This window comes from Denticeps clupeoides, chromosome 12 (genome assembly GCF_900700375.1).
Source record: "Denticeps clupeoides chromosome 12, fDenClu1.1, whole genome shotgun sequence".
In the NCBI taxonomy this organism is placed as follows: Eukaryota; Metazoa; Chordata; class Actinopteri; order Clupeiformes; family Denticipitidae; genus Denticeps; species Denticeps clupeoides.
Window position 1 is genome coordinate 17,433,766 of NC_041718.1, and position 144,179 is coordinate 17,577,944.

The 144,179-nt window shown below is 45.2% G+C and overlaps 5 protein-coding genes and 1 pseudogene across 8 annotated transcripts; 2 read left to right on the top strand and 4 right to left on the bottom strand.

Annotated features, from left to right (window-relative positions):
- Positions 1-15,375: 15,375 nt before the first annotated feature.
- Positions 15,376-44,553, top strand: nxph4 (neurexophilin 4). Its single transcript, XM_028998754.1, has 2 exons — positions 15,376-15,691; positions 43,203-44,553. Exons 1-2 carry the CDS (start codon positions 15,638-15,640, stop codon positions 44,013-44,015), a joined length of 867 nt encoding a protein of 288 aa, XP_028854587.1. The 5' UTR covers positions 15,376-15,637; the 3' UTR covers positions 44,016-44,553.
- Positions 34,061-34,161, bottom strand: LOC114801529 (uncharacterized; annotated as a pseudogene).
- A 1,391-nt stretch (positions 44,554-45,944) lies between the features above and the next one.
- Positions 45,945-64,262, top strand: shmt2 (serine hydroxymethyltransferase 2 (mitochondrial)). Its single transcript, XM_028999037.1, has 12 exons — positions 45,945-46,088; positions 55,248-55,445; positions 56,903-56,982; positions 57,650-57,850; positions 57,962-58,043; positions 59,747-59,869; positions 60,887-61,026; positions 61,105-61,267; positions 61,356-61,455; positions 61,764-61,919; positions 62,023-62,130; positions 63,213-64,262. Exons 1-12 carry the CDS (start codon positions 46,056-46,058, stop codon positions 63,338-63,340), a joined length of 1,512 nt encoding a protein of 503 aa, XP_028854870.1. The 5' UTR covers positions 45,945-46,055; the 3' UTR covers positions 63,341-64,262.
- Positions 64,263-69,342: 5,080 nt separating this feature from the next.
- Positions 69,343-73,070, bottom strand: LOC114800975 (NADH dehydrogenase [ubiquinone] 1 alpha subcomplex subunit 4-like 2). Its single transcript, XM_028998913.1, has 4 exons — positions 72,872-73,070; positions 70,974-71,059; positions 70,231-70,288; positions 69,343-69,532 (listed from the first exon to the last, which is right to left on the bottom strand). The coding sequence occupies exons 1-4, from the start codon at positions 72,911-72,913 to the stop codon at positions 69,476-69,478; spliced, it is 243 nt and encodes an 80-aa protein (XP_028854746.1). The 5' UTR covers positions 72,914-73,070; the 3' UTR covers positions 69,343-69,475.
- An 11,170-nt stretch (positions 73,071-84,240) lies between these two features.
- On the bottom strand, positions 84,241-90,239 carry fam210b (family with sequence similarity 210 member B). The gene is made up of 3 exons (XM_028997393.1): positions 89,815-90,239; positions 85,862-86,040; positions 84,241-85,092 (listed from the first exon to the last, which is right to left on the bottom strand). Exons 1-3 carry the CDS (start codon positions 90,112-90,114, stop codon positions 84,876-84,878), a joined length of 696 nt encoding a protein of 231 aa, XP_028853226.1. The 5' UTR covers positions 90,115-90,239; the 3' UTR covers positions 84,241-84,875.
- Positions 90,240-95,067: 4,828 nt separating this feature from the next.
- Positions 95,068-140,983, bottom strand: ppp1r16b (protein phosphatase 1, regulatory subunit 16B). 4 transcript variants are annotated; one of them, XM_028998723.1, is made up of 12 exons: positions 140,836-140,980; positions 135,682-135,764; positions 122,051-122,433; positions 108,742-108,812; positions 104,400-104,545; positions 103,393-103,496; positions 100,763-100,887; positions 99,144-99,269; positions 98,764-98,839; positions 98,518-98,647; positions 97,880-98,018; positions 95,068-97,513 (listed from the first exon to the last, which is right to left on the bottom strand). In XM_028998723.1, exons 2-12 carry the CDS (start codon positions 135,720-135,722, stop codon positions 97,085-97,087), a joined length of 1,770 nt encoding a protein of 589 aa, XP_028854556.1. In that variant the 5' UTR covers positions 135,723-135,764; positions 140,836-140,980; the 3' UTR covers positions 95,068-97,084. The 4 variants fall into 4 exon arrangements, with proteins under 4 accessions (XP_028854556.1, XP_028854557.1, XP_028854558.1 ...); XM_028998724.1 differs by lacking the exon at positions 135,682-135,764 and having other exon boundaries at positions 140,836-140,983; XM_028998725.1 differs by lacking the exons at positions 135,682-135,764; positions 140,836-140,980 and adding an exon at positions 138,733-138,744.
- Positions 140,984-144,179: the final 3,196 nt, after the last annotated feature.

The window sequence follows — 144,179 nt, forward strand, 5'->3', positions numbered from 1 at the left end:
AAAATAAAGAAAACACATTGAATGAGAAGATGTGTCAACATTTTTGACCTGTACTGTATGTATAGGTTAGAAGAAGATTATGTGTATTTAGACCAGATTAAAATACAGTGGAGTAAAGCTGCACATCTGACCAGCTTGTTCTCTGTTGCATAAAATGAACAGATTTCAGTTTCCAGGCACTTTTCTTCATGCCAACTTGTTTGTGCCACAGGGTCAGGGTTTCCAGCATTCTGGAAAATTCTCACTTCAAGTCAGGACAGCACAATTCCATACCAAATATTAAGACATTCTGCGATTCGTGTAAATGTTTTCCAATTATCGCTACATAACTCAGCGACGTGAGAGACCACCTGACGAACCCTGTTTTCAGTCTCCTGTCTTGCCTTTTTTTTTCCATTTTCGTCCCCTTTTAAGTTCCGTTCCAGGCTGTGAAGTAACACGGGGCGTGTTATTTCAGAGGGACCCGGTGGCTGCCGCGTTGTGACAACACGAGAGCGATGAAAGGAGCTTTAGTGGGGGATTTACGCTGTACGCAGGTCGGACTTCCTTATCGCAGTCCTGCTGAAATCAGCAGAGCCTGCCCTCTGCTACTGTGGGAGCTCGTTCCTGACACTGAAAAATATCCATCCTTAAGGCAAGAGCTGAGTGTGTGTGTGTGTGTGTGTGTGTGTGTGTGTAAATAACAGCAGAAACTGTACAGCGTCATACCACATAGGTGAATGAAAGTGTGAAAACACCTGTGTGTGTGTAGAGTTCCCACTGAGGGCGTGTGTGTGTGTGTGTGTGTGTGTGTGTGTGGAGATCTATGACAGAAGGTGACAGCGCTGGTCCCAGCACAATACTCCACACAGCCAGATGACATCCCACCACCAGCTGGCATGCAGACACACACACAAACACACACACACACACACGCGTGCGGTCATACTCATGGAAGACAGACTGCCTGCAGATGGAAAGACGAAGGTAAAACTCCCATCATGCCACTTAGAGGTGATGAGTTCAGGACACGGCAGAGAGATTAATGGCTGTCTTCGTCCTCCTCCGGTGGCGCACGCGCACGTTTCCGTGCTTTCACGTCGTGTCTTCGCTGCTCTCGCTTCTTTGTCAGTCTTTAGGCTGTCCAATCTCCGGATATCCTGCTGATATTGCCGAAAAGTTGCCATCTTCCCTCGCAGATCTGATTAAATTCCTCCCATGAGAGTTTGACCTCCATGAATACAAACCAAAGCAGCTTTGAGGATGTTTTGCATTTGAATTATTCATTTTTAACAGCAGTGGGTCACTTGGCTGGGACACTAAAAAAAACTTGTGTTGTTCAGTAGTTCACTAAAAAATGATCATGATTCAATTTGGCTTTGCTAAAAAAAGAAGACATTTACAGGTTGTTGAAGGTAAGAATAGCATCATTTTGCATCAATGTAAAATTACAGATGCACCTTTGTATGCGTGGTCTTTATTACAAAACACGTCCGGCGTTTTGTCCATTTACTTAATTAAATGCACATAACCGGACTCCAGCAAAAACAGTAATGGACGAGGAGGATTTACAGTCCGCCCCCACTCGTCTGTGCAAACTTTCCCATCTCAGGAATTCTCTGCTGCTAAGTAAACCCTTCGGTGTCTGTGAGCGCTAAATGCAAACCTGGCCCTCAACACCTTTAAACACCGAGCGAGCAGGAAATACTGCATTAGTGCGAGAAGGTACAGTGACTAGTTCATATCGAAGGATATATTTTGCGGTCAGACGGAGATCGGGACCAGGTGAGAACAATGAACTATTCATGCTGCGGTGAGGATGAATTGGCTGCTCTAGAAGCCGCGCATTTGACAACATGGTGACCATCCAGCAGGGGCTGTTCCAGGCCCGTGGCCACCAGGTATTCAGATGCTGCTCCAATAAAAGCCCGTAATGGGACAGGAGGGGGGGAAGTGCAATTATCAACCTAATCATGCATTTAGAACGAGGTGCTTTTTGTACAACAAATGTGTATTTGTTTTTATTAAAATATTTCATATTTCATATGAAACGTTCAAAAGACACATTTTTTTTCCTCCTGTGGTTTGGTTTTTATGTATTAGTATGTTGTTTTAACAGGATCTGTGCACACAGCTGCACAGTGGGAGAGTGAAGCAATCATGATTTTTTTAAGATTCGGTGTGAAAAGAGCAGCTGTCATTTCAAGCAGAACAAATTTCCAGCACTGGAGCAGAACAGTTTGGTGAGAGAAACACTCCGTTGTTTTTTCATGAGATGCCCCCCTGCCCTGTGTCCTGGGCTCAGCTGAATAGAGTGGGGTGGGGAGGTGAACCTCTATTTCAGAAAACATTGTCTTTGCCCATTCGTGTGTTGGCTATTGTGTTACTGTTGTATTTAATAATACACACGTATTCATCGAGGTTGAAGATCAACTTCAGTAGCCTATGCCAAATTTTTGGGTAGAATCAAGATTCAACATATTGTATGTAATATCATGTACTGATGAGGTTTCTGGCAAGATATTAGATTGAAAGTGAAACTTCCTGACAACACCCAGGGTGGTTGATGTAGTAGTGAGCAACAGACTCGCCTATGAACCAGAAGGTCCCAGGATCAAACCCCACTTTCTACCACCGTGTCCCTGAGTCCCCCCCTTAACCCAGGGGGACTGTCCCTGTAACTACTGGTTGTAAGTCGCTCTGGTTAAGGTCGTCTGATAAGGTCGTTTCATGGGGCAGTGGTGGCCTAGCGGTTAAGGAAGCGGCCCCGTAATCAGAAGGTTGCCGGTTCGAATCCCAATCCGCCAAGGTGCCACTGAGGTGCCACTGAGCAAAGCACCGTCCCCACACGCTGCTCCCCGGGCATCTGTCATTGTGCCCGCTGCTCACTCAGGGTGATGGGTTAAATGCAGAGGACAAATTTCACTGTGTGCACCGTGTGCTGTGCTGCTGTGTATCACATGTGACAATCACTTCACTTTGACTTTAAATTAAATGTAAAATGTAAGCGGCGTGGCCTCAGCCGGTTTGGCAAAAGAATTCACTGGAACCAAAGACATAGAATGGCGCGACCCGCATGGACAAAGTGAAAAAACCGCACCAAGCACTCCAAACGAATTATGTCAGAAGAGCAACAAGCAACAACAGGACAACAGGAGCTAGATGGGAATCAGTCTGTGCAACCATGAAAATGTGCCCAGACACCCCATGCCCTCCTGTTCCTCCTCATCCCCTCTCCATTGTCCCACAGCCAGTTAGACGCGGGCTGATTTTCACCTTTTTTTTTTTTTTACCCTCCTGCTGGTTTACACAGAGCAACAGCATGGGGCGCACAGCCTAGAGTCCTCTTTATCTCCAAAATTCATACAGACCCACGTGACCCTCCACTCTTCTGTGAAGATTCCGCGTCCCCCCCGGTGGGAACTCGGGGCTCCCGTGTCTCCACAAAAAAGCATTTGGATTTCCGGCAGCGCACTCTCCACAGGGTGTGGCTACTCTAATTTCAGTCATATTTTTAATGCATTTATTTATTTTTATTTACTTTCTGTCAAACAAAGTCGGGGACCTGACAAGGACTCCCCATAATACACATACATCATCAGAACCAACAGGATGTGGGAACTGTGTAGTCAGAGCCTGGCCAATAACGTGCGACTTTTTCTGAGAGACAGAAGTTTGAGGAGAACCGTCCACAGATGTGGCAGTATGTGATGAATAAAAGATGACGGCCTTCCGTGTCTGACTGACACCCACCAAAAGTACAGTACAACGCTTCCTGTATCAGGCAGCCAGGAGACGACCATTTGCAGCCCCTGTCTCCATCATTTGCCATTCAGGGTCCTCCTGCACCACCTGCAACGGGGCTCATTACTCCACCTCGGTGTCGAAGCCGCAGACGTGGCTGCGCCTACACACCTGCATGCACGCCGTGTGCAAATGGGCAGAGGCAGCCATGACTTGTCCTGTAGTGGAGTATTGATGAGCCTTCGGTGAAAATACAGATGCTGTCGCTCCACTGAACCGTATGTTATATCCAGAATTATTAATCGCACACTTTGCAAAGGATAAATCTCTGCTTGTTACATTACACGTTTAAAACTGTGACAGAGACTAGAGACTCAGGTGGGGGGTGACGGGATATGATCAGTTAAATTGTATGGGGAAAAAAATGGAAATTAAATCAAATGCAAATGACTTTGGTTTTGTCAATAGATTAGTAGGGCGACTTTTAATGAAAACAATTTTTCCATCTTCAGGTCTGATTCAGATGGTGCACACACAGTGAAACACTGTGGTGCTGTGTGCATTTAAATATTTTTATCATGATTTTCACGCTTCTGTATTTGAGCGCCTCTGCAACTGCGTATCTGCATTTGAAAATAATAAAAAAATCTTTATGTAGGGATTGTCTCTGGTTAGGATGAATTTTGCAGCTGTGAAATGTTTCTAAATGAAAGGCGCCCGGGGAGCAGTGTGTGGGGACGGTGCTTTGCTCAGTGGCACCTCAGTGGCACCTTGGTGGTTCAGGATTCGAACCGGCAACCTTCTGATTACGGGTCCGCTTCCTTAACCGCTAGGCCACCACCGCCCCCTTATATCATGTAGAACCTGTAGTGCTGGAATTTTCCCAGTGCACCACAATGCAGTTTTATTGCTTTTGTGAGAAAGGTCTAAAAAATTGTCCTTTGCACCATGCATCCACCCTCCGGTGTCGCAAAGTCTAACAGGCATGAAGCGATGCATCAAATAAGTCTCTTTATCGTCCACGCCGACGCTCTCCGGCCCAGACCATCCAGCACAACCACACACAACCCGAGGCGCTGGGCAAATTGATATTAAATGTCTGCCTGTCACAGCCCGCGTGCTGGAGCAAAGCAAATATTAACAGTAATAAAAAGCAAGCTGGAGGAGAAGAAAGGGGGGGGGGGGGGGGGGGTGAGGTCCACGGGATGCTGGTGCCGGGGAGCGAGGGGGGGAGTCTGGGGAATAGCCTGTGTGATGGAGCAGGGACGGGGCTCGGGAGGGGCTGGGCCTGTGTGTTCGGATCTCAAATGTCCTTTCCATTACACCCCCAAAGAGCAGCTCCCCACGGACTGGCCCAACACCGGCATCGCTACTGCGTCCACGCGCGAAGAATAGAGCCGAGGTCCAATTGAATCGATTACAGCCTCAGCTTGGGCTCGGGAGGTTAAGAAACCAACTTTGGCCAAGCAGCAAATCCCAGCTGTGCTCCAACCCTGGCCAGATCCCTTCAGGAATGTGATTGGCTCATTGCTTGTCAAGGACCAGACTATGGGGGCACTTCTGTGTCTACATACATACGTTCACAGCATTTACCAGACGCCCTTATTTAGAGTGACTTACAGTCAGTAGTTACAGGGACAGTCCCCCCCGGAGCAACTTTAGGGTTAAGTGTCTTGCTCAGGGACACAATGGTAGTAAGTGGGATTTGAACCTGGGTCTTCTGGCTTATAGGCGAGTGTGTTACTGACTAGGCTACTACCACCCACATGTGTCATTAGGATAGTGATTGCCGTTTCGTACCCTGCTCTTTACGTGTTGTTCTACCTTTCATATAATTTTTGGATTTTGAAAAAAAAAAAGCATTGCTGGTGTGGTCCCCTCCCCACTCCCACGTGGCCTTCAGTCCGGATTCCTCTAACCCCTGGCTGTTAACTCCGGTTGTCTGCAGCCCCAACCCTCGAGACCGAGCCCACCGCTCCACCCTTCTCCACCCTCACGCGTTCTTAGTGCACTTCGTGTACTCTGGGAGAGAGCGAAACACCACCTCCCTCTCCTCCCTGCAGCTGGAGAGAGGGAAGGCGGGATGGTTTCGCAATTTAACGTTGCGAGGGGAAGACACTTTAAACCCCCCCCCAAAAAAAAATGCTTCGTAATGAGATCCCAGGCTGTTTCTCCAGCTCGTTCTGGGGGAATGTGCAGAGCGGCTCATTATCGGTACAGTTTCGGCCCCGCTTTCTCTCTCCCTGCTTCTACCGCCTCTACCTGCACCTCCCTCCTGTTCCTCTCCCTGCTTCAGCTCTCAAACAAAGGACACGGGGAACCTCCTGACCCAGTCTGCCCCATGCATTCTAAGTACATGGGCAGGTTTGGTAAAAAATATTAAATCCCGTCCATGTTTGGTACCATTAGTATCTGGCAATGGGGAAAGATGATGGATGCAGTGAGTGAGGAAGGGAAGAGAAACAGGAGGGGCAGGGGATAAAAGCCCTAATGGGAGCAGTCGAATGTAGAAGAAGAAGAAGAAGAAGCATATTGTAACATTTACACGTAACCGATGCTTTTTTGCTCAGTTATCATCAATTACAGGCTGAACATACTGTGGTAGTAGCGGAATAGTAAAAAAAATTATGCTAAGGACCCTTCATTGCCACGAGGTAATCCATTTGTTCACTTAATCCTGAATGTTCAGTTAATTCATGAGTAAGAAATGGTCACCTGGCTCAGAATGGACTATTTTACAAACGTAACACACACAAAAGTAGAAATTAACGTTTGAACCGTAGAGACCGTCTCCGTTACAGAGTTGCAACAATCACCACAATATCCATGCACTTGACTCCATAAATTAGTGTCTACTCGTTTCTGCTTCAAACTGTAGAGAAAATACCTTCCCGACCATTAATAGAGTCAGATTAGCAAGGTCGACGTGACCTTATGGCTTTTCGAATGCTGAAATACTGAAAGAGGTTCACTTCCTGGACTCTGGCTGTGTCACACTGGAACTAGACATTAATTCGCAAAGCGCTGCGCACACGCCTCGCTCATCAGGCAAGATTATGACAGGACCCGGTGGCGGTCCCGCCACGCCGGTTTGGTTGAATGGGCCTGCTTTCGTGTTGCAGGGTAATAACGCGTTCGGCTGCCCCTTCTGCTGTTCCCTGTGCGAAGGGGGCTTTTTCTGAGAAGGCTTGTTAGCCGCGTTCACAGCGACCCCGCCTGCGGACAGGGGTGGGGAGCGGTGGCACCGACCGGGCAGTGGCGCACGATGCCAGATGATAATAAGTGATGAAAACGAATGTGCAGAAAAGCAGCGACCCCTCATACACACACACACACACACACACACACACACACTTTCTCTCTTTTGCAAAACGGTGACTCTCCACTGCAATTAACAGCTCCCGCTTCTGAAGCTCGGTTACACATTTTAATTGCTTTTGCCATCTGATGTCTGAGGTTCGAGGATTGGTGTGAGGTTCTTTTTTTTTCTTCTTTGTATATTACATATTCTGCACTATTAAACAGCATTTGCACGTTTGCATGAACAAAGTTTCCCATGATCCCTCTTAAATTAAACTAATTAAAAAGTGCCACTTTATCTTAGATATTTGCTTGCTGTGATGCGTATGTGTGTGTGTGGTATTTTTACAGTTGGACTATGGGGGAAAAAGAGCACTTATGCATGTTTCACAGAGTGAGTGTAGACGCGAGTGTCCGGAAGTTCACACTATGGGCAGTGTGCAGAGTCTCTTGGTGTCGGGTCCCGTCCGGACATCTTTGTTTATGGTGGGTCGGGGTCTTGGTCGCTTTTTTTCGGCACTATCTCTCTCTCTCTCTCTCTCTCTCTCTCTCCCCACCTTCCCTCCATACGCCCGGAGATAATGACTGGCTGGCTCCCCGAGTTTCCACCCTCTGGGAAGTTCGCACTAATCAGACGGGTGTGAAGGCATTAGCCGGGCCTGTCTGTCTGAATCGCCTCATTAACTGTTCACCTGATGGGACAGCCGGAGCCCCTCATACCAGCAGTCACACGCCGCTCTCCGCCGCCAGCTCTCCAGCCACCCCCGGCTCCCGAAATAACGAACAATTAACTCAACGCTCACGGCGCCACCAGATCTTGGGTCGGTCCCGCTGGGTGGGGGAGGACGCCTCTTCAGAGGGTCCCACCTATTTGGCACTGTTGTTGGTCTTAATAGAGCATCTGAGGAGGGGGGGGGGCTCTCGGCAGCCCCGGGAATGCAGCGCTGCGCTCTTGGAGATCAGGAGTCGAGTGGCTCGGCCCCTTTTCAGGCGGATGGTCCGGGTGAGGAGAGGGGAACACGTGTAGGGGCACACCACCTGGGACAGGAAATGGCGCTTCGGACGTCTGAGCCTCGGCTAGTGGGACTGCTTGACTTCGGGGGGCATCTTTGACTTGACTTCCTGCTCATCACCTACCACAGAAACCCCCCCGCCCCTCCCCTCCTGCCCAGGCCCCCGGGGAGAGCAGCGCTACCTGTCACCACGTATGCCTCCAGGCGGCTGAACCAGGCAAGAGAAGGAGGGAGGAAGAGTGTGTGTGTGTTGGGGGGGGGGGTGTAGGTTGTCACCGTGCCCGCCTGAGAAGTCACCTTTCGGGGACATGAATCTTAATGAGCTGGTGGTGCTGCGTGACAGATGGGGAGAAGTGGGGCGCTGACAGGCCTCCATGCCGCCGCGCTGCCAGATTATTTTTGGTAATTTATAACCATTGTGCTTAAAGGGCCTTTATCTCGTGCAGCCTTTGACACAGCGGCACAACAGCGGCGCGGCGGCCGCCCGTCTTCTGCCGGGCCCTGGCCACTCGGGATCCTGAGCACGAGTGCACGAGACCCCTAGACCCCCCCCTCCCTCGGTCCCGTCCCCCCCTGGCCGTTTATTTACATAATACAGCATTTTACTTGTCTGCTTATTTAAGTTTGCGTTCTGGTGGTTGTCTAGAGGGTCGGGTTCAGGCCTCCGACACTTCTGCATGCCGGAAGCCCCTGACGCAAAGCATGACGCATTACGCAATTTGCTGCCACCGCCGCAGAAAATACGAAATCACGGCAACATTTTGCCTGGATAGACACATATAATCCAATTAAATGAGTCAGTCGCTCTCTGTCCTCCATTAGCGGCCTCGTTCCATTCTTTAAATTTCCTTCTTTTAACGGCACATTTGAATGACAATGCGATCATTCTCGCTTCTGCATAAACTGCGTTTTTTTTCCCTTCTCCCAGCTCAGATGTGGCAAAATCAATCAAAAAAGACAAACAAATGACAAGGTTTCACATCGCTGTGAAAATGTGCCCTGCTACAGAGGGAAATGAGCCTTTCCACCCACAAAAACCTCCATCAGTGGTGCTGACCTCCCTGCATTGTGTCCCTTGGCCCCGGAGAGCCACTGCAGGGTTATGGATCGTTGGTGTAATCCAATGTGCCTAGATACACACGCACACGAACATGCCCGTCTGAGACCATGCTGAAAATTTGGCTTTTTTTCAGAACTCCTAACCACACACACACACACACACACACACACACACACACACAAACAATGCAAGTGTAATTCCAGCAATTCCAAATTTTATTCTGTGATACTTTACTAATTTGTGCAATATTGATATTTAATCATGTTGTACTACCTTAATAAGACCCTTTAAATCTATAGCTGTGTGTATATTGATTAAAACTACACAGTGGTCTTTCATTGATACCTTCATAATTTTTCTAATATAATATAATTTAAAAATGTTGTATCATGTACAGCATCGCAATGAATCATATGCTGTAACCCCTTAATGGTGACATTTAATCAAATGTCTTATTGTCTTCTAAATGCCGTATTACCGTAGAACATTTATAAAAGAAATGACACAGAGGTGTAAAAACACGTTAATACAAGAATGGAAGGAGAACTTAAATGAGAAAAGTTGCATTTAAAAATGAGCTGTTTTGCCTTTGAAACACTTTCAGATTGGATGTGCTGTACTGCAGCCAGCCAGCAGGGGCGCACTAGACATGCGGTGGTTTTATGGTCACCTGTACAGAGTACAGTGTACAAGTGCAAAGGCTATAAATAGTAGGGACCATGCAGATTTGCAGTAATCACATCACATAAAATGACACTGGGATTTTTTTTTTTAATAAAGGGAAAATTTTGGAAGTGTTCAGTGACAATCAGGATGATCTGACTTTGGAACATTCCGGCACTGTGCTCTGTACCATATCATGGGCCGTGTTCCATAAAGATGAAATGTGCATTATCGGTAAAACGGAAGGAAGGTTGTCTGAATACTGAACATGTCCTGAATTCTGAAATTAATCATTTGATTTGCTGTGAAATTATATTGGGTGAAAATAATTCGCACACACACACACACACACACACACACACACACACACACACACACACACACACACACACACACACACACACAGACAGAGTCACTCATCTTGCAAGTACGAGCCCAGGCTCTTCCTGAAGCGGTGCTCAGGGTGTGTTACTCAGCCTGTCCCTGTCACTGTGCACTCCCCGTCTCCTTCTCTCCCGTCGTTTCATTTTCTACTCTTTTCATTTGGCATCCTACACTTCCTTACCTCCTGTCTCCCCGTCCGCTGTGAAAGAAAAAAAAAAAAAAAAAATCTCACAAACGTGGGACATTTTGAACCGGTGACAATAATTCTACCATATTTCAGTGCAGCCGACGGAATTCTCCATTCTTGCCGCTTCTCACCGTATTTTAGAGTGGGCTGCGCCCAACAACTCGATAATGTTGATCGCACACATTATCATAAAGTTGGGGTCAGCAAGATGCAAATGGAGGTTTTCTGTCTAAATGGTTTCGCATTTAATACGCAGGTATTTGTTTGCGTGTCTGCAGGCTGCCAGGCTAAAGTTTTAAAGCACCATTGCTAATCCGTTGATGCCTTGTCAAAATGGCCGAGGTCCAGGGTGAAAGTTGCTGCCGTTGCAGCCGTGCGGTCAAAGTTTCTCGGGGACTGTGACTGGGCGACACAGAGAAAGAGCGTCGTCCCCCTGAGACTAAATACAAGTACTCTGACCGACGATCAGCACAGGAGGGCAAACCTCTGCAGATCCAGAGGGGGACGGATGGATTGAAAACACCCAGACTGATACCGGCCCAGCAGAACTTGAAATCGTGTTCGAGTTCAAGTTGCACTTTATTGTCATTTCAGCTACAGTACAGGCCAAAAGCATTCTCTCAATGAGCTTCAAGAGGTCGTCACCTGAAATGGTTCTCCAACAGTCTTGAAGGAGTTCCCAGAGGTGTTTAGCACTTGTTGGGGTCCAGCTCACCCCAAACTATCTCGATTGGGTTCAGGTCCGGTGACTGTGGAGGACAGGTCTCCACTTTTTGTTAAGTACATAACTCCACATGTGTTCATTCATAGTTTTGATGCCTTCAGTGAGAATCTACCAACATAAGTGGTCATGAAAATAAAGAAAACACATTGAATGAGAAGGTGTGTCCAAACTTTTGACCTGTACTGTACATACATGTTATACAGAACATAGTGAAACGGAACAACGTTTCTCCGTAACGACACGTAAAAACAACGTTACATGCCGACATGTTACATGCATGTGTGCGCCATCGACAAACTGCTCTGCATCAAGTGCAAAAAAACATGAGATGCTGTCAGTGCAGGAATAACAAGAGTAACGTCAAACAAAACATGAAGACAACAAAGAAGAGAGACTCAAACTTGTGAAACAAGTAATGAAGGTGCAGAGTAACAAATGTGCAAATGCTGCTCTAATAGAACTGTGATTGGCATTTATTCTGAGCATATGAGGTAGAGTGTGTGTTTCTCGGGTCAGAGTGGCCAGTGGGATGAAGCTGTTGCACAGTTGTCGTAGGGCTCTGTTTTTAAGTGGAGCACTATGCAGTAAGCATAGAGCTCATTGGTTGCTTTAAAGTCTATGCCGTCCTCAGGATTTACACAAGTTGGTAGGCAAACAAGAAAAGAAACTTGATCTTTAATGACGTTTGCAGTGTGTGGGGACGGTGCTTTGCTCAGTGGCACCTCAGTGGCACCTTGGCGGTTCACGATTCGGTTTGAGCAACCTTTTGGTTTTGGGTCCACTTCATTACACACTAGGCCACCACTGCCCATGTGTTGAGAGCTAATTTAAACCTACATTTACATTTACAGCATTTATCAGACGCCCTTATCCAGAGCGACTTACAATCAGTAGTTACAGGGACAGTTTCCCTGGAGCAAGTTAGGGTTAAGTGTCTTGCTCAGGGACACAATGGTAGTTAGTGGGATTTGAACCTGGGTCTTCTGGTTCATAGGCGAGTGTGTTACCCACTAGGCTACTACCAACCTAATTTAAAACCGTATAATGTGCAATGATGTCTAGTACTTGGGGCAGTGGTGGCCTAGCGGTTAAAGAAGCGGCCCCGTAATCAGAAGGTTGCCGGTTCGAATCCCGAAGGTGCCACTGAGCAAAGCACCGTCCCCACAATCTGCTCCCCGGGCGCCCACTGCTCACTCAAGGTGATGGTTAGAAGCAGAGGACACATTTCACTGTGTCACCAAGGTGCTGTGCTGCTGTATATCACAATGACAACCCCTTCTCTTTCACTTCACTTTCACCACCCTGCATCCAGTGCAGATGAATGGAGAGACCGACCGACCTTCAGCTGTCCTCTCCATGCCAACCCATGCCGGTTGGAGGCGTGTAGATGTGTCACGCCTGGGTTTCCGCCGCGCTGCTCTCCGGCTGCCGGGGCATTGTTTCGGAGTTTTGTCGTGCTGCTGCGCTTTTTCGTCTGCTCACTCAGATTGTGCTGATGTAATTAGGGATTTGCCAGGTCGGCCCTGTCAGTGTGATTTACTGTTTCTGCCCGTGCTCTTTGCTGGCGACAGTGGAAGTCCAAACAAAGCATCCGAACGCTGCACAATTCACCGAAGAAGCAGGAACAAACACTAATTAAAATGATTGCACCTTACAATAGAACCGCTTTTATGTTAAGGGTTAGAAGCCACGCACACCTTATAAGCCCAGAGTCAGTTTTGTTATTTTTTTATTCCAATAGTATTTAAATGTAGCATATTTGGCATTTGTGCCATTGCCAGTGTTATTGTACTTCAGTGTGTTCTTATCACCAACTTCGCTACAGATTGGAACTGGAAGTTTATTATAAGGGTTTTCGGTGAAAGCAGTGGTGGGCTGTGTCACACACTGTTTTCCTCTTCACCTGCGCATGTGATGTTTTTTGGGGAGATAAAAGGGGGGTGGGGGTGGGGGTGGGGGTAAATGATGTGGAGATGATGGAGAAAATGGCGCTCATTCTCCGCGAGCATGCTCATTCATTTGCGCCAAAGCACGCGGCGCGGAGCGCGAGCGGCGGTCCTGCTCTGGTAAACGAAGGAGCGCGAGACGGGGAGGGGGTCTGGCCGCCACGAGCCTGATGGAAATGAAACGACCAGGACGCCTGTAATGACAAATAAAGCAACAGTGTGTGCGGTGCCAAATTTACATTTCACCTGGGTAAACAGGCCTGCTTACACAAAGAAGTCGGAAATGGGCACAAAACAGTCGTAACTACGGGTGAGGCGGGGCGGGCGAGGTGAGCCGCACGCCGTGAGACCTTAGCTGCGCTGCTCTGGCGCGCTGACTATATAAAAATGAAATTATATTTTCACATGTGAAAATATTCTGGGTGGATGGTGACCATGCACGACATAAACGGAAGGTTTACCGACACATTCGCGTTCCATCCCTGGTGCAACATTCAAACCTCGGCTTCGAATCGGTTACGTCATTTTAATTGTCAGTAAAACATTCTGCCTGGCACAATGTTTTTTTTTATTATTTTCCAATCACATGAAATGCATTTTCTTCAACAGTGAAAAGGTCTCATTCCCGCTAATAAAAGAACATGTTCTTTCAGGACAGTGCGGACCATGGATGGGGATTAGTGGGCCTTCTGGGATGATGACAGCCAGTTGTGACAAAGATCAGCATCATTTCAGATTTCAGGTTGCCTCATTTGCATCGACTTGTACACGAACTTACACGTGATTACATATTTGGCTTCTTTGCCTCCAAGAACAGAGGAGTTACGCTGGTTTTGGGCCACCGTCCGAAACACGACCGATGCGACACAACGATCAGCTGGAATAACTGTCTCTGTCTGACTCTGCATGACCATGACGGTCAGCCATTAACCCAGCACTGACCAGCGTGACCTTTTTCACTCGGGAAGGTTTGTTTCAAAGTGTTTAAGGCGTCTAATATGCATTCCAGCCAAAAGTTCTAATTCAATATGTTTTCTTTATTTGACCATTTACGTTGGTAGATTCTCACTGAAGGCATCAAAACTATGAATGACCACATGTGGAGTTATGTACTTAACAAAAAAAGGTGAAATAACTGAAAACATGTTTTATATTCTAGTTTCTTTGCTCTGATTACTGCTTTGCACACTCTTGCCATTCTCTCGATGAGCTTCAAGAGATCGTCACCTGAAATGGTATTCCAACAGTCTTGAAGGAGTTCCCAGAGGTGTTTAGCACTTGTTGGCCCCTTTGGCTTCACTCTGCGGTCCAGCTCACCCCAAACCATCTCGACTGGGTTCAGGTCCAGTGACTGTGGAGGTCAGGTCTCCACTTTTTGTTAAGTACATAACTCCACATGTGTTCATTCATAGTTTTGATGCCTTCAGTGAGAATCTACCAACGTAATCGGTCATGAAAACAAAGAAAACACATTGAATTAGAAGGTGCGTCCAAACTTTTGGCCTGTACTGTACACAAACATTTACATGTGAATGAACTTTCTATTTTTTGTTGCTCTGTTTTATCATGCCAGTCTGCTGTGTCTGCTGTTAGGTAATATAACATCCAGCCCTTTAACCTGCTTTCATTAGCAAATCATGGTTAAATGTAGTTTATAATGAACATTCACTGAACCAACTCAGTATAATTATGTTTCATTGTTAAACTAGAAATCTAAATGTCAAGAAAATATTTAAAATCTGGAAAATATTCCCCCATTTTCTATTTCTTCTAGTTCTATGGCCTGGGCATTAATAACGTGTTACAGAATCGGAGCCTGTTTCTCTACACACGTTATTGTATCGTGAAAATAAGAACACCAATATTCTATCAGATCTACAGCAGTTCGTGTCAGAGTGCTCGGAGCAGATTAACACCAACATCCCGACTATGACGTCATGTCGTCACTTCTGTTCCTGTCCGGTGGGAGTGACGTTAAATGCCCCGCCACCCACGCGGCCCGATCCGACGATCGGCGTGTCGACTTCCCACGCAAGAGGGCAATAAAGAGCCACCGTCTCCGGAGCCCGGACCTCGGAGCGCGGACTCGGGGCTGGGGTGGGATCCGGGAAGTGCGTTCGCCCGCGTTCCCCGAAAACGACACGTGAATAATTTGGGAAGTGCACTTCCCGGAAACTCCGGCGACTCCGGGGCGTCTGAAAGAAAGTGGGCGCAGGTGGTGCGCTGGCACCGCGGACCTGTTGGCATCCAGATCGATGCCCGGCTCTCGGGAGGAGAGCGGGTGAAGGAGGTGGAACCGGGCGCGCGCGTAAAGGAAGGGCGGGAGGGAGGGAGGGAAGGAGGGACAGTTTCTTTTTAAACGGCCAGCCTCGGATCGGGAAGGCGTCAGACACGCCGCGGCTCCCCACGCGAACTTCCCCACTCCCACTCCCGCGCCCGAAAGCATGGATACGCAGCGCGCCGACGAAGCGCGCCGCCGGAGCTGAAGCGCTCTCCCCCCGAGAAACGGACCGAAATCGCTCCACACTTCGCCCGGCCCGCTCCTTGGATTGTTTCCCGATCCCCGACACCGCCACGCCGTTTATGTCAGCCCGAGGGGACAAGTAGTCTCGGGGAGGTCCGCTGAAGGAGGCAGCCATGAAGGTGCTCGCGTGGACCCTGGCGATCTTCGCCCAGTGGATTCTGCAGAAGGTGAGGTGCGCTGCTGAAAGTTGGGCTGTGGAGAGGGGCCACCTCGAAATCGGTCTTTTGGTGATCATCTTCCAGGGTTCCACGCCTCCCTTATCGGCTCTTTAAGAGGGAGTAACGGCAGGGACGCCCCGGGAAACTTTAAGCTTCGAGCGTGGCGCCGCGTTTTTACGCGCCGCGGTTTTACGCGCCGCGTTTTTACGCGCGTTAGGATCCCGGTCCTCACCAGGCGCTGCGAGTTTTTTTTAATTTTATTTTATCTGATCATCTGCCTCTCCTCGCACCAACGTGCTTTAATCCTCCGTGCAGACTTGAGATAAATATGCCCGAGGCGCATCCTCTCCTTTTTTCAGTATAGTTTGGGCATGCTGTCCTTACTGGGTTTGGCCCTTGTGTTTCTGTTTTTTGGTTGGTGTGTGTCATCATTTTGCCTACATGAATTTAATATTTAAAACAAAATAAATATGGAATTAAATTGAGGAATGAATGCCTGTTGTTCCGAAATCCAGTAGTCATTTTTTTGCCGGTGTTAACAATGGAAAAGACTGTAAAACAAATGAAACGGTAGTAAGCTGTTCACGTTATTACTATTGTTATTATTATTATTATTATTATTATTATTATTATTATAGTAATAATCATCATTAGTTCAGGGAGCACAGGGGCACATTGTTGAGTTCAGGTCAGCGTGTAGATTCAGCTAAGAGCTGGTGTGGCTCCAACTCCTGCAGAAAATGTTGCAGAAATGATAGATGGCCTCCTAATGAGCGATCAGCCTGCCATAATCTTCGCCTGACACTTAAATAGTTGCGGCCTTGAGAAACCGTATAAATATGAATTCTTTAGTGTTTGAAATCGGCACCGACTAATTCCGTCGACTGTGAGAGGCTGCGTTGTTCCAACTGTACACAATAATCAGTAGTCCAGAGGATTAAAATGTAGGTCTGTGTCCTAAATTGTCTTCTAGGATGTGTAATGATTGACAAACCCTTTGGTCGCTGTGTTCTAGATGTGCGCCGCACCCGTAGCAGGTAGCGGAAATCGCACGCTCTCTCTAACATGACACACTGCCTTTATCACCGAGTTAAAAAAAACACTGTTTTCACCCTTGGGACAGTAAAAATATTGCAATGCTGCGCTTGCACGGTTCTTTAATTAAATGTGCCATTTACTTTTTTCCTTTTTCTTTATCATTAAGCTTAGATGCGCCTCAAATACTTAGCTCAGTGACTCTCGGCCCCTGCCTGTGTGTGTGTGTGTGTGTGTGTGTGTTTTGTCACGTACGTGTGATGTGTTGGCTGAAGTGCTTTTCTGTGGACCAGGCCTTTATATAGAAACCTGCAACCCCAAATCGTTTTTATTTCGAAAACAGATTAGTTTTCCAGGAGAAAATGTAGGAAAGAAATTGCTCAAAAAATGATGGAAAACTACAATGAAGAATGAACTGCATAAACACGTCCTCCTCAGTTCTGTCTTGAAATTAAATGGGTCAGACTGACAGGCCGATCGCTACAGCACCTCCTGGGTCAGTTGATCTGAACCTCCTTAAACCCCCCCAGGAACCTGCACCACAGACGGCTCCAATCCGTGACTCACTGACTACATTTTATACATTTTTTTAAAAATGATGATTGATGTTAAGTGACAAAAAAAGGGCAAAAAATGTCACAGCGGAATCAAAATTTCCAGTAAAGCATTTCTCCGTCTTTTGGGGAAATGTTGAAGACTGCGTTTGTGTGTTTTCCCCTCCTGCTCATTGATGTCCGAAATAAATAGCTTCTAATGGTGCTGTAATGGTGTTATATAGCTTCTAATGTTGCTTATATATATAAATACTTGTGTTTAAGGTCGACCCTGTGACCGTCCAAAAATCAGCACCATAAACAGCTCTTTGGTTTTATTTTTTTTTCATACCGAGGCTGCGGTTACATGGAATGGACGTCTAGACCAGTATTAGAGCTCTTGACGCGTTAGAGCGAGTATGATTTTTACATTAAAATGTAACCGGCATTACTGTAAATCTACCTCCCGTGCAGCCAAAGGCGTCGCTGTTGCTGCCGCTTGAATGTTTAGTGTCTGTTGGTTTTCTTGTGGACGTCTTGTGCTGCACTAGGGATCAGAAGACATGGACATTTCTTGTTTCTCTGGAGATTTGGCTTTGTGTCATCTTCAGAACTTGTCCATGCAGTCCTGCTATTTTTGACTGGTTTCTAACCCCGGAAAAGCCGGTCTGTGGCGTTGGATGGGATTCCTGGGGCTTGGTAGAGCGGATCATTCCAAAAAAAATGCACTCACCACCCCCTACCCCCCCCATACCATGGTCCCCCTCGGGGCCCTGAGGAGTAGACGGTCAGAGCCAGGGTCCTCTGATCATCCCTGATGGACACATCAGACGCGGGCGATTAGCGCGGACCCTCCCGGCAGCGGGCCGTGGAGGTGTCCACGTGAACAGATGGGTCTCATTTTAAGAGAAGTAGACCAGGGCTCCCCAGGCAATGGAGATGGGCCGAACATCAGACCCCCACCGGGGTGCCTTGCTGCTGAACGGCTGCCCGTCGACAGCTGCTGCCTGGGCCCTTTGAGAGCCGGGCCTGCCCAGCGCCTCTCTCTGTACACCGGCCAGCCGGGCCCGGGCGAGGTCACCCCCAACCTGCAATGTTTCCTACCCATGCTCAGGGTTGGGATGTAACAGAATACATGTAACAATGATATGTATTCGGAATATAAAACTGACGTATTTGTAGTCACTGCACTGTGCAAGGCAATGTAGACAGGATTCGAAATACTACGAATTTTGGGGTGAAACCTGCTGTGATATGAAGTCATTTAAATGCTCTTAAATTCAAATGTGAATACTGATAACAATCAGAAACAAAAAAAATGTTTAATGTGTTTTCAGTTGGTATTTCAGTCGGTTAGTTGCCATGTATTTTGACTGTACTGTCACAATTATTTAGTCACTAAACTCGCATCAAGTTGACGTGACCGCTGCCAAGGGTCAAGTGTGGCCGTGGACGTGCAAAAAAAAAAAAAAAAAATGACAAAAAGTGAAAAATTCAGCAACAATTAATGATATAATTGCAAATGTACTCTAAAAATATATATTTTGTAACAGAATACATTAATGAATACATTCATGGCGACGTATACAGCACATCACTACATACGGCCCCAGCCCAGGCGGTTAAATGGCGACGCTGCGGAACGTTTTTCACCATCTCCTAGGGAATTGCAACTCGGAAACAGATAATAAAAAAAAAAAAAACATACATAACAGATTAAAATGTCTTGAAAAAAAAGAAATCAATTTGAAAACGTGCCAGGCGGTGCGCTCATCCCACGCGACGAGCGGCGTGGTGACAGATATAGTCTTACCTCACGTCGTTGGACAGGGAGCGCCATGGTAACCGGGCTGCCGGAGAGACGTATCGCCCCGCCAGTGCGGCGGGGTACGGTGGAGGGCTGCTCGATACGGATCTCCCCGTCCTGTAATGGGGTGCGTTGCGGCGAGGCGGGCGAGGGGTTTATTTGTTACCGTGCAATTACTCTTAAACAATTACCAGTGTATGAACACCTAGCCGGAAGTGATGGAGGGCGGCAACGGGCAGGTTTGTCAAGCTGCCGCCGAAAAAAGGCCTCAATCAGCCGGCCGAAGCCTGGGGTGGCGCCGCGTCTTCGTGAGGCTAACGAGAGCCAGCGGAAGTGGTCAGCCCTACTTTAGGTGCTCCAGTTTGAGAAGTCCCCTGTCATCGCGGAGGAGATGTGAGTAAATGTGTGTGCCCCCCCCACTCCTTCCCTGCAGTTCTGAGATGTGCGTGGAAATAGATCACATCTGGGGGGACAGGCTGTTCCTGATCTGCTCTGTGTGTGTGTGTGTGTGTGTGTGTAAGCCTAATGTCCGAGCAAATGCTCCGCTGAGCAGGGCAGCTACACCGCGGTCAGGCCAACTTGACGCCAGAATACAGAGGGAGTGGAAGTCGAGGCCTTTTTCACGGTTGAGCACTGTGTTTGTCCATCTGGACACAGCCAGTGTGTGTGTGTGTGTGTGTGTGTGTCTAGTGCACCACCCGTTATTAGACAGCCTTGGGTTTTCACAATGTTGTCTGTGATTAATAGTGACACACCTGGGGGAGATATATAGAGTGGGATTTTGTGCATGTAATGAAATATTAAAGCGTAATCCCGGCGACACCGAATATCATAACTCAGCGCGCAGACAGTGGGGAATGCTCAGGGTCAGCCGGCGCCGCGGCCGTCGCAGATGTGACCGAACAGGACGGATTAGTTCTTATCATTTTTTAATATCTCCAGCACGGCTTGTAATACATTAATTCAGACACACATTGAGTTTATTGAAGAGCGGGAGGTGGGGGGGGGGGGGGGGGGGGGGGGGGGGGGGGGGAGACAAGGCCAGTGGCCCTCGGACAGAGTGATGACCCCTCGGTAAGCCTGCGTCATGGGCATTACCTTTAAAAAAATATTGATATACCGGGACAAATTAAAGGACGGAAATCTATCTAAAATCCAGGCAGACGTACAAGGGTCTCCGCGGTTTTTATTAAAAATTTTAATATCGCTGCCCATGTACCGACAAAGATCAAACCATAAAGGGACAGCGTGGGGGAAAGTGGGACGTGTAGACCTGGTGCCATTTGAGAAGAAGACAATCCGTGTTTTGCTTTATGTCCTTAATAAAAGATGGCGCTGTGCTGACGTTGGCTCCCGTGAACACAGATTATATATTCTTTTTAAAATATAGATAATATATAAAAAACATGGAGCTGCTCAGGTTGGTGATTGACAAAGTAATGCTTGCATAGCGGCTGCTCTACATTTAATATTGAAATACGTTTCAAAATGTGGTATCATCTTCAACAGACAGTACGACACGTCCTGAAATCTCACATTTCGCCTGAAATTGGACAGCAATCCAGACCAATTTGTTTTGGATTTTCCTCTATAACTATTCCTCATTTCTTTATCTTTTTCAAGCAAAGCTGGGGGTGAAGTTATTTGGTGTCAGATGAGGACGAAAATTGTTCGTCAATCTTTATTTTGTTGCAATCATGACTTTTGCATGGAAGGAGTGTGGAATCAGCACCACACACAGCTACTATATTTACTTAATTACACCTTATTAACCAAAAAACTGGCAAGATGAGTTTAAAAAGGTGTTTAAAGTGTTGATGGATGATTATACATGGTCCAGGATAAAAATCGTGATAATGAAAATGATTATTGCAGTAATGAATGACGGCTTGAAAACTGTTATATACCTGGTCTAATGTAAATCACTATAAATAATCGTTTCAATGTCAGAAAATTACGGGATGCTTCTACAGGACAGATCGCCCAGCCATTTTGGTTGCTAAGTGCCATTTTGGGCGGATGTTCTGGTTCGACTCGGCCTCAAATTCATCCGAATGAGAACAGCGCTGGAAGTACGGCGCACAATCCCCCCACCCCCCCGTCTCATGCGCTCGTCTTTTCCTCTTCCTCTTCCTCCTTCCCTCCCCAGCCCACTTTGATGCCAATCGTTTCTGCAGGCCTAGCTGGCGAGCCTGATTAAAATTTAGCCCTTGTCGGAATAATATATGTGAGGCGAATTCCGTATCTCGCTGGCTGCTCTGTACTGGTGCCCAAGTTGAGGGGTGAGGGGGGGGGGGGCGAGTTTTTTTTTTTTTTTTACTTTCTTCACCCCCTCCTCTGCTTGTTTCCCTGGCTCCAGTAAGTGTGTTGAGAGCCTCAGTGGATGTTGGTAGAACCGACCCGTGCATCCCTGGCTCTTGAATAATATACGCTCTCAGCTTGGGTTTTAGTTAATTAGCCTGAGTAAGAGGTCTGCGAGGGGGCTGATGTTTTTGTGTGTGTGTGTGTGAGTGAGTGTATACTTGTGTGTGTGTAGGCTGTTGGTGGAACAAGGCATTTTCTGGGTTTGGAGACCAGCACCTAAAACTTGGTCCAAGTTTCCTGGAAGAGGTTGCCACAAGGCGGGAGGGGCCGTCTGATGGATGGTGATGAGTCAAAATAAGTGTTTTTTTTTATTTTTTTATCACACTTCACCAAACACGCTGCATCCATAATTCTCTCAAATTTGTATTTTTGTGATGTACCAATGTGGATATTTGGACAGTGTTAACATATTGACGCTGTTCACCAATATGGCCATAGCTGGTGATATCTCTGGTTCAGGGAACACACGGGTGCCAACCAATCAACTGACTGACCTTAATAGTATAAATGGTTTTCATTGGCTGGCACTTGTTCCACGTTGCGTGTGCTTCTGCCTAACGATTTTGTAACAGCGGCAGCGACATATTTGCATGCTTTATAAAAGCACATCATACAGGACAAGGTACAAAACATACAAACAACAAAAGACACGACGCGGGCTAGACAACACGGAATATGGAGCCGTGTCCGTTTGTTATATTGCTGATGTTTTGGCATATCTGCACGGAGCAATAACCCTCATTCCGAGGGATCTCGACCTGACGTGGCAGAGAGTCAGTCTTTCCGCGGCTTGAGTGCAGACAGCCATGGGCCCATCCCGTAGATGGCTCCCGTCGGTGGTCTTGGGAATTATTCCTCAGAGGGGTCTGAGCAGCCACTTGCCAGATGTTGGTCCAGAGGACAAGACGCGATTGGATCGCTTTGACTCGTGGAGGGCAGGCGTAGCCAAATAACGACTTGGTGTTTGACGAGCCATCGCTACGAAAAGCCAGACAGATCTTCAGACAAGTTAGATATTTTTGAACATGATTCATGGGCATGCATGACCCCAAACCCCAAGAGGTGTCAGAAAACGAATTCTCCCTACCGAGGGTCCAAACAGCCTGCTACCCTGCTGATGTTGTCAAAAGAGCAATTCTCACCTTGTGAATGGGCCGCGCCGTGGTTGCGCCATTATTGCTGCAGATAAGAAACGGGGGCACGGCCTGATGGGAAGGCATAAATCTTCCCAGTACACACACACACACACACACTCATAGATTAAAAAAGATGTTGGAAAGATTAACAACCACATAGCCTTGTAAACCAGATTTGTGATTTAAAAAAAAATAATAAAAGAACGTCCTTGTGCCGGGCTGTGGTCACCTCTGACTCTCTGGAGTGGAGGTATGGCGGCACAGTGTGCTGTGACTGCGGTGGCCACGCCGCTCCCATCCTGGTTATTTGTATTCTGGCTCATGCTAAATAAACACCGGCGGCGCACATTAGGGCTTTATTGAAATTCATTTGGGTGTGTCACTTTTTTATGCTCTATCAGCATCGTCACTGTAGCAGAGATGTGCCAGAGCAAAAGCCCAAAACCCGATCACATCTATGAATGATTATTATTATGGTGTGTCGCCAGATACATTAAAGAATTAAAACCAGTTCTCATCCAGTCATAACAATGGGCCCTTTATTTAATATTATGAGGTCTGATATAAAAAGAACGAAAGCTTTTGTGCAGCGTTGTGTAGTGTAAGTCGAGAGGATTGTGTGGGTGTGTGTTTATCAGTAATTCCCTAGTAATCTGGGATTGTAATCTGCAGGGGAAACAATAATGCTCACTGCGGACATATCTACATTTTTCAGGGGCATTAATACGTTCTACGTACACCAATCAACCATAACATTGCGGTCAGACAACCAGCGTTGATGGGTTCACCTTCTACTGCCGAAACGGCCCTGAGCTCTGGAGATGCGGACTCCACTGGACCCTATCGGCTTTGCTTTTGTCCTGATGCCCACAAGACCATTGTAGGTGGTTTTAATGTCAGACACGGGTCAGCAAGGGCACCCTGAGCTGTCTGTGTGTTCCGACACCTTTGGATGACAACCAGCATCATCGTTTAGTCTAGCCTTGGTGTCAAGCTTTCATTTTATTTTTTATTAGTCTCAGTCACGAGAGGAAATAATGCCTCGACTGATTTTAGTATAGGTTTTATTTTATGTACCATATTAGGTCTCGTTTTTAATCGTCCTTAGTATTACACGAGATATTTCATTATGGTTATTGTCGCATTACCAGCATTTACATTGTGTCTTGTCTTGTTTCCATCACATCATAAGGGTTCGCTGACAGAGATATTTCCCAGATGCGCTAAGGAACCTTCCTCCTGACTACTGTAGACCAGGAACATGAAGTTTTGGAAATCCTCGAACATTTTATCTACAATGCAGTGCATCAGCTCCAAAGACAAAATGTTCCCTCTGTGTCTGATTAATAAATTCCGCCCGGCGCCATAGTGACGAGGTAATCAGTGTTCTTCATTTCACCTGTTTTCGCCGTAATGTCCGTGCCGTGTTCATTCGCAATGGAGAGATGTTTGGTCCAAGATGACCTGTTGAAACGCGAGGCCCTTGCAGCTGGACCAGCGCTGTGGTTTTAACCTCGGCCGTCTCCGGCCTGCCGGCTTGCTGCCGAGGGCGCTTGGAGTGACGGGCGCATTAAAATTCATGATGTTTTCTGACGCCCCGGCCGTGTCTCGCCGACTGTTCTGCAGCGGGACCAGCGCAATTACGCGGCGTTGTATCCGCACGCCGCGGTGCTGTTACAACAGCCCCATCAGAACACAGCCGACCTTCGCAACCGGCTCAGTGCTCCCCGATTCACATGAAAAATACGAAATGAATATACTTGCCCTGTTTATTGTTTTTTTTTTGGAGCGCAATAAAATAAACATGTCTGCACATCCCATCGGAAGATCAGCCATTAAGGCGGAGTCAGCAGATTTTTATACTGCCTGCTGAGTATGGCGTCCCCCTCAACTTCCTGTGGTGGAAGTGCATGGATTATGGAAAGACTTCTTCTCTGACTTCTCGTTTTAAGGGCGACACACAGTGGTCCCTGATGGACAAATCAATGCATCAATCATCCATCAGCACGTCCGTCAAATGCAGGATGCGATACACAGGGATCTGGAATAATGACGTCTGATTACATTGTAGACTCATTCACTTTCATAAGAGTTAGGGCTGGGCAATTATACGATGTGAATTAATGATCAGAATAAAATTCAGCTTGATCTCGGTGATCAGCAGAAAAATGGCAGGAATTGTTTGTGTATGTACATTACTTTTGAATGGAGATGCATGGTTGCCGAGGCACTGGAATGCGGAAGCAACACATGGAGTACCACGGGGCGTGTGGTTCACTACATAAAGTAGAAAAAAGCGGTACTTTGACTGGCGCGAGCGCGAAACCGATGCATTAGTACACGTGAACAAGTGAGAGTGAATAGGAGTGTAGGATGCCCAAGTCGTGAGGAATGTTTAAGCAGCTCAAAAACCTGGACATTTGTAAAAACCCAGCCAAACGCAATTTCCAGTTCTAGAAAAGAGGACATGTCCGGGGAAAAGACATGTCCAGGGTCACAATATTGGTTATGACCAAAGTATGTGGCTTGGATTCATAAGGTAGCGTTTAAATGTACTTTATTCCTTTATCTGAGAGAGGAACCCGACTTCTGGCCGGAAATGTGTGCATCACTAAGCGATGCACTAAATTGAATTGGTGCCGCTGCGCAACGCCAATAAAGACATTCTGTTCTATAACTTAATTCACCAATATGCCCCTTTCGAAAAAGCTGAATAAACAGCGGTGATCATGTAGTTCCTTTTTTTGGTAGTGTTGTAATAAAAGGGCTGCGTTTCACCGGGATCCTGGTGTGATTTTTCACTCCGGCCGCGTCCTGGGGGGCTCCGCACGAAAACCTCCCACGCCGGGGGGGGGGGCAGTGAAAGTGTTGCACTAATTAGTGAAGATTCACGGGGTCCGGGGGTAAACAAAGTGGCGGCGGGGAGTGATGGAATAAGAGGAGGGCATCGATGGGATTAAAGTGGTTTTGGCTTAAATCTCCCCCTGAGAGGAGAGGGATAATGAGGAGCTGATGATTTTATAAAGCACCCCCCAACCCAACCCACCCCTTCGTCTCAGGAAAAAAAACGGCTCCGGTCCGGAAGAGAGGGCCACTTGACGAGCGGCGTGCGGTGAGATACGCCATCTACCGAGGGTGTACGGCCGCGCTCTTCACGCACGCGTCACATTAAAGGCTCCATTACAGTCACAGTGACTGTAGGAGCTGAAATTTACCCAATAAGTGCATTCTCGTTCGAGAAAAATCATCAAATCGGATCAATCGGATCTTCATGCATTCCGGTGTGCACGTGCCCACCTGTCTGCAGAGCCTCGGCCAGCGGCGAATAACTGGCACATCATAGATACACGATTCTCCCTCTTTAGAGAAGGTTATGAAAAATGAAAGCACAACATGCAATTTCGGTGCTGGCGCCGAGATCCGTGGATGATAGGGATGAAGGAACGAGGGATGGAGAAAGGGCAGGAAAAACATAATAATAATCTGAGGCAAAATTAAAAACATCCAAAAAATGAAATAAATATGAGCGCAAGGTTCAGCCACATGGTCTGAATAGAAAAGGCGGCCGTATGAAATATATATCCAGTGAGGGCGCTGAACGGAATGCTAAGCTGCTTCTACCTGCAACTCTCAGCCTGTTTTTTTTTTTATTTTGTTCATTATTGTGGCAGATTGTTCAGGATCAGACTGTGCCGTGTTCTTCCTCCCGTCTAGTGGGGGGGGGGGAAATCTCGTTCTTTGTCTTATACTCACCAAGGCAACAGGGAAGGGGCTGAGAAAGACTGTCACCCATGTTTTAATAACGCTGAATTCTAGACTCCTGTAATGTGCATCTTATTGCAGTCCTCTCCACAAAAGGTATCGATTGTGAAATCTTTTTGCTAGAAATTCTGCCGTGTGTGTGTGTGCGTGTATGTACAGATATACAGTACAGGCCAAAAGTTTGGACACACCTTCTCATTCAATGTGTTTTCTTTATTTTCTTGACCATTTATGTTGGTAGATTCTCACTGAAGGCATCAAAACTATGAATGAACACATGTGGAGTTATGTACTTAACACAAAAAAGGTGAAATAACTGAAAACATGTTTTATATTCTAGTTTCTTTGCTCTGATTACTGCTTTGCACACTCTTGGCATTCTCTCGATGAGCTTCAAGAGGTCGTCACCTGAAATGCTTTTCCAACAGTCTTGAAGGAGTTCCCAGAGGTGTTTAGCACTTGTTGGCCCATTTGCCTTCACTCTGCGGTCCAGCTCATCCCAAACCATCTGGATTGGGTTCAGGTCCGGTGACTGTGGAGTCACTGGTCAAGTACATAACCCCACATGTGTTCATTCATAGTTTTGATGCCTTCAGTGAGAATCTACCAATGTAAATGGTCATGAAAATAAAGAAAACACATTGAATGAGAAGGTGTGACCAAACTTTTGGCACACACACACACAGGGGTGGGGTGGGCAAGGGGTGGTCATTTTAATGCATAAACTTTCACAATCATTCACAATCATTACACATACACTTAAAAATCAGCCAGTTACATTTGTGTTAAGTATGTTTTCTTGTATATAATATTTAATAAATGTGGGCCCAAACCTATTGTCTGTAGGGGATGTGTCATTAAGATCTGCACAGATATAAAAAAATTGTACTTACAAATAATTTGGACATACAATATTATATAAATTAGTTTTGAGGTGTCCAGTCAATACACACCAGCCCAGTAGAACATAACAAATTATATATAATCTGCTGTTCTTCTGTCAGATGATGAATACCCAACTTTTGTTATCAATAATAACAATCTTTAGAAAGGCAGAAAACGTTTCTGATGTTATTGCTGTATGGTTCTCTAAAGATGACTAGGCAACACATTAAAAACTAAATCCAATAATGGTTATTAGATGTAATTATCTGTAAGAATTACACATGCTAAAATGGATATAATCTTTCATTTGCCCACAATTTCCTGTTTATTATTCTTATTATTACTATTTTTAATGGAAAAATTTGTTTTCTGTCCCACCATATATATTAGATTCACACACATCTGTTGTGTGATGCTACCAGCTTTCTTCGTGGGACCCAGTTTCGGTGAAAGGGGTTTATTTTGGGCCACCAGGAGTAACTAAAATGAGTGAGTAATGATAGTACCTCGCACATGGTCCTGAAGGTCACCCATCTCCAGGGATGCATTGTGGGATATGTGCTCCAGTCGGGGCCGGGGAGCTGAAGCTGCCAGAATGGATGTCTTGTTTGTCTTTGACTTTGCCCCAGAATTTATCACTCCCAACTCCCTTGAGTAACGGGGGGAGGAACGAAGGAAAGGGTGGCGAATGGCGTTGGGACGTCAGCTCAGCTAGATCCTGCTGTAGTTTTTTTCCTTTTTTTAGCACCTGTAGCAGTGTTGTGATCGATGCAAATGAAGGAATTACCCCTGATCTGCAGCAAGGGTGGGGGGCTTTCAACAGGGTGTTGCGCCCGGAGAAACGCTCGCTCAGGAGCGTGTCGGGTCGAAGACAGACGGACAGTCAGGGAGGAGCGGGCCCGGCTGCCTCACATCATTAACTTGTGATCTAATTAAGAGGCTCGCCAGTGCAGGAATGTGTGGAAGGGAGTCCGTCCACCAGCGCTGACCCGCCCCGGTTCGCCGTCTCACAGCTTGTTAGCAATGACAGATATGCTGCACGTCCCATCCCCCTCCTCGCCATCCATCTGGCCACCACCAGAGCTGGCATCCGCCCAAATGATATGCCCACAATGCACAGTGTGTGTGTGTGTGTGTGTGTGTGTCCGTTTTAGTATTATTAATTGATGTCCAGCGAGAAGGTCGTCTCTTAATATTTGCGTTTGCTCGTAGTCAAAAGCGAGCTTTTTACTGTAACAACCAAAAGAATAATATATGAGGACCAGGTGTCCTTCAGCCCCATCTTCATCTTCCCCAGAGCCCCTGTTGCACTTAAAAAAAAAAAACTCTTTTCAGAAAGCATCAAGATAATGGGCCTTGTGTATTTAGTTATTCATTTATATCTGTTGCAGATGCAGACACGCTTCCATTAACACTTGTAGTAATAAATAAAAAAACTGTTCTGCTGTATTTAGCAGATGACAGCGCCTCTCCGGGGAGGCTTCGCTTCGCTTTAAGTCTTTAAACTGTGTTTTATGTGAAACAGTTACGCCGTCCAGACTTTGTCACCTGCTGTCCAGCACACATCTGCTCAGATGTGGCCGTGAGGTCCATTCGTGTTCCGCTGCTTATGAGAACAGCTCTTTTATTTGGCTGTGGCAAATTCATTCTAAAAACATTATGTGCATTCGTGGATTTGTGGAAATAAATGGATAAATGGAACACGGAAAGACTGCAAAAACGCTTAAGACGGTATGATTGACAGCTCTCACTTCCTAGTTCTGGACAATTTCAACCCCTTCCTGCCAATATTTTACATGCCCAGCATCCATCTCCTACTTCCCTTTCCATAACATTTGTGCAGCAGCCACAAATAATTAAACAATGATAATAATAATTATACATTTTAAAGAGCATTTCAAGGACACTGCACAATATAGCAAGGGCATTGCACAATCATTAAAAATAATAATAATAATATACAAAAATAAAACAACTAGATCAAAGAAAAATATAATAATAATTTATTCCGCATAAAATCATCATAGAATCAACATGAACAAACGAGGCACAATATGGTCTGCATTTGACCCCCATGTGCTGAATGAGATGATGGAGGAAGTTAAAAGGAAGGTCGGTGAGAAAGGCCCGATCGCCCTTGGTAGGACTGTCGTAAGAAGACAGTACAAAAATTAAACCCTGAAATTCATTGGCAGCAAGTGTAGAGCAGCTAAGACTGATTTAATGTAAAAAAAAAAAAATGGATAAACAAGCTTTCCAAGACTTTGCAAGAGAGAAAGAGAGAGAGAGAGAGAGAGAGAGAGAAAATGCGTTAATCTGGCTTTCAAATGCATGGTCTTTATCAAAACTGACAAGCACATTTTTATCAGCAGGGCAGCCAGTTGTCTCTGTCCATATCAGACAGAATCAGCTAACAGAACTTGCCATTGTTCATTTGTTTTTGTAAGACTGATGCATTTTTAATGGTCGCATTCTTTGATCTGTGAGGATAAAAATGAAATCACCAGACAAGGTGAGTTCCTCCCCGAGGCTTAAAAATGTTCATTGAGGTGGAGACCAGCCTGCTATCGCTTTGTTTATTTCTCCTGGACGTGTTATTTTGAGGAAAGTGAAATGTAGTCACCGGAAAAGTCCCTCGGCTTTCCGCTTTATAATGCTGGATATTTACTGGAGTCATTATAGGTGACCATCTCGCCCGCAGCGGTGATAACACCCTCACACGCGGTAATGGAAGTGAGAATGCCACCGACTGGCCATACGTCTAATAATTATACATCCATCTTTTATCAAAGCAATCGATGCAAGGGACAGACAGTGTGTGCATGCATGTCCTGGAGGGCAGCAAGGCCGAAAAATCACTGTCAAAATATGCGGTTTTGTATTATGCCGCAAAATGAAAGTTTCTCGTCCGTCTTGTTTGGTATGTTTTTTGCAATATGATTTCTGGTCGCATGTGTGACACTGAAAGTGTGTATCGAGGAGTCACCTGGCGAGCCCACGTTCACAGTTACGCTCCGTGAGCGGCCAGCGGCCAGCTGCCAGCGTTCCTGGGCGGGTCCCGGCAGTGGAACTGATCTGAGATGCTCCATCTGGCCCCCGAAAATGTGCAGTGCATTTTGTACCCCACACTAACTCCCTTTTTCACAGTTTATTGTGTTTCCACTGTGCTGTGTTTTCTTGTTCATGCAGCAGGAACACAGATACATGTAATACTGGGCTGGGCTGGCCCTGAATGAAGTGTTTTACCCTCATATCCACCGCTGTGTTGGAAATTTAAATTTTTTTATTATTTATGTTGGGTTTTTTAATTCCAACTATAAAATGTAACTATAACCATAATTTTGCACAATTTAAATAATTAGTTCCAATCATAAATTAGGATTTTCAATCATAATTTGCCTGCAGCTCATTTTTAAAAACAATTGTGAGTAAAAATAACATCGTAAATTGGTTCGAATCACAAGTTGAGTATATTGATACATTCCTACAGGCCACTTCACCTTTAAAAGGCAGAGGCGTGTAATCTACGGCAGATTATTAATAAAGATTCCACAATGGAGCGTCCGACCTGCTCGAATTACTACAGTCACCACATCTCAACCCAGTCGACCATCTGTGTTACCACGCCTAACCTGGTGCCAGATCTTATGAAGTTCACGCCTCCGTCGGCCTCCGGCGATTCGGGTTTTAAAATTGTGCGTATTTCGTATTTTACTGTCGAATTTTCTGCTGCGGTTTTAGCAGTGCCTGTCGTACTTTCGGGTACTTTGGTTCTACCCGAATAGGTTCCATTTGATCGTTTAACCAAGGCTGCATCTGCTACCGGCTTTGTTACGCCTGGAGGAAAGGGGGCGAGGCAGACGTGGTCTCTCACGGGTCCGTCTCGACTATGATCCTGCCGTGAGTGTAGGTGAGGCCGGGCTGAGGGTCAGGGCCTGGATGAGCTGCACTGCACTTCATCTTCTCTCTTCCCTTCCTGCCGTCTCGTCTCCCCTCTCCTCCCCGGAGTCGGGGCGTCTTCGACGCTCTTGCCCCCCTCCCCCTGCTCCTCCGAAGTCGGCCTCGATGTCCTCGCGCCGCCACTGCTGGCCCGGCGGTGGATTGATTGCGGCGGGGCTGTGTTCACGGGGTGGCCTGGCGCCCTACCCCAGCTCCACGGAATTTAGGCGCGGTCAGCACTCTGCTTTTTGGTAGCAGATGGTGGGTGTTTGGGAGGCTGTAAGGGGTCCCAGCGCTTGTCCTTCAGCAGGGGCGATTTACCCACATCAGCAAAGGCGAAGACACTAAATATATATATATAGAGTCAAACTCAGGGGAAACTCTTGAGTTGTGCGTTCCACTGCCAAGTTGCTCCTTGGCTCCGCAATGTGTGATTAATTTCTTTTAAATGCACATTGATTCCTTGTCAAAAAAGGAAAATACATTTTCAGTGCTTCTTGCTTCAAGGTCTTCAAGCGTCTTGCTTGTTTAACTCTTCCCTTCACTTGGTGTGTGTGTGTGTGTGTGTGTGTGTGTGTGTGTGCGCAGAGGAAGCCACACAGGAGGTGTCTATTCATAAACACCACCCACCGCCTGAGCGGCGGTTAGACCTTTGATGATCGTACTCGAGCTGGCGAGACGGAGACCCTCTCCCACCGCACAACAAATCAACTCGCAGGGGGAGACGCGCAACATTTCATCTTTTCATGTTGTTCTAATCATCCAATTACGTCCCGGGCGCGTCTGCTTCGCCCGTCGTCCCACTTCAGCGAGACGATCCGGCCCAGCGCCACACTGAAGGCGTGAGGGAGGGAGGAAGAAGAAAACAAACAGTTAAATGGAGGGACTTCATGGCCTCAGGTCGCTCTGACATTCAGGGCCCTATTTTTTTTCAGAATGTCTCCTCTATTTTACCAGTCTCAATGTTGGAATTAAAGCTCTCGTAATCTGCATGATAGTCTTGGCCGTGGTCCTGAGGTGTCTTCAGCAGAAATTGTCCACTGACCTACAGCCACACTGTGTGCAAGGGGTCCAAAATCAGGAAGTAGAGTGTGTGCGAACTGTCAGTCATGCCTACAGGCTCCTCCCCTTTTGAAACTTTGTTCATAAGAACACGAATCCAGACGAGATACCAAAAAAATGCAAAAATGTTCAGCAAAAATGTCCCATACCCTGTGTTTCCGATAGCACTGGGAAAATATGGTCCATGCTCTCACCCAGATAGGTTGTGGAGTGCAGCTACATAGCATCCTGGGCCTGCTCCTCGTGATCTGTAGAGACAGCCTGACGTGTCCCAGCCCCCCCATTACGTCCCCTCCACCCTTGTCCTCTTTCTCAATTCATATGAACCTCTCTGCTCTGTGCTTTTATTTATTTTGGGATATTTTTGCTGTTTTGTGGGGTTTTTTTTCACCACCACACTGAGAAGTGCATTTTTGCACTTGATAAGTAGCAAGCGCTGAGGCCATCAGTCACTGTCACTTAGCATCGCTCATCCCGCCCGGACAGACAGGGACTTCTTTCTTCTCCCGCCATCTAAACTGCCATGAATTTTAAACCTCGTCCCAATACATAAATCTGCAAGGAAAAAAGGGGGCCAGCGTTGAGCTTCAGCAATCCGAGTCAAATATATGTTTACACGTTTACAAATGAGAAAATGTCGGGCGCAACGTCAGTCCTTATTCTGGCAGCGTGCCTACCCCCCCCTACCCCGGTCCCCGAGTTCCGCAGCACTTATTTAGATGAATGATTAAAGTCAAGGCGCAGCCAGGAGCCTCGCCACTCTTATTTAAAGAAGAATGGGAGAGCTGTCATCTTTTGATGCATTGCCTGCTGTCCCGCATGCAAAAGAGATGCCCCCACTTCCACGCGCCCCGCACCGCCTCAGCGTGATGGATAAGAAGCGGGCCGGGATCGTCAGACCAGAGTTTATCAGCGAGCACCGTGGTAGGGTGAACTTTAGACACCCAAGTTTTTTTTTGTTTCGTGTGTGGGCTCTATCTTCAAACTAGCGGTAAAACACCAGGCGCCTGATGAAGGAGTCCTTAGTCGGAGCTGAGGGCTCCTTTAGGTGCAACAGCACCCACGTACGTGCCGTTTGTTCTGCTCTCGTCGATCTGACACACGCCTTCGGGTTTTAGTTTTAGTTCATCCCACCGTTTTCTGGCCCTCGTGCTCGTTTTTGACGTTCCCCTTCATCATGACGTCCTGCTTCTGTGCCTCATTCCCCAGCTCACCCGAGTCGTGACAGAACCGCTTGGTTGTTATCTGTATCTAAATGAAAAGAAGCTAGTTGTTGGGGCATTATCTTTAATGTTGTAGTGGTGGCTGGTAAGGAAGCGGACCCGCAATAGGAAGGTTGCCGGTTCAAATCCCCAAAGCGCCAAGGCACCACTGAGCAAACCACCGTCCCCACACGCTGCTCCCCGGGCGCCTGTCATGGCTGCCCACTGCTCACCAAGGGTGATGGTTAAAAGCAGAGGACACGTTTTCGTTGTGTCACCGTGTGCTGTGCTGCAGTGTTTCACAATGACCATCACTTCACTTTCACTTTATTTGCAGAGTTTAAAATGGGAGGAGCTGTCATGCACTCTACCTCCTCATTCCGCATAATTGAAGCCTGTTGCTTCGTCAAATGCACAAACATCATTCAAGTTCTTCTTTCTTTTGTGTCTTATCTGCACTTGTCAAAGTCAAAGTGAAGTGATTGTCATTGTGATACTCAGCAGCACAGCACACGGTGCACACAGTGAAATGTGTTCTCTGCATTTAACCATCACTTTTAGTGAGCAGTGGCACCTTGGCGGTTCGGGATTCGAACCCACAACCTTCTGATTACAGGGCCACTTTTTTAACCGCTAGGCCATCACTGCCCCTAAAAAATATGGAACGTTTCACGAATTTGCATCCTTGCGCAGGGGCCATGCTAATTTTCTCTGTATCGTTTCAATTGGTAGTAGCCTAGACGTAGTAGCCTAGTGGGTAACACACTCGCCTGTGAACCAGAAGAACCAGGTTCAAATCCCACTCACTACCATTGTGTCCCTGAGCAAGACACTTAACCCTGAGTTGCTCCAGGGGGACTGTCCCTGTAAAGATGCTCTGGATAAGGGCATCAGGTAAATGCTGTAAATGTAAATGCAATTAACTGCTGGTTTGGAAGCAGCGCAAAGATCTGAATCTACAGATGGCTGGCAAGTTGGAATATGTGGGGTTAATGCCTTTTTGATTTATCAATAATCCTAATCAAGCCTTCCCCCACTTTAGTTGCTAAGCATGCTTGTATTATCCCACTGAGCCTTCCTGGAAGGGTCTATCATGAACTCCCAATCCTGGAGGGCTGTGATTCCCCGGACAACAACCTGGTGGTTGGTGGGCAGATTTTGTAAGAATACGTGGTAAAGGTCTGAACCGCGAGGCAGCAAGGCGCTGGCACCTCCAGTTCATCCATTACTGTACATCCGCGACAGCCGCTTTGCCCCGATATCGCTTCGACGCCAGAGATGATGAACAGGTGTGGTCGTGAATCACTTGTGCGGCCCTTTAAGCATTCCGCTCCGTGACACAACATTCTGCACACGTCGGCTCCCAAAATGCATTGCATTAAAGCCGTTCCCTGTAGACGCATTAGGCGTTACACAGGAAGCACTGAGATTTCCAGAATAGCCCTGAATTACATTACATCACCTGATCGTCCCGGTGCGTGGGAGACTGAAGCACTTCCCCAGCAGTCAATAAGAAGGTAAGTGAAATCTAAATGAATCAAAAGTACTACAAAATGGGAAGACATGATGTCCGAGAACGTGAGCAGACTGATGCAGCAGGACGGGACTGGTTCTTAAAAAAAAAAAAAAAGCATCCGCTTCATTCCTTCTGCTGCGGCCTCCCGGTGCGGCTTATGTCAACTCGTCATATTTAACATTTCCATGGTCTGCCTTCATTTCGGCGCAGTGCGCCGTGTTCCTCCACCCCTTTAAATTCATTGGTTTTTCCGTCAGCAGACCGTGATATTTCCAACACGGCCACAGAAGTTCTTGGCCAATTGAGAGGAATTATATTCCCTGCACCCTCGATCCCGTACAACCTTCTGTAAGAGCCCACCGCAACCAGGTTCCACTCGCCGTACTCAATAGCTCCGTCTGGAAATAGCGGACCTTGTCTGTCGGGGTGAAAGTCATGCCGCCGATGTCTGACCACAGAGCTGGGCCACGCTGCCCAGCAGTCTCGTGTGTGTGTGATGGAGTGACCCGTCCACAGGGCCAGAGAGGACATTATCTGCAGCCCACTCCCCAACCACGGGCTGACAGGAGCGTACATGTCAAGAGGGGAATCGTGTCTTTTCACACCTGAACCTGCAAAGGTCAACGAAGCCTCTCGGAGATGATCTAGGAGGTGGTGAACAAGTTGGGATGCTTGGGATTAACGTCTTTATTATTTACATACAGTCCTTGTGAAAAAGAATAATTGCAAACACGGCCTCAAGGGATCAAGATCTCCACAATCCAGACCACATTTATGAAGGCCAGTTGGGTGAATTGGGCGTTTAATATAAATGTGAAGTTATCTTAACACATCAGTACAGTGAAAAACAATTAAAAAGAAAGCCTGAAACTAATTTGTGGGATATTTTGAAACTTATGACCTTATGGGGAAAGGGTCGTATACAGCGGGAAAAATAGTGGCCTAAATAATTATTTATTGGAGCGATTATGTTATGATCATTATGTTTTTAGTCAATGTTTGTCTTCAGAGTTCGATTTTATGACAAGCGCTGTGACAGTTTCAAATAATGAGACGTTTTCTTTTTCAACGGGAAATAATGAGAATACGTGCTTCGCGCCGCTCATTTGTCATACGTCTTCATTTAGTGATTCCTCTTTCATCTATTTCCACTACGCAGCGTTTCATTTCTAATTTCGCGAAGCATGGGCCACCCCCACCGACCCAGAACAAAAGTTTTCTGTGCCGTTATACCGAACCACCATTCCGTCTGTCCGTCCTGTACCTTCCACCCCTCGGTTTCTTCGCCGTGCAGTCGATCCGCTTCCCTTCATTTCTCCCCTTTTTTTTCCTCCTTTCCCTCACATGTCTTTCCTTCTCGTTCCTTCATCCCCCCCCGTACTGTGTTATCAGCCTCGGCTTCATTTCTCTGCCGCCTGATACTCCCCGAGTCAGTAGCTCTCATTTTCATGATAATCCAGCGACACCACTGGACTGCGAAATCGCTTTTACTGTCGTTTTTCCTCCCTTTCTCTTCCGTTCGGTTTTGATTTTTTTATTTTTTTTTTTATCTCTTTTCCTCTGGGCTTTATTTTGCTCTCTGTAATTAAATGTCATTTCCAGCCTTTCATTTTTTTTAAGACGGCAAAAAGGAGGAACTTTTTTTTTTATTATATGATCATTGTCAGGAAAAAAAAAAAAATTCCCACCCGACGTCTTCTTACGTTGCTGAATGGTTTCAAAGCAACTCAATCTCGCAGCTAAATTCAATAACACGCTGACATAATCCCAGGGTACTGATCTGTCAACTGCTTTTTCATATTAAAGTCACCACTCTGTCATCTGGAGGGAAGCAGGGTGCCAGGGTCTCGCCCACCGTTGGTTGTCACAATTATTGGCCATTTTTGTTTTAGTGCGCGTAAGATTGTCAGCTTGTTATTAGGGCCAAAATTAGGGACGTTTGTGTGGTGTAGGCAAAAAAAAGGGAAGCTCGCATTGAAAAAGGAGGAGGGAGGGATGTAGCAGAGTGGAGCTGCTTCCGCTCGGCGTTCACGCATTTGGCTCGGCGCGGTGGGTGGAGGACCACGCCTCCGAGTCCTTGCGGTAACAGCCGATCAATGGCACCGAGGCAGAGATAGAAGAAATAAATTGATTGTCGCAAATAAAACTCCAATTAGCCAGAGAAACAGCCTGCAAGCGCTCGCTGACGGGCTGCACTCATCCTCCCATCATTCCTCTGGGACGGGTGCTCCGTGTCGGGCGTGGGTGGAGCGTGGGGCGGCCAACACTGGACACAAGCTGAGCTGACATGATCACGACTGATTCTTTTTCTGTTCGATTCTGAATCCACGTCAGCGAGGACGTTTTTTTCCAGGACTGGTAAACTTCCATATCATACGGTGAAAAGTTTCTGTGTGTTGACTGATCAGTCACCTTATAATCAATAATGAACACGTGACAGTCTTATTTCAGTTTAGTGTCAGCAGGAAATTGGCACTCATCGCAGTAAACAGCCTCAGAAGAGGGCACCAGTCCCTTCCTGGTTAAACACACTCACACAGCAGGGTTGTTCATAGCACTGACAATCCAGTTGGGAACAAACATCTTGATACAACATGATACAACATGAAATAATACAACAACAACATAATACAACATGAAATAATGTAATGCCGAGTAATATAATACAATGCAATGTAACATGATGTAACAAAATATCACATGATAATAAAAGATAATGTAACATATTGAAATGCTGTGTAATATAATACAATGCAATGTAACATGATGTAACAAAATATCACATGATAACCTAACAAAACATGAAATAATGTACTGCAGTGTAATATAATACAGTGCAATGTAACATGATGTAACAAAACACCAAACGATAATAAGATAATATAAGTAACAATTTAATATTACGCTTCATAAAGCTGTGTAACACTGTGTTACGTTACATTACATTACATTACCTAATGTTACATTACATAATGACCTTTTGGTTTCCAGAAGAGGCAACTAAATATAAGCTTAATTACCAGAAATCTCTACATATATTCTTCCATTAATTCCTCTTCTTGAACCAGTGCCACCACCTCTACAATACCTCAGTGTGCAGTGTTCTGTATCTGCAGGAGATAATGATGATTTCACCCTGCTCACTCTCTTATCTATTTCATATTGGTAGGCATCAAAGATGAGCCCTGATATGGTGAGGAGTTTGAGTTTTTTAGATTAAGGAATTAGAGATTAAGAAAGTGAATAAATAGATAAAATAGATACATAGATAAAAAGAGCTATTATTTCACAAACAACCACTACAGACATAAACCGCTGAAGTTCAGAGGACATTTATAGATTCTGCTGGGTCTCTTTGGGGATTTGCGGTCCATGTAAGAGGGTGAAACCTCTTGTTCCCTCCCACCCCAGAATTTTCTGGCAGTGAGAAGTCAACTCTCGCTCTCACCCGCTCCTTAAGATGCTTTTTGCTCATAGACACCCAAACGAAGTTAAAGATTATTAATGTTTTGCTATCTTGTTCTCACCCTCCACTCCTCTTCCCTTCATCACTATTCTGGAGTAATGTCATTTCGCTCAGCTGATCCATCTCCGGCGCACCATAATCAGATTGTCCTTGTATTACATCTCTGGAATACATACATATGTATTCACAAGTCGACCAGGAACATCACTCTTAGTTTCAGTCTGACTCTAACAGCTAATATTCAGAAGGAAAAGTGTTTTGAGTCTCCTTAAAATCTGTAATCATAAAAAATACGGTTTTCTCTGAAGCAAAAGACTAAAATCTTTAACTGACTCCTCTCAAAGAACATTTCTCAAGCTGCCAAGTGCCCTCGACTTTAGTATGCATATTGCATTAAAAAAAAAGGAAAATATTAACAGACACTTGATTTATTTGCCTCTGGAAGTGACAGAACTCATTTAAATACAGTTAACCACCTTATATAAAAAAAATAGGCTTTGCCTCTCAGTTGCATCTCAGTTGCATAATAACGAATTAATTTGATCTATGCCCTTTTGCCATATTTGTATTTAATGAAGTGCATTCTTTTCCTCTCATTTAAATCCATGTTTATACCGTCGCCAGGGGAGAGGAGATAAGTGATCACATTTTATCGCCGTACCTCTCTGACTAAACCAGTAGGCTCCTTCACTTATCTGATTTACACTAACAGTATCACGCAATGCGCTTGTCTGGTGCCTCACACATTTACATCTCAGTCTTGCACTCTCACACTGGGGTTGTGATTCTCAAAATGTGGGGCGCAGGTTCATGACACGTGGGTGTGAGTGTCCTGGGGGGAAGTCATGCAGAGCTAACGTTCAACATTAATGTTTAACGTCCGGTTTCGTTTGTAACTTGCTCACTCGCTGCGGTCAAAGCCTCTGGCTGCTCTCGCAGTACTTGACTTGGTATAAACCCAACTGATTGGGTGGGGTTTGTGCAAGGTCATTTGCATAAATTTGGCTGATATACAATCAAATTTGGACATAACTCCACATGTGTTCTTTCATAGTCTTGATACCTTCAGTGAGAATCTACCAACGTAAATGGTCATGAAAATAAAAGAAAACACATTGAATGAGAAGGTGTGTCCAAACTTTTGGCCTGTTATGTAAATTTCTTCTGGACATGGGAAAAAATAGAAAAGCTTAATTTCACCCTTGAACAGGGACAGATGTTCTGCATGAAACACACTGGCGCTTAATATCAACCTGTGATTGACAGGTGTGGCCGTAACCAGCCTCCTTGGCTTGACCGGACACAGTTCCATCACCCGCGGGGGTTGTCAGTAACCAGACTGTCCTGTCACCGCGCGCGAGGTGAAGCTGAGCCGGCGAGGCCTGGCAGGGCAGGGGCGTCAGGAGACCCCTGTGTGCTGAATATGCAGCGGTTTCCGCGGGGCCGCGGCGCCAGTGTCAGGCCCCCGTAACGAGGACGCCCCGGCCATATGCGGGTGGAAAGATGGGACGGAACGTCAGCGCTGGCTATTTGCTGCTTTTCTCAAACAAAAAAAAAAAAAGTGTGAATAATGCTGACACACCGCACGGTCACCGGGAAGCCGCGGCGGGTGTGAAATATCAGTAAAGGGGCGCGCACCTTCGAGTGTGCGTGCCGAAGGTAATGAAATGTGCCTCTTCCAGATCCCACACGTAATCTCGCCGGTTATGAATTGCAATTTTGTCGCACAGAGGAAATCAATGCACGGTGCGGCACTATGAAAAATTGATTGGAAACATTTGTTGACATTTCAGATTGATCATCTCTGCTCCCCGCATGGCGCTCTTCGTGAGGCATTTCGAGCTTGAAGCAGCGAACGACGGCCTGGGGGTCGGCGGCGAGGTCGTGGCTGAGGGGCCGGGCAGATGCCGGCCTGACAGATGGCTGTATCGCCGGGTCGGCCTCGCAGCGGTGCTGACGCGGCGGTCGGAGGAGGGCCGGGCCGGGCCGCGCGGCGTGTGCCATCTTTTAAGCATAATTTGTAATAACAAGTTCGGATTCGTCTGCCGCGCGTCTCTTGACCCGTGTTCGATTTCGATTCGTGGAGGCCGCACCGCTTCTACTTGTCAGGCCTCCGTGCCTGTTTAAAATCCTTGCCAAGTCATTATCCAGTCAATAGTCATTCATCACCATCTTTCTTTTTAATCCATACCGGCGGAGATCGATACATCTCACCCCAATCAGTTCGGCTTAGATTCCGCCTCCCGTTCGTGTTAATGAAGCAGGTAAATTAATTGAATGACTGAATGCATTAAAACCTGCATTGATTAGTGGCATCGCAAATGGCAACACAAATTTGTTATTGGTTACAGTGAGTGATGAGCGCACGTATGGATGGGTCCGACACGGGAAAAACATCCAGGCGGATGTTTCCCAATGAAATGAGGCCTGGCAGGTCCAGTCTGACAAAACACAGAAGACACAGTCGGGCAAACGTAACGGCTCCATTTTCCTCAAGCTTAAAGTAATTACACGTATTTACTATTTGAACCTTTTTATTGACAATGTTTCAGTCTTCTGGGCATACAAAACCAGGAGGCCCCAAATATCAGAGATGAGGATTTCAAAATATTACATATTTTATGGCACAATTACAAACACGAAAAATACTTTTTTTTGTCCAGTATTTAACCACCACAGCACATAATATGAATTAATAATATTAATATAATATATAACATTTCCTGACTACTCACGGTTCTGACCGAAATGCAAAAATAAAACATTACCCAGTCTGGCAACATGGACAAAATGGCACAGCACTAAATTATTTAATGAACTGTGATGCATCAATAATAGCTACCATTATAATCACAATCAAATCAAATGATGACATAAGTGAAGATGTGCAATGCATGAAGCAAAGACGTTAAAAATATTGAAATGTTTACCTTCTTAATAAGGAATCCATCTGTTCTCCTGGTTACTCCTTTGATTTCCCTCACTCGAGATGTTGTTCTAAAAACATCTATTTCTTGGAATCCCTTAACAATGCCAGTTTTTACCTAAAAAAAGAATGCAATGTCCTTTCATGCACATTTTACAGATAAACAAGCAGAGGCTGCTGCGACAGAGCAAATAAAATGGTTAAACTTAGAGGTGTCGAGGATTGTACTCTAATCAGGGAAGCATTATTGCATCAGTGTCTGGTAAATAACTGAAAAAAGATTGTGTCACTGGGTCCATGTGGTTGTAGCAATGATAAGAATTCATAAACTCGCAGTCTGCTGGACCCTGGGGAGTATTGCCATGACTCCAGTAACCCTAAAAAAAAAAATTAAAGCTGCTGTAGTTGCCGGCATCACCTTTCCGTGACAGCTTCACACTTGTAGTTGTGAGCCAGAGACAGGTTTGAAGTCTTTTATTGTCAGCATAAGCATGTGTGCGTGCTGGTGTGTTTGTGAAAGATTAGTGTGTGTTGGGTGGGTGCATGTGTGTGTATGTGTGTGTCTGATGCCTGTGAAGAAGGATGAAAGGGTGCAGGGAACATTTCCAGTTAGTCGGCTCTCTGTGAATAACCACCCAGACTGTGGATTAAAGAGCTGCGGCAGAGCAATAGAAAAAAAAAAAAGACATCTGAAAAAAGCGTCCGTTACCTTTACACGCACAGTTCACTTTACTGCATAAAAAAAACCCACAATGACAATGGAATTAAATGCATCCTATATATAGAAACGTTACATAGTGTGTTGGATCCGTGGCTGGAGTGCGAGCGCTCAGACAACCTGCGTACGGATTTCCTACCGAGAAGCGCTGGGCATCACGGAGGCCTGCTGGCCGTTTGTTTTGTGCATTTGTCATGTACTTAATTAAACATCAGTGTTCTGCTGGCCTGTCTCTGAAGGTTTTTTCAATAAGTGAACACGTCGTTAATAAATCCTATTAATAAATGTGTGAAAATATTTCAGTCAATTGTCAATAATTCCCTTAGGATTCCAGGACTGCTGGGCATATTGGGCAATATTAATTATACTAAATACTAAATGCACTAGTTGCAGTTCACAGGCAAGTAATAAATAAATACAAATGCTTTTTGAATAGGAACTTAGTTTTCAACTTAGTTTTTCAATTGAATTAGAGGTTTATAATGATATCACATTTTTATTTAATACTGTACACTATTGGGAAACAACACCAGAAAGACACCAGTGTGGTGCAAATTAAATTATATCTTACGTTCTTTTCTATAATAGAAGAGTGAAAACATTGTAGCTAATGAATCATACATTTTGCAATGAAATAATTGCAATTAGCGCTGATTTATTCTCAAGATGAAAACTTGCTATAATGCATATTTTAAACTTAAAAAAGATGCAAATGTGGGCAGATGATCTGGTCTTTTGTCCGTTTAAATAAAAACAATTTGTGCAAATTACTTTAATAAGCTTAAGGGCTGATTCAGGTAGTGTGTCCAAAAATTCTGTGAATTTACTGTGAAATTATGTGAAATTACTGTGTCACAAAAAATATTTTAATATATTCATCTCATTTGCGACTGATTTCTACTCTCTTTGCAACAGAAAAAGTTGCATTTATACATTCAAAAAAAGTGAACACTGACTAAACTTTAAAAAATTGATGTAAATAAACCAATCAAACCTGCTGTAGCCTGGTTTATTTACATTATGTCAATACTAAAATTGACAGATTACTTGAATTACTTGAAGTTTAGCCAGTGTTCACTTTTTACAGTGTAGTACCAAATACTTATTGTTATGGTCAAGGACGATGTTCGAGCCCAGATGGATTAACGCTGCGTATTTTGTGTCCTCAGGTGCACGGTCTGGAGAAGCAGGTTGCTAAATCACTAGATTACCTCAACCTGGATCCGTCTGGCGCTGTGATGAAGACCATTCCCTACGGGATGGGTGGGGGTGGTGTTGAGGTGGCAGGGGGCGTCAAGCCACACTACCCATCCTCCCGCATATTTTCCACCATGGACAGCACGTCGGTGAAGACAAAATCGCCCACCTACAGCTTCCAGAATCCATATGAAGTGGTGAGGAACCAGTCCCTCCTTCTGGACCAGACAGGGTATCGCTCCAAACGCAAACCACTTAAGACGGCCTCAAAAACGAAGAAGATTTTCGGCTGGGGGGACTTCTACTTCAGCGTCAAGACCGTGAAGTTCAGCTTGCTGCTGACAGGAAAGATAGTAGACCACGTCAATGGGACGTTTACCGTCTTCTTTCGACACAACTCATCCAGTTTAGGGAACGTATCCGTGAGCATCGTTCCCCCGTCCAAGGTGGTGGAGTTTGAGGTGCTCCCGCCACACCAGGCTCTCCACCCTGAGCTCCAGATCCACCAGCCACATCAGTCCACCATCGACCCAAAGGAGATAAAGACCTTCAACTGTCGTGTGGAGTACGAGAAGACCAACAGGTCCAAGAAGCCCAAGCCCTGCCTGTATGACCCCTCACAGACCTGTTTCACAGAGCACACTCAGTCCCAGGCCGCCTGGCTCTGCGCTAAGCCCTTTAAGGTCATCTGCATCTTTATCTCCTTCTTCAGCATCGACTACAAGCTGGTTCAGAAGGTCTGTCCAGACTACAACTTCCAGAGTGAACACCCCTATTTTGGATGAAGTATACACCCAAGCTGAAGGTTGACTGAGGATCGAGGCTTGGTCTTTTATTCAGGAGGTTGTTTGGAGAAGGAGGACAGAAGAAAATTTTTCCAATAAGTTGTAATTTCCTTGTTTAATTCTCTAGCTCCACCCCCCCTTTCCTTAGTTTCCTTTGTAAATATGTATTAAATTTTACAGCTCTGATCAAATGATATTTTTTTTCCTCCTGTTGGATCCTGTAGGTATTTTATTTTGTATGAATCTGAAAAGAGAGCGTGATTTTGGTACTGTTCCTTCTGTATGACATGACACCAAAAATTGCCGAAAAACGTGTCATTTTTGTGGCATTAGATGTAAGTTGTTCATGATTTCAGTCCCACGTTTTCCTCTTGGATCCCAGAGACAGACATGTTGCAAAGAAAGTATATTTATTGCTTTTATCCGAATGTATAGGAATTGTTTAAAATAGAATATGCACACAGTTTATGATGCACATTAAATCTGTTTAACCATTGATTTCAGTTTTTTTTTTTTGCCCTTTGAAACAAGTGTGCATAAAGTTCTTTTTTTTTTTTTTTTTAGAAAGTACAGTACCTCAAACGGCATTTTACTGCAGATTTTTTTGGGTTTCTTAATGGTACAGCTCTTTGCACATCCCATGTAATGTGTCACGGGGTATCCAGGGTAGGAATTTTGCTAACTCATCAGAATGCCAACAAGTGGCACCACCGAGCATTTGTCTTTTTCATTATTTCATCTCTGAAATGTGTTTCCTGAGGGACAGTTTCTGCTCTTACTGGCACATTATAAGTACAGTTTAAACTGAGCTGCTTGAAGAATATGTAAATGGTGAGGAACTAGTCATGCCATACCAGGAGTCCCTCTTTATAGACAATTTGTTTACCTTTATTATGCCGTGATTGAACCAGAAACTAGTACATTTACACGTGATAAAATATGATTATTTTGGGAGGGGGGGGGGGGGGGGTGTTATAAGTTGCTATGTCAGTTATTCTTAAAACACCAAAAAAGGTCTTTAATATTAGACAACCGAATGGTCTGTGAGCCAGATGGACTTTGTCAATCTGCTTAAAAACCTTGATTACATCACCGCAGGGCTTTTTTCTGCATAGTGTTGCTTGATATAATGTGTATATACAATTAAAATACTTGTAAAATGTATAAGAAATAAATTATTAAATTGAGTCTGCAACATTTAATTGTCGAGGAGTAAACGGGTTAAATTATTTAAAAAAGCACAGATTATACATACATAATCATACATTTTGAGATACCTCGATAATATTCAGACATATCCTGAACAGATAAATATTGTGATTTGTGATTTAAAATACTCGCCAAGTGATTTTGGAACAGAATATACAATATTTGAGAACATAAATTTTCACTCCTCAATGTTTTTTTTAAATTCTCCCAGTAGTATTGCACTACATTCTCTCTTATTCTTGAAAATAATTACAAGATTGCAATCACACTGTTATTAAAGGCCCTGGAGAACTGGAACATTCACAATTCCATGAGACTCACTGTTTGGATTGTGCTATAAAATTACAGGTTTGAGTGTGTGTGAGGACGTGTTGTTGGAGATGATAATGTGGGTGAATGAGTGTAAATTGGTTGTCAATACATACATTTACACAACTGTAAAAAAAAAAAAAAAGATAGATACGTCTAATGTACAGTATATTTTCTTTCTCCACACTGTACCGAAAAAAAATTCTGTACTGAACACTGTACTGAAAATTGGATAAAAGTCCAATTTTAAAACATGTGAAATAAAAGTGATAAGATATTCACCCCACGTCATTATTACTTGTATCGAATTGCTCTGGTTTCACGTCTAGGGTTTTCGATTACCCACCGCCCCCCCACACCGCACATGACGTCATGGCGGAACTACATTTCCCAGACTGCACTGCGGTAGGTACGCACGCCACGCTGCGCTGGGCGCTGTTGATAGCCCCTGCATTGAAGCGGCGGAGAGCGGTTGCGGGACACGTGTAGGGAGTCGTACCGGTGCCGTGGAAAGCTCCAGTCATGCTGTCGTTGACGATAAGGCAGCTGGCCCGAGTGAGTAGCTTATTCTCGGCGCTGCGGACGCAGTTTTCACCCTATTCAATAATCCGGCTCAGTAGCCGCTAGCACGGCTAACTTCAGCAGGAGCTGCTTAAAAAGGTTCGCCGCATTGAATCGAAGGTCGGGCGGCGCTTTGCTCGTTCCTGACTTATTATAGCCCATGATATAACCGCGGTTGACTAGAGCTTCATTTATGTTTTTAAAAGGCTGTCGTGAATTAGCTGCTGTCTCGGAACTTTTCGCCACTCTTTTCGCGAATCTTACGTCCCCGGTTCTGTCCAAGTTGTTGACAACTGTTACAAATCTTATAAGCACGATACAGCAAGCATTAATATAGATGTGGTCTGTTTTGTAGTTTCATAGTAGTCTATTATAATGTATTTATTCCCAGTCTTATCAGGGGTTGCTTTATGGAACATGCATTATTACTTCGGGGGTGACGTGTTAACCTGCACCCCGCGACCAGACGGCCCGCTGATGCAACAGCCGACGGTCCGTGTCATCATGCAGACTCGTGGAGGGCCTAATGCACGGTTAATGGGTGATCCGCCTGCGAAGTTGTGAAACGATTTCAAAGATCACGCTGGGCAAAACTGGCCCGGGACACGAAGTACGGCACAAGCCACAAGCTCAGCGAATACTTGTGTATCAGCTGGAAATGAGGAATGCTTGTGTCATCGAGGTGTCTTGCACTGAATGCACGGGAGAGGGAAGGGAGAGTTCCGGACAAATGCACAGGTTGCCGCTTGCTGAAATGACCATTGCAGTAGGTATCTGCAGTGGACTTATTTTTGGCAGGACGTTCCATAATGCGACTGGCCTTGTGCAAGTCCTGCCCTTTCTCATTAAGAGCCACGTGCTGCCACGATGGGTTCAGCGTGATCTCTAATGTCATATAAAAAAAAAAGTCTCCTCCTGCGTCTCCCAGCAAACTTTTTTTGGGCAAGACTAACATGAATAAAACCGGCGCGAAAAGGCAGTTGGTCCTGACCTTTTTTTTTTTTTTTTTTTTTTTTTAATATATATATATATATATAAAGGCTTGGCAGGCTGCTCCCATTGTGCCAAGAGCCAGGCAGTTTAAACAAGTTGACGGGGGTGCGGTGGGGGGGCCTCGGCGGTTTGCTGTCCCGCTTTGCGGCGCGTGGCTTGGCAGTTTACCTGCTGGCGTGTTTGCACAACCTGTACCTTTTTATTTATGTTTTTTATTTATTTATATATATATATATATATATATATATATATATATATATATATATATATATATATATATATATATATATATATATATGCGCGCAAAATGTGTATGTATGTATGTATATGTATATATATATATATATATACACACACACACATTTTGCAGAGCCAACCAGCAGGCCCGCCTCTAATCACACCCCTGGATCGATACGTTCAAGGGCCTGGGACGCTCCCCCCCGATCTGCTTTTAATCTGTCAGTTTATTCTATTAAGGCAATAAATATCTCATAAATGACGGAAAAATTAAATGGCGCAAATTTTCAGCAAGTAGAGTAACTAGTGTTCGTCCTCAGACGCGCACATTTTAACTCGCACACATGTACGAATTAATTAAAAGCAGATGCAGGTATTGGATGCGGTGACCTATTAATGTAAAATTTGTACAACACGCAGACGCCGCTGATTAAGAGCGGCACATCTTTCGCGCGCTTCGCCCTCTTCGCTAATGAAACAATTTGGGTGTTTGCGCTTGGAAAAATTAAAAGTGTTCGAATTTAAAGATGCACTCCGTTGCGGTAATTTACTGCTCAAAAAGGGAATGGTTAATAATTTATTTGATTATATTTACCCAGGATTTTGAGGCATGATGTCCCAGTTTTGCTGCGTTGACTGGTGAGCTGGAGGATTCAAGTCAAATAAATTCATTTAGCAGCTACTTAAAAATGCAGAGATAATCTAGATGCATATTAACACATTCTTCATATCTGACAGATTCTTCAATTTGAGCTGATTAAAAGCTTTCATTTTTCCTTTCATTCACATTAAAATGTTTTTCCAAAAGGATCATGTGACCGGTAAAAAAATAACACCTACTCTGTTAAACTAATTCATTAAATCTGTTAATTAGGGATAAAGTCAAGTGTTGAGCTTACATAATCGTGTTAATGTCTGTCAGACTGATATTTACATGTGTGCGTGTGTAAGAAGCACCTGAAGTGATAAAGTGAAGTGATTGTCACAGTACACGGTGCACACAGTGAAATTTGTGGTCTGCATTTAACCCATCACCCTGAGTGAGCAGTGGGCGGCCATGAAAGCCGCCCGGGGAGCAGTGTGTGGGGGACGGTGCTTTGCTCAGTGGCACCTCGGCAGATCGGGATACGAACCGGCAACCTTCCTTAACCGATAGGCCAACACTGCCCCTAGATCCCCTGTGCAGGATAGCTGAGCGGTCATGGTGGCAGGGAAGACGACACAAAGTGAATGGCAATTGGAGGCAGGCTTCATGTATTAAATTACATATTTAAAACAATAAATCGTTTTAAATATATAAATAATAAAATGTAGTCAACCTCATTGTAGGGTGGTAGTAGCCTTGTGGGTAACACACTCGCCTATGAACCTGAAGACCCAGGTTCAAATCCCACTTACTACAATTGTGTCCCCGAGCACCCTTAACCCTGTGTGTCTCCATGGGGACTGTCTCTGGATAAGGGGGCTCTGATAAATGCTGTGATACACTATAAAACGAAATGTGTCCCCTGCTTTTAACCATCACAGTGGAGCAGCGTTTGGGGTACCTTTGATCAGTGGCACCTCGGGATTCAAACCGGCAACCTTCTGATTATGGGGCCGCTTCCTTAACCGCTAGGCCGCTGCATCTCATCTCTATTCTCTTCTAATCTAACTACTTGGACCAGGCTTTATGGTCCTGGACCAGACCATTTATGAGACAGACACAATGAATTAATTGTCTTTAAACAGACATTATAATTATAAATAAACTAAGAAACATTTTAATTACATTTGAATTACACAATCATTTATTTATAAATCATTTTCCATCTTTACCTATAACCCCATCTGCTTCAATGCCCCCTTGAGCGAAGCCCACTGAGCGAAGCCCACTGAGCGAAGCACCGTCCCCACACACTGCTTCCCCGGGCGCCTGTCATGGCTGCCCACTGCTCACTCAGGGTGATGGGTTAAATGCAGAGGACAAATTTCACTGTGTGCACCGTGTGCTGTGCTGCTGTGTATCACATGTGACAATCACTTCACTTCACTTGGTACATTCTTAGCTCCGCCCTTCCCCGGCACCCCGGAAACTTTTAAAACTTCCCACAGTCCTTTACTAGAACTAAACAACGTCAGCTTGTCTTTAGCCAGCTGGTCTGTCTAATTTCAAAACTAACATTATTTTATTAATGAACGTCGGTAATAATGATCATCACATGGCTGTTCGGAGCACCGTACCGGTAACAGACCGTGGCTCTTATCACAGCACGATACAAAGATACGGCTGTCATCGTAAAGCCGGGACCGCCGATTCCCTGAGGAAATTGCCTTTTCCCTGCTCCTGATTGTTCCGCCACTGCCCTCTCACCCTAAATGGACCCCAGTCCGCCAGCGGCGAAGCGCCCAGATCCTCTCCGATCACCCCGACCCCCGAGTCCTCAGACCTGCGCCATTCAGGCCCGAGTCGGAAGGCAATTTGTAACGGCGGCTCTCCTATTAGTCAGTGACAGAGGGAGAGCGAGTGGGTGTCAGAGCGAGTGATATTTCAGCACTGTTGACACTTCCTCGCTGACCCCTTCCTTCATCCCGTTTCAGAAGTCCCTCCATGCTTCTCCCGCGTTACAAGGCTGATTGTTGTCTCTCGCGGCCTTGATGGACAGCAGCCATCTGTAAAATTGACTCTCTCCGTTCATTCAGAAGGAAATGGTAAAAATAATGAGCAAAATGAAATGATTTTTCTTTTCCCCCCAACCTCCGTCCTCAGCCCATCACACTGTTCATTGTGCCGCCAGAGTCATCAGAAGGTCTGAACGGAATGTGAATTTGCGAAGTTTCTGCACACTTTCTACCTGTTACAGGGTCAGTGATGTATCATTTAAAAGCGATCAATTTACACGGCAGACTTTTCAAATGGCTTTCGGTGAAAACATTTGGCAGATGACTGCAAAAATATCTGGCAATTCATCCGACAATTCTGAAATGTTTTAATTTGAAAAAAAAAAATTGAAATAGGTCTGGTTCACAAGTGCCTGTCAAATCTAATTTTAGGTGGAAATGCCAACACTGGGTGTTTTTGGGTGGACTAATTAGTGCTAATAATGAAAATGGAGACACTTCTTAAAAATATCTTTATTATTCTGTTTATAGCTAGCCAAAATCTTCCAAAATGTATTGCACTGTAAACGCATGGAAAGCAGCACAACTCATGAACAAGTGCACATGGCCTCATAGCAGCCTACTAAAACACAATTTTGGGTGTCGACGTAAAACCTTTTTCCGCTGCTAGCCCAGCCCTCACCACTGACATGGCCTTTCTTGCGCGGTGGGAGAAACTCCTCAAGGCGTTGGCCTCTCCGCAGGGTTCTTTTTGATGTGAACATGTTGACCCCCCACTTAGTGCTTTTGACCAGAGCACTAGGCGTTTTACACAAACTCTGAATTTTTAGATTAGATTCAACTTTATTGTCATTACACATGTACAAGTACAGGGCAACGAAATGTAGTTTTTACTATTACAAATTGTAATAGAAAATAAAATATAAGGTTTGTCAAGTACGCTACTTTACGTACAAATTGTTTATGCTGGGTGTATTGATTGGGCAGGTCAACATTTTTGTTCAAGGTATTTTCAAGATATTGATTGAGTTGACAGACAATTAAATTATTGATATTGTGAATTTGCGGATTCCATTGCAGGGTAGTAGTGATGTCGGTGTAGCTAAAGGGGATAAAATCAAAAGATTTCATCAAAATCCATTACCAGAGGAGTTTAACCCTTGATTCAGTGATAAATTATCCCTATTTTGATAACCAATATCACTCTATATTGATGTACTGCCCCATTCACGTAACGGACTATTCATGTTTCTAGGTCAGGAGCCAGAAATTGCTTTGTAATTGGATCACACAACGAATATGATCTGATGTACAAAGTTTTTGCGGTGCTGTAATGGACACATAACAGGTTCATAACTGTGAGACCCTGTAAAACAAGTTCTTAACTAATTAGAAATCAAAAATCCTCTAGTTTAGGACTGTATTACATTCCCGAATCATTGTTCTGTCGGTTCGCTGACTTGGTGTTAGCTGGAGGTTGTACCGCAGGCTCCGGGTTGCCGATTACAGATTGTCAGTCACTCTGAAGCGCCCGTCGTCCTGACCGCCGGGCCTCAGCGCGGTGACAACTTCCATCTGCGCGGTCACAGCCACTTAGCAGACGCCTTCTCGTACTTTGAGCGAACCCCCCGGTTTCCAAACTGTGTCCCCCCGCGAGAAAGGCAGACAGCGAAGGACGGGTCCCGTCAGCGCTTAATGACCCGTGTGATTCCGGCGCGCGGCGCGTCTCCCGCGAGGTGCCGGAGCTGTCTCCGCGGGCCCGCCGCCCCGCGTCCCCGCCATCGAGGCTGACAGAAGGCCACAGGAGCTGGGCCACGCTGGCAGCCATTAGCGTCCCACCCCGCGTTCCCCGCCACCTCTCCTGTGACCCGGCTGCCCCATGGCCGCGGAAGGAGAGCGGGAGCGGGCGGCGGAGGGGAAGTAAAGGAGCGCAGCTGCCTCATTCCTATTTCATCAACGCGGTAATTGCAACAGGCCTTTTTAATCTGATTAAACAAAGATGACGGCGGCAGCGCTCTTACCGCAGTGAAGTAAACTACTGTTGGCATTTTTTTGCTCCTCCTTCGCATTCAGGTCATCTTAGGAAAGTTTGAGGTTAAAACTTTCTTAAAATAGGCGCAGAGTGTTTCATTCAAGAAGATCTAATCAGTAAACTGATGATCTGAACTGAACTCATGAAACTGAAATCACTTTCTTTTCCATACATCGAGGAATTTTCCTGATTATCATTGTTGATGTTTTTCAGATTGGAATAAATAACTGTTAACAAACGTTTGTTATGGCTTATTGGTATTCGTATATGGAATAACCACTAGATGGCGCTGTCTAGTTTAGTGATCAATATTACTTTGCTATGTTCCTCATTTATTCATAATTTTGTCACCCCCTTGGGCTTGTCACATAGCAGGTATATTGGTCAAACTAGTAATTTTAATATATAATTTTGTGTTTTTATTATATATATATATATATATATATATATATATATATATATATATATATATAGTATATAATTTTATTCAAATCAATGTCAACACCTCCATCACCCACCTCTATCAACCAAAGAAATGTATCATCATACAGAGATCAAGATTTGTCACTTGTATCATGTATTGTAACCAATACATTCCAGTAGTGCTGTCTTAAAATTTGCATACATAAATTATACACTAATTGCATCGTTAATCGCTGATGTGTACTATCGAGGTCCATACTTTTTTTTTTTTTTTTTTTCTTCTCCCCCCCCATCATATCATTAGCAGGTCCCCCATCTCCCGTTAGATCTGTAGTATATAAACATGATGAAGGGCCGACAGGGCAGAATCTTACTGTTGGCCCCCCATTCACAGTCCTTTAATTATTCCCCATCATTGTGCTAATTGGATTTTAATAACGCTATTAAGATGAAGCACTGCATCGCGTTGAGGCGACACCCGCGGAGCTGTCGGCGTTGCCGCCATTGAGTTTAGCTAAGCGAGTGTTTACCCTTCTCGTGATTTAGATGTTGAGTGAGGCCTGCAGCTTCATGTGGTCTACCCCATGGCTGTGACTTCACCCTGAGCGGGTTCTGTTGAACCGTTGCCATGGAAAATAGACTGGCCGACTGCATGATGAAACGTTCAAGAAAACGCACATCCCACTGAATAAAGAATAGTGGCTGTTCTGCAGCATTTGCACCTTCACGGAGAAGCTTTACCTTCGGCCTATTATATCAAAATCATTAACATAAACATGCTCAGTCTTGACAGTAGGCGAATACGATTAAGATTTAGTCTGCAATTTGGCGTTAGGCTTCCGAAGTTGCCCTACGTTGACCCGTTTTTGGATCGGTCACAGGGCCAATGAAAACATTGAGCCCCGGTTCACTGATCATCACAGTTGAGCGTGCTGCCGGCGTCTCGTACAGCGAGGAAATGCGGAGGCTGGAAATGCTGAAACGAAGTGAAGAAGAGGGGGAGGAGAATGAAAGGCTGGGTGAGGGAACAGTGGAGGAGATTAGATAAAGAGAAATGCTGAACACGGGCTCTCGATTCGCACCGCGGCCGCAACGCCTGCCGCAGAACTGCTGATAGATGCATAATTGGACAACCACGCTGATTATTGATATCTCACAAACATGACGCACGCTAATTATATTACATGTTGGAGAATGCGAGGTGCTTGCCGTTTTAAGTGGGATTTTAATGTAGACGTTTGGCCTGTTAATTCGTCTGCTGCCACTTTTCTCTTGAAATCTTGGCCCTCATTCTGCAATTTGGTCCTTCCGTATGTAAGATAATTTATGTTCCGTGGACCTTATGGCAAGACTTTGAGTCATTTAATGTAAAACGATGTAAAGCGCTTGAAAACATTTCCATTCAGAAAGCTTTTTAAAAGGTCCCCTGACATAAAAGCTTTAAATGCTAACCAGGAGAAGAGCGGCCTACAGAAGTTGAGGGGACATTCGTGGTAATGACAAAATCAACACCATTCACCAACCACAATGTTTGGCGCAGACTGGAAATTGTTTCTGCATTTTCCATTTTCCCCCAAATAAATCACCTTATGACTACATAACTGGTTATATTCCAGATCCCGCCCTCCGAGCTGCCGCTCTCTGAATGGCACTCTTTACACACTATCGGCATTTCTAACCACTGCTTAGTCAGATTGGCACTGTCAACAAACTCCGAATGATGTTCTACTTATCGTTATTTTATCCTTATTTTATAGTCATCTTTTTTTTTCTTTTCTGTGTGACAATTTCAGAAGCTAGGAATATTTATTCCTATATTTAACTCAACAGCGCCCTCACATTTATACAGTGTACATCTGTGGCCAGATGTGGAATTGCAGCAAAACTTGGGCCACAATTGATTTTTACTCTCCACGATTGGCCATGGTGCTGAGGAGAAGATGCTCTAAAACCAAAACCCAGTGACTATGTGAAAGTCACAAACCCTGCACATCTCTTTCAGAGTTTGGTATTATACCGGTTTATGAGTATGAAATTTCTTGTTGGGCCATTCTATTTTAAATCTATTTTTAGCTGTAAGTCCTCTTGTTTTTTTTTGTGGGTTTTCACGCTTGCTTCAGCACTCACTGATCGTGTGCTTAGCACGATGGCCTTTGAATGGTGTGTAAGGTCTTGCCGCCAAGTGAGGTCTCCCCACTGCCTTGTTAAATAAACTCTCCGAGGCCGACATCCAGATGGCCGGGCTTAATTATATAACAGACTTGTTATTGATCTGATTGGTCTCTGTTTCCTGGGTGCGCCCCCGGTGCCCTTGACTTTACTGGCCTGTGGTTTTCTGAACGTTACTGCTGCGAAGTGTCTCATCGGTATAGTCACAAGGCAGACTGGATGGACTTGTTACGGCAATAAAATCTAAAATAAAATCTTTTCTGCCTCCCTTTCCCCACGTCCGGCCACTTCTTTTGATCTTCCCTCCGATGCTGAGAGATCTCTCTAATCACTTTATTCGGTCCTATTGATCTGTATCTCTTTCAAATGGCACTTTTTATTTTCCCTCTAGCCATTTTAATTATAAAACCCCAGCATCCAGACACGCTCCCTCTCTCCATCTCTCCCTTTCTCCTTCCTGGAATGTAAAACCTTGGTGAACTGGAAGCGGCTTCAGTGTGTAAACAGCCCAGAGCTCTCGTGATGGAAATAATCTCTTCTCTGTGACATTAATCTTACTAAAACTCACCCTAAGCCCAGCTCTTGAAGCACTGATATTTGATGGTGGCTGCCATGCTGTACAGGAATTAGGTGAAACAAAAAAAAAAAAAAAATGACCAAGTTGGTGTTCGCTTGCCTCAATGTCTCCCATATGCTAGCCTCTGTGCCAGCGCACCACGGCTGCCATCGGGGCCAAAGTGAGGGGCCAGCACTCCCAGCCTGCAGCCAGACCCAGTGACCACGAGGGCCAGTGGACTGGACAGGAGAGCTTGGCCAGCGATGACCCCGAGATGTGGGACCTGCTGCAGAAGGAGAAGGATCGTCAGTGCCGTGGCCTGGAGCTCATCGCCTCTGAGGTACGGAAGTGAATTCTGCCCTTCTCCAGTCATTTACATTCAACAGTCATCCGCTGCGGACCGGACCAGTCACCATGTCTAACAACAGAGAATTTTTAGTCCCGTACACACAAGAACGCTTTTTCAGTGTTTTAAAAAAAAAAAAAATGTCCACACAGGAGTTTAATCTGAAAAGTTGTCGTCCACATGAAGACGTAGAGAAGGGCCAAAATGCTGTTTTAACCCCCTCCACACCTGTAGGTGGCGCTGTAAAACCGCAGTGCTCCACCTGGTTTGCAGCTAGTTCTCGTCCAAAGTGTGTTGGAGGTTGGGATAATATGTCCGCGGTCTCACAGAACAGAGAAATTCACCCGTCAGGGTCCCCTCTGAAACGCCGTTTCCGCGCGGACGCAAGGCCATCCAAGGATGGAAATTTTCCCGTTTTTAAAATCCGTTCGGTCCCGAGCAAAACGTCCCGTGAATCAGCCCGAAACCGGTTTTACATTTACATTTACATTTGCAGCATTTACCAGACGCCCTTATCCAGAGCGACTTACAATCAGTAGTTACAGGGACAGTCCCTCTGGAGCAATTTTTTAGGGTTAAGTGTCTTGCTCAGGGACACGATGGTAGTAAGTGGGATTCGAACCCGGGTCTTCTGGTTCATAGGCGAGTGTGTTACCCACTAGGCTACTACCACCCGTTTTATTTAGGATCGATTCTGTGTTTGTTCTGTGAAAACCTTTTCACGGGTTTAACTGGCCTTTAGTGTCTAAAACCCCTTTTTCCAGTGAATAAATTTGCTGCCACTATGAGCAGTGTTTAAGAGGGAACACACTCCACTTATCCTTTACTATTCGGAGGCGGCACTCCTTATCGTGTGTGTGTGTGTCTCCCTCTCTTGTCTCTGCTTCTCTGAGACGCTGCTCACTGAAGTATATCAGGCAGCTCGCAACACTAAGCCTGACCATTCTAGTGTGAGATAAACCTGATATCTTCATACATCCTGTCCTCCGCCTCCACCCTCGAGTGCCTGGGATTCAGTTTTAACGGGAAATAAAACCGCGCGGAAGGGCGGCGGCGGCGGCTGCATTTCAAGGCGTAACGTGAAGAATATCCACTGTGGCGAAAGGGTTGTCGTGTTTTTTTCATTGCGAGTGAGAGATTACAGCGGCGGGGTCAACACGGGGAAGTGTCCCCTATCTCCCATTATTTTCTGTCTCTCACTTTCTCTATATATATCCCGTCCCTCTCACTCCACCTGCCCATCTTACACGGTGGCCCCGCGGACAGATCTCCTCCAAACTGGAGTCTATGGATTTCTGGAAGTCCTGTTGGAGTCTATAGTGGCGCAGCGGGGGCTTTAATGCCATAATGATCGGTGTTCATTGTCGGCCTGTAATCACTTAACAGAAATGAATCCCCTCTTGTTTACCCGCCGTCAGCTGTATTGATCTCGGCCCTCCTCCCCCCTGCAGAACTTCTGCAGCCGTGCCGCGCTGGAGGCCCTGGGCTCCTGCCTGAACAACAAGTACTCGGAGGGTTACCCGGGCAAGAGGTGTGTGTTATTAACCTGTTATTAACCCCTCGCCGGTCCAGACATCACGGTGTAACCAGGCGATCCAGACATCAGCTACCATTTTACCTTTTTTTTTTTTTTTTTTTTTTCAGTTTATGTATTTTTATAATCCAGGCTCCACATTCCCCTAAATTACCCCGTATCCTCTCATTAGCATTGCCCTTTGTGTGTCCTGCTAAAGAGTTTTAGGGTAAAAAAAATTCAAGCCATTGTGAGTACAAACTCAATTTGTAGTGGCAGTCTTGGCCTAGTGGTTAAGGAAGCAGCCTCGTAATCAAAAGGTTGCCGGTTCGAATCCCGAGCCACCAAGGTGCCACTGAGCAAAGCATCATGGCCGTCCACTGCACACCAAGGGTGATGACCATCACTTCACTTTCAATTTAGGGGAAATGTACATAACTGCAATTGCAGCTTCTCATAATGACACGTTGCTGGTGTCAGAAAGGCTAATTTGGTTAATTGTGCATCTCCAGACTAGCTTTAGTATTCTGTTGGCCAGCTGCATGGACCGAAAGATGCACATCATGCCTTCAGTACAGGGAGAACCCTCACATCTCACTACTAATAAACCGTGAAGAACTTCATTGTGTGTTGTGTACTTTGCCTGAGAGACCCGACCTCGCTGAAACTGCTCTTGGCCCCTTAGGTATTACGGTGGCGCCGAGGTAGTGGACCAGATTGAGCTGCTTTGTCAGAAGAGAGCCCTGGAGGCCTTTGACCTGGACCCGGCCCGGTGGGGGGTCAATGTTCAGCCCTACTCCGGATCCCCAGCCAACTTTGCCGCCTACACGGCGGTGCTGAACCCCCACGACCGACTCATGGGCCTCGACCTGCCAGACGGGGGACAGTCAGTTCTTCCTTTTAATCTAAACACCTTTTGTTGCCCAGTTTCTTTTTTTCTAGATTTTGCTTGGCTAATGGTTTTATTTGTTGACCCCCTTCCGTCTTTCTCTCTCAGTCTTACCCACGGCTACATGTCTGACGTGAAGCGGATCTCTGCCACCTCTATCTACTTTGAGTCCATGCCCTACAAGCTGAATGTAAGTAATGGTGAAGTCTGTCTCTTCTCAGGCTCCCTGACCTTCATTTAGTCCTAAGCAGGTCTATGATCAATGCATCAATATCAGGATGCATCATTATTACACTCATAGCATAAGTCCATATTATGTCTGATCGCTGTGTACGTCAGTGCCTTGCACTGGTGCAAATGTTGTACTAAAAATGATCTCTACGTTTTTTTTCCAAACGTATGATCCTCACACCCCAAGGTCGGGTTGTGTGGAGTTCGGCTTGTCCGACGTGCACGTGTATTGATTAGTGTGTGTGTGTGTGTGTGTGTGTGGCATGGGTAAGTCCCCACCCTGAACTCGACATGCCAGGATGGGACCCTGTAATGAAGTGGAGATGAAGAGTGGGGGCGAGATGTGATCCAATCCCAGCGTGACAAGATTATTAAATATTGTCCTTTTTTTTGGTAACGGGAACTGTAATCAGGATGGCTGATTTGGAATTTCAACCTGACTTAGTCTGAAAGTTGAGTCGTGGCACATCCAGTTCAGAAAACTTCACCCGGATGACTGAGAATCGTCAGCCTGACATCCAGGTTGAAAGTTGGTGACACTCCATTGTTCTCCAGCCTGACCGCTGTCCCTCGTTTCGTATCAGGGTCCGTTTTTCAGTGATCGCTGCCCTCGTCCCCCTCCACCCCACCACAGTCCCGTGATCAATGTGGCCCCCGCGTCCGCGTTGATCAATGCGTCGCCGGTGCGGGTGCGTGGCGCGAGGCCGTGATTGATGAGGGGCCAGGCCCCCACTGCGGGAGAGATAATAGGAAATCGACGGGCCGACGAGGTCCACTCTGTCCTCAGAATGGACGCCGGAGGTGATGGAGCGAGAGCCAGAGAGCGGGATGCGAGGTGGAGATGGGAGATTATCCGCTTGTCTAAATAAAGCCCCGCTCTCGCCGGTGACGCCGGGACTCGCCGAGGACGGGAGAGTTGGTGAGAATGAGAAGGAAAGTGACTGTGTGAGAGCGGGAGGTGAGATAGGCGTGGCGTGGCCAACAGGAGGAGTGAAGTCTGGGGTCAGGGAGACGCCGTGTGTTTATGCTTTGTTAGTTTGTACATGAAGAGGGTGTAATACCATGTTCGGCTCGAGCCAGGGACCCCAACACCTCCCCGTTAAGATAATTAGAGCTGCTCCTCCATCTGGTTCTAACGCTGGAGGTGTGTGTTGAGTGAATGAGGGTAAATTTAGTTGCGTGTTCGACTGTGGTGTCTGTCTAATCAGGCGTAATGACTTGAGGTGTGTGTGTGTGTGTGTGTGTGTGTGGGGGGGGGGGTGCGTGATTAATCGGGGAACACTGCGATCTGAATTCCCTGCGGAACACCAATCCCAGTATGCAGCAATATTAATAATTTTGTCTATCAGGATGTACCTTTTATTTGTGCCCTTTGATGGTCTGTACAAGACCAAGTGCCACAATCCCCTGCCAACACTGGTAATAGAATTCATGGGCATTATGGATATTATGGATATTCCATATATCATTCAATAAAACAATCCCGTTAACCACCACTACCCTCTTAAGTCTGTCTTTTTTTTTTTTTTTTTTTTTCTCTAGGTCTTTAGAATAAAACATTTAAAGGGTTATGACCTTGTATTTTTGCATCTGTGCTTTTCTTAAGATTTAAGCAGTCTGTGGGTAAAATATAAAATAAATACCTGTATGCCCTTTTCTCAGCCCAAGACTGGTCTCATTGACTACGAGCAGCTGGAGGTCACGGCTCGACTCTTCCGGCCAAAGCTGATCATCGCTGGCACCAGCGCCTACGCCCGTCTCATTGACTACGCTCGCATCAAGAAGGTGCCTCCACATCATACGCTTAGTGTTTGCTCTTCAGGTCTCCGGGGTAACCGGGATCTGTTTATGAAAAATGCTTTTCTACCGAGGGCTTACTAGGCTTTTGGGTGTCGGACAAAATCATCCACAAAAGTTTCCAGAATAGAACTCTGCTGGTGCTCTGTGTAGAATTCTGAGGGGAAAAACCTAATTTAATACATTTACTTTTTTTGGATGTACTGTATATACTGTGTGACTGGATAAGGACCACCAGGATGTTTGAACCTCATTATGTCATCAGCGCAAGATATACACATGCTCTGATGGTAATCTTCATTCCTAATCTCATGTGAACTCCCCGCTTTTTATTTTTTTATTATTATTATAATTCGCCATCCTGACATACGCCTATGCCTCGCGCTCTCCCCCACCGTCTTGGGGAGCAGTGACCTTGCCCGCTCTGTGTACACGGACCTCTGTTGTCCCCTGGGTCTCTGGCTTGATGTGCTCTCTGGGCAGTCCAGATTCCCATCACCGCCCTCCACCTCCAGCGGCGCGCTGCACGCGGTCTCGCCGGTGTCCTTGAGGACTGTTAAAAGTGTGTGCGTATGCGTGCCTGTCCTGCTTCTCACCCCCCCCCCCCCCCCCCCCCCCACCCGTAAACGAGAGATTTTAATTACTATTCATATCCCCCTACTTTACCCCCACTTAACCTGATGTAGGAAAAAAACCAACAACCCTGAATTCTGAGAGCGCGCCGGGCTCACCGCTTAATATTCGGCCCTGAGCTGCACATCACTCTTCATTTTAGCCTACTTTCATCAGCGAGCGCTTTTCTTGATCAATTTCCCTCTCCCTAATGGGAGACTTCGCTTAAATATAGACCCACTTGACTCAAACCAGCGTCTGCTGGCTGACCTTTCCCATCCAGAGGCTTTTAAATCCATTCCCTCTGCTGCTTCTACTATTTCTTAATAAAATAAGAATGGCATGATTCATGTTCGTGTGTCTGATCTTCCTTCTGGTCTCCCCGCCCCACAGCTGTGCATGGACCTGAACGCCTACTTGCTGGCTGACATGGCCCACATCAGCGGGCTCGTGGCGGCCAAGGCCGTCCCCTCTCCGTTCGAGCACGCCGACCTGGTCACCACTACGACGCACAAGTCCCTCAGAGGAGCCAGGTACCAGATTTACCTCCGAAGGTTCGAATTGAGCTCTGTCGGTGTTCGGAAAACGAATACGTACGTCCTCTCCCACAGGGCCGGCCTGATTTTCTACCGCAAGGGTGTGCGCTCTGTGGACAAGAAGGGCCGTGAGATCAAGTATGACCTGGAGGACAAGGTTAACTTTTCGGTGTTCCCGTCCCTGCAGGGTGGACCGCACAACCACGGTATCGCCGGGGTGGCCGTTGCCCTGCGACAGGTCAGCCATGCAGCCCCGATGGCCAATGTCACCGACCCAAAGGCGGTTTAGGTGGACATTTAATATATTTGTTCTGTGGGGTTTTTAGGCCACTACTCCAATGTTCAAAGAGTACATCGATCAAGTGCTGCGCAACTCAAAGGCCATGGCCAGTGTCCTCCTGAAGAAAGGCTACACCCTGGTCTCAGGTACCGTGTGCCGACATGATGATGATGGTTGAACTACACACTGACACTATTTCTGTTCGCTCTGTACATAAGGAACAGAGAAACACTGACATTTAACCTCATCTTGCATGCTTTAGTCAGATGGGTACACAGAATGAAAAATCTCTTAAAGTAACCGGGTCGTATTGATCTTTTAGTAATAATAACTTTTAAACATTTATTCTGTTTAAATGTTTAGTTTTGGTCTGGTTTATCTTTTTAAAGATAGCTTTTTGTTTTGTTTTTTGTAACTTGTTTTTGTCTGAATCTCCCTCCATGACCGTTTTCAGGCGGGACCGATAACCATTTGGTGCTGGTGGACCTGCGTCCACAGGGTATCGATGGGGCTCGGGCGGAGCGCGTGCTGGAGCTGGTGTCAATCACAGCCAATAAGAACACCTGTCCAGGAGACAAGAGCGCTCTCACACCTGGAGGCCTGAGATTAGGTCGGTCTCCTGCTTCCAATACCGGGCCGCCGGCACGGGGATCTCCTTAAGGCGCGTCAGCAGTGTGAGAGACGCTCTTTCATCCCTTTTGTTTGATTCTCAGGAGCTCCGGCCCTGACCTCCAGGCAGTTTAAAGAGGCGGACTTCGAGCAGGTGGTGGAGTTCATGGACGAGGGCTTTAAAATCGCTCTGGATGTCAAGAAGAAGACAGGTGAGGGAGGTTTTAAGCTCTAGTATAGCATTTTTTCAACATCTCATTTTTGAGAATCACACTTTACAAGGGTTCTCGAATTCAGACAACTTCCTGGATAAGATTCTTAGAATTAAATACATTTAGCATTTCAAACTCTATACTGATACTAAGGATGGTACTCTATACTATGTTTAATACTACAGGAGGAGGACATTTTTTTTATTCAATAAAGAAAGAATACTTTTCAAATATTTTAAGTTAGAACATCATATACTACATAAAAAAAAAAACGAGTGAATGAATGAATTCATTTCTTTTGTTTATTTGTTCATGTATTTTAATGTTTTCAGGAAAAATAAAACAAAGCACTCTCATGCTGCAGAAGAGAGCTGTAATCAGGCCTGGCCTGAACCCCACAGAATCCGACCCGACATGTACAGCTTTTTAAAAGCCTGGCGAGTTACGATTGTTTCCCCCATTCAGCATTTTCATGTCTATCTCGTGAGAATTAAAATGAATTACCTGACGATGGTGGCCGCGAATTGCAAATCAAATGGATAAAAAAAAAATTTTTTAAGAATTTACATATTAATGAAACACATTTACAACATGCGAAACGTTTTCCAATCACTGAAATTGATTGTAAATTGCTGTATTCGGTTGGTGAATTCCATGAAGCGGCAGATGGAAAAACTGGAACCAGTGCTAATTGGTATCGAATTTTAGTATCAATTAATATTTGAGTATTTTATTTTTTTTGACATCCCTAGTGTAGAATGAGAGAGGCATCATTTAAATAACCTTTTTTATATAAAGGTTTGCTCATCCTTATTTTTCAAAATAGGCCGTAAGCCTTTCACATAAGGGGTAAGAACCATATGGCCATGACAATTTGCCAATAATACAACTGTCTAGACAAAAAGACATTGTATTTAACTTTCAGTTCTCTGAATGCATCGATGACTGCGTATATAGTGAAAAATTGTTTTTCTATGTGTTCAGTCCTTTTCCAATAGATAGAGCCGATCAAGAACCTTATCAATTTGACCCAAAAAGTTTCCTTTGTTTATTAAACAAATTATTATTATTATTTTCCTCAGGAAAGCTCCAGGATTTTAAAGACTTCCTTCTTCAGGATCCAGAGACAGTGGCCCAGATCGCTGACCTTCGTCAGCGTGTGGAGGCTTTCGCCAGACCCTTTCCCATGCCTGGGTTCCATGACCACTAAAGCACAGGAACGGATTTAGATTTTTCCTTTTTCTTTTCGCAATTTTTTCTTCCTTTTTTTTTTTTTATTTAGGTAAATTGCTATGGTTTTGTCCTGCTGAGGTGCAAGTGAAGCCCCAGGCACCTTTCAAGTGGCTACGAGAACGTGGTGATAAAATGTGGATGTAGAAAGCCCGGTTTCTGCTGAGAGCCTTTCACAGCGCCTCCTGATTTTGTAGTAATAACATTTTCCCAGCTGAAGATCTGCACTCATGAACCAACCTTGTCTAGTTGGGACTAAATACATTCCACTTGTGTGAGTCATTGAGAACATTTAAAACTTATAGCACAAACTGAGAGGAGAAATGAAGAGACGTTCATCAGACTGAGCTGAGAACGTGTAGAATCACCCACATCCGCACCACCAGTCTGGCCCTGTGCAGAGCGGGGACTCACATGTAGAACTAACTTGTCACTTTATGATGCTTATAGAACAAAATTGTCTTAATAGATCATAATTTCATTGACACTGAAAACATGTTTACAAAGCATTTATTACATTGTACCATTGTAATGTCATTTTGGATTTTGTTATACATAGTTTTTCATATCCATAAAAATGGCTGAGAAATGATTTCAGAAAACATGTGAAGGTACTTGCATTCTGATTGGTTGCTGATTGATTGCTAAACTGGGCCTTTGATTTATTGGGAGTGTTTGAAATCCAAGTGCACTTCGAACAATTCTGTAGTGCTCATATATAGCAAGATGCTTGCCTGAAGACCACTGATACTGACTGGTCCCCATCACGCTTCTGTCTGCCTGCACTTCTCTACTGTGCTGCCTGAGATGACATTTGTTTTTTTTTGTTTTTTAAAGAACCTTTATAAATTTTATAAAGTGGAGTCTAACCCTAATAAATAAATATTGAGTAATATAAATCATTTTTATCAGTGTGTACTTATTTCTTTGCACGTGCATAGATCCTCATGCCACTTTTAAAGGCCTATTTCTGGCAACACTCATCGGCCCTATAGATACACTTTAAAGCTGTACATTTACAGTCTTGCCATCTGCTGCGGTATCGAAAGGTCAGGCGGCCCACCAACCCATTCATCAGCGGTCAATTTCTGACTAAAGGACTGCTGTCGATCGGAGATTATCAGCCTATAAATGTCAGCAGATGTTCTATAGTCTCCAACTTCTACATACGCCAGGTTGGGCCCACGGGGTTTGTGTTTCTCGGATGGGTGCATGAATGAAGACTCCAATGTCCCTATGGTTGAAGGTAATCTTTGGTCAGTTTGGGTGCTTTGGAGCAGGTCTGCATGCAGAGGTAGGAATAATGGGTCATATCCCCCAGCTTGGCTCATATCAACGCCCAGGGATTTGCCACTGTCATCTCATTTATGCTTGGTGCCCTGTGCCAATGTGCTTCATAAATAAGGGGCACTCTGTACCAGCACCTCAGAATCCAGATTTCTCTTCCTCTATCCTAGTGCAAAAGTATTTTTTTCATAACATGGCTGAGTTTGGTGTCTGCAGACTAGAAGCGACTGCACTTTGCACAATAAACTGAACGTAATTGCATCGTTGCGTGTAGAAAGGCGATATTCTCATGCGTATGTGCTGAAATGACTGAAGCGCTGGTTTTAAGGTTAGTGCTAGCTTCACACCTGACGTCCTGGAATGCTGCTGGGCTGCCAAACCTGCACACCCGGGCCATCTCTCTACCCCTCTGCGAGCTCCCTGCACTAATTTGACAATAAATCAGCAGCGTTCAACCAGGGAGGGATAAATGACAGCGCCGGCAATTAATTGGATTCATTTATTTGGAGTGCCACATTGTCGCGTGAACGCTTGTCATAATTAAAAGGGCCTCCAACATGATGTGGCATAACGGGGAGAGGCAGCCGCGCCGGAATCGGTTGCATGGGCTTAAGTGCCATTTCAGACTAATATTTAAATGCCGAACAGTTGCTAATGCACAGTAATTATCTCATAATAAACTGCGAGCATCTCTTGTAGGGTAATAACGGCTGCTGCCAGTCTCTCTTCTTAGAGGAGAGGACAGGAGGATGGATGGATGGATGGATGGATGGATGGATGGCTGGTTGGGGAGAGAAAGGAAACGCTCTTGCCATCCATCAGCAGCCTGACAGGCCTGGTGAGGCCTGCGGTTCCCGAGCGCAAACATGCAACCTACCCAATCCCAAAAAAAGGATGGAAGGAGTGTGTTGTGTATGTGTTGTGTGTGTGTGATGTCTCTCCAAACATCAGTCTTGGTGTGACAATTTAACAGAAGTTATATTATTATTATTGTTATAAATATTTGGTTCCTTTGTGCCAAAACCCATGAAAAAGTGCAATATATTATGCAATAGATCGTACCACGAAGGACCTGTCCTTGTAAATACACAAGGCTCTTAGCTACCACTAGATTCCCCAACATGGCCAGATGAATACGCATTGGGAAAATGATCACACTACATGTTGAACTGCAACAAACACCCCACCAATATGGTTTCTTCCAAATTATGGGCATGGCCTTTCATTTGTGGTTTATGTGGGCAGAGTTACAATTATACTGCAACCAGCCACTAGAGGTGGCTAGAAATTATTCTAAAATGACTGCATTTCTTTCACTGAATAAACCTAAATCTATTTTAAATTTAGTAATTTACCAATTACAAAACCTAAATTGTTGTATTTGGTAGGTTAAAAACACTGTATTTTGGAATCAGTACATGCAAATATTCATAAATAAGAAGAAAAAAGAAAGAAAAGACAAACAACTAAAGCTTTGTCATAATTCATATAATAAATCTCTCCTATGTACACCTGACACAGGGGGTCTTTTTGAAATTCCGTCAGGTAACCATAGTGACTAAGTGCAGCCTCATGACCATGCAGCCACTTCATGCTCATTAAAGTGAGGCCTGTGTTAAGACTTTGGCCCAAAACGCAATTCTTTTTTTTTTCTTCTTACATTTCTGCTTATGTGTTGTTTGAAACAATAAAAAATAATCCTGGTTTATTAAAGCCCAATTTTGCTGAAACGAAACGCGGTGTTTTTTTGTGCGTAACAGAAGTCTGTAATGATGTGTCAGGAGCGACCCTCTGTGACTGCGATGACATTTTAAAAGGTTCTTCATAAAGCCGAGTTTTTCAACCAGTTAATGTAACAATTCTTAGCTGACAGATGGAGGCGACTTATTTTTAATGTTTATCATGAAGTGAATCCTAACTGAATCAGGCCTCTAGGAACATATAGTAAAGGCGATTAAATAATAACCCTTGTTATAGTATGGCTGTGTAAATCTTTTGTACATTTGTAGGGGTGCGAACATGCACCACGTCACAGCTGTTCACTCCCCCGGCTCTTCTACGGCGCTGTCTGCAGTGGGCTGTTTGGAATGTATGGCAAAGCATTGTCTGAAATGCTGACACGGCGAGGATGGCTTGAAGTTTATGGATGTCGAGCAGATTGGACCACAATATGGTCCAGTCAATCTCTTGCTTGTAAAATGTGCACACCAATTAGCTCACTTTAAAACAATTTGCAGAGCTTAGCCCACCCTGGGCAGGTGTTCATCTATAGTTTTTTTTTTTTGTAAATGCATCTCAGATTTATAAAGCATGTTACCTGCTCGGAACCAGACTGATATGAAACAAAAGCAGGGTAATATTAAGTAATGCTGGTATCTTGTGGTACCTCACAGGAACATTGTTAATCCAGGTTTCAGTGTCACGATTCCCGCATTGGACGCATGTGACGTATCTCGTGTGCACCACTGTGTTGCACGCGGGAGATGAAAGTGCACCTCTTATCGCTGCCGTATCTGCAAACACACAGTGCACGCCAAGGGCCAGTCAGCATCCCACAATCCCCTCTTCGCCATCCAGCCTCTGCGGCGCCATGCGCGCATTTACTTATGTACCCGCACGCTGCTTATCTCCCACATTAAAATTAATCCTCATCTAAATATACCATGTCCCCAGCCGGGGGACGGAAGGTAAATCTGAGAAACTTCAGTGAGGCAGGGATGAAAGAGTCGCCAAATTAAGTAGTAGCCTAGTGGGTGTGACACTCGCCTGTGAAGCAGGGGACCACAAAGTCTCAGGTTCAAACCCCACTTACTCCCATCGTGTCCCTGAGCAGGACACTTAACCCTGAGTGTCTCCAGGGGGGGACTGTCCCTGTCACTACTGATTGTAAGGCGCTCTGGATCAGGGCGTCCGGTAAATGTTGTGGTAGAAAGTGGGTTCCACTGGATTTCTGCCGTTTTCACCCCCTGACAGCGGAGCCGTGATGGGCAGGTCCGCCCGGCCAGGGGCAGGGTGGCAGACGGTTAAAACCAGGCCGACCGGGTGGCCATCTTCCCCCCTTCCCACGCTCGGGGATTTGCATGGACTCCGGGCCGCGGGGCTGCGGAGATTGCCCGCGGCCGGCGGATGAATAGCAATACAAAGAATAACAAACGGAGGCAATGCAATCATGACGGGCCGCGAAGCCTTCCGGTTTGGTAATGACTGTCCCCGCGTGCGTCTGCGGCCGCGTGATTATGCCTGGCGAGAAACCCCGGGCTCCCTGATTACCTGTCAGCATGTTCTGGGACCTTGACAGCAGAATGTGGGCGCTTGTGGTGAGGACCTGGGAGCAGAATGCGTGTGTGTGTGTTCCTGGCTGGAACTTGACTGTTGCGCCGTTTGTGTCGAGGCGATGGAGACGCGGTAGGGATGGGGCGTTTTTGTGTGGCGAGAGTTAAATGTCTGCGGGGTGGGGGGGTTTTGGGACTGATTGCGCGTGGATGCCGTGCATTAGTCGTTTGCCGCCTGCCGGCGCTCCATCCCAGTTGTCTGTTCGTAATACAGAAGAAAAAATGATTGCAAAGAGTCTCCATTTTTTTTAGTTCAGTTTAAAGACAATTTTTTTTCTTCATTTAGCAACCACCTATCCATGATATGCCATGAAATTATGCTTTCATATTTGAATAAAATGTGTTTTATTAAAACATTTGGAGTTAAAAAAAAATGTAATTTCTCTTAAAAAAAAAGACTCTTTTGGCTTTCTTTGACTTGTCTATGATATTAGTGCTAGAAGATGTCGTCTCGACATCCATTCGAGACCGAGCAAGCTCTGAAAATGATCGTCAGGATTGAGTGCAGCTGGGCTCATCACCTGTACCCAATCCTGACAGCGCATAAAAGCCAGAGATTTCCGCCCCTTCGGCAGCTCCGGCATTTTCGTGAACTTGACGTTGTCCCCCTTTTATTTCCCTTTTCGGCCACCGCGCCATTGTTTATTCCTTTTTATTTATTGTTTATTTGTAATAAAACCCCTCCCCAGTGCTGCCTCTGCGCTTCTTTCCCCCGTCAGCACGCAAGCGTGACAATGATTCGCAGAATTATTAAGTGAACGTTTGAAAGCAACCATCCTCCTCATGTTAATAATCTGAAATCTGAACGTCCTGCTCATATTTATGTCATTTATTAATTATGTATTAATTACGTAACAACTAGAAATACTGCAGAATATGCTATTTCCAAGATTATCATGGTGAACCCCAGAAGGGACGTTTGTTACTGCTCTCTGAAGTCTTTATTTAAAAATCTACCATTTGTACATAAAACTTTTTTGGAGGTGTGACTTTCCTTCGCTGGAGAGAAATGTAAATTTGTCCCTGCCACTGTTCCAAGATTTATTCACACCCCCCTCTCTGTGGTGTTAATTCCCTGATTTTCACCGAGACTCTCACTTTGCCTCTTGGTTCAGACGGCCTTTGCTCATCCTGTGTAGAAGCTGATGTAAGAGCTCGGAGAAGCGCCGGTTCAAATCCCGCATTTTCATTTTTGTCTGGGAACGTGACCTTGCACGTGTGCCGCCTCCGACCCCGTCTGCTTCTGCTGCCTGTGAGCCACAACATGTTTTTCCCGCTCCTTACATGCTGCACATGTTGCATGCTCAGACGGGAATTCTGGAAGCTTCTGGAGTTTCGATAAAACAATCTTTAATTGCTGTACTTTATCTTGAGTGTTTTTTTTTATTATTATTATTCTGGAGTTTTTTTTTTCTTCTGCAGGGACGTAGGGGGACAGAATGCGGTGACAGGGGACACAGCCAGTGTCCGTGGCCCAGGAGCCTCGCCGAGGACCTTTAAAAGTCAGGTCCTTCCTTCTTCAGACTCTTGTAGTCAGTGGTGACGGCCACCAACTGTGGAGGGACGGAGAGAATACATTTAAATATGTTTTACCTAAATTAAGTTCGTCAATGTGTTCTTAGGAGAGAAAACACGCCCCCCCCCTTCCCAACTAAACTCCCCCCTCTACACACACACACACACACACACACACACACACACTCATTTAGCACAGTGGCTGAGAGAGGGGGCTCTTTGCATATGTCATGTCCCCCCAAACGTGGAGGAATGCGCGTTTTTGCCGGTTATTTTTCCTGCACGTCCCCCGTGATTGGTGGGCTGTCATCCTACCAGACCCCCCCGAACGGCCAAACCCCTCCGCCAACCCCCTCCCATTTCTTCATTATTATTATTGTTGGGACCACGGCGGAATTCTGATGCGCGACCTTTGCCTGCTGTTGAGAATTAAACATGGCGTGTTGTGACCTTTCCTCGGCCGCGGCTTTCATTACGCCGCCTGCTGCCGAGTTCTCCAGCGCCGGCGCCTTCTGCCTCTTTTATTTCCCATTCCATTTGGTCTCCTTTTTGTTAATATTTTCGTCAGCCGCTCTGAAGAGCCGCTCCGTAACGGCGGACAGCCGGAACAAAACGCTCGTCAGGCCTGTGATGAATTATGCCATCAAAGCGCACGCTTGGCGCAGAAACACTCCGGTTAGAAGGCGCCCCGGCCGAGTCTCGGATGGGCGAATGCGGCGGTCTTAGTGCACCACACCTTGTACTGGTAGGTCGGGCCGAGCTTGCTCCACGGCTCCGGATTCTTCCGGTCCCAGCTGGTGCAGAGGGAGAGAGAGAATGGGAGAGATCACGAGAGGCCGTGGAAAAAATGCCCCTTTTGTTTTCCCGTGGCTGGCGGCTTTCCTGGAATTCGTGACGCCGGCCTGTTCCTCACGTAGCCCCCCGAGCCCAAGTGGGGCCACAAGTGTGGCTCACACAATCCACATTTATTCTTTTTTGGATTTCACAGTTTCCGATTCATTATGAAGTCGGTGTGCTGTTGGTACCTTTAGGTTGATGTGGTGTGGAAAGTGGACGTTTGATGAATATGGATGGATGGATGAATAGAATGAACGTGTTTTTTTTTTTTTTTTGGTTGTTATTGCTTGCTTAATAAAATGAATGAAGCGCAGAGCTTCGCTGAGGCAGATTGCAGGAGGCACATCGTCACGTGGTCATTCCTGCTTTCATACAAGCGCTGTTCGAACCTCGGTGTCACCCAGAATACTCTCTTCGACTTATTATCTCCATTGCCACAGTCAGTCATGCATGTTTGTGTCACCTGTCTGTCCACAACTTTGACAAAATTCAATCTTGAATGACACAACACGCCGATCGACCGTGTCACGTTAAAGTGACAAAAATCAGAATAGGGTCACTGGTAGTGTGGCCTTGGTCACAGATTTCAACTTCTAATTCAGCATCATTTACTATTTATGAGTGTATTAATTACGGGCTCACCTGACGTGTGGTCCCCGGGACAGGCGGATGAGGTAGAGCCCCGCCCCGCCTATGCCCAACATCATGAAGAAGAACTGAGGGATTAGCTGGAGAGGCGGAGGAAGTGGATTAACATCTGCAGAGTCACCGGAGGCCGAGAGCGTGAGACAGACCCTACCACTTCATTTAAAAGGTGCGTATATGCAGCATTATATACATATATACAAATGTATTCATAGGCCAGTTTTGTGCACTTAATTGGTGCATATATTACATATTTAATATACAATGCCCATGTATGGCACACGCATACATTTTCATGCGTGTGCGTGCAATGAGCTAAACAAACACACAAGACGCGGTTGTTATTCCTTCCCCTCTCACTCGCTCTTCAATATGTATGAGACCGAGGCCGCGTGAGGCAGCCTGCTGTCAGCTCGGGTTGAGCAGGCAAGGACGCCACGAAAAGGGAGAGATCGCAGACTGTGTGCGCCACACACACACACATGCACATACACACCAAACCCCCCACACCACCACCACCAGCACCAGCACCAGCAGCAGCAGCAGCAGCAGCGACGTAGCCCTCCACCTGTCAGGCTGAGTGACGGGATCAGAGACACACTTGCAGTGAAGGAGGCTGGGGTGGGCCGGGGGTGACAGGGATTAGAATAGAAATACACATTAAGGGAGAAAATGTGAAGTGTCAATGCAGGCGGCGCACTAAAGGAGATGGCCTGCATTTTTTAACCCTCTCCAAAAAAAAACAACATGTCGCGGTTCACAGTCATTTCCAGCACCGTAACGTTTAAAATTAGCAGCCATTTTTCTGTCCTGCTTTTTAAATGAACAAGAGCCGAGTAATCAGTTCACCCGCCAGAAGGTGGCAGCAGTCGTATGACATCAGCAGACAGATCTATTTAAGGCTGAAGAAGTCAGACCACTGCGTGACTTGTGGAATTCCAGATTTACAACATCGGTAAAATGTTACCACTCCCCCCGGTAACAACCACAGTCGCCCTGGATCGTCTCGGGGTGAAGAGCCTACAATGTGGCAAAAATCAGGGATACTACACAACTAGGGGCTATGTAGAAGTACACCCTGCAGAGGTGAAGAACGTTGGTGAAATATCACTCCCCCCACCCAGGTTCTCACCTTCGGTAGCTGAAGCACTTTCGCGCTGTTTATTTTATCATATTTTACCATTATTATCTGGAAATGTGTCTGTCCCATATTTGCTTTGTGCTTTCGAGAAGGTTGCCACAGTTTCTGGAATCCAGCTAGGAATCCAGGGGAAGTGAGGAGCTGTCCCGGTGTCTGCTGATATCTGCCGATCTCCTGCGTGTTTGACGTGTTGTCGGACTGAATGGTTCGCCTCAGAACATTTCTGGCACGTCTATATAACATTGTGTTGTGCTTGTTTGATTTCGGTCCAAAGCCAGACCAACTGGGTCACGGGAATTCGGGTCATTGCTTCATTTTTTGTTTTAGTGTCTAGGCACTAAATTTGGTAATTTGGCAAAGTGCAGTTCACTGCCTAAAAACAAATGTAGGCATTTTGGACAAAGATGTTCAACTCTGGGGTTGGTTCATACTGATCAGCAAATTGTGTTGAATTATAAGAAATGAAGTATGCACAGATGACGCCTCCTCATTGTCGGTCTGAATATTGATGTGTCATAATCCATAACCCGAAATAAAACATTAGGACAGATCGGCCACATGCTTTTAATGCAATATTTACTTCACATCTCTTTTGTAAGTGTTTCCTTTGTTCATTGCCGTAAGTATCACGCATTCATGATAACGACTTAATAACGTAATTCATAATTCATTGTTTTGCATCATGGTGCATTTAAAGAATCAAATGGAAATAAATAAACTAATGAAACAAAGAAAGTAACGAAGGAGAACTTACACCAGGATGCTTCTTTGCGTGCTGGAACATTGTTTTAATCATGATTGGATCCCCAAATTCGTCGTCACGCAGATAGAGAATCTCGAAAAAAATTTATGGCAAAAATGAAAACAGCAAGTTTTTTTTCTCTTCTTGTTATTAATGCCTACAGCAACCGCACAAATATCTGAACCCTGGTGGTGAGACCTGTTGCACGGCTTCTGCTGGTCTGAAGAGGGTCACTGGGGACGGGAGGGACAGGAGGGAGGGAGGATTATCTAATCCTCATAATCACATCTGGCCTCTTAGTGCCAACAAAACCCACTACAAAACCCGAGTCTGTCTCTCTCTCTCTCTCACTCTCTCACACACACACACACACACACACGCACATTCACTTTATGCACGTTTTCACCAATCATTTTCTACATCACAAAAAGCAAAGAACCTTGAGAACTAGAACACGTTAGCATCCATCGCGGTTGCATTAGACACCAGGCTAGCCAGCTATGCCTTCTTCCTGCAGGCGTGTCCTCCCTGGATGCCAGGATCTTTATTTAAATTTCCCAGGGATCTAGGCTGCATCTAGTCCGGGATTCATATTCCTTCCTCATGTACCTATGGTGACGTCCCCATTCTCAGGCATTCTGTCACAGTGGACCATCGACAAGCATCTGCTCTGGACCATCGTCCCTCGTGGCCCCTGTCCAAATAAGAGCGTTTTTCTCTAAAACAGGAACATTTCTATCAGAAAAAAAATGTGAAGTGATTGTCGCATGTGATACACAGCAGCACAGCACACAGTGCACACAGTGAAATTTGTCCTCTGCGTTTAACCCTTCACCCTGAGTGAGCAGTGGGCAGCCATGACAGGCACCCGGGGAGCAGTGTGTGGGGACGGTGCTTTGCTCCGTGGCACCTCAGTGGCACCTTGGCGGGTCGGTATTCGAACCGGCAACCTTCTGATTATGGGGCCGCTTCCTTAACCGCTAGGCCACCACTGCCCCAGGCCTTTTCTGCTCTGGCCTTGCGTCCACAAAGAGATGGTGTTTCAGGGGACCCAGAATGGTTATTATCTGCAACGGGTTCCAGAGTGAATCTCCGCGGATCCATGTACACAGCAAAGCGGCTTATTTTTGTGAAAACGCTAACGTGTGAGCCCAACCTCCAGCCTGACCTATGACCCCAAATGCATCTTACATTCAACAATAGTGGATAGTGTGCTGCAGAACCTCATGTATTTCTAATGAGAAGACAAGGCTGGAGAACTCACCGCGGAGGAGAACCAGACACCTAACAAGCAGAGCTACAGCGCCACATCTCTGCAGTTCCGTGTAAATGACAATGTTTCAGATACCGCTCACGTGTGGATGCGAACGTGTGCACCCAGACGAATTCCAGTGGACATTAACGTTCTTACATTTACATTTACAGCATTTACCAGACGCCCTTATCCAGAGCGACTTACAATCAGTAGTGACAGGGACAGTCCCCCCCTGGAGACACTCGGGGTTAAGTGTCTTGCTCAGGGACACGATGGTAGTAAGTGGGGTTTGAACCTGGGTCTCCTGGTTCATAGGCGAGTGTGTTACCCTCTAGGCTACTACAACCCAACGTAACGTCGGTAATGTAAGGACGATCTCCCCAATCCTGACACCGATAGTCGGGGTGTAACCTCAGCACATGTGCCACCACCTCATGTCTACCTGTTCTCCTCCTCTTCATCCTCCTCCTCGTCCTCCCCCCCGCGCTATCTTGTTTATTTACCCTCCGTTGGCTGATGAGCCCCTGACAATCTTCAGTCCAATTTTATCCCTTTGTTGCCGCGCACTGCCGTAGCTTTTCATTCGCCTGCAACGACTGGAAACGGTCTGAGTTTTTTAATAAGTGAGCAAGGGGGCGATGAATGTTGAGGTGCGCAACAAAAGACGGCGGCGAAATGAGCGGTATAAAGATAAAAAATATCAATATCCCCATCACGCCATGCCTTTGTTCTCCCGAAGCCTCGGTGCTCCCGCATTCAAAAGTGAAATCCTGGCAATATCGTTCCGACGCAACGCGGTTCTGTTGTCGGGGAACCGCCAGCTTAATGAGATTTCTCTGTAAGAATGGACATGGTTGGGCCGTCAGGAGACGGATTACCGCGACCCGGCACACGCGATCGCCACGCATTTCGGAGAAGGTCGCCATTGGTCCACCGTGCCCACCTGGACTTTGGTTTACCTTGATCGGCAGAAATAAAACCAAACCACAGACCACAGTAGTATTCCACCACTGTGGTGTGGCACAGTGACTCCTTTTTATAGGCTTGTAGGATTTCCCTTGGTGTACTTTTCATGTTGGGTTCTCTTGGGTGTTCTCATTGTTTTTGCCCACAGTCCAATGAGATACACACGTTCAGGAGGGTTTTAAAATGCTGGTTGCAAACATTACAACAAAAGGGACCAGCAGGGACCAGCAGGAACCAACGTTACGTCTGGGTCAAATGTTTGTAGACCATGTTGATGGAAGTTTTAGTTCTGTAGAACCCAAAACTGATGCCACTCCCCTCATTGGCTGAGGAAGCCATTGTCCATGACACAGGGAACCAGAACTAGTTGTGAACTCATGATTCCTTAAAAATTCTTCACAGGCATGGATGACAGATTGTTAGGGGTTTGGCTGTTGTTTGCGATGTGTGAGTGAGAATTTGCTTTAAAATTTCACCCTAATTGAGTCAGTTGCCTGCAGAATGCTGAGATGCAATCTTCAGCGCACGTCATCCATGGTGCAGGGCCCTCCACAGTTTTCTCAAAGAGCTTTTCCTCAAATTAGGACTGGCAGTTTCTCGACTTTGCGAAGAAACAGCAAAGGGACGGGAGCGGGATTTTTCTTCCATTTGTGTACCATTTCACCCACACAAACTGAAGGAAGCTTTTTTTTTAACCAACTCTAGAGTTCAGGATGCTATTGTTGCAAAACTTTAGTTTTTTTGTTAGAACTATGACTTTGGGCATGTATCAGACTTGCCAGATGGGGCATGTTCACACGTTCACCATAACATCCACCAGAATGCTTGATTTAAAGCTCTGATAATCTGTACGTTTGGCTTGGTAGTGGGCGTGGTCCTGAGATGTCTGTAGTGATGGACAAAGGGTATTAGGAGGGGCATAGGAAGAAGGGTGTATGAGAGTAGGGTGTGTAAGTAAGGTGTGTGAGGTTGAGAGGTAGAGTAGCGAAACATTTTACTCAAGTATGAGAAGCATTACTCCGAAATAATAATACTCAAGTACAAGTAAAAAGTCATCCAAAAAATACTCAAGTAAGAGTACAAAAGGATCTAGTGATAAAACTACTTAAGTGCTGAGTAGCTGTAATTTGATTTTATATATTTCATTTTTTGTAGTAAAATACACTAATAGTGGTATTTCCTAATAATAATAATATTAACTTGATTTGTATGATTTGTATCAAGTAAGAGACTAAATCTGACCAGACAAATGACCCTATTTATATGTGTTAGCATTGTTATTTAATAAAACAGCTATTATATGTACTACAATATTTACATTCATGGCACTTACCAGTCGCCCTTATCCAGAGCAGCTTACAATCAGTAATTACAGAAACTGTCCCCCTGGAGACACTCAGGGTTAAGTGTCCTGCTCATGGACACAGTGGTAGTAAGTGGGCTTTGAACTGGTTTATATGGGTGTTCATCTGGTTTATAGACAAGTCTGTTGCCCACTAAGCTACTAGCACTACTATCAAGTTAAATCCTCTTTTCGTTCAGTCATACTTCTGTGTTGTCACATACAGATAACAATGCAATACCATTACCAATGGTGAATGGTAAAAACATGCATTGCATCTGTAGTGCAAAAGATTTTCAATGTAAGCAAACAAGAGTCCAAATACTGTAAACGATGTTAATGTGAGACAGTTGAACTCCCAATTTTAGATTACATTAGCAAGAGTGTGTTGAAATTTCTAAATTTCACTGTGTTCCACATGAAAGGCTTGTTTATCTCCACCTGCAGACAATACACATACTTTATTGTTTCTGGCACTCATGCCACCTTCACCCTGTCAGTCGTGTTTTCCTTTCTTCCCGAAGGCAGAAAAAGAATTGGATATCAGCGCCACAGAAGGCCATCCGAGACAAACATCAAACAGTAGTTCATGCAGAAATAATCCAACTTCCCAGCAGTAAACAGGTCATATTCTAATCTGCACACTTGGCATTGGCTCTTAAAAGCGTCATTGTTATGCATTATAAAGCTTAATGAATATGCAGATTGGAGTCTTTGGTTGTCTCACCCTAAAAATCCACAAACTATTTGCATGAATAATGCCTTAATATGAAAAGATATAATTTCAGTATCCACCACTATAAAAAAAAAAAAAAAATCTCTTTTTATTGCAAAATCCATAATGGAATTATCACAAGGTGTGATGAAGACATTTAGGAAAGTCATTATTAGAGATTATTTGTTCTGCCTCTCTCCCCCTGCTGCTCCTTCTCATCTCTGCTGGTTATTAAGCGACGCAGTAATGTGAATGAAGTGCTTTCTCTGGCCGGGTGAGTGATGGCGTGTTTGTCAGCCCAGCGGTGACGCTCCTTTCCCGTCTTTTGTAATGGAAACGCCTGCAGGGATCCCACCCAGCCTGATTGGAAATTCAAAATCTCACGTTCTGCATGGGACCATCTATAGGCCGTAATGCAAAACCCTATTCCTCACCCTGGCAGAATAGTATTTTTAAACTACGCAGAGAAATAGTTTTTGCAAGAGGGTGGCTGCTATGAATGGAATTGATCTCTCAGCTCACCCTTCTCCCCTCATTTTTTCCTCTATCACAGTCATTTGGCCTTTGTTTGCTATGATATCTGTAAAAAGCATGAGGAGCACTGAGTAGGCCCTGCAGCTATTTGCTCCATAAGGGTTTTTTTAGCCTATGAGTGTCATCAGACCAATTTAAGCATCTGTAATTCTCTGTGAACCAACTCCATTTGCAAAAAATTATATATATATATACACACACACATGCACACACACACACACACGCACACACACACATACACACACATACACACCTTCTCATTCAATGTGTTTTTCATGACCATTTACATTGGTAGATTCTCACTGAAGGCATCAAATCTATGAATGAACACATGTGGAGTTATGTACTTAACAAAAAGTGGAGACCTGACCTCCACAGTCACCGGACCTGAACCCAATCGAGATGGTTTGGGGTGAGCTGGACCGCAGAGTGAAGGCAAAGGGGCCAACAAGTGCTAAACACCTCTGGGAACTCCTTCAAGACTGTTGGAAAACCATTTCAGGTGATGACCTGAAGCTCATCGAGTTTTGATGCCTTCAGTGAGAATCGTAATGGTCATGAAAATAAAGAAAACACATTGAATGAGAAGGTGTGTCCCAACTTTTGTCCCGTACTATACACACACCCACACACGCGGTGACACAACGAAACGTGTAGGTATTTAACCATCACCTTTGGTGAGCAGTGGGCAGCCATGACAGGCGCCCGGGGAGCAGTGTGTGGGGACGGTGCTTTGCTCAGAGGCACCTCAGTGGCACCTTGGTGGTTCAGGATTCGAACCGGCAACCTTCTGATTAAGGGTCTGCTTCCTTACCCGCTAGGCCAACGCTGCCCCCTTCAAAGCCCTTAAATGGGTCTGGTGACGCTCATGGGTTGAAAACACCCTAATGAAACAGACGAGATATATATGTGATATATAGTGTTGTGGTTTTCCCCCCTCAATCAAGTGAAGGCGTACTGTGGATCACACACTCCAGCCCAGGTGGATGTGATGTATCTCGTTTTTTATTATTAACTTTATTATTATCATCTTCTGCAGACTTGAGACATCCGTCTGGAGACCTACACTGATGTACAAGGACCATTGAAAGCTTTACGGCATCTGTTCTCTTGACGTTATGGTCTTCCACACCCTTCTCTGGGATTTAGCGAAGTTGTTCATGAACTTAGCATGAAACAGTTTGGGTCCAAACCAGGAAAGTTGCTAACGTGGGATCCGAGCCTCCAAGTGTTCTGACCCGGATGGCCACCAGCCCCAGGTAGATGAGCGATCGTTTTTATTCGTTCCTGTTGCGGGTGGTGATGAATGCCCACCTTTAACTGAGCAGAAATAATGGCTAAAGGGAGGGAATTAATCTGGCCGCATTAGCATGGTGCTGCGTGGTCAGCACCGGGCTCTGGTTAGCACATGGGCAGGCTGTGGAGGCAGCTAAATGGAAGACCAAGTCAGCAGAGGCCCGACAGCCATTAGTCTTCATTTTCCGCTGGACGTGCAACAGAGCCCCCGCGTCTGAAGGTACAAACTAAAATTTATTGAGCTGCCCCGCCCAGACTAATTGAAAGAAATTGTCTGTCTGTTTTCTTTTCCCGGCCGCTTGAGAAGGGCGCGCTGCGCGGTGGTGAGCTGAGACCAAGCTGCCACTCCCCCGGGCCTGAAGCCACGAGCGCCCTTCGCCGAGGAGACTCGATGCGGTACGAGGCCTTCTCACCATTAAAATCGCATCGTCACTGTTTCATGATTTACAAGACTTTACATTTTTCATTGTCTCCTACACAAATTCTTCTCCTTAAAGTACCCGTCCTGTCTCAAAGACTCCAGCTTTCCGTACGGAGTCTCTGTCTCGCTGGCATTTTGGGATTAATATCCGTAAAAACGTTTTGGGTGGAATATGAGATCTTTATTAGAATATCTTAGAAAAGGTCATTTGGATCTTTTTCATCATTCGATTCATAAAGAAAAGGCGTTGATATTCATTACACATAAGGTGATTTTTTTTTTGGTTTTATATTCATGAGCACAAAAAATTGAAATCCAGCATCTTAGTTTATTAAAATAATGCTTACATTCAGGCAAAAATCTCAAGAAAAAGTAGACTGAAAAAAAGAGGGGATGCAAAAATAAGACCTTCTTAAATCTGAATGAATTAAACATTCTCATTAAATACTTTGTTCTTTACATAGACAACAAAATCACATAAAAATTATCAATGGAAATTAAATTTATCAACTCATGTAGGTCTGGATTTGGAGTCACACTCAAAATTGAAGTGCTTAAAACACACTACAGTCTGATCCCACTTTGATGTAATGTCCTTAAAACGAGTCAAAATGAGGCTCAGTAGTGTGTGTGGCCTCCACGAGCCTGTATGACCACCCTACAAAGCCTGGGCATGCTCCTGATGAGGTGGTGGATGGTCTCCAGATGTGCTCAACTGGATTCAGGTCTGGGGAACTGCCGGCCAGTCCATAGCATCAATGCCTTCATCTTGTAGGAACTGATGACACTCCAGCCACATGAGGTCTAGCATTGTCTTGCATCAGGTACCTAATGGCAGTCAGGATAACTCTGGCGAGCACATGGAGGGTTGTGTGGCCCCCCAAAGAAATGCCACCCAACACCATTACTGACCCACTGCCAAACCGGTCATGCTAGAGGATGTTGCAGGCAGCAGAACGTTCTCCACAGCATCTACAGACTCTGTCACATGTGCTTGGTGTGAACCTGCTTTCATCTGTGAAGAGCAGTGGACGTCGGGCCCTCATACCACACATGGAGTCAGACCATTTCTGACCATTTGAGCAGACACATGCACATTTGTTTGCTTCAGGAGGTAATTTTGCAGGGCTCTGGCAGTGCTCCTCCTGTTCCTCCTTGCACAACGGCAGAGAGAGTGGTCCTGCTGCTGGATTGTTGCTCTCCTGCTACCTCCTCCATGTCTCCTGATGTAGTGGCCAGTCTCCTGGTAGCACCTCCATGCTCTGGACACCACACTGACCGACACAGGAATTCTTCTTGCCACAGCTCGCATTAATGTTCCATCCTGGATGAGCTGCACTACCTGAGCCACATGTGTGGGCTGTAGACTCCGTCTCCTGCTTCCACTAGAATGAAAGCTCAAAAGTGACCAAAACATCAGCCAGAAAGTATAGGAACTCAGAAGTGTAGAACTTGTAGAACCACACCTTTATGGGGGACGTCTTGCGAATGACCTATAGTTTCCAGCTGTTCTATTCCATTTGCACAACGGAATGTGAAATTGAACGTCAATCAGTGTTGCTTCCTAATTGACAGTTTGATTTCACAGCAGTGTGATTGACTTGGAGTTACATTGTGTTGTTTCAATGTTGTCTTTATTTTTCGTGCAGTGTTTTTAATTCATCTGTATTTGGTACTCAGATATTTTAAGTATGATGTACTAGCTAAGTATGCTATAATTGTAGTATACTTAATCCTTTGAATAATGTACCTTTACAACGGGGTCCTGTTGAGGTCACAACCCTAACACTTTATCATGTTTCCACAATTTACATGCTATATTCTGATATTTATGAAAAGCACACATTGCTTAGCGTACTTTACACATTTAATGTTACCTAATCCTTACATTCAGTACAATTGCATATTAAGAGTATGTAGCATATGATGTACATTCACGTACTAGTTTAATTCAAACAGCACATAGAAGGTGACTGCTTTTTTTAAACAGAGAAGCTTCCAGACTGTGGATAAAATGAATGTTGATTTTTACGAAGGAAAAAGCCGAAATGAAGGTTTTACAGCCCAGCGTGTGTTCAGTGAGCTTTGTCCGTGTTTCCAGCGTCTCGCAGCAGTCCATCATAGAGCAATAGCCATTTTTTTGAGTGGCACGAAATTAAAGCCCAAATATTCACAAAACCCAAGACATGTCAGAGCCACTGACAGGTCACCCCTTCCTCCTTCCCCATCCTCCTCCTCCTCCCTGCTGCTCCTCGGTGCAACAACACTGAGTCTGCACACTTTCTGTATAATTGGCACGTTCCACGTTTAAAGTGAATCCTGAAGAGAAAGTAAAGACAAAAAATACAATGATAATAATAAAATATAAATGAAGCGGCACACTCCCATTTAAAATAATAAGATGCGCATGTTGTCTGCCTCAACCAGAGCCCCACACCCCAGGCCCCCTTCTCCTCCGGCTGATGAAGGCAGACAGCTGACAGCCCAGAGCGCGGCGGCATCAGGTAGCTCTGCTAAACTTAACTCAAAGCGGGACAGACAGACAGGCAGACAGACGGGTGGACAGAGGGGCCGATAGGAAAAACACAAAGGAAGGTGCTACTGAGATGGGGGGAGGCAGAACTTACCTCTGGAAGGCCCCGGGGTGCATGTGCTGCTTCCTCACCTCATCCATGTGATGACTGAATAAGAATTAACTGTATATTAACATACAGTTTATCCTATAGGGTGGTAAAACACTCGCCTATGAACCAGAAGCCCCAGGTTCAAATCCCACTTACTAAGACACTTAACCCAGAGTGTCTCCAGGGGGAGACTGTCCCTGTAACTACTGATTGTAAGTCGCTCTGGATAAGGGCGTCTGATAAATGCTGTAAATGTAAAGTGTACTATACTATACAGCTGCGTGCATACTTTTGCATTGCTCATCTAAACCAACTTCAATATCAATAAGCTGGGACGTGCAGCAGATGCAGTTTCTAATTTGTAATTTATCACGGGTCAAATTAAGATGATCAATCTTTTGGTGCTCTTTAGAAATAGACCAATATGAATATGGTCAAATAGCCAGCACAGGCAGACAAAAGAAGCGAGCCGATTGGCTCTGTTTACACCTGAACTGCTTGTCTCACTTGCGGGCCACCTCAGTGGCGGTGGCAGGGACATGCAGTGATTACCTGATAATGCGTCTATTCCTCGCCCCGTTTGTATTGCACATGGACTTCCAGCACCTCCAGGTCCCTTCTGTTGTATTTTTATTATTTAAAGACACACAGGAACACACACATGCGACTGCGGACAGTGGCCGTGAGCTCGGTGTGCTGAGCGGATCCCGGCACCAATTTGTTCGTAGCCGTGGGGGACATGCAGGGGATTGAGAGGTGATGGCAGCGGTGGTGGCCCTCGTCCCGGCTAATGAGGCTCTGCCGGGTGCCAGGCTGTCCCTGGGCTCCTGCCCGTACCTGGCACATCCACTTCGCTTTAGGTACCGGCCACTGCTCCTGATGCGGCGCTACACTCAGAATTATTCATCCCACTCAAGTGCAGGAGAGATGCGCTGAGGGACGAGTTCTGATGGTGACGGGGACAGTGATGGCTCCGCTAAGGAGCAGCAAGTTTCGTCTGTTTCACAAGCCGCCTACGAAGACGTGGAGCTCCGGCTCGGGCAAACTTGGGAAACATGACAAAGGAGCCACAGAAAGGATATTTTGCCACTGGCAGATTTGTTTCATTTAAAATATATAACCATATATGTAATATGATTAAATAAATAATGATGTACAAACATGGGGAAAAACATACCCATAAATGCCTTTTAGTTTTATTTAATTTCTAAGTTCCGTTCATTGCAATTAGACATATTTATAGATATATGGTGACTTTATTGTCTGCATTCATAATATTTAACATTTCTGCTTAACGTTCAGTGCCACAAATAGCCACATTCCCTTATCAACAGCGCCACCATGTGGCCACAGAGGGGTTTTATTTGACTACTTTATAAAACTGCTGCATTCACTGGTGGGAATTTGTCAGACTGAAATTGTTTGTGACAGGCAACAAACAATTACATATAAAGTGATAAAAAGGTAAATATTGACTACTGTACACAGTACTGAAAACAGCGCTCTCCTTTCAGCAACACATGAACACCCTCAGTTTTACTTTTTTTAATGCCTTTTAGGAATTTTTCTGTGGTAACGGTGGGTAAGGCACTGATGTGTTATTCTGCAAGACTCACATCTGCATTATCACACTACAACTTTCTTTATTAGAAAGTCTGTTTGGTTTATCCAGAACAGACGGTTGAAGGTATAATGATTTTCAGGGACATCAAAAGTAACCCCACAGTGTTTGACAACCAACTTACATGCCTTTAGAAAATAAAGGAGTCCAGACTGAAGTTCAGCTCTAAGCCTAGATGGTGGTTATCTTTAGGGTTATACAAACACAGAGAAACCATATTAACATTCTGCATTACTGTTAAGTCGGCATCTGGGGTAAACCTTTTACCACCTCTATTGTGTGTACTGCCAAACTGGTTGAATTGCTGTTGCAACCCCAAACAGGAGCAAATTCAGTTGTTAATCGGCTTCTAACAGAAATAATGTTCATTTTCAGCCAATCTTGTGGATTTTATAACTCATCAGCACAACGGTGTACATTTCAAGCCTGCAGCAAACATACAGTGCTTTATTTCTCTCGGTTATTCTTCATATATGGACACAAATAGATGAGAAAAAAAAACCAGGCCTGTCACAAAATGCAAAGTAGCAACAATGGATTTTTTTGTCCTGATAGATGAACATGATTTGTTTTCAGAATGAAATAAATAAAAACAAAACCACTTCACTTTCCCTTTTTAAATTGTTTTATAAAATGATTCACATTTCACTATATTTTATACATCTATTCATACATAGCTTAAAAACTGGATTTTCCAATAAATCAGGAAAAATCAAATCAGAATTTCCAAGAGCTACAGATTAAATCCACAATGGAAAAGCATCCCCACACTTTTCAAACAAATTGATCACCTATTACATAAATCAAACATTCCCTGAAAGCAGTACTTGGTCATTTATTTACATAGCACAAGAATCAAGAACAAATCTCATTTCTAGTATGCAAAATTAGCAAAATTAATTTCAATTTCCTATAGCCTGATCTATGCTGGTTTATTCATGAAAGACTGTGACCGTAACAGTGCTTTTTAATTTTTAAAATTCAAGTAAAAGCAAAAGGTTTAAAAACAAAAAAAAAATGCAAGAAAGTAAGGCTAGGCAATATAGAGATTTTATGATGACAAATTTGAGCATTGTGATATTGCCTAGATATGATTTCTTTCCACTGTTGATCCCAGGAAAAGACCCAGACTAAATGAATGACTATGTACTTATAGCCAGTGTTATAACGTATTATGTAGCGTATATGTGGTACAGTCAAGCTCCTCCAGATATGAAGTTGTTTTAAATTGTCCTCCAACGTTTAAGGGGTGGAGGCTGGAGGCTTGAAGAGTCCGGCCTTCCGGAAGTATCGCACGATGAGGGGCACCGACACCAACGTAATGCTGATGCGCACCGGGGCAAAGAGCTTGTGCACGGCATACGCCAGCACAAAGGTACTTGTTCCGGCCGCCATTTTGGACTGAACCACGGCCTCGTTGAAACCCAGCTTGAACAGCAGCGCGGCCATGTCGATTCCGCTGTGAAGATAAGGGGCAGCAACAATCAGGAATCATTCCTCCTCATCAAAAAATCAACGGTTCAACATATGACCAGAAGGTGGCGCCATTTCCAAACCAACATCCTGTGCAATGCTGCCACTTCGTATCTTGATGTCAAAACAAGTAATCGTGACTCAACCTTCAGTACTGTGATATATTTACACAGGATTTTAATATTCTCAATTTGACATTGGTAATTAAAAAGACAGAATCCTTGCACTTTGACTTCACTCATTTGCACACCTTCACCCTACCTGTTACACATATTTTATGTTTTAGGTTAAAGACATAAAAGTGTAATATTTGGTTATGTTTGCAATATTTGCATATTGGTTCATTGTATACTTGCAATATTTGCAATACCGTGGTCTGTAGCAGTCGCCAAAGCATTTCACTGCATATCATAACATGTTTGACTGTGTACGTGAATAATAAAATTTGAATTTGGTGGCCTAATGGGTAAGGAAACAGACAGGAAATTCCCGAACCACTGAGCAAAGTACCGTACCCTCGCACCGCTCCATGGGCACCTGGCTGCCATGGCAACCCGCTACTTTCACTTTCAAAAACCCATTGACTGCCTTTGAGCAAGTTTGTGATTAATAGATATTTATTAGATGTGACAAAAGTGAGACAGAATAAATATAAATGCTACTTCCCCACACAGCCCAACCTGTGAGCAAGGAGCTTTGTTAAGACCGTGTCATGAGATTTGTCCGCCATGGAGGAACGCAGCTAACTCGAGTACCTGGACACGGCGAGGTAGAACATGCCCAGGGACATGAGCGAGATGCCCACATGGAAGGACACCCCCACAGCCCCATATTCCTTGAAGACCTTCTTTAGCTGCTGGGCTTTGGTGGGCTTCCCATGCTGAGGCTCTGAGTCCTGGGAGCTCTTCTTCGGGGTGTCTGCAGAGGTCAGGTCCTACAAAAAAAAAAAAAAAAAAATGAGCATTTACAATCCTGCGGACAATCCTTACGGACCTAAGCAGCTAGATGCTAAAAAAAAAGAATGGAAATAAATGGACGGATACTTTTATCCATAAATGCCTACAATAACCTGCTGTACAAACACACACAAAAACCCAATTTCACTCACGCCATGAAAAAACACAGACAGCTCATAACGAAAACCATGTATGAAGACACGGTGACTCATTCGAGGAAAACTCACAGCGGAACCACGACATGAATAATTGTTGCCTTTTGAAAACGCAGTCAGATATATTTTGCACATTTTTGTCTGTGTTTAGCTTGCTATGACCTGCATGGAATTTTTCCCATTTCATTTATTTTATTTAGCTAACTTAACTAGTAAATCTACTACTGTGGCTGCTGCTACAGCCTGTGCGGTTGCTTGTGTGTGTGTGTGTGAGTGTTGGAAGAGGGGTAGAGGTTTTTTTTTTTTGTTTTTTTTAATGCAGACGACTGTAAATCATTTGCAGAGATGGCAACAATCTGCAGGCTGATCAAGTTCATGACATATAATGACGAAAGACATCAACGAACTTCAGATTAAACGTAGCTCCTGCACAGTTAGGCAGTTAGACGGCACACTTATCACGGGACACCATTCGTCTTGGCTGATGAAGACAGACCACACCCACCACATGAGCCCAGAGAAGCACAAAGCACAGACTAAAAAAAAAAAAAACGAGTTACCGGCCCAGGCGGCAACAATATGAACAGCGTGATCCATCCAGAAACCAATCAGCACGCAGCAAGGGTTCGATGCCATTGCTACGCACATCCTAATTATAGTCTTAAGATGCCATTTTCTAAATGCTTCTCCTCGTGGCCCACCCAGTTCTGCAACCCTACACACCCTGGCCCTGCATTTTATTCCTTCCTCTCTCGTCGGGTTTCAATAACATGGCACGATATGGCTTTACCGACGCAGAAGGTCCCCCACTAACAATGCACAAAAGCAGGGCCGGGATTTGCCAACCATGATGAGCGGGCGTGGGGAGGGGGTCATGTGAGCGTCTAGAGCGCGTGCGGGAACAGTGAGGCTGCTGTCCGGGACGCCAACCTTTAACGGGCCGGGGCCACAGGCCGCGGCACAAAACCCGCCCGTGGGCGGGGCGGAACGGGGAGTTAAACTTTTTTTTTTTTTAAAGCAAGAGCGTGGGAGGGGTAGAGCGTGTCGCCGTCTGACCTTATCTGCTGCTGACCTTTGGCAATTAGCTGGCTGTTGGGGCGGGAGGAGTGGACGTTGGCAAGCGGACACAGATAAACAAGCGCGTGGGGTCAACGACTTCTGACAGTTTACTTTCCGAATTAACACCCAAGCAGAATAGAGCGTGTGAAAAATCACCTATAAAAGAAAAAAATAAATAAATCAATCACCTCTGCACCCATTATAAGGAACAAGGTCAGATATAAAAGTTGTCTAGAGTGAGGTGATTTCTTAACCCCGTTATTACCAGCAATAATAAATAATACTGCATCCACGTCTTATCCAGCTGATCCCTACAGAGAATGCAATTCTGCAGTCAAGGCATAGTTCAGCTTGTGACTGACCATGGTTTGGCATCATCACGGTTTGTGACATCATCATGGTTTGGAAATTGAAGAAACCATTTTTTTTTTTTTTTTTTACAAAATCCAAACCAATAATAATGTATTAATTTAAGACTAAATGAAAAAAACATACACACAAAAATGCAGATAATAACGTAGACTAGGAATCGATATAATGATCTGACAATAATGGGGCTGTCATTTGATTAAAAAAAATATTTCATTTAAAGCATTTAGCATTTATCCAGAGCGACTTCATAATCAGTAGTTATAGGGACAGTCCCCCCCTGGAGACAGTCAGGGTTAAGTGTCTTGCTCAGGGACACGATGGTAGTAAGTGGAGTTTGAACCTGGGTCTTCTGGTTCACAGGCGAGTGTGTTACCCACTAGGCTACTACCACCACGACCATAGGAACCCTGGTGCCCTGGTGTTTGAACCTACAGTGAACACAATGTAGTTGCGATAACTGTTCATTAACTTTGAATGTGTTAAATACTACAAATAAAAAAATGGCAGCAATTAAAATGTACATTTTGACAGCCCAAATTATTAAATATATGTTACTGCAATGACTTCGTTAACCTGAACTGTAAAACCACTAATTCCCCTCTTGTATGCACACTGCCACTCAAAAGGCAGTACAAAAAAAAGAGCAGTTTACACTTAATTAGTGACGTTTGCACGACGTCTCAGTTGGAACGGGGATTTGACCTCCGGATTTGCTTTCGGTGGCTGTGCAAACGCTGAAAAAAAGAGTCAATTTCATTGTCTGACCACAGCACATGCAACAAAAGCCTCTCAAGTGGGGTGTGTAACGACACTTTAACAGCAGCGTTAAAGGCCAATGATTTCATGACCTTGACTCAAGAGGCTGTGAACCACCTGACAGCGTGCATATTCAGCCCCTCGAGAATAGATGTAAAACCAGAGCTGCGCGCCATGGTCTGCTGTCATCATCGTCACTGATGCATTGCATTGTGGGATGTTTAAAACAGCATAGGGCCCAGTGTTTTTGACTCTGCATTATTTTCTCTTTGCATACCGGCGGTTTCGTGCTGGCATTTTGGACATACCAAATACGCATTCCAGGGGGGTGTTCCATGGAATAGGATTTCTCGGACAGCTGGATTGACCAAGGATAGAAGTTTTGACTGTCGGATGGGAATTTAGGTACAAAGCCTTCCTTTTGGTTACTCATGACTTTAAGATGAACTTAATACGGCTCACCGTGAACCTTTTTTTTTTCGTGGAGCACCCCCCTGTCCTCCAGATCGGCCTGCTCCCTGGCCAGGATTCTCTGTTTGTTACCTGGGTAACACGACACCTGCTGCTATAAAAGTAAAAAAAAAAACTTTACAACTAACAACCCGAAAGTGTTGGACAATAACATCAAACGTATGTGGACCAGATAGGGGCAAAAGAGGGTGAAGATGGTTGACCTCCTGCACACAGGGAACAGTGTCTCCTCAATCTGCACAATTTCATAAACCGCACAGAATTCCGGGCCGAGCCAGCAGCTGCGGGCCACCCGGCCCACCCGGGTCACCATGTTGTTTACAGTCGCGGGGGGCGGGGCGGAGAGGCCCACTAGTGTGACGCGTGACGTCATCCGCCCGCGGAAAATTTCACCACGGCGCCGTGGCCTGGTCCCGACGTCGCTCACCCGGCCAACTGTCCGCCTCCGACTGCTGCCGAACACGCGAACCATTTCTACAATCATAATAATAATAATGACGACATATACTATTAACGAAATTAGCTATAATCCTTCCGCTAAGTAATGTAGTGCGCCGACCGCGTACGTATTACTCATTAGGACGGTAGAAGCCTGGTGTGTAACACGCTCGCATGTGAACCAGAAGACCACAAAGTCCAAAGTTGTGTCCCTGAACAGGACACTTAACCCCGAGTGTCTCCAGGGGGAATGTCCCTGTCACTGCTGTCCGTAGGGCGCTCTGGATAAGAGCGTCTGGTAAATGCCGCGCATTAATACACCGTAAAAAGTTTTTGGGGTTCTGTGGAGACAAGTGCGATAATATCAGAACTATGGCGGTCACGTTTATTTATTCACACGATTTCCTCTAAACGGGGGGGTTTGTTTTTCTAACGCACACGTTCGAGTGCAAAGGTCACGGTGCTGCGAGCTGGACTTGACCGAACCGAGGCGCGCCTCACCTGTGCCGGGTCGGCGCCGCGGTTCTCCCCGGCGGAGGACGCGCTGCTCCTCTGGGGCGCCGCTGTCGATGTTATTAATGCGGGCGTCAGCAAAAAGGGTCTGAGTTCGGCCACCTGAACCCACCTCGGTCGGGGCTGGCCGGGGCAGCCCGCGTCCCTCCTCCGTCCAGGTGGGTACAGGACGGCGTAGCCCCGGCAGCGGTCGCGGAGCGCCAAGCTGAAGTCCCCGGCGCTCGCCGCGCTCCCTCGCCGCGCACACGGGCTCAGCAGCGCCGTCACTCCGACCCGAAGCAGCGGCATGGCGACCCCGAGCCCGAGAAGCGAATAAAACCGAGAGGCGGCGAATGCTAATGGCGGCTAACGGGCTGCGGCTAACTCGGACCCGCCTCCCTCCGCACGGTGCAGCCGGGGCGTCGTTCGCGGGGGAAACGACATCACGTGTGGCGGCTAAAGCGAAAACATTTATACAACATTTATACAACAAGGAGACCAGACATTTCAGCACTGGCTCGTCTGGCTGGATAACACAACCTGAAGTTGGGTTTTGTCCTTTTATATATTATGTGTGTGTGTGTGTGTGTGTGTGTGTGTGTATATGTGTATATATATATATATATATATCCAAAACGCTGTCCCTACATATGACACCCCCTTATCTTTGACACGTTCAAGGGGGAAAACATTCCAGAAGGATCCTTTGAGTTTTTAATAAAACCCAAAGTTGTGTTTTGTCCTTTTAATAGTGAGTGTCTGTGTGTGTGTGTGTATGTATTTTTATTTATTTATTTATTTGTTTGTTTATATATAAAAATTAAAAGGACAAAATACAACTTCCAGTTTTATTCAAAAAGGATCCTTCTGGAATGCGTCCCCACTTCTTGTATATATATTTTTATCCAAAACCCTCTCCCTACAAAAGACCCATAACCTTTGACCCTTTCAAGGGGGAAGAATTACAAGAAGGAGAAAAAATTCCAGAAATCTCTGGAGGACTGGTCTTAATTCTCACAGCCTTTTCTTACGTTAAAACAAAGTGGGGAAAAGTCCCAATACAAGTGAGCGCTTGCTGTTTTGCTTTTGTGGTGGAAGAAACAGTTTAATGCGAGCCTTAGAGATACTAATAAAAGTAAATGTCCTGCGAGTGCAGGCACTGGAGCTCTTCCGGGGATATGAGCAAACAAGCTGTCAAATGACAGGGCTCAAGTAACATCTCAAATGACAAACTAAAGCCTTCCGAGCATCTGCTGCCTGGATTTAAAGCCTCAGCACCCACAGCTTAGTTGCACCCGCTGGCCCTGGCCCTGTCCTTGCTTGCTGTTTTATAATAGATGGCAGAGCAGTCTAAGGCGGTGCGTTCAGGTCGCAGTCTCCCCTGGAGGCTGAAAGCACTCTTGGGGCAGTGGTGGCCCAGCGGTTAAGGAAGCGGCCCCGTAATCAGAAGGTTGCCGGTTCGAATCCCGATCCGCCAAGGTGCCAATGAGGTGCCACTGAGCAAAGCACCGTCCCCACACACTGCTTCCCGGGCGCCTGTCATGGCTGCCCACTGTTCACCAAGAGTGATTGTTAAATGCTGAGGGCACATTTCACTATGTGCACTGTGTGCTGTGCTGCTGTGTGTCACAATCACTAGAATTACGGTTTAACTATTATCATTTATTTCACTGCAATTATTCCTGGTTGGCCGGCCAACAAGAAGACATTCTTCGGTTGGAGATGGTCACTGTGTCACGGGGTTATGCTGTCACGCTGTAGGAAGTTGCGGTATGAAGCGTCTGCAAATAAAACACAAGACAGCGCAGGCAGCGGCTGCAAGGGAGCTGCGCAAGGCAACACAATCCCAGACATCAGCCTTCTGGCGGGAGGCATGCGAGCAATTCACACGCAGAGAGGAAGCCGGCCGCCTGCCATGCGCCAGACGGATCCATTTTTACAGCTCCGACGTCACTACGTCTCTATACAGCGGCCTCAGCGCATAAGGGACTTCAAACAGGAAGATGAGGCGTTCAATGCAGAGGGCTTTACAGGGTCAGGAGGTCATCGTTGCTCAATAAGCAAAAAGCTGAAGTTTAAACAACAAGCAAAGTGCACGACGAACACTGCCCTGAGATGGAAACTACCTATAGCCTGTTACAGTCTTTGTAGGACCACAAAACTATATTTCCATGTAAAATACTGTATAATAATAATTTATGTAGTTAAAATAATGTCATTAGGTCCTTGTTGGATTGTGCAATATTACTCATTGCTTTTTATTACTCATTGTATTCACCCCCCTCATCACATTGTTGATAGCTCATGTATGTATGGCAAAAATCTAAGTCACTTTTCATAACCACTTGCACTATAATCTGTTATTCAGTCTGCTATACTTACAGTTATTTATTACTTAGTGTATATTAGTTATATATTCATAAATGATTAGTTATAGTTTAAATAATTTGTTGGGTGTTAAATGATTTAATCTGGAATATTACTTCTGTACTTTAAATTGTCTTAAACATGTTTATGAGCACGTCTATGACAAAACAATTTCCATAGAGATGAATAAAGTTCTTCAAATTATTATTATTATGATGCCAGAATACATCAGCAAAGGTCTTATCTTTTTTGCCAGTATTACTTAAAACTAAAAAAACCCTTGACTTTATCAGATTAGGTTTAATCTGTGTTTCACAAACAGCCCCTTCAGTCTTTTGGGGACCCTTGGTGGCCCTGCCCCACAGGCCCTATTGATAATCAAACCAGGAACACAGGCTTTCTATTGGTTAACCACCATGCAACACAACAAGAAAAAAGCCAGTCCCATCAGGTCCCACATTAGCTCTTGGTAGGTAATAAACTGTCCACGTGGTGACAGTGACAGTCACAAAAACAAAGCAGGTGCTGCTGAGTCACTGGCCGGTGACGGTAAGAGGATGAGGTCAGCTCGGCCGCTGTGAAGCCCCCAGCAGGAGGGGCTCATCGCGTCACTGCTCGCAACAGGCCTGGCCACAGCGGCGTGACAATGGTGGATTAGCTGCCACGCCAGTTCTTTCTGAGGACACGCAGGGTGTAGACACTGACATTCAGAACATGCAAGCATTATTCATGGGGTAATATCAGCAGACACGCAGCAATTCATGTACGTATTTCTGCATTTTGCGTTGCGAGGTGCAAGTTGAAGGAAGGAGAGGCATTGCGATATGCAGAGGAAAAACATCAGCGCAACATCATGCACCACAGCAGACTGACGTCAATATTAAACCACTGAGGTTAAAGAAAATGAAGAAGAGAAACTACTTAAACTACTTCTGCTGTTTCCTTTTTTGCTGAATCTGGCCCTCATTCAGGGGACGTGAGTTATGGGGGGATTCTGGCCCTGATCCACCTTCTTTCCTGGCCTGAGGGGACCAGGTCCTGGGCTCCTGCCAGCTGGCGGAGACTGAATGCTGCAATGTGGCGGTGAGGGGCCGGTTAATGCCGTCCGGCCATCATGTGCCCTGTGACTATTGTCTGTGCGCCTGTATGAAAGTAAGTGTTTATGCCTGCCTTGCAGTCTGCCATTCAAAGCGCAGCAATGGCTCCATTGATGGGAGACATATTGGTTCTAGCATGTGATGGAGACGCCGTGTTCAACAACAGTGAACATCGTGACCATGTGCGTACTTCTCTGGGTTGCCAGCTCTCACACAAAAATTCTTGCACCATAATTCCATAGTGATCCGCTGAATAATTACATATACTGTTACAAATGCACTAGACCACGATACTCGCTCTGACCGGCAATTACTCAGCTAATGTGAAAGTGAAGCAAAGCACATGGTGACACATGGTGAAATGTGTCCTCTGCATTTAACCATCTAGATTAATGAGCAGTTGGCAGCCATGCAAGGTGTCCGTGGAGCAGTGTGTGGGGACGGTGCTTTGCTCAGTGGCACCTCATCTTGGGATTCAAACTGCCAACCTTTTGATTACGATTCCAGTTCCTTAGCCACTGGGCCACCATTGCCCAAATATTTTGAAAGTTTGATGATTTGTGTGTTCCTCAAGTCAATTGTGTAAGCAAAATGGGTTGCCAGATTGGACGGTTTCCCACCCAATTGGGCAGGTTTGAATTATACATAAAAAAAAGGGTCTGCTGGTTTGAGGTCAGTTTGGAATATTTTTTGCACCTACATTTTTTTTCCACGCTTCAAAAATCCATAAAGCTTTTCTCCAGAGTTTCCACCATAAATTACTGGCAGGAAAAGTAAACCAGATGATACATGTTACAAAAGAAAGGAACATCGGCGTGCAAATCGGTTTGCAAGCATGAATGTGTAGGGAGACGTGACTGCTCACATCTTACTCCTGTAACCCTGACTTGTAATATCTGCAATATTAATAAGTGAATTTACCTTTCATGGCATTTATCAATCAATTACATTATCCAGAGCAACTTACAATCAGTAGTTAACCAGTATTTGTATTCTACATATTGAAAGGTTCTGCAGACGTCTCCCTCAGTGACCATGACCGTCCCATGCCTCTGTTCCTGCGGTTGTGCCTGTGACTGATGTTGGGACCATTAAAGTGGACGACCTCGCTGACCTCAGGCCTGGTCAGTGTGAACGTGTGCCCTCTCTTGGAGGGTAATGAATAGACATCACAGCATCTGCCAAGAGCTGCAGCCCTGACAGCTGCTAAATGGAGAGGCGGCCATCACAACAGAGGCAGCCACTGAGGAACAACAGGAGCGGAGAGACAGCAAGAAAGCCTCAGTGTCCCACTTTGGGATGGTAACAGGGTCACTGGTCTGGGACATGGCAGGACCTCACTGCTAAAACTTTTTAATGATTCAGTAATAATAATCATTAATAATCTGAAAATATTAAGATTAAAGTTAGATGATTGAAGTTGATGAATGATGACCTTCCATGGAAATTGCTGAAAATAATAATCTTTAGAAAGCATTTCATTTTATGTTCTTTTTTGATACATATGCTATATTTTAAAATTTACCTCTAACAAATGTAGCAAATATGAAGGCTTACCTGTTTGAGTTATGAAAACAAATGACATTTTTAACCATATTTAATGCACTAATATATGATAACTGTATTATGACTAATAAAGACAAATGACACCAGAATTTGATTATGTAAAAACAATCCTTCAGTTTATCCATCATTGATACTGTTTTGCCTGTTGGACTGAAAAGCTTCATTTATTTCCTGGATGAAATAGAATATAACATTCGTCAAGCAAATACAAAAATAAAAATATTAAGATCAATAAAAATTGAGCAAAATATACAATTTATTCAAAATATGTTAATACAACGATCAGTATTTTTCCAGAAATTACAAAAATCAGTAGTTTTAATGGTCTTTCCCTTAACAGTAACAAGCGTTGATAAAAGTTTTTCTCTTCTTTTATTTTAGTTTTCACACTGACAGTTAACTTAGTGGCTTAAAAAGCGCAGAAAACTGCTTTGTGGCATACAGTATGTGTCCTACAACGCCGCCATGTCTCTTCACATGCTCTTGTGGTATCAGGCTACAATAAATACTGTATGCTACGGTAAAGACAGGAGACACGTGTCACTGTAGCTGTGTAAAAAAATGCCTACACAACAGTGCAACATGGCCATGGACAAAAAAAAAAAGAATACTAGTCCAGTTATAGTAACACTGATGTCATGACATGGCTTGGGAGGAGTTTGTACACTGTACACATTGGGGAAGAGACAGTGATTGGACGAGGTGGGACGATGTCAAAAACTCCACCAACAGACTCTGAACAGCAGCAATGAACCATGGGTAAAATCAGCCAACGCTACATCAGGTCGATGTGCAAGTACATTATAGAATTCCCGCCAGAGCAGAAAAGGTGAGTTATTTAATATTAAGGGGTCATTTTCAGGGAAACTGAACACTGTTTTCTTGTGAAAATAATTAAAATTCATTTTTTTACCAAAATATTTTCCCCTCTATGATTTATCACCTTATGGCTGAAAATAGATGCCGTTCATTGCAAAAGACACCTAAAACTGTATAGTAAAATGAAGTGTAATTTATGCATTCCAGTAAAATTACAAATCATGCAGACCAGACTCCCTCTGGTCACTCTTAGCTGCGCTGTGGCACATATACGGTAGATATACGGTACAGATACACACCACAACCCACACAGGGGGTTCTGGGAATTTGCAGAATGAAATAAACAGTGTGTATAAAGTGCGTGATCCTGGCTACAAGTGACGTACATGTTAAAGTTCTACTAGGTGATGACGACCGTAATTCAAAACACACGCTTCTGCTGCACAATCCCACTGGAGATCAATGGGATTTGGGGACAAAAAAAAAAAAGCCTGAGTGAATTCATTAGGAACACTTTCTTGATAACTTCAACCCCCATCTTTCTATTAGAAAAGATGGAATCGCACACACACACACACACCCACCCACTCACATTCAGACGCTTCCTCATACCATTCCAATAAATAGAACAAAAGGATTTTTTTTATAGTACAGTAGCCTCTTTACACAACATTTACATATAAATGTAACATGGCTGTACACGACTAAGACTCTTTCTGCACAAACTGGCCAGGTGAGGCATTAACATTCTTATCTCTCACACAGACACACACCCACACAGTAGGTCAGTCCGCCAAGTTTTTTAGACTGACCTACGCAGATCGGTTTTCCGTCACACTGCTGGCTTTGAGATGTCAATAACAACAATTAAAAAAGGTTTGACAACAGATGACTTACACTGGCCAGTTTGTTAGAACTTCCCTTGGGACTGGGGAAATGAAGCTAACAGGTGATTGGATCCTTTTTTCTAGAAAAAGTGGCGTTTTGGGAGAAGAGCTACACTGACAGGAGCTAAAAAGTGAGGGTACCGAACGGGACGTCCTGCTGAAAAAACAAGACGCCATTTTTTTTATTTAACGTCTGCGGAGAACCCAGACAGTGGCAGTGCAGAATGCGATTTGAACCTTGGCAAAAAAAAGTCATGATGATATGAAGAGCGTTGCAGCCGTGGTCTTCCCTTTAAAAAAATGTTCCTCCATGTGACTCCGCTGGAACTTGAGGCCAGCCCGGGCCATCTGCTCGAAACTACTAGGAAGCACAGTGTCTCAGTCCGCTTTCCTTCCTCTGTGGGGAGTCCCCGTCCCACCCTGAGCTCTAAATCCCCAAGCAAGGGGACGTAGGACAGCTTCCTGGATGTCCCACTTCCTTTGGGCCACCAGCACTGACTGTTCCGATCCACACTCGTCCTCTCCGCCCCCCGCACGGCACCCCTAACAAATGCAGCAGCAGCCGTGACCTTTGACCTCCTCCTCCTCCTCCACCGGCTGCTTCAGTCTGAGAAGGGGCGGGTCTCCGCTGGCGGGCGTGAAGTAGACCGCGCTGCCGTTGGGCGACACCAGGGGCATGCGCGAGTCCTCTGGACCGTCCTTCATGTCTATCGGCCCCATGGAGCCGTTGCCAAGGTGACCGTTGAGCAGCGGGTTGTTGAGAAGCTTGGCAGCCGCCCGCTGTTTTTTCAGCTCTGACAGGGTCTGGCCTCGGTCCCTGGGCCAGGGCTCTTCGCTGGGCGAGCTCTTCTGTTCAGGTGAGCCCGGTTCTCCGTTGGACGGAGGCGTGGAGACTGTGGTGGAGATGCAGCCGTTTTGTTTACTCCCTTCCTTCAGAATCTTCTGGGGTTTGGGCCTCTCTGTGGGCTTCATCTGTGTGGGACAGATATGGAGGAGTTACGTTCTAACACCTGCTGACTGGTTCTACCTGTTGGCACTTTCAACCACTGGAACCACGCGAATCCTAAAACTGCAATCGTACCTACTTCCTGCAGTGTGAACCCACGAAAACATTCCACCAGTCGTTATAGTTACTGTGAAATTGTTCCTCTGGCATAAATAGGTCTATTAGAATCTGAATCGAAATCAGATATTTCATCTGAGATCACGCTTGTGATCTGCTGGAAAAATGGTGCACATGAGGCACTACAAGTGGAGAGTGCGCCCGCACATCTTTTCTTTCATTATGGACTGTGTTTTCCAGGGTTTTCCTGGAAGGCAGAGCAATGCTTTACTCACCGGAAAGTTGTTCTTCTGGTCCGACTCACTTTCTCTCTCCTCTTCATCTCTGCCACCCCTCCACACGATGGCCTCTGTTTGATACTCCTTCCGGCACAGGTTATTTCTGTCGGGCAGACTGGCCCTCCTTACCACTTTCCTACAAATACACACACACACACACACACACACGTCTATTTATATAAAATTCACTAACAGGGACATGGGGCTGAAATAGAATACACCATGAATGTTTGCAAATTCAGTGTGTAAAATACACATAATCCTGCTACATGTCCCCAACAATGACTGACACAATAATGACACAATGACAGGAAATAGTTGTAGAAGGAAAGGCAGGGTGGAGTGCTCCACAGTTCACCCTCTCCAGGGACCGAACTTTGACTGCAGTTTCCCCATTTCTGCCAGATGGGGGCAGTGCTTACGCATGGATTGCTCACCAAGCCTGTTTAGTAAAGACTTATGGGTTTACAGATCCATCATGTCTGCAGTCTTGGGTCTTTGATGTCTAATGATGCCTTTCATTATCCCATATACGAAAGGCTCAGGAATGGCCTACTGTGTGCCAAATTGCCTAAGCGGTAAAGTTCATTCAAAGCTGCAGTTGCAACTTTGCACCAGCAGAGTGCAGTACATACCCACGGCTGCCAGCGCTGGAGGTGCGCCTACACAGGGAGGTCTTGTGCTTCAGCTGGGACTTCATAATGATGTCGTGCTTTTGCTTCAGGTCCAGGAGGACTGCCCTAAACTCCTCATCCTCACACAGGTCTGAAACAGTTGTGTGTGTATGAGAGAGAGAGAGCAAGGGAGTAATGGTTTGAAACTGGAATTTAAAACACAGACCAAAAAAAAAAGAAGACCATTGATCAGATAAAGGTAAGTACCAATGGGCGTTTCATCCAGGAATGTCCGGGCGTTGAGACTGGCACCATGAGAGACCAGCAGCTCGGCCAAATGCATCTGTAAATGAGGAGAGGCGAAAATCTTAGAGGATTTTTTATTGTGGAGTGATTTTTATACTTAAATATAAACAGTTTTATAAATAATAATAATGATATTTTTACATTTCAAAATAAAAATAACACATTTTTAATAAAAAATCACTGTAAATTTCCCACTTGCGGAACTAATAAAGAATAATCTTATCTTATATGAATTATACAATTTGAAAATAAATGTAGATGCAATTAAACAGATGATCATCAACCAATTGGCCAAATTTATTGTATTCAGTGTGTGTGTGTGTGTGTGTGTTTTACTGCACCTGTCCCCAGCATGCGGCTGCGTGCAACGGCTGCCACCCGTCCGAGTCGCGAAGGTCCACCCTGGCCCCGCCCTCCAGGAGCAGCTCTGCGGCCTGAGCGTAGCCGTTGGCTGCCGTGATGTGGAGCTGTGGGGAGATGTACCAATCCCGGTTTACTCCCGATTTACCTCCGTAAAAAAACTTTAATTATAAACATAATTGGCTTTAATTAAAATAGATTACGGGTTGCTAAGCCCTACAGAAATGTTTTCGCACCAACAACACTTGTGGCACGGGTTCCTTATTGAACACCGGGCCACGGCGTGGTAAAAACGCAGCTATTGGAAGGTCCAGTCGGAGTCCTTAAAGTTCACAGAGAGGTCACCCAGAAACAATTTAACGACCAAATCAAATGGTGCGCCGGCCTGAAGAAATCTCTCCTGATCGAATCAGACCGTCACTGTTGCTCGCTGGCAATTTGAAAATATGGTTGACTCTGGTGCCGGGGGAGACAGGCGGAGCGATCGCTCTTTAGATAGCAAGGAAAGGCAGGAAGACGCCACTTTGGTCACATGTTCATTCCAGGGCTGGTTTATGATATTGTTTGTCAGTCTTTACTATTCTCTAGTCATTAGATTCGTTTTTTAAATATATTTATTATTATTATTATTTTATGCTTGGCATAATAACACAACACGATTTGAGCCACGAGGGAATGAGAAAATCCAATCAAATCCCCATCTGGAGGAAAGAAGAGATCGAGCACTCATTTTGTTAAATTAAAAGACTCAAAAAGGTTTAAAAAAATATTGCATGGGGGAATAAGGCTACATAAAAAATAATTTTAAAAAAATCACAGAAATCCTCTTGGTGATAGACAGTCATTCCAATATTCTTCCAATGACTCTACAGCCAGAACACACGTTGTGGAAGTACAATTTTTTTTGGTGGGCTGGAAATCTCTCACTGATCTGAATAAGCTAAGCCCATTTTCAATATTTTTAATCATAAATAATTTCTATAGGGATGGCCAGTTAAACAATATATTTAAGTATAACGTTAACGATATAGTATATCTGTAGAGGGCGCTACTGAGCAAGAATGGCACATCACACATAGAGCTGTTCCAAAACCACAAATTAAAACTTATTGTAGGTCTGTTTTTTTTTCATAGTCACTGCTGCAAATAAAAGATTTGGCAGGATAAGTACAAAGAGAAACCCCAGACCAGAAACTGGTCCCAGTTCCTGCTTCTGAAAGCTCTGTGGAAATGCATCCCAAGGTTAAAATACTCTGCTCCGACCTGTCATGCACAAATCACTCTGCTCAGACACAAATGTGAGTGTAAGGTGCAACGTGGATGAGGTGAAAAAAACATCTTTTTTAATTCTACCATTGTTCACGCTACCAGATTAACGTGGTTATTTTTGGGAACATATCGGCAGGCGCTTCTTCCATCTTTAATCCAATTGTGTTCCATCGTGTTGTTTCCCACTCCACTGCAAATCCATGCCGGGGGGGGCATTTTAATATTATTCAAATCCCACAAAGCAGGAAGGTGCTACATGAATGTGTTTAAATCATGTTAGTGGCCTTGGCGTGCGAGGGCGCGCTCGTCCCCAAGTGGCACCGAGCCTCACCAGCGTGGCACCCTGGGAGTCTTGCTGGTTGACGTCCTCGCCGGCCTGCAGAAGGTTCTGGATGTCTCCCAGCATCCTCCTCTCCACAGAGGCCCGGGTCTCGTTGATCATCTCCTGAGTGATTCCTGTCAGAACATCGACGCGACATGACAGCTGTCAGTCAAAAATCACAGCAAGCCTCGTGCCCTTTCCAAAGGACGTTGTTCTAAAATTAAAAAGCGGCATGGGAAAAGGCAAAGAAAAAAGATTGGGGCCATAATAATAAAACAAATGAAATAAAAGGAGGAATGACGCATGTTTCAAATGCAACTGGAACAGCTGAGCAGCAATAAAAATCTCGGCCCATAAAGAAGCCTGTGTTAAAATAGTCAGGCACGGCCGCGTGGAAAAACACAGCACCGCCCGCCGCCTGTCTTAAGCCGTAAGCGCGGTGACCCTCGATGCTCCTCATCTCCCCAGCGCCGCGCGGCCAAATTTGGGGACATTCGCTAAGTCCACCGGGCTTCCGACTAAGTCCAGTGATTCCACGTTCCTGGAAGCCCATTAAATTCCCTCGAGTTGGCCTGCTGGAGAGCGGCTAGCTGCATCTCACCGCTTACAACAATACGTAACATTTTCACCCTGATATAAGAAGGAAAAGAAATGGTCTTCCAGCAGGACACTACCTAAACCTGCAGAGCATCAACGTCCCTGATTCTTTGATTGATGTGGAAATAAAGTAAACCGCTTTTAGATCTCCGCGGTTTATCCGCTGGTGTAGCGAGAACTGTGGAGGAGAGGCTGCGGCATGTCCGCGTTCTATAAAACCCTGGTGGATACTCCTCTGGTGCTTCAGGTGTAAAAACCGAGTGCCTGCAGCAGGCATCGATCCGCCTCGCAGCGCATCTGGGGGGATTTAAGGCCGCTCCTCCCTGCTTGAGTTCTGTGGCATTTGAGCACGACCTGCTCATCATACAAGGACAAGTCCCCCCTGGAGACACTCAGGGTTAAGTGTCTTGCTCAGGGACACAGTGGCAGCAAGTGGGGTTTGAACCTGTGATTTTTGTGGTCTTCTGGTTCATAGGCGAGTGTGTTACCCATTTCGTCACTGCCACCCACCAGTTATTTTGTCCCCATCTGTCACGTAAAGCGAATTCTGGTCTAACGCATGCCGGGCAGGGATCCTCACCTACAAGGAGACGGCATCAACACCTCGGCTCAGAGACCGGGAAATATTCAACAGTCACTGGTTATTGCACAGGCTTTGGCTATCGTCAGGTATAAAATATGAGCAACGGCCTGAAAATGATGTGTTAAAATTAAAATGACAAGATGTAATTCTGACACTGACCAGTGGGGGACATTTCTACGCCGCTGTGCTTGATGTGACCGCTGAACAACAAACCAAAGTGAAGTCCAGGATGCGAGCGGAAGAAAGGTTGCTGATCCTTTAGTGCCTGCTTGGACAGCAGGCACAAGTCGGGGTACCGACCGTGTTTACCCGATTACAGCTTGATGATCGGGCGACAGGTTCGGGTAAATGAGCGATCGAGATGCGTTTTGATTGGATGCAAAAATTGATGGTGAGAAGGTAAAACAGCGGCTAGCCTCAGGCAATTACGTTTTGGTTGCTTGGCAAAGAAGGACAAATTTGACCAGGAATAAATAAAATGTATAAATATTGACATGAGACAAGAGGGCTGTCTGAATGCGAACGTTTGAATAATGTGGCGAGCGTTCAACCAACCGGGAGAAAGAAACACTCTGGCCGGGAGGCGGAGTCAACAGTACAACACGTCCAATAATTGTTAACTGACTACCAAGAACGCAGCTAGATGGAGCCTAAACGCCCACCTACACTAAACTGTGTTTCAACATTCAACTATTTACGCCCAACCCGCACATTCGGGAGGGGCAGTGGTGGCCTAGCGGATAAGGAAGAGGACTCGTAATCGGAAGGTCATGGCTGCCCACTGCTCACCAAGGGTGACTGTTAAATGCAGACGACACATTTCGTTGTGTCACCGTGTGCTGTGCTGCAGTGTTTCCCAATGACATTCACTTCATTTTCATTTTCACATTTCCCCGCACATTTCCTTTCCCTTCCCAAACCATGCTGGTACGGTCAGGCTAACGGGTTCGGACTTTTAAAAGACTGCAGTGGTCGGGCTCGGGCTGAATACGGATCTAATGCTGACCAGGGAGGGTACTGACCGTACCCTAATTTAAAAAAAAAAAAAAATAGAGTTTCAGATTTGCGTTCAGCTCCGAGCCGGCGTGTTGGTGGGTCTGCGGCAGGACATGTAGGGTGCAGAGGTGAACAGACGAGGCGGCGGGCTGCTAATTACCCGCTGTGCTTCTCTCCTCTAACCCCATCCCTATCATCCTCCTCCTCACATCCTCGCAGGATCTGCTTTAAGCCGTGCGGCCTCTCCGCCTCCTTTCATTTCCTTTATTCGGGAGTCTCCCGGCGCGCGGCTCGTGGGGTAAGCGGAGATTTCCTGCCAGCCCGGGCCTCAGAAGCGATAGCGCACTCAATGATGAAAGACGCTCGAACACATCAATCAAAGAATAGGTAGGGGAGTTGAGATATCACCTTGGCTACTGTTGCCAGGGAGAGGAAGGGGGGGAAAGCATGGCACACGGCTTACCTCGGTTTGCCATGGCGGTTTCGATGATGTCCAGCGTGGGGTCATCCTCACAGAGGTCGTAGGGCATATTCCCATCAGAATTCACCGCTAACAGATCGGCACCACTATGAAGGGAGAGATTTTTTCAGTTTTATGAAATGAGTTATTTTCCAGGCCACATCCCGCAAGATCATTTTAAATAGCGCTGTTGTTTTGACATGGCGATATGAAGTGCTGATAACACACAAACTACAGATCCCACAATGCAGTGCGCACTTTGCTGACAAACTGAGCGCCCTTCTCACCGAGTTCACACAACGCTTTGGTGACTTTGAAGCACAAAAAAAATTATTTTTAGCTGCTTCACAACCCATTTGCAATCGACGTGGAAGCTGTGCAGATTCAGCTGCAGTGTAAAGATCATGTTGAGGCACAGCATCGTGGGATCTGTAGTTTGTGTGTTAGCCGTGCTTCATATCGCTGGGCCATAATAGTAGATCTATATGAAGTGATCTCGCCGGATGTGGCCCGTGGATCGCAAGTTTGACACCCCTTGGCATCAGAAGCTGCAATAATACAGCAGAGGGACAGAATTTGTGCACAATGAACACCTTTCTAATCCCGTTTGCTGTTGGCGTTATCTCATCAAATGTTGACAGAAAATAACCTGTTTACATGGAATTTATTTTTAGGATGTTCTGGTTCTGGAATTGTGCCTTAATATTCATCTTTTAAAACAATCATTTTTCCAGGGAATCAAAGAAATCAAAGAATCCAATTTTAAATGCATTCAAAATGGATGTCCTTTTCCGTCATCTTAAAATGTCCAAATTCGTCATGATGTTTTTTTCTAATCATAGCACACCTCAAGATTTAGCAGATGCTTGTCCTGAGGTGAATAAGGCAGAATGACAGTCAAACATTTTACAATACATGCAATCCATCGACTTTCTCCAGGACAGGGTTCTAGCAGTATTGCGAGTTTCCGCCAAAGCCATTTTACCCTCTGATTTAAAACTAAATCTTACTGTTGGATGAGGATCTTGACCAGGCCGGCGTGGCCGCAGGTCGCCGCTGCGTGTAGTGGAGTCCACAGCTCGTTGTCCTGGGCGTTTACGATGGCGCCGCGGTTCAGGAGGATCTTCACCATCTCCTCATAGTTATCGATGCAGCACTGAGAGGAGGAGATTGAAGTGCCTTTAAAACCCCTCCATCCTCTTGGGTCAGTCAGATGGCCTGCTGACCGAGTCACCACCACCAGTTTAAACACGAGCACGGACGTCCCAGTACAGATACCACCACTCTACACGCCCCTTTATGAGCTCAGGAAGGCAGGAAGTGGAAAAAAGTGCACAACACACACACACACAGAGTAGGGAAAATGGGGAAAAACACAAACACTACCCCATTTTCCCATCAGAATGGGTCTGTGTGGTCATTTCCTACTCTCAACTCAACTCTGAGTACAGTATGTGACAACGATGACAACGTCTCTCAGGCCTCGTCTGAATAACAGGCTCTGAGCGAGGTGTAACAGAGAGGACGGCCCATCTTAATAACCTCCTCCTGGGACAGATATGTGACTGGCTAAAAAAATGCAATGAAAAGTTTCCTACCCTTTCATAACAGTGTGGAGTGGAGCACATTTATTTATGTGTGTCTGTGGTCAGAGTTCAAACTGTACACGCAAATTAGCCCAAAGAGCCTAAACTGTGAATCAGCATTAGTGGAGTTAGTTCTCTTGCTGCATTTCAGTTTTTCAAGGTCTGGATCTGATCAAAGAAAACATGGAGTAGTGAAGTGTCATTGTGATACACAGCATAGCACACTGTGACACAACGAAATGTGTCCTCTGCTTTTAACCATCACCATTGGTGAGCAGTGGGCAGCCATGACAGGCGGAGCAGTGTGTGGGGACGGTGCTTTGCTCAGTGGCACCTCAGTGGCACCTTGGCGGCTCGGGATTCAAACCAATGGCAATCATCTGATTACGGGGCAGCTTCCTTAACCGCTAGGCCACCACTGCCACAGGTCACATCATTTACATGAACGTCTTCTTGATTGACCAAAGAATTTCCATCTTAATAATATACAAAATGTTATATATTGTAGAGCATTAAGAGAACAGAGAGAGACGCTTCAAGTCAGCACCCCCTGAGAGGACATCTTAAGGATGTAGTGTATAACACATAAGACTTGCAATATCAATATGTGAAACTCATTCAGTTATGATCTTCAAAAATAAAAATAGACTGATGAAATTTGATATCCGACGTATTGCAAACACTGCCCCCACCCAAGAACGAAACATGCAATAAAAGGCCACATCCACATATCTTTCTGCTACTCTTCCCTGTAATCCACTTCTCCCTCCTTCCCTCTCTCCTGCTGCGGAAAGACAATGAAATGAGGGGGGTATAAAGCTCTTCTTTCATAACTCCCCACTCTGAGCATACACACACAGACACAAACACACAACTCAGAGAGAGATTAAGCCTGCATTGCATGGATAACAACATCAACAGGGTTTCTGCAGCCATAGTGCACTGGGGGACGGTGGAGAAAAAACTAAATATTGTGTGTGTGCGTGTGTCAGGGGACAGATGGACAGATGAAAAGCTAAAGTTGAAACAGAAAAAGAAGATAGTTCCTGAGTTCAAATGAGTTCAGCTCCTGATACAGAATGTGATCATTATCAACAGCGTATTCTATGCAAAAGTGATTTTCACACATTTATACAAAACGCAGCACCACTTGCTAAGTGTGGGACTTGTTTACTAGTATAAAAGCATCCTCAGGAAATACACAAATAAATAAATATACACACAATACATAATAGTGTGTGTGTGTACACCCCCCAACAAATAAATCAATATGTATTTAAATTGTCAGATGTATTTTTCTGCATATGAATGGAATTACTGGAATCCTCCCACTGATCAGATGCTGTGTCGAACCACGGCGGAGATGAGGAAACTCAGGAAAGGCTGCTGGACCAAACAAAATCCCTGGAAGATGCTCAGAGAATGCTCAGACCAGCTGGCAGATGTTCTCACCAACATCTTCAACATCTCACCGCGCACTGCTGTCGTTACCCTGCTTGCAGCGGAACAGGGAACTACTTTTCGGGCAGTGGTGGCTTAGCGGTTAAGGAAGTGGCCCTGTAATCAGAAGGTTGCCGGTTTCGAATCATGATCTGCCAAGGTGCCACTGAGGTGCCACTGAGCAAAGCACCGTCCACACGGACGATAGTTTTGTTGACTTCAGAAGAGAACAGAGGGACCACTCCCCACTGAACATCCATGGGTCTTGTGTGGAGATTGTCAAGAACACAAAGTTCCTTGGTGTTCATCCACAGGAGAACCTCTCCTGGACTCTCAACACCAGCTCAACAGCCAAGAAATCCCGGCAGCGTCTCTACTTCCTGCAGAGACTGAGGAAAGCCCTGCTCCCACCACCCATCCTCACCACATTCTATAGAGGGACTATCGAGAGCATTCTGACCAGCTGCATCACTGTCTGGTTTGGGAACTGCATCGTATCCGACCGCAAGACCCTACAGCAGATAGTGAGGACAGCTGAGATCATCGGGGTCTCTTTTCCCTCCATAACAGACATTTACAACACACGCTGCATCACTTTATTGAACACACAGAGCTAAATATCTCTCATTTTTGGAGCACACAGTGTTCCTTTATGCAGACTGAGTGAAATATGTCCATTGGTTATTTGACAGAATCTAAATTGGACAGCGATCAGGACTCCTGTTCGGAAATGACACTGGTCTGATGCTCAAGATGACTACGGACAGTTCTGCAGCTCACTCAATACTGCACCATCGATTTCTCTGTCTGTTTTCACCAGATGCCCCGCGTCCACTGATGAAAAGCGATGACGATGACGCTACTGTACTCCACTGCAGGGGCGTTTTCTTCAGGCTGTGGCAGAGCTTAGCCACATATCCCGCTAATGCGACCTAAATGGGCAGATGCCGGATTCCCGGGGGCCTGATCTTTGCTCTCCTGCCATTTATGAAAAGCCTCCTGACGTTGGTGAGGTGAATTTACAGCTCTCAAAAAATAGAAAAACACCTTTAATGATGTCAGAGGCTAACTGTTCATTGATAGGTTGATAGGTAGATTCCATGGTTAGCACTCTGGACTCTGAATCCAGCAATCTGAGTTCAAATCTCGGTGGGACCTGAATGTCAAAAAGCAGTTTACTAATGGGACAGACGTGGCCAAGGTGCCACTGAGCAAAGCACCGTCCCCACTCACTGCTCCCCGGGCGCCTGTCATGGCTGCCCACTGCTCACTCAGGGTGATGGGTTAAATGCAGAGGACAAATTTCACTGTGTGCACCGTGTGCTGTGCCGCTGTGTGCCGAAGTGACAATAACTTCACTTTCCCTTTCATCTCAGGACGGGTCAGTGAATTCCAACAAAAACACAGTCCTGAGAAATTCCCAGACCAGCAGCTAATGATGCAGCATCAACAGTGATAATGTTACGGCATGTTAATGACGCCCAACAATATATTTCACATGAGAACTAAACCAAGACTTCCAAAATAAAGAAAGAAAAGTCTCTCTGTCCATTTCATCCATTCTGATGGGGCTGAGGGTCACGATCGCTCCATCTGAAATACATTCAGTTCACCCCCCACAGCCCCACAGCGGGGCAAGATTGAGTCGCACGCTGCGGACTGAATTATGCATTCGGTGCGCGTCCATCCGCCCAGCAATCACGGCACTTTCATCAAACATTAACTCCCCTCCGCCGGGTAAAAGCACTGGAACGGAGAGACAGAGGCAGACAGGGTGGACACACAGATACAACTTTACTGCCACTTCTCCAAAATTACTCCAAAAAGAAGAGTAAAATGGACAAAAACGCTGAAACTCTGCGTCTGGCACATTACACAGCATACATCCAGAGGGGATTTCAGTTGCTGGTACAATGATAAATTCTCTCAATAAATAACAGGAAATATCGAATACATCTAACATTGACAAGGTTCCTCAAGAACAGAGCTGGCCTCCAGAAACCTCCATCGCCATTGTGTTTTTAGCCCTGCACTGCTGCTTGACTCGCAGTTCAAAGATCACGACTCTGTACTCACCAGAAATGACCCTTACGGAAAGCAGAAATATAATAGAATTCTACTGCAGGGGAAGGATAAAGAAGAGACTACCCAAGGCCGAACACAGAATAGTACCATGTGGAGGAGAAAGCTGGAGATTTTTGATTATTTTTTTTGTCTTTGAACAACACAGGACCCACAACGGACACAGAAAGATCTCTCACTGTCTTCCGCTCCATTATTGGACAGAAAGGCTGCTCAATAGAAGAACCCTGAGAGACGTTGTTACCTGGTGCAGGGCGGTGAGGCCGTCCTCATTGCACAGGTCTGGGCTGATGTTGTTCTTCAGTAGGTATCGCACTGCAACAGAACACACACACACAAACACACACAAAGAAGGTTACGGAAAGCAAGGGCCCTTGCACAGACAGGAGAGCAATGCCACTCTTGCTGGGAGAGGCTGTGCATGGCCCATCGAATCAGTTAAAAATTCTGCATATTTAACATATCATCAAGTGAAGTGATTATCACATGTGATACACAGTGAAATTTGCCCTCTGCATTTAACCCATCACCCTGAGTGAGCAGTGGGCAGCCATGACAGGCGCCTGGGGAGCAGTGTGTGGGGACGGTGCTTTGCTCAGTGCCACCTCAGTGGCACCTTGGTGGATCGGGATTCGAACCGGCAACCTTCTTATTACAGGCCACCACTAATTTCTGAATAACACAGTACCTGGAACAAAAGTTTTGATGAAAAACGGGCATGGAAAATGTTCTGGTTTCTAACCTAGACATATGGAGGTGGTGGGCGGGGCTTGTACTGCACTCTCCACCATTCACAGTTTTTAAGGACGGCCAATGTCTTGAATTCATCAATTTACTGGTATTATGATTGAATATTAAAATATGATGGCCATCGTTCTACTGCTCTCAACTTATTGATGGTTAATGCCTTGTTGTTTTGGACATTTCTGATCCAGATTTACATATATCATCTGAATCATGCAGATAATGCCTGTACCGCGCAGTTGAATGGTTACGACACTTGTCTTTGGTGCAGGCGGCCCGGGCTTTTTTCTCACCTGCTCCACATTCATTCATTTCCCCGGGCACCTTTCATGGCTGCCCACTGCTCACCAAGGGTGATGGGTTAAAAGCACAGGACATATGTCGTGGTGTCACTGTGCACTGTGCACTGTGCTACTACCATCCATGGGGTGGTAGTAGCCTAGTGGGTAACACACTTGCCTATGAACCAGAAGACCCAGGTTCAAATCCCACTTACTACCATTGTGTCCCTGAGCAAGACACTTAACCCGAAGTTGCTCCAGGGAGACTGTCCCCTGTAACTACTGACTATAAGTCGCTCTGGATAAGGGCGTCTGATAAATGCCATAAATGTAAATGTAAATGTGCTCCGTATCACAATGACAATCACTTATACTGTATATTAACACATTTTCTGTAGTATTACAATTTTATTTTATTAATTATTACGCTGCCTCAAAAAAGAGCCACCCAATTGTTTTTCCATTGTCCTTGCAACAGAGAGAAGAAAGACTACGCAATGCAGTGCAATGCACAATCTGATGTCAATTTTGTATTAAACACCACGTTTTGCTCTTCCTAAATTATGCATAGTGATTTTTCACTGTGCTGCCTACACACGCTTGTCAGCATTGCTGACCGATATAGTTGCTGTAATGACCAACACCAGCATCTCAATTTGACAATATTGCTTTGCAACAAGAACAGCTGTGTATTTACATGTAATGATGATGGCAAATGTGCAACGTGCCAATATGATCGCCCCATGCATCCCCCCGTGTCACAGTCCATTTAAGTTCTGCACAATACGCACATCCATGATCTCATAACTGCGTAATTAAGTCAACATTGATTTTCCTTGAGCCGGCATGCAAGGTATGGTTTTTACTACGTTACCATACTAACAAATGGAGGAAGGTGATGCAATAATGTTGGGATTACGGTTGCATTTCCTCTGTTAAAGCTCCCTGTCCATGATGTAACCAGACAGATTATTTTAACCGAGGAAGCAACACTGGATCCTGATGACAATAAAAATCCTTTTAGTCCTACAGCAAAAATAAATCAAAACACAAACAATTATATTAAATAGAACAGCAATAGTTTAAATAATCAATAAAGAGCAAAACTGGAGACCCATGAACAATTGAAATCAAATTAAAATGCATCCATCCATGAATTTTCTGATCCTGCTTATCCAGGTCAGGCTCGTCGAACACACACAAACACCACAACATTTACAGCATTTACCAGACCCCCTTATCCAGAGCAACTTACAATCAGTAGTTACAGGGACAGTCCCCCTGGGTTAAGTGTCTTGCTCAGGGACACAATGGTAGTAAGTGGGATTTGAACCTGGGTCTTCTGGTTCATAGGTTCATAGGCTACTACCACATTACAAACACACTTAAACGTGGGTCAATTTAACATTGCCAGGTAGTGTAACATGAAGGCCTTCAGGTTTTTATTTGTATTTTTTTTTACATTACGCTCACTGTCTGTCCACTGTTTGTCTTAAATATTATTCTTGCACTGCCTGTGTCCCATGTTTGCACTCTATGTGCAAACTTTATGTCACTGTTGCATACGTGTCAGTCCATGACTTATTGAAGTGAAAGTGAAGTGACTGTCATTGTGAAACACAGCACACAGTGCACACAACAAAATGTGTCCTCTGCTTTTAACCCATCACTCTTGGTGAGCGGTGGTCCAGTAGGTCCATGCCTGGTCCATGGCTGTCAGGCGGCAGTAGGGTCCACTTCCTTACCTGATAGGCCACGACTGCTCTTATATGCAGCACCTGGTTCTGGAGAAACATTTCACTATGTACGGTCTAACCTGTATGTATCTGAAATGGCAATAAAGTTAACTTGAACTCAAGTTCTGCATTAAAACACATTATCTAAAAAAATGGCCAGAGCCAGTTTAGCCGACTGGCCTGGATTGCAGTAATTCTAAATATTTTTTATGTGCTGATAAGGCACATACATAAAACAAACAAAAAAAATAATTTAAATAAATAAATAAAAACACAAATAAATCCCGACTCTAGACAGATCTGTGTTTTAAATTTTTTTGGCATCATTATCCCATATTTTGGCAGTCATGGCTGAGCTGCACTTACAAGGCCAAATCGCCTCTGAAACGGTAGTCATTTTGGACTGCAGTCACAGAACGCTTTACCCATGATGACAGCGTTAATTCATTTTAAAAATACCGGGCCGGTACAGTCATCGGGTTTGTTTTTTTTTTCTTCTTTTTTCAAATGTAAGATTAGTTCTGTCGTCCTCAGCAGCTGCTTCCCATGTGACTACACTGTCGATGCAGCGGCTGATCACAGAAGGAGCCACAGGACCTGGACACAGACCATCCATCCATGCCCCGGCAGGTGTGCAGAAGACCACAGCGGCACCGGCCGCCCGGGCCTGGTTTCTGAATGTCCAATTTACAGGGATACGGGCGCCGTCCACTCCAGCCCCCTATCTGCCTGGCTTCATCTGTAGGGAAAATACGGTATTTTGACAGTTCTCACTGTGGAGTCAATTGGACACACACACACACACACCTGGCTAATGGCAGCCTGCCGGAATGCTGGGAACAGTTAGAACACCCTGACAGATTGACATGTCCCCCCCCACCCACACACACACCCACACACATCAGGATCTTGCACACACCACCACTTGCACCCTGGGATTTCTATGTTTCGACTCGAGAGGCCCAATGAGACAAACAACGGACAGAACACAACGTCCAGTTGGACAATCACACAAACTGTGGCTTTAATGAGACCAGCGACAGGACAGCGATGTTAAGAGGGACCGCTCCAAAATGAATACGTTCATTCAATGTTTACATACCATTTTAATTGCCTTTTTTTTAAAAAATGGGTCACATGTACACACACGCATTTGCTGTTTTAATGAGAGAGTGCTGAAACAGCCCAGAGCCTCACAGGAGCATCTGTGTGTTCCCAGACAGCCGTTAATCAGTCATGGAAATAGAGCCAGGATGCAGTAACGGTCACTAACACTCACACACACCAACACACAGCGCTAAAAACAAACATGAAATATGTAGCTGCTACCCTGCCCGGAATAAGACAAGCGTCCCTATCTTTCACGAGAGAGTAGCATAAATAAATCCCCACTGGGAGTTAAGCTCATTGACTGATGCCAACTACTTAAATTGGGGTTAATTATAGCTTATCCAAGCGGGCCAAATCAGATGCATCCATTCCATATGCTAAACGCCGGGGCCGTGCACCAGCCCATTGCCGTCCCACGTGTGACGTTACACGCGCCATGCCTGATGCAGAAGCAGGTTTGAGGAAGCAGCATCTCACTGACCTACAGAGGCTCTTCTGCAGCCCTTTTCTATGGAGCGACTTCCCAAGACCACTACAGATTTTTAAAAGGAACGTAAAAACCCCCACACAGGGATAGGATCTGACATTGTAAGTGAGCATCATCATAATCATAGGGGAGGTCAAACAATTCAATTTCATTGTACTCTATTCAGTGAGAATAAAAGACTGTATCCCTCTGTCCATGCAGAAGAGCAGAATAAAAAAATAAAGCTGGGAAAACTAGTAACTAGTAACTGTGTTTAGTATCTTAACATGAACTTTAAATCCATTAACTTTTACTAGTTAAAAGTCTAAAGTTTCTCCAGAGAAGACGGTCACTATCCACTATAACTGGAAGCCTAAATGGAGCCGGAGAGAGAAAACAGAGAGAACTTTTTACCGAAGGGCTCCAGACCCCCTTCGATTCCGTGGTCGTTGGGAACAGGGCAAATATTTTTTAAATAAAATGCACCGCTCATAACATAACCTGAAATTGCGAGTAGTCATGGTTATTATCTGCTGGCCTGCAACCGCCTGGGAGAGAGGAAAGAAAAATTGCTAACAAATCTCTCCAACGATTTCCTGGGCGGACCGGTGGCGCATACCAACAAAGGGAGGGGGCGAGATGCGTTCCAGAAGATAAAAGGAACATCAATAAACAGGCGGCGGGGTGCCAGTACCCCCCACCCCCCCACCCCCCGACCTTCACTTATCCGGGCGATGGGGGGAGAGGGGAAGTGCAGGATGGACACTGGGGCCGGCAGCCATTACGGCTCGGCCCCTGTCTAAACAGATCGCTGGCAGGATAGGGAGTTATCAGAGAGGGGTGGATCTGAGGGGGTCATAAAAAGGCTTAAAGGATGTGTGTTGATCACTTCAAATCCAGTGACATCTGCTCCTCTTTCATAATCATCACAGTAAGGACGTACGAAATTGCCCAGAAATACACGAACACCACAACCGCCAGCACCGCTGGAGGTGTTTAAGAATGCACTCATCATATCGCCTGTATGAAAAGTAGGACATCACCAGTAAACCTTCGCCTCAGAAGATGACATTCGTTTTAATAGGACACCGGAAGGATGATCAATTTTATAATTAGCCATGCACCGTGCGGTATAATTAGCCCCCCCAACGTGATTGGAGTTATTAAAGGGCATTTTGTTCCTGCTTTTTTTCTTTACACGGAACAAAAAAAAAAAAAAAGAGCCTCTGTGATAAGGCAACCAGGCGGCAATTAAACATCTGCAACAAATAAAGGCGGCGACAGGCCTGAGGGGGGATCATTTTTCACCCGATACAGAGGACCTGCTGATCAGCAACTCCGGCCTTGTATTCACGTCCCACTTCCTGTCTGTGTCAAAAATAATTCTGCAGGCATTAAAGTTAATTCATGATTAAAATTAATGATCTGCACCAGACTGTGCTGTGAATCTGAAAACGTTCCAGTGTTCATTTCAGGGCAATGATGGCAAAAAACAGGCAAGTGCTATTTAGAGCATTGGTACGTGATTATTTCTCCTGTTTATTGACGAAAAAAAATGAATAAAAAAATGCTTTTAATTCACAGATTATCCGAAGTTAACTTCCCACTGTTTCTCCTGTTTCTCTCCCCCTGTTTATTGACGTATAAATTGATCTGAAAAATGCTTAAAGCTTTACGTATCACAATAACTGAAATCATATACGTCACAGTGACCTGAGGGAACAGTATTTAGCTCTGGTGAGAGTGCTAATTCAGAGAAGTTTAAAAAAAAAAAAAGTCATATTACTCACACTGACTGAAGAAACAGGAAGGACTTCTCTTCTTATGCAGGCAAACGTTATGATGGATTTTCAGCCATCTGAACAACTGAACCCAGTGCAGTCAAAACCGAAGAAAAATTTCCCATTTGGAATCTGCTGGGTGCCATGTTCTGCCTACTAGGCTTGTCACGATGCTGAAATTTCAACCTCGATACCGATACTACGGATGGTATTCGATACTCAATACTGTTTTTGATATTACAGGGGGAGGAAAAACAAACACAGGAACTGTTTAATAATTTCTTTTAATATATATATATATATATATATATACGTGGGTGTGTGAAAACTTTCCTGTTTAGAAAATATTTGGTCTAAAAGAGCTCTTACGAGCAATTTCTATATTTTAAAAGGTTTTAATGCAAATGATGTCTACAATTTGGGTCTGATGGATATTTAAAGCACTTATGTAAATCACTCTGGATAAGAACATCTGCCAAATGCTGTATCCTTTTTCATTGTGGGAAGGCTTTTATTTAACTTTGAGGACCAAAGTGAAATAAATTTGGTTTATTGGTTCCGTGGAGCATAATAGCAGAGGGAAAGTGCCCCCAAAAATTTTGCAAAAAAAAATTTTATTAATTTTTTTTAGAAAATAAATTGTATTTCACCTCAGACTATAGGTTTTGTAAATTTTTTGAGGTATTGGAATACGGAAGCAATGCACGTGATGTAGTTCACTGCATGAAGTTAGCACAGCGCGAACCAGATGAAAACGGGGAAGCAACAGTCATGGTTTTATGTCAATAAATGTTTTATCAGCAAAAATTACGATAAAAATCTATAAAGCATCTTCAATATGGGAAAGTATATAATGATAAGTTTGGGTTCACCCTAAAAAATCACGAAAAAATCACGGAACAAATGGCTGGATTTGAAGTGGCAGTGTAATTGAATGGCTGTGAAGTTAATATATTAGTTTCATAAAAAAAAATATATATATATGAAAAAAAACACACCTATCCTTCATCACAGCAGATTTCAAGTGGCAATGTGAATGTCAGAGTACTAAATATACATCTGACAAGTCTTGTTCAAAAACCTTTTGTGGCTGCATAATATATTACTACACACTTTTTCATTTGAAGTATTTAATCATTTTTTGGGTAATTATATTGCCTGTAATAGTTTGCCGTGCTGTTTACCCTATTTTAGAGACTGCGTTCCCCAGACACATCTAGCGTTCATCTAGACATCATCATCAGGATCCTGAGGGACTGACTGGGCTGAAAACGAGCCTCATTACACCAGATTGTGGGCAGGGTAATCCGCATCAGATAATCCCTGCATCCTCAGACCCAACACGGGGGGTGGGGGATGTAGTGGTGGACGAGCAGTAAAAGGAACGGCAATTCCAAAAGGGCCGTCATTGTGTTTTCATGCCTGACGATCACCATCAATATCAATAAATAAACAAACAAACAAAAAAAAAAACATTGATCAATGCAGTGGGCACAGCAGTTTTTACCCCTCACAGGGTGCGTGGAAAAAAACAAAGAGAATGGAAAAAGGCTCATTTCCATATCACTCTGAAACCAAATTTCACCAATATCTGCTGGCCAGATCCTAATAAATTGATATTAAAATCAGTAACATCCAGGGGAAAAAAAATTATATTTACCCCCCTCTCAAGACTGAATTTTAAAATCTGTGGAACTGCATTGCATTTAAATCCTCCATGCTTGTATCCAAAAGCCCCTTGACATATAGAGCTCTAAACATTAGAAGCCTTGGGTCTTCATGACTATATTACATATCGGAGTGATCAGACTGGATAGAACGCACTGAAAGAAAGAAAGAAAGAAAGAAAGAAAGAAAGAAAGAAAGAAAGAAAGAAGTGACTGTCAAAAAAGTGAACACTGGATAAACCTAAAAAAAAATAATAATAAATCGGTCACACCTAATATTTTAGCTTTACCATAATAAAACAATCAAACCTGTTGTAACCAGTTTATTTACATTATGTAATTTCTAAAATATTAGGTGTTTATTTTATTAAAGTTTAGCCAGTGTTAATTTTTTTTTTAATCTGCCACACTTCAGGATATGCCTACATGATTACATTCTTCAATATTATAATCTTCAATATAGGGTGGTAGTGGCCTAGTGTGTAACATACCACACAGACCCAGGTTCAAGTCCCACTTACTACCATTGTGTCTCTGAGCAAGTCATTTACCCCTGAGTGTCTCCAAGGGGACTGTCCCTGTCACTATTGACTGTACGTTGCTCTGGATAAGGGAGTCTGGTAAATGCCATAATTGTAAATATCATTGATTCCCAATTGTATGATTAAACTTTTCAGATGATACCTACTATACAGTCAGCAGTTCCCAACAAGTCCCAGGGCCTAATGCTCATATCACAGCGCTGCAGAATTTTATATGCAGTTACCCATAAAAGTACAGATAGTCCACATGACAGATAATACAGATTCTCTTTCAAATCAGAACTGTGAATATTAAATGAATCCTTCCGTTTTGGATAATATTGAATGGAGCATATGAGTCAGACGTGAGGACCATGACTGCATTACCTTTCTTGCTCTCCATCTCTCTTGCCTCGCTTCGCTGCGGTTACACAACCGCGCACTGGACAACAACAACAAACTGGGACATAAAACTGTAGCGGCACTGCCTGTTTTCTGCCTCAGCCCACTCAGCAATTTATTCAATTAGCCAACCGAGCGGGTGAGATGCCTATGGTCCCTGATCCCAACGGTGTGGCAAGAAGCCATCCTTTATCCAGGGATGGGTGGAGGAGCTCCAACTGTGGTAATTGGAGCTCTGGAGCACCCCAAAGCTGCCGAGCGACCACACATCCAGAAAATGAGAGAGGAGAGAGAGGCCAGCGAGAGCAAGCGGCCTATAGGATGGTGGAGGCATCCCGGAGTAAAGTGAGTAGACCTTCATTATATTTGTTAGATCAAAGACTCACAGAGTTCAGCATTAATAAATGATCTGTAAAGCTTTCAGGCCTTTGCAGGTCCTCATTAATATCAGGAAGGCTGCAATCCAAACAATAAAAAAAATGTAATAAATCGATAGACAGACAAAAGAACTACAGCCTCCTCCTGTCAACATGTCACACGCCCAGGTGTTGAAGTCACATTTTGCATTCTTAACCTTATACAGAAAAAGAAATAAAAACCAGAGTGAACTACTTAGAACGAGATAAATAAAACCACAAAAATGAAAAACAAAAGGCAGAAACGTCAGTTTTCTATAGAGAAAGCCGACATTAGTCAGTTTTTAGAGGCGCTCAGTCGGGGGGAGATAAGATGGTTCCAGGTTCCTGGGGAGCTGACAGAAGACAGACAGGAACCTCAAAGCCTCGATTCGGCAGGAAACAATCTGCACTGTGCAAACTACAAGCTCTGCTGCATAATATATGAAGCCCAATTACAGGAATGTTCGGAATATTTTTTACATTTACGCCCTTATCCAGAGCAACTTACAAATCAGTAGTTACAGTAGGGACAGTCCCCCCCCTGGAGACACTCAGGGTTAAGTGTCTTGCTCAGGGACACAATGGTAGTAAGTGGGGTTTGAACCTGGCTCTTCTGGTTCACCCAGAAGAGCCAGTGTTACCCACTAGGCTACTACCACCCTTCTGGAATATTTCATTATCCAGAAGCCACCGCGGGCCACCGACCCAGAGTCGAGTACTGAAACGCTTGTCATTTCATTCCCAGCAAGTGTCTCAGACGCACAGCACGCTCAGGTCGCCCACAGGAAACGTTGATGTTGCGATGGCAGAGGACGCGCACACTTCCTGCGGCGTAAAGGGAAAAAATAGAGGTGTGACGTCCCCCATCAGAACAACATCATGCTGCATCCGTCAGACGAGTGACTATCTCCACCACACAGTGTCTGTATGTAAAAAATTCCTGCGGGTCGGGTTCGGGTGCAACTTTTATCATTTTTAACTGGGTCGGGTCCAGCTTGCGCGGTAAAATGATCGAGAGCAAACACCAACTTGCGGCCTATAACTATTCCTTTCCGTTTGATTTGCTGCTGTTAAATTTGTTTCGGTGATTGGTAAAAGTGTTTCAAATGTTGTAAGTTTGCAAAGAAATATATATATATTTTTTAAGCTGCACTTTACTTTACTTTACAGATGCTAAGTATACTTTACTTATCCAAAGCAACTTACTAGAGGAAGACACCAGCAATGAGCACTGATGAGGAAAAGAACATGCTTGGGAATTGTTAAGTGTTTGACTAAATTTTTTTATTTTTAATTTTTTTATTTTGTGCAGTACTTGTCATGTCAGGCTTTTTTTCAGAACTGTGAAAGATCTCATTTACAGGGCCGCTCATTGAAAAACATCTACCGTTTCTCTGATCTCCATGTCGTTTCCGCCACAAAACCCCGCACAAATGCCCCCACGTGTCCCCCTGACCGCGGGCGTTCCATTCCGGCCGTGCATCTGCCGTTGTCTGTGGGATCCTCGCCCTCGACCCCTGCAGAGTCCGTTTCTGTCGAGCAACCTGTCAGAAAAGCAATCTGTCTCCATTACAGCCGGCACAAAGGATGCCGGGAAGGCGGCGGGGAGAAGCAATTCCTGAGTCATTACCATGAGTGACACCCCGAGCGGCAAAGTCTCCAACTTTTCCTACAGATATCATCCAAACCCTAAAACAACCAGTTGTGTTTTTTTTTTTTTTTTTTACCTCTTATCTCGCTTTCATAAAATTTCACACTTATCAGACCAAATACAAGGACACATTGCAGCATTCCGCCAACCTGAAGGTGGAAGGGTTTATGGGCACCGTGAGTTTATGATGCTTCCACACCTGTGCAGTGAGATGATACTCTGCAGTGTGTGTGTGTGTGTGTGTGTGTGTGTGTGTGCACGAGAGTGCAAGAAGTCCTGACGCAGTATATCAAACATTAAGCGAAGGGTCGGTGAACCTCAGGTGTTCACATGGACGTGCACAGCTGCAGAATGCGACGAGATTACTCATTATAAGAGTTTAGTTTTTTCAATTTTTAATTTTAATAAACCAAAATGAGTCTGTCAGTCTTGCACTGCCTTCAGCAACATTTGTGGCTTATTACAGAAGAGATTAACAGAAATCCTGAGCAAACCAGCTGCCACGGGGACAAAACCAACTGTGCAGCCAACGTAAACTTCATAGTCCATAATATCTACCTTTAACCACAGAATAATACATTGACAGACTGGTAATTACGGTGACCAGTGACATTTTAACTGAAACCAGCGCGTCTCATATAAACATTTCTGACCGTTCCCGTTCCTGCATGCACGGAACTGATAACCAGATTTCTGGTGTCTTACAATAACGTTCCTCAATTGTGCCGGCCGGAAATCAATGGCGAGATGAGCCAATCGATGCCAGGCCTGACCAGTAGGCGCACCCGGGCTGATTTATTGAGCCGTCCCTTGGACGGACCACAGTCATCAGTGAGAGTGCCACTTAGGACCGAATTGGTCCAGGACGGGTGTAACGGCTGGTAATGACACTGCTCGTCTGTGGGTCCGGTTAGAGAGCGTCAGAGCATTTCACGCCACTTCTGGCATCGCAGGGCTACCAGTAATCGACCAAACAGGAAGCGAGGGTGCAGCAAACATTCAGCAAATTTGACAAATTTTGTCGGGCTGGTGGGTCTAACTGAATTACAATAACTTTAATGTAGCTCAACCAAAGTGTGAATATCCACCATGCAATTTAACTTGCCATTTACCGTCATTTTAGTCACTTTCATTCAGCTGCTCCAGTTCTCACTACCACATCACTAGAACCAATAAAGGGCTTCATTGTAATCATGTAAATATGTCGCTGCTTGATGCTTTATACACGTTGCATCTTTTTAAATTAAATCATAATGTTTCAAGTCTCTTTCTGAAATGGCTGCAGAGTCACAATGAAATTTCCCGTTTCAGTGTGTGTAGCTTTAAATGCTAATGGGGGGGGGGGGGGGGGGGGGGGGGGGAGCTGGGACGAGGAGAAGAGTGGACATTCGTGGGAATTACGTCATCAACATCATTCACCAACCACAATGTTCAGCGCAACCAAGAAGAAAATAAAATTAACCCACTGTCTTGCATGACAGAAATAAAAAACGAAAAACACATTTGTGTTTATTTTCACATTCAAATGGTCGGTGGAGATACTTTTTAGGGGGAAAGGCATGAGAAATGGATGTAACCTTTCCCCTTATGATGTCATAATGGGACAAATTCCATGTCCGGCCGCCAGCGCTCTCTAAACGGTGAAGCAGAATGGCCAAAGCACTCTTTATACATATTGCTATTTCTAGCCACAGGCTAGGGGAACTCATATTAATGTTAAATTATTTCATAATAGGGGACCTTTAAATGAAGTAAATCGTTTTGTATTAATACTTCCATCCTCCTGGGTTCAGGCTCCACATGTTTCTGACTGTGATTTTTGTAATGGTTTAAAGTGCGACATTGCTGCGTTGCGAGAAGAAAATTACCGTGTGCCCCATTTGCCGAACAGAACTCCTCGTTTTACATTTATTCTAGGTAACATTTCAGATTTTTCATTTTTCAATTTTTATTTCCTCTCCACTGCCCGCACATGTTCCGTGGTCCAGCTAAGATTGGCGGGTTGAAGCCGCTGCCGACGTTTTCTTACTCATGGTAGCTTTTAACTCATTTATTGTGTGTCAGTGGAGCACTTGTTTACTTCGGGGAATCGATTGAAGCGTCCAATCAGCACATGAAGTGAGGAGGATTAAATTGCAGGGCAAAATGATCGAAATACGCCCATCATGACCTCCATGCTCGGAACGGAAAATTGCTCATATCTTACAGGTATCAGAATATTCCACAGATAATCAGAAAATTTCTGCAGGTATCTGATGATGCACATGGTATTTTTATGGATGACTCCCAGTAAGTAGGGACCACCAAGCAACCCATGTGAGGCTGCGAATAATTTCAGTATTTTGAAAGTACTTATATAATTAATAAACGTGTTCAGATATGGTATCGTATGATGTATAGTGAAGCTGCAGCCAATATGAAGTATCAGTGTATTCTGCTATGAGTAGCCAGAGGAACTATGGACTAAATTATGTCATAATGTGACATTCTGTATTAACCCTTTAACCCTCCTAGTCCAGACCTTCCTTTCCTATGCAGATATTGCATTAATAAAACATAGTTATTGAATAATAAAAAGAGTGGTCTATGGTTCAGATTCCTGGGAGCACTAAGCGGACATGTTTCTACTATAAGACCAACTTGAATTAATCTATAATCCATAATTTAATAAAAACAAATGCTCATACTTATCATAGACATGAGATATAGCACCGCAGCTATTTTTACCATATGTGTATCATATCAGCACCACTAGCTCCATCAGGATCAATAAGTCACCCTAATGAGCATCCTCACCTTCGTCGGCATCGTTCCGCGCCGATGCCTCAAGCAGGGCCACGCTGGCCGCAAACGACACGCGTCTGCAGTTCTGCGCGCCATTGACGTAGTTGCCGGCGTTTCCGCCGCGCCGTTTGTCGGCCTTGCGCTTCTTGCTTTGCATCTCCTTCTCGTACACGGCCCATCGCTTCAGCTGCTGGGCGCGCCGCTTCTGGGCGGCCCGCAGGCGCTCCAGGCTGGGCACTTTGTCCAGCTGCTGCAGCTCGTTCAGGAGCTCCAGGTGGTTGGCCATGATGGGGGCCGGGGGACGTAGGCGGGTCGACGGGAACGGGGGATGGGGAGGGGCTGTCCTATCGAGAGACGTCTCCTCCCATCCTACGGCCCAGATCACCTCTGACCATCTGCCAAGCAGAAAGAGACAGACACGGTGCTGTCAGCAAAAACGGACATTAATAACACAACAGTAAGTATTATGGACACGAATAACGTGCTGGCGCTAAAGCACAACACTAAATGTTAAACACGGGGTTACACAAACAGATAAAATAAGAAAGGACCTCTCATTTAAATCACCAAGGACACGATCTTTATTTATGTTTTTTATATGCACAGGGAGGAGTTGAAATGGGAGGAGCCCAAAGATTGACGGCTCCTCAGTCTGGACGACTTAATGTCAGTTAAGAACTTCGTTAAGAAATTAGTAACCTACATGTTCACCAGCATGCTAATAACACAAACGAATAAAAAAAGTTAGATTTTCATAATTTAAAATAAAACATTAAAAAAAATTTCCCTTTACATATAATGAATTGCAGCATACAGCAATATTCAAAAATCTGCACCCGGCACTTGCAGGTCTATGCAACTCAATGTAAAAAAAAAAAAGCAGTGAGCAGTGAAGAGGACCACGATCACCGGAGGTTCTGCATTTGTGGTTCGTGCTGATTGGTAGGTCGCTCTTGTACACATACACAGCCCTGACAACAAACTTTGGGTTATTTATGTCAAAGCCACAATGAACAATGCAAGACCCGACTAGCTGTAAACACATTATTCCCCACTCCCAAGCATATAATTATGCCATTTCTGAAATACTCTCTACATAAATTTTTTCCATCTAATTTTTGGGAATATTGCACTGAAGCTTCAAGATTGAAGAAATATTATTCACAATCTAAATCTGCCTTTGTCAGCACCAATGTACATATACATATGTATTAAAATACAAAAATGTTTGAGAGGCCTGTGATGTGGACACCAGCTGCCCACCGCCATCCCTTCCAGAGACCACCAGGCCACTACAGGCGTTCAATCATTTCGAGCAGTTTAAAGTCACTGGTATCAGAGTTGGGGGGTGAGGGGATTTTGCACGTCGACGACGGGCAAGTCGCTGCTTTCGTCTCTGTCCTCTTCGTCGGAATTTTCCATTTGCTCAGCAAAGCCGTTCATGGCCGCTTATATCCTGTTGAGACCATGTGCCTTCTACCCGGCGCATACACAAGATTTACCACTTCCTGGACTGCACTCAGCATGTCATCACCAATCTCAACTTAAACCCCACGCGAGTGACCCAAAACTGCAGACAAGATCATGTCAATGTACGTCTAAATGGCAAAAAAAAAACAAAGAGAGGCCTGTGTTTTACTGTGAAATCTCCCCAACGAGGTCAAAGTGGGATGTTCCCTTCAGAACACACTTTTCATAAATATTTAACACGCTTTCCCTCGCTCCTGCAGACGAGAGCCCGTCCAGCATCCATTTTTTCTTCTTCAACGCCGCCTGAAAAGTTCCCCTCAGTCTTTAATATGCACACACACCATGCACGCCAGCCGGGGTATTGCAAAGTAAAGAAATAGCAGAAAACCGCAACGCACCGTGAGGACGCTGCACGCTCGATCGCTTCCTGTGCTGCTGGGTGCGAGTGACTAATAGAGCGATAACGGCGTGGAGATGAGGAGAGAGAGGAACGAATGAAGAATGATAGAAATATACCGTACATACATAAACAAAACGAAAAGGTAATGAAAACCAGCCCCCCCGGGTGCTTGAACAATGACTGCGGAGTAAGACCTGATAAAAAAAAAAAAAGCTGTTAAAGCTCAATTAAATGGATAAAGGGGGGCAGATATGCTATATTGATTTTTTTTGCATCCAGCAGTGATACAGACACAACAGTTCAAGATGCAAGGGTACGAGATAAAGCACACACATGGACAACAGAGCGCAAAGAGGATTTTTTTAGGCCATACGGGATAAACCAAATGAACAGGTATGTTTGGGGGGGGGGGGGGGGGGGGGGGGGGGGTGATTTATTGTTCTGATTTAGTGTTGGATGGCCAGCTCGTAAACTCCATATACCCAATCGATGTCTAATTAAAACAAACTGAACATCTCGTTCTCTCACCTAGTCCCACAAGAACAGTTGTTCAATACTTGGGAGCTATCATCTAAATCCCCTACAGATGGGACTTGATTGGTCCCTCTCCCATTATCTTTCTAAAAAGCTAGGGAATATTCCTACAAACATCCCAATATTTTAGAAATGTATTCTTGATTGATTAATCTGATGAGCAGATTTTTGAGAAAGTGACAGGTGCTATGGTCTGCCGTGCCAGCTATGGACTCGGGTAGCAGGTCATTCAGTGAAAAAAGTGAAGTGAAAGTGATTGTCACTGTAATACACTGCAGCACAGCACACGGTGACACAACGAAATGTGACCTCTGCTTTTAACCCATCACCCTTGGTGAGCAGTGGCCAGCTCGGAATTTGAACAGTCAACCTTCTGATTACGTGGCCGCTTCATTAACCGCTAGGCCACCACTGAGTGTAGGAACTCAGACTACATCCTGATACTTTATGTAGATTATGTAGATCTGCGGGTGCGGGAGCCAATCCACAGAGTTGTTGTCTCGGGACGGTAGGAGGAAGCTGGAGGGTGGAAGCCCACGTGCACCACCAGGGTGGGAGAAGAAAGAACAGAAAAAAAAACACAAACCAGCACCTGGTCACCACAGCAGGGTCAGCCCGGGACGCAATTATCAGAACTGCACGGCCTTCCTTTATTTCCCAGATACGATCAGGGCACAGCAGAAGGCGGCTTGGATAGGAAGGAAAGAGGGGTGATTGAAATCGGGGTCAGTTCAGCAACCGAAGGGTCCGAGTTGCACAATGCGTGTCCTGCCGCACCTAATTACCTTAACACCGGCGGAGATGTAAATGTAATAAATTACAGTATCTGATGAGCTGTGCGACAAATTGCACCGGCCGCTGTGTTTCTAGTCCCGCCATCGGAGCAGCAAACAGCGGCAGCAGCAGGCAGACGGGTCCTGGAAGCCCCCGTTGATGAAATGAAGGCAGGAGTAATTTCATTACCTAACGCTGGCAAAACGCACACAAACAGGGCTTCCGATGTCGGCGTGAGCGGCTCGACAAAAACCCGAGCATATCACACAGATTATAACCACAAATATGATTACGCAGAGACTGCGGGTCACCCTCTGCGGGTCAAACATCACCGGGAGATTACAGTAAATCAATAACGCTGGGAGGGGTTGTATAACTCGCATGCTGCTGCTTTGCTAAATGGATTCCTAATCAAGGAACTTTTACTTGGGCTCTGGGCGCTGCGGCAGATTTGGGTTTTAGAATCGCACAATTGCAACAATATTTAAATCAGTCGTTGTGATGCAAGCAACAGGAACAACTACGCTGCCACAAACACTGAAATCATCTTAAAGCTGTTAAATGTCAAATTTGTTTAAGCATCGATAAGCAAAGACAAGCCATATCTCAAACCATATCTCTCAAACTTAATCTGCATAATGTCGTTAAAAGAAGCGCCACTAGATGGAAGCACTGTTCAAAGTTGCATAGTTAGCATAGCTTGCTTAGTCCTTGCATATTTTATTTTGCCTACTTGGTGGATAAAAAAAAAATTCCAAACACCGAACTGACCAACAGAATTGGAAAAGTGTGTTTTAAAACCAAAATCAATGCCTTTACTTCAAATTACATCCTTTTAACTTGAATATTCACGCAACACCCCTTAATCGCTCCTGAACTTCAAGGTCTTCAAGTCAAGGCCTGAGACCTGACATAAATGCTGCCTAGACGTTTCTCTGTACTCCAGACCCATCACCGTATCTTCAGCCATCGCACAGACCTCCGATCCCCGGGCAACACGTCTAAACCGCGCACAAACACCCTTTAACCCTCCCTGAACGTTGTGCGCTAACATTTCCCCAACGTTCGCAGCACAGCAGTAACAGAAGCAATTTACAGGGCACGCGGTGGCTGAGAGTGACCCCTGGAACAGCAAGCCTCATATCCCCTCATTTTCACATCCCACCAGGGTCGGCACCCTGCCAATCAAAGTCTCCCGGGCGACGCCAGAGAGGATTGAGGGGGAAAATTGAGGTGATACTAGGCCTGCAGCAAAACTTCACCAGAGACAGTAATGGCTTTAGAGCCAAAGACTCCCGTCTTGTAACGTCATTTGAGACCCTCAAAGCTCAGAGGAGCACCAACATGAGTTTCTGGATCGCACACGCATCCTTGACCAGCCCAATGCGGGAAGCGGGCCGAGCAGAACCAGGGAAGCTTCTGGTACAAGCAGTCATCCTGAGACCAGCGCTCATTTTCATTCCGCCATGTTATCTCGGCCTCACGTTCCCTTTTTTGTAATGAATAAATAATTCCATTTGTTTTTTGCGGCTGTTAACAGCGCCTGTGCAGCGTGCCGTGGCCGACTGGTACCGATCCTGGCAGCTGCGTGCCTGCTGGGTCCTGCAACGCATTCCAGCTCACTGACCATGACTCTGGATCCCGTCCAATTATAAATAAATCGCTACAGCAACCCCAGCATTCAGATCACCACTTATTTATGTATTGATACATAAAGTTCCCCATGGCAACATGTATAGGCAAATCTAGGCATACTTGTATAGTATAGTGTGCATTGAGGGGTTTCTCATTGAGGGAGGCGAGGTATGAAGAATTATGCTGCTTTTTAAAGCTGATCGTAATTCTGTTTAGATTTCCTGATGATACAAGGAAACAGAAAACACAGTCCATGCATTTTATTAGGATTTATAATATAAGTTAGTTCTGGTTCTAAAATCTGATTAAAACGTGGATGTGAGGTAGGTTAGATAGTGAGGACAGAACAAAAAAAGAAGCAATGAGTACAGAAAAAAGCCAAACAACCGTGGTACAACCACATCTCTGCTAAGGGTCAAGGGTCATGCACAATAGGGTTATGGTTAGGGTAATGAAGACAAATCTCATTAGGCCTAATCAAACCCCAATAGAGTACTGTTGCAATATCTAGTACCTACCAGTCACCAGATTCTTCGTTTAAACAAATATTCTAAAAATCAATCTGTATTACAGTAAAAGTTAGTTCTGGTTCTAAAATCGGATTACTTGAGTCATGTTCAAGGCAGGTTGTTGTTGCTGGTGCAGGTACATTGCACAGGTAATCGTAATCATTTCAAGAACTGAAGTAACTTGGGGATGGCCTAGCAGCTATGGAAACGGCCCCGTAATCAGAAGGATGCCGGTTCGAATCCCGATCCGCCAAGGTGTCACTGAGCAAAGCACTGTCTCCACACACTGCTGTGCTGCAGTGTATCACAATGACAATCACTTCACTTTCACTTAATTAAAAAAATGCTCATCACCATCAGTTGTAGTACCCTATGAAATCATTTTTTATTTTTTCCTAAATTCATTTTTTCCATTTGAATTCTTCAGAATTCCATGTTTTCCATTATAAACATATGTATATGTTATTATGGCATGGGTGGGGAAAAAATAACACATTTAATCACTGTTCTCACATTTAATCACTGTTCTACAAAGTGCTTGGGCATTTACTCTTTGCTTTTGTAAACCATGTAAATAATATTGCATTTCATGCAAAGAACTATTTCATCACAATACACATTTGACCTCAACATAAAAAAACATATCAAATAAATAAACATAGGGGAGGCCTGTAACATAAAAAAGTTGCGCCCACTTGCATAATGAAGTGCAACCGTGACAATAAAACCACGTTTTATTTTATTGCATGACCATGAGTTTGCTGGGGTGACTGGATCATGCTAGTTTGCTTCTTTTCTCTCTTTCTGATATGATTTATTAATATGTTCGTACAAAAGAGCCAAGCCTAAGCGCTGCATATGTGCGCACATGCATGGAACCAATCGGCAAGTGGTCCGGATTCAGCACTGACTACCTCTTTGCCACCGCTGACGCGCATTTACGTTGCGTTGGTGTGCAAAAGTCCTGCCTCAACTGGACAACACGTGTAGTGGGCTGCAGCGGGCAGAAACGCAAATTATAAACAAGCATTGCGAAAATAATAGGGCCCTAGTGTTGCTGCCATAACTGAACCAACCATTAAATAAATTCAACAGAGAAACTGTTGTTTTTTGGCTGGTCGACTCTGCTGATGATTATATTTAAATGGGGAAAAAATTACTATTTTAAATTGAAAAGATCAACTTCACAAAATGAATTTTTGTTAACCTTTGATTAAGAAATTATGAATGAGTTTGAGTGCACTCGAGTCTGAATTTGTCAGTGCAGATAATTGCATTAAATCAGCCAACTAAATCGACATCGCTACCAGCAAATTTCTTCTTTTCTCTCTGATCCATGGCAGCAACAGGCCCCAAGCCAACCTGCTCTCACCGGGGGGGGGTCGGCGGGGAACCAGCTACCTGCGTTTAAAGTTTTATGGCCGCAGCATAAACTGTAATAAAAACACAGCTCTGTGATTCTTCCAGTCCAGAGTCTATTTTCGCAACATCTACTTAACCGGACTTTGAAAACCCACCCGCTTATTCCAAAAGGAGCAAGACAGAAAGAAGGAGCTTTAGCCTGGGAGTGACGAATAGGGAATAAAATAATCACCTGAGTTGTACCTAAATAAAAAACTCCACTGACCAAAGCAAGGACTGGTCCACTGCCTAAAAATATCCAACCGATGCCCATCAAAACAGGCCAATGAGGCAACAGTTGGGTCATACACACATTACAACGTGGATGTGAGGTAGATTAGATAGTGAGGACAGAACAAAAAAAGAAGCAATGAGTACAGTAAAAAGCCAAACAAACGTGGTAAAACCACATCTCTGCTAAGTGTCAAGGGTCATGCACAACAATAGGGTTATGGTTAGGGTAATGAAGACAAATCTCATCAGGTCCAACCAAACCCCAATAGAGTACTGTTGCAATATCTAGTACCTACCAATAACTACCAGTCACCAGATTCTTCATTTAAATAAATATTCTAAAAATCAATCTGTATTTCTTATTGAAAAATACCCACAATCCTATACACTTGAACAAGGACTGTACATTTTAAATGACATACGGCTGCACTGTCGAGAGACTGTTATATTGTGAAAGGTTCTAACTTGACAAATCTGTCCTACTATCCTTGACTTTGAGAATTGTGGAGAGGTTTGTACGAAGTCTATGACACGGCCCTCTGGTGGAGGTGTCACTTAACCTCCATGCCAATGGAGAGGTGGCTAGTCTTAAAGAGTCACTCACAGTGACAAAGGTGGCCTCACACTGACCGACCCATCCATCTCCTGTTAAATTACGTATTGGGGAACGTTAATTTTCAGACACTGAACTCAGCATCAGGACAACATCAGTGACCGGCCTGAAAAAGACGTGAAGCCTGGGGTTAAACCCCCACGTGACCGTTGACCTCTTCCTCCCGGCAACCTCACACTGACGCGCACATGACCCCCGAACATCCCCACACACTCGCATAACAAGCGGTTGCCGTGGCGTTCCAGAGACGTCTCCGCTGGGGAGGACGAGGAGGATTCTGGGCTGCGTGCTGCCTGTCAGATTGCAGGAATAACTTGGCAGCAGAGACACGCCGTCCTCACAGCAAGAGTCAACAAGCACTTCTGATATCCGTGAGGATGGAAAGTGCCATAATTAATTCTTATACAAGATTTTATCTTTCAGGCCTGCTCAGAAGGGGGACTTGTTTCCTCCTATCACACTCACACACGTGAGCCAGACGTCCTGCGGTACAAATTTGGGCAAAGTTGAATTGCAATTAGATTCTAAAGAAAATAAGGCAATTAATGGTCAATAATGCTTTTTTTCCCCCTGCCCCTATGATGAATTACTTGATAAGTGTATAAATGATGCAAAACGTTGTTTAAAAACTACCTTATATACCCACACCAGCGCCTGTTGAGACCATTTGATGAAGCAAAAAAAGGTCCAGTAGTGGAATATAAATACATTTATATATACATTAATATTATACTAGAGTACCACAGAAATCTTGCCTTTGGGATTGAGAATAATACTTAAATATGTTCTTAGAGAGAATAATACTTAATACACAACGTGTGTGTGTATTAAGTACAGCAAGTACAGCATTTATCAGACGCCCTTATCCAGAGTTAATTACAATCAGTAGTTCAGTAGTAATCAGTAGTTACAGGGACAGTCCCCCCTGGAGACTCTAAGGGACACAACAGTAGTATGTGGGGTTTTAACTTGTGACTTTGTGGTCTTCTGGTTCATATGCGAGCGTCTTAACCACAAGGCTACTACCACCCTCTACTTTTACAAATTCAATGTTATACACTCCATAACTATTAACCAAAAAAAAAAAAACTAGAAATATGGCATAGACCAGCGGATTAATTTCATAATGAAGTGGAAACAGTGAGAAATATTACTGCTGTGAAAATCTCGTCTATAGAGCACATCAATTCCATCACTGCAGCTCAGGGTTAAATCCTGAGCACAGCAAAGGGGGTCACCGGGAGGTCACCGGAATGGCGGGCTCAAAGCCCCCAACGCTCACACTAAGATTTAAGAGGTTTCATCGCCACATTCCCACAGTGGAAAAGTTCTGAATGGGCTTTTAAAAAGAGTAATCACACAAATGTGCCTCCTGTGAAATTTAAACTGGTCAGGGGGCAATCACTGCATTTTGTCCTTCACGTCTGCAATTTATCGCCATTGGGTTCTGCTTGCCAATTTCCTGCTCTGCAGTTCAATCATTTGGCGGTGTGCGGCTGATAGCAACCAAAAGTATTTCAGCCTGCACCTCTACAGTCATCTGTGGTGGGAACAAATGTGACTAATTAAGAACAGAGTCAACGGGTCACGGTGGTTATTGCAGAATGCAGGTCAAAGTTGAGGCCTTATCGCTCATTTTCAGGCATGAAAATTACAAATCCCTGAACAGGCCGCCTGGAAATTACAGACAGACTAACGTAATCTTTCGCATGTACATTCTGTCCAGAGTGAAGTTAAATAAAAATGTGTTATTGCAGTGCACTCTGTTTTGTGATCCCACCGGGGTCCGCTGATGTCAAGCATCAGAGAGAATTCTCTCAGTAACTCTTCTTTATTGTCCTCCTGCTGGCAGTGACCAAATTCACAATGGCAGCCCACAGGCATTCTCTCCTAAACTAAATACAAAAGGGGCCAACCGAGGTCAACCAATAATCACGGAAAATCATCTCAGATGCCATGGTAAAGTATAAACAACAAAAGACTGATGCAATTATATAGGAATATACAAATGTACAGTGATTCCTGTAAACCCGGACTGCCAGGGTGCCACTGAGGTGCCACCGAGGTGCCACTGGTGAAAGCACCGTCCCCACACACTGCTCCCCGAGCGCCTTTCGTGGCTGCCCACTGCTCACTATTTCACAATGACAATCACATCACTTTCAAAGGCTTTTATTATACAGTCATAGAGGGAAGCAGCACCGGATGGAGCTGCCTGACAGTTAACATTCATACGAGTCGCCATGCTAACTTATCCACATCGATTTTATAGACGATTGTACTGTTACAAAGGTACACAAGTACAGTAGAATGTATATTGCCGCCAGTTATTTAAATATCTGCTTATTTATTATTGTCATGGTTACAACTAGTCCGCCAGGCCACCAGAGGGTTCCGGCCCGGAAGGAACCGGCACAACAAACAATAAAATGGTGCGAACTAAGACGCTGCCTGCCATGTATGCGTAAGCCTTATTATCCTAACCAACTAGGCCTCACGCCGACTGTCTGTTCCTTTCCACTACGGTTCTGGATTGCAATTGTTTATCCCCGATGATACAGTCCCGATCTTCCATGCACGACCCTATCCAGCATGTCCCTGCAATGAACCAAGTTTGTCGACCACGAATTTGTCCAGTACCGAGGGCAGTGCAACTCCTCCTGCTCCTCCTCATCTTCCAAGAGAAACAGGAGCCCACACTACTCCTCTGAACGCAGCTTCACGCGGCCCCTACCAAGTCGCGTCCATTGTGAGTCTTTCATTCCAGCCGATTGTGCGCCAGATGCCCACGCTAGCAATAGGACTGTGCTGATCAACATTCAATATATATCATTTTTTTATAAATCCTTTTTCATTACACTGCTTTTCCGTTAGGATATAATCTCAGATCAGGTGAGATTTAAACAGCAGAACATCATCTAAAGTTGAAGTAGCTTATAATTTACAAAATAAGAACTTTTTTTTTTTTGCCAAAAACGAAACACTATTTCCTCTTATTTAGGGGGGGGGTCCCTCTCTGACTCACTCCTTCCCGAGGTTTCTCCCTTTTCTCAGAGATTTTTAGTGGAGTTTTTGCCTTGTGTGCAGAAAGGATCAGTGTAGGGGGTGTCCACTGTCAAAGCCCATTGCAACATACTGTATGGGCTAAATAAGAAATTAATATTGTTGTTTACATCATAGATAGAATGACACAAATACTGGTTTTCACAAGGTTTGCTGCTTCCGTTTTATTATTTCAATTTGCATGTGCTCCAGAATGTTATGAAGAGTGAAGTCATCTTCCTCTGTTAACCATGGTTAACTGCATGTGCAGTCGTCATGGCGTGTCATAAAAAGGGCTTCACAGGCAAGGATATTGCTGCTGGAGATTGCACCTAAATCAACCATTTATCGGATCATCAAGGAGAGATGTTCAAGTGTTGTGAAGAAGGCTTCAGGGCGCCCAAGAAAGTCCAGCAAGTCTCCTAAAGATGATTCAGCAGCAGGATCGGGGTGGCACCAGTGCAGAGCTTGCTCAGGAATGGCAGCAGGCGGGTGGGAGTGCACCTGCACACACAGCGAGGTGAAGACTTCTGGAGGATGGCCTGGTGTCAAGAAGGGCAGCAAAGAAGCCACTTCTCTCCCAGAAAATCATCAAGGACAGACTGATATTCTGCAAAAGGTGCAGAACATCAGACCATAGACCATGTTACTTCCGCAATACACATAATCTGATTTCAGGATACCTGTGATTATTTTGGGAAATGGCTGGGAGTAAACGACGAAGCGATCTTTGGATGCACTTTTTTTTTACAATGAAGTGGAAAAAAACAGAATGTGTGGTTGAAAAACATGGAACAGATCAGAGGGTCTTCTGTTTATGGAATGGATGTAGAGTATTCTTCAGAGTAGAGTATTCTACTCTACTATTCTATAAAAAATGAAAATGTTGTGTTTGTCTATTCCACTAGGTACTTATTGACTTGGTTAAATAGAAGACTAAGACTAAAATGCTAAGACTAGACTAATATGAGTGTGGACATGACTAAGACTAATAAAGACTAAAATGACAGCTGGACTAGACTAAAGTTAAAATTAGTCGGGCCGCCAAAAACAACTACTTATTCCACCCAACATTTGCATCCAATCAGAATAGTTAAAGCAAGAAAGGCACCTCCCCTTCCACTGATCCCAATGACCTCTAATAATCTCAACCCCATTTAGCATCAGTTTAGCCGCACTCATTACATACCTGCTCCCTTCCACTCTTTTGTCTGATATGAAATACTTCAGGTAATGACTCTTCCTCTGCTATCTTGACTTCAGCAACCCTTCCCCATAAACAAGTTCTCAGAACTTGCTCTCTCTTGACTCCCTCTGTCCCCATGTGTCCTCTAAGAGGACGTTTTATTCAGTCAGGATTACTTGTCCTACTTGGCGGTGGGTGACATGGAGTTTATTTCCTCTGAAGCGGTTGCCTTGATTTAAAGCACTCGGGCCAAGCGTAATTCTGGGTCATTGTGTCCCCAGTTGTTGGAACAAACCAGGACAGCTATACAAAGACTGGAGTAGACAGGCCTGTCTGAGGCGCATTTTCATTTCAATTCAATTCATTTTAATTCCGCAGGTGTGCAATGGCTCAAAATCAATTGCGCACATTATGAAACTAAACACAGACGCACAGACCAAACACCAAACTATAAAAACCGATCCTGACGAATCCCTCGGACGCATCAAGCACTGTTTACATTAAATTGTATGGTCAAAACTAGTCAGGACAGTCAAACTCACAGAGCCAGACTCACATGGTTCGGTCAACTTTCCGCCCAGGCCTACCATCCGCCCTCCCAAGGCTGGGCGGGGCACCACCAGGCCAGTTTATGTTGGAAGACCATTTTTAGACTGCGGCCTCGGTCTGAACTGGCACCCAGGGAAGGTTCGTCTCGGCCACGCCGTGTCAGTTCGTCACCTCTGCTGATCAGAGCTCACGCTCCCCTCCGACAATGCTGGAGTCGATAAAGGAGTGCCACAGCTATGAAATGGTTTATCGAGTTCCTGTGTCCCGCCCTACACACACCTCGCTGCCCACAACGACTCATCTCTCCGGTTCCAATTTCGCCGCCTAATTAAGCGTTTTGAGCAGCAAACGTGAATTCATGTCGAGTCTCCGAGCCAAATAAACAGAGAGAGCAGAGCTGCTCTAATGAATGGCCTCCCTTGTGCTCTGCCAGTCACCCTGTGCTCCAGAGATGCTTCTAATTGCTCGCCACTAACGACAAAGCAAAGTTTTCACAGAGTCTGCAGCTCGGCGGTACGGTAGGCGGCTTAGCCGAGACGGGATCACTTGAAAACGGTCACAGAAAGATAGAGAGAGTAAAATGGACCATGAAATAATCAAAAATAAATAAACAGACAAAACATGCAGAGAATGCAAAGAGAAATTAAGAAAAAAAAAGGTCTGATATATTATATTTATAAAAAAAAAAATTGGGGCTGTAAAATGTTCCTTTGAGTGGAGCCTGCCTGCACATAAACACACTCACACTTTGAAAAATCATCACTTTGAAGTGCGGCACCACTGACGTTCTTTTGATTTTTCCTAAACACTCAAACAACCATCCCCATCCCTTCCCAGCGCTGAAGACATGGCAAGATTACCACCATTTGGATTTCTGGAGTCATTTCAAATAATTCATCATTTGATACATACAGTACAGGCCAAACGTTTGGACGCACCGTCTAATTCAATGTGTTTTCTTTATTTTCATGACCATTTTCATTGGTAGATTCTCACTGAAGGCATCAAAACTATGAATGAACACATGTGGAGTTATGTACTTAACAAAATGTGGAGACCTGGCCTCCACAGTCACCGGACCTGAACCCCATCCAGATGGTTTGGGGTGAGCTGGACCGCAGAGTGTAGAAAAAGGGGCCAACAACTACTAAACACCTCTGGGAACTCCTTCAAGACTGTTGGAGAACCATTTCAGGTGACGACCACTTGAAGCTCATCGAGAGAATGGCAAGAGTGTACAAAGCATTAATCAGAGCAAAGAAACTAGAATATAAAACATGTTTTCAGTTATTTTACCTTTTTTGGTTAAGTTCATAACTCCAAATGTGTTCATTCATAGTTTTGATGCCTTCAGTGAGAATCTCCCAACATAAATGGTCCTGAAAATAAAGAAAACACATTGAATGAGAAGGTGTGTCCAAACTTTGGCCTGTACTGCACTAGGCTACTACCTGGGTGGTAGTAGCCTAGTGGATAACACACTCGCCTATGAACCAGAAGACCCGGGTTCGAATCCCACTAACTACCATTGTGTCCCTGAGCAAGACACTTAACCCTAAGTTGCTCCAGGGGGGACTGTCCTGTAACTACTGATTGTAAGTCGCTCTGGATAAGAGCGTCTGATAAATGCTGTAAATGTAAATGTATATGAGGCCAGGCTGAATGTTTTTTCCCCCCTTTAGACCCCGATGTTAACACATAAGGTTAGTTATTATTCACATTTAAATTTGTACCATTTTTCCAGAGCGACTAACAATCAGTAGTTGCAGGGACAGTCAGGAGACACTCAGGGTTAAGTGTCTTGCTCAGGGTAGTAAGTGGGGTGTAAACCCGAAACTTTGTGGTCTTCTGGTTCACAGGCGAGTGTGTTACCGGCTAGGCTGCAACCGCCCCAGTTAAACCACATCTGCCATCCAGTCAGAATTCATGCGTTAAGCGATGCACCGAGTAGGGGGAAAAAAAGACTGCAAAGACCACATGTTGGCGATGAGGGGACAGAGGGGACGGAGGGGGGCACTAGACCATGCTCAAGCATGGCCTGTTCTCTTCAAAACAACAATGCAAGGAAAAGTGCTTCACAATGGCCCAGCGCCTTCCTGCCGCAGCAGACACGCCAGCCAACACCGTGAGCTCACGTCCTGTGCGCCATATTTTCCCGCGTGCTGATTGGCTACTAACAGACGCCACCTACGGGAGGTCAAACCACCATGTCAACAAACACAGCGACGCCTCCACATGGCTACTGCAGACATCAGAGTGACACCATCACGGCAGACACGTCTGTTCTAACACAGAGAACCATCACAAAAAAAAAACATACACACACCATATGCATTAACACACCAAATCAGTACACGTTGTCACAAAACAACGTATACTACCTCATCACCTCACGCTTTACTACATGCAACTTACTTAACATTATGCACATTCACTTTACATTTACAGCATTTACCAGACGCCCTTATCCAGAGCGACTTACAATCAGTAGTTACAGGGACAGTCCCCCCCTGGAGCAACTTAGGGTTAAGTGTCTTGCTCAGGGACACAATGGTAGTAAGTGGGGTTTGAACCTGGTTCTTCTGGCTCATGGGCGAGTGTGTTACCCACTAGGCTACTACCACCCTGTACACACTTTACATTATGCACATTCACTTTATGCAACTTTATTTATTGCTGCTGCACCACTTTGTCTTCTGTGTGTCATGTCCCATGTTCTGTCTGCATGGGAGGGGTTTTCAAGTAAGAATTTCATTGTCTACGCCGTACTTTGTGCATATGTCAAACTTCAACCACCTCAACCATGATAATATTGCAGCAATACCACACAAACAAATGTTGATGTTTGCTGCACCCTTTTTTTGCATCGTACTCCTATACACTACATGCTGCATATTTCCCGCGTGTTCTCGTCTCATTTTTTTATCTTACTTACTAGGGTCGGGCATCGAGAACCGGTTCCAACTTGGAACCGTAAAAAAAATAACGATGCCATCGGAATTGTTTATAAAATTTGTTTTCGATTCCGATCATCGGTTCCAAACACGCAAGTCTTGTTTTCCAGTGTGGCCACCGTATTTCCGGAAGTGCTTGCCGAGCGCTTGTTCAGTTGCAGCTATGGAGTACGGTAAGCGGCGCTCAAAAGTGTGGCTTTATTTCACACGAAAAAAGCCTGGGTCGGCACAGTGCAACACATGTGACAAAATGATATCTTGCACATAACCTCAATCTGGGAGCATCTTAAATTGCAATCATCACTCCACAACGAACTCGTACTCTTTACAAAGCTGACATATTCTATATTGCACAAAACATCATTCCACGACTGGCATCGAGGAAACAAACCAAACCCCTTTGTCGTGTTTGAGTCTCGACATGGAACAAAAAAAGTACGAACTACAAATGCACTACAAATATGATGAAACACCGTCTCGTCCTCCTCGGGCTACCCTGCGCTAACCAACCTTAGTAACGTTACCTCGTCACAACCATCAGGTAAGTGATTGTAGTTTAACAAGAAAGCGCTTGACCAAATGTGGTGAACAACAACGTTACTGAAATAACGGTGACACAATCTGTGCTGAACGCTCACGGATACAGCCTGACAAGGCAGACATGCTCATATTTCTGAACAAGAACTGTTTTTAACGAATTAAGTTTATACATGTACAGAGAGTCCAGACCAGGTTGCAAGTTCTACATATCTAAATCTGTTTTTTTGGTCTGGTGCAGCATGGGCTGCAGCTCCTGCAACTCATATTGAATCAAAATAAAATGATCCTCTGTGATATCAAAGAAATTCCCACAAAGAATCGGAATTGAGAATCGAAAAGAACCGAAATCGGAATCGGAATCAGAATCGTTCAAATCAAAACGATGCCCAACCCTATTGCTTACAGATTGCTATGTTGCTGGTGTTACCGGTGGCTACTATTGTCTGCGGGCAACGCGCGTGCGCGCGCAATAAACCCCGAGCTGCGACGGACTCGCGCGCTCAGACGGCAGCTGCGCCACGGGCCACGCCACGGCCGCCCCGGGGCCTGCCGACATGCCTAAGCCCTCAGATTAACTCCTCGCCGGCCAGTCAGAGCGCGGCTTTAATCAGATCTCGGGGCGCGAGCGCGCTCACGGGTCGGTAAACAGGTCTTGGCCCCGGCTTGAGGTGGAACATTCTCGAAAATCTCGAAATGTCAATTCTAAAAACCAAAAAAAGAAAGAGCGAGCGCGTTGAGAAATGTTTCTCGGCATCAACATTTCAACAGCATTCTTCTTCTGCCCGCAGAATTATTTAACAGCCGTAAGAAAGACAAAAGCGGAGCGCGTAGAGAACGCATGTGCGTGTCTTACCCTCGTGTTAGTAGGCAGCGTGTGTGTGGTGAGGGGCTACCTAGGTGCCAGGTTTTATTAGGGATTATAATGTAGAGCGTGTGTGTGTGTATGGGAGGGACACAGAGAGTGCACACGTGCATCCCAGAGCCTTGTTAGGGATTAAGAGTCTGTAGTGTGTGTGTGTGTGTGTGTGTGTGTGTGTGCGCGTCAGAGTAGGCCAAACATCTCGTCAGGCGTGAATGTAACAGTTATACCAAGAGATGTGAGAGGCGTTAATGTTTTTCAAAAAGTGGGTTAAAGCACTGTGTGTGTGTGTGTGTGTGTGCGTGTGTGTAGCCATACAGAGCTGCACGGAGGCAACTTCCCGGACGCGAGACGTCCTGCATCTAACCAGAACTGACAGGCCGTATACAGCGAGGGTGAATCTCCAGACCCCCCCGCCGCACGCGATCATACATTTAAAGCGCCACCTCACCTACTGTCCGGATTGTGCGACGGTGTCACAGCCATCAGATATTTATAGATTAATGTCAGCGATTGGCAAACCGAGACCTCATGCCCTTATTAACAATACGATAAAGTGCATACGGCACAGCAGGCAAAATCACCAGCTTGGCACGGGCTACTTCTGAACGCCACCAGGTAGGCCAGCGGTCCGACTCCGTCCCTTCTGTTCCAAATGCAACACAACACAGGGTTCACAGGTCACACCGGGGGGAAAAAATTTACACGCGCTCACCTATAAACCAGGCGACAACAAAGTCCCAGGTTCAAACCCCACTGGCAGAGTTTTCGTCCCTTTAACTATTCGATGCTGTAAAAGTAACTCCCATACGTGAAACCTTGTGTGTACCGGACCCGCCCCAGACGGAATTATGCGAATTTTTTTTTTTTTCCGATGAGACTCTGACCGAGCCAATGACAAATCTTGTGGCCTAACAGCGTGGTCTTAACGAAAGTGAATTTTCCACCACGTCACCGTTCCAGAGACCAGAGCAGGGCCTGGTGCACCACGCAGTGCCCATTTAACAATTAAGGAAGCTGCCGCGCAATCAGAAGGTTGCCGGTTCGAATCCCGAGCCGCCAAGGTGCCACTGCGAGGACCCATTTCGTTGTGTCACCTTGTGCCGTCACTTCACTTCCCTGAGGCCTGTGGCCTGTGTTTCACCGTACACTTTAATAGTGTTGCCTAGTGTTGCCCACTAGGCTACTACCACTACCAAACAAGTTCACGTTTTACTCCAAAGAGTGTCTGTACTCAGAAACGCGGGGTCATTATGGACACGGAACCCTTCACCATGATCTCTTCTGCCCACTTGGGTTTTCAGGGCGTCGCTTCAGACCTCGAGCGGGGCAGCAGATTCAGAGAGAGAACTGAGAGTAAAAAAAAAAAAAAAACCACCTAATGAGACGTTTTAATGAGCAGAAAAGGCGCCCGTCTCTCTCTCTCTCTCTCTCCCCGCATGATCCGCGGGTACAATGGTGAAGTTCATCAGGTCCCCCGGAACAAAGCTGCCTTTATAGCGGACCACGTTCTCCGCGACCTCCGCAGACACCCATTCAAAGAAGCCACGACGCACGTACGCGCACGTTTATCCGAAACGTGTCGGCCGCGGCGGGGCTTTTACACGGTGGACGGGACGGGGACGGTGACGGGGACGGGGACGGGGACGGGTGGCGTTCGAGCGCCGCACGTGCGCTCTGTCGGCGACAGAGGGGCGCGAGACGGCGCGACATCGCGACAGACGCGCGCGGGGGTCGCTTCAGCCAAACCGAACACACACACACTCACACACACACACACACACACACAGACGTCCTCCGCCGCCAAGTTGAAAGTGTTTCGGCGCTGAGAGAAACACTGTCGCAGCCCAGGGACCGTCGAGCGGTGAAGAGTTTATATAATAATTATGCATGTATATATATATGTGTGTGTAGAATTATTTTTATTATTTGAAAAAGGCGGAAAGGAGACGAGCTGAGAGATGGTAGCGGCTCCTTCTCCCCACCCACCTCCCTCCCTCTCTCTCTCTCTCTCTCTCTCTCTCTCTCTCCCTCCACGACCGCCGCCGCTACTTTGTTTCCACGCGGGTTTCCGTCTCGCCGCGTAAAAAAACTCACCGCCCTCCTCCCGGTCCCAGCTCAGTCCCGGGTGCCCGCGGAGCCGTGGAGCACGCTGCCGCCGCTGCCGCCGCCACCGCCGCCGCCGGGGCGCATAGTTGTGCGGTCTGAAGAGGGGGGCAGCGTCGGCGGCGGCTGGCTGCGGCGCAGCCCGTCACAAGAAGTCACTCCTCCCGGGCGGGGCTGCCGAGGAGGCCGGGGGAGGAGACTCGGGCCGAGAAAACGCAAAATCATCATCGCGAAGGGATCAAATGCACAAAAAAAAAAAAAATCACATCTTATTAAAAACCGATGAAGGAATGGGCGCAGTCTGTCACGTGGACTCGGTGAAACCTCATGAAAAATCTTCTGTTTAGAGGTCTTCTTTCTCTTTTTTTTTTTTTAGATTTTCTAGATTTTTAAATGATTTCAATGAACTGACCTTTTTTCTGACCGGTTTTCCTGGACAGAGAGCTTTGATTATGTGTGTCTGGGTGTCATGGAAGTTCTTGCTATGCAATAAAACATAGATCTGTTGTTCATGAAAACAGCCATTTATAATACGATCACGACACATGGCCAAGTGTCTTGTCTTGATCTTTGCGTTTTTTGGGGGGAAAGGATAGAGTTTCTCGTTCATCTCAAACTTTTATGCATTAATACTGGACTCCAGCACATCGACAGCACATTACCAAAGGACGTATCATGACATGTTGCAAATTTTTTTTGTCCGGCTTGTGTGTCAGTGCACCTCTGTGTAGGATGCGTCTGCGTTTTAGGCTCCACAACACGCTGAAATGACAGCGATGAAAAAGAAGAAGCCTCCTTGCCCGACTGCCTTTTTTTCCGGGAGATGGGGAACGTGGCTTCGTTTTGACAGAAGAAACGCCGCCTGCAATGAGCCCGAGGGTCTCCCGTGGCAGAGTAAGAATCCATTTCACAGTCGTGTGTCTCATTAAGAATTCCGGAATGCCAGCAATGCTCCGGATCACCCCGGCCTGGGAGGAGATTATCTCAGCCGGGCCATGATGTTGGCTGGGCGACCACTGAATGCAGGTATGGGGGGTGGCTTCAAAGGATCGTCCCCTGATGGCAAATATCTTGTGAAACGTCCTAATGTAAAACCATCCAAAATGTGCTGGAAAAATGAACAAAGCAAACACCTTGAGCTGAACAGGACTGATTTTTTGGGTTGAAAAACGAACAGCGATTAAGGTCAAGTTAACAGGATGAAGGGGGAACAAAATGTAGGTCAGCAGAATCTGTCCAGCTTCCACCGTTCTCTCCCTTTAGCTGCCCTCCCAGTCCCCAGGCGCTTGCTGGGGTAGGGGACACTCCCAGTCTGGCTGGCTGTGCATCATTCATGTGCATCATCCTTGCTCCAGTTTCCCTCTCACGCTGTGCCTGGATGAGACAGCAGAATGACTTGTCTGTCTTCTTGAGACTTGAGTCTGAAAGGCTTCTGAAGTACGAGAAACTTTTGAAACTATTTTTGTGAAGAAATTGGGTTTTTGTCGTGTGTGTGGAATAAATACTGCAAGGACACTGCAAGACCTTCTGTCATTTGTCCAAAGCGTTCATCTCAAGCGATGCTCAGTTCTAACACTTCAAGGCCATTTGACTCTCAGGTTTGTATTAGGCCTCAGGGGATTTGCACGCATCACTTTCAGAATCCCCTGAAAATCAGCAGAGAATCAGCGGGAAATGACTGCAGGTGAACAGGAAAGGGTCTCTTAGCTTGCATCCTTGCTCAAATTTAAGCTCTTTTACTATTCCTGTGTACCAACACAATCATAACCGTAATAACACAACCACAATTAAATATCATGACATGAACAAGTAGACAAATGAGCTGCAAAGTGAAATAAAAGACTCTACTGACCATTCGTAGGGGTCCGGGAATTGGTGGCTCGGCATGACAGTGGATTGCTTCCTATCTGGAGGATAGATCGTACCAGGTGACATGGAAGGGGACGACATCTACACCTCACAAGCTCTTGCCTTTCGATATTCAATATATCAAGAGCATCGATGTGTGTATTATTCTTCTGAGTCGTTGTACGAACTGTCACGTATACGACGCATCACATTTTGGAGGATTAGGATGGCGGTGGTGATGGATGAAGGAAGGCCGGGGAGGGCCACCAGGTGGACAGGTGTTGAGGCTGGCAGACCGGCGGCTGGCAGACCGGTGACAAAAACAAGAGAGATGTGAGTCCAGGGGCGACGAGGAATGGGTAGAGGGAGAAGGGGCCCTAATGGTGGTGAGACCCTGGCCCTGCACAGGTGTCACAGGCGTCAACATAGGCCCGGACGTCACCGGCTAGGGACAGCCAACAAAGCGCTGGGCGAATGAAGCATCCATTGCCATCCTGGGTGACCAGGGATGGTGGCTTCAGCATAGGATGTCCCATTGCCAGGGTTCGGGGGCATTCAGGCACCTGGGAGGAATGGTGGATGAGCCTGGGTTGGTGGCTTCCAGGTTTCCTGAGACAACATGGTCTGGAGCGACTGTGGCCACACACTGGCACGAGATGTCGTGGAAAGAGCAGTTCTCCAGTTTACAATACAGCCAGTGTGTGGGCAATCTCTTCAGGACTTCTCTGACATGTTGGATGTGGGTTTCGGTGAATAAATTGGAATATCGTCCGGGTAGGTCTACACCCACCGTCCCAGCATGTTATGAAGAATGAAGCTTCCTGCTGCTCAGGAACACAGTACATGCAGAGGCCCTCTCGGTAGCGCCATTCCCGAGGTAAGGGCGGCCCATCCAAGCTGCATGGGATCCCCCAGGTTGTTGGGGCAGTTGGTGTTGGTTCCAGGTGGTGCTGATATTTTATCTATTATCTATTTTATAACATTATCTAAAATGAATAAAGGATAACTTTTATATATAAATGTGTGTATGTATAGTAAACACATGGTTGGGTTTGCGGGGTGGAAAAATTGCCTCATATAATTAAATTACAAAAAAATGTACCTTGTCATGATATTCACATTTTTTAGATGCGTTATGGTCTATATCAAAAAAGTGAAAGTTAAAATGATTTTTGAAAATGTTTTTGTCACATACACTGCAGCACAAGACACAGTGGCACAACACTCTGGGTGAGCAGTGGGCAGCCATGAAAGGCGCCCTGGGAGCCGTGTGTGGGGACGGGACCTTGATCAAGGGGACCGCAGTGGAACCTAGGCGGTTCGGGATCAGCTTCCTCTCCCCGCAAGGCCACAACTCCCCCGTGACAGATTTACTTTAAAGCCTTGACCGTAGTTTCTAAACGGCAGGATATTTATGCGGTTAGTCACACAGCCGGTGAAACTGTAGGTGGAAGCCTCTCTCAACCCTGATGGCTCAGAGGAGACCA

Excerpts from the sequence above, each read along its gene's own strand:
- nxph4 (XM_028998754.1), top strand. The coding sequence starts at position 15,638 with ATGAAGGTGCTCGCGTGGACCCTGGCGATCTTCGCCCAGTGGATTCTG. Across the intron at positions 15,692-43,202 it reads CCCAGTGGATTCTGCAGAAG|GTGCACGGTCTGGAGAAGCA; the intron begins GTGAGGTGCGCT and ends TTGTGTCCTCAG.
- shmt2 (XM_028999037.1), top strand. The coding sequence starts at position 46,056 with ATGCTGTCGTTGACGATAAGGCAGCTGGCCCGA. Across the intron at positions 57,851-57,961 it reads GACCTGCCAGACGGGGGACA|TCTTACCCACGGCTACATGT; the intron begins GTCAGTTCTTCC and ends TTTCTCTCTCAG. Across the intron at positions 61,027-61,104 it reads AAGTCCCTCAGAGGAGCCAG|GGCCGGCCTGATTTTCTACC; the intron begins GTACCAGATTTA and ends CCTCTCCCACAG.
- LOC114800975 (XM_028998913.1), bottom strand. The coding sequence starts at position 72,913 with ATGATTAAAACAATGTTCCAGCACGCAAAGAAGCATCCTGGT. Across the intron at positions 70,289-70,973 it reads TCCCGGGGACCACACGTCAG|CTGGGACCGGAAGAATCCGG; the intron begins GTGAGCCCGTAA and ends CCTCTGCACCAG. Across the intron at positions 69,533-70,230 it reads GCCCGACCTACCAGTACAAG|TTGGTGGCCGTCACCACTGA; the intron begins GTGTGGTGCACT and ends GTCCCTCCACAG.
- fam210b (XM_028997393.1), bottom strand. The coding sequence starts at position 90,114 with ATGCCGCTGCTTCGGGTCGGAGTGACGGCGCTGCTGAGCCCGTGTGCG. Across the intron at positions 86,041-89,814 it reads GCGGCGCCGACCCGGCACAG|GACCTGACCTCTGCAGACAC; the intron begins GTGAGGCGCGCC and ends TTTTTTTTGTAG. Across the intron at positions 85,093-85,861 it reads TTCTACCTCGCCGTGTCCAG|CGGAATCGACATGGCCGCGC; the intron begins GTACTCGAGTTA and ends TTATCTTCACAG.
- ppp1r16b (XM_028998723.1), bottom strand. The coding sequence starts at position 135,722 with ATGAATGAACACATTTGGAGTTATGAACTTAACCAAAAAAG. Across the intron at positions 103,497-104,399 it reads GTCAAGATCCTCATCCAACA|TGGTGCCGATCTGTTAGCGG; the intron begins GTAAGATTTAGT and ends CTCCCTTCATAG. Across the intron at positions 98,840-99,143 it reads CAGCCGCATGCTGGGGACAG|ATGCATTTGGCCGAGCTGCT; the intron begins GTGCAGTAAAAC and ends CCTCATTTACAG.